Source organism: Caloenas nicobarica, chromosome 8, assembly GCF_036013445.1.
Source record: "Caloenas nicobarica isolate bCalNic1 chromosome 8, bCalNic1.hap1, whole genome shotgun sequence".
In the NCBI taxonomy this organism is placed as follows: Eukaryota; Metazoa; Chordata; class Aves; order Columbiformes; family Columbidae; genus Caloenas; species Caloenas nicobarica.
In genome coordinates, this window is record NC_088252.1 from 26,366,051 (window position 1) to 26,510,229 (window position 144,179).

Below are 144,179 nucleotides of genomic sequence, written 5' to 3' on the forward strand. Positions count from 1 at the left end.
GTTCCTCTGAACTGAAGATAGTTTTTGAATGGCCTTTAAGAGACCAGGCCATGAGATATTCTAGAAGACACTGGAAGATGCTGGAAGACACAGCTCTATAACCAGCTGTGAAATAAACAGCCTAGTTTACGTCATAGACATAAAAGGAGTGGAAAAGTTTATAAGAAAAGCATGAAGATTAGTGCAAATAGAAAAGCAAGTACGAAAGGGTCAGACAGCAGAACGGGATTTAAGAAACAGCATCACTTAATTGCTACAGAGCAACGCATCTGTGGTTTTGTTCAAATGAGAATGAGAAAAATATGAAGAACTGTCTTCCTTGGGTAAGAGGACACAAAGCAAAACCTACCCCACAGATTATAAAATCTCAAAGCTACGTGATGCTGTAGCTCTGCTTGGTGACCTGCCAATCGTTAAATGCCTCTTTGCTGACACCAGCCCTTCACCACAATGAAAACGGTAAAAGTTTTAAGTGAGCAGGCTGTGTCTATGTTTCCCTGGTCCTTTTCCATCCTAAAATAACTTCTATACATAAAGATGAAAAGTCTATGAAGTCTAGCTGCAGGTTTCTCAGTTGGGTTTTGGAGGAATGTGAGTCTGTAAAATTGTGGCTTCACAGAATCACAGAATCACAGAATCACAGAATGTTAGGGATTGGAAGGGACCTCAAAAGATCATCTAGTCCAATCCCCCTGCCAGAGCAGGAAAACTTAGGTGAGGTTACACAGGAAGGCGTCCAGGCGGGTTTTGAATGTCTCCAGAGAAGGAGAATCCACAACCCCCCTGGGCAGCCTGTTCCAGTGTTCTGTCACCCTCACTGAGAAGAAGTTTCTTCTCACATTTAAGTGGAACCTCTTGTGTTCCAGCTTGAACCCATTACCCCTTGTCTTACTGTTGGTTGTCACCGAGAAGAGCCTAGCTCCATCCTCGTGACACCCACCCTTTATATATTTATAAACATTAATGAGGTCACCCCTCAGTCTCCTCTTCTCCAAGCTAAAGAGACCCAGCTCCCTCAGCCTTTCCTCATAAGGGAGATGCTCCACTCCCTTAATCATCTTTGTGGCCCTGCGCTGGACTCTCTCCAGAAGTTCCCTGTCCTTCTTGAACTGAGGGGCCCAGAACTGGACACAATATTCCAGATGAGGTCTCACCAGGGCAGAGTAGAGGGGAAGGAGAACCTCCCTGGACCTACTAACCACCCCCCTTCTAATACACCCCAGGATGCCATTGGCCTTCTTGGCCACAAGGGCACAGTGCTGGCTCATGGTCATCCTGCTGTCCACCAGGACCCCCAGGTCTCTTTCCCCTACACTGCTCTCTAATAGGTCATTCCCCAACCTGTACTGGAACCTGGGGTTGTTCCTGCCCAGATGCAAGACTCTACATTTCCCCTTGTTATATTTCATTAAATTTTTCCCCGCCCAACTCTCTAGCCTGTCCAGATCTCGCTGGATGGCAGCACAGCCTTCTGGCGTGTCAGCCACTCCTCCCAGCTTGGTGTCATCAGCAAACTTGCTGATGGTACACTCAATTCCCTCATCCAAGTCATTGATGAATATATTGAACAGTATTGGTCCCAGAACTGACCCTTGAGGCACTCCACTAGATACAGGCCTCCAACCAGACTCCGCCCCATTGATCACAACTCTCTGGCTTCTCTCCTTCAGCCAGTTTGCAGTCCACCTCACTACCCGATCATCCAGTCCACACTTCCTCAGTTTTGCCGTGAGGATGCTGTGGGAGACGGTGTCAAATGCTTTGCTGAAGTCAAGGTAGACCACATCCACTGCTCTGCCATCGTCAATCCACCTTGTTACGTCTTCATAAAAGGCTATGAGGTTGGTCAAACACGACTTCCCCTTGGTGAAGCCATGCTGACTGTCCCTGATGACCCTCTTATCCTTGATATGTCTTAAGATGGCACCAAGGATAAGGTGTTCCATCACTTTCCCAGGGATGGAGGTGAGGCTGACCGGTCTATAGTTGCCTGGGTCCTCCTTCTTGCCCTTTTTGAAGACCGGAGTGACATTTGCTTTCCTCCAGTCCTCAGGCACCTCTCCCGTTTCCCAAGACTTGGCAAAGATGATGGAGAGCGGTCCAGCAATGACTTCAGCCAGCTCCCTCAGCACCCGCGGGTGCATCCCATCTGGACCCATGGATTTATGGATGTCCAGATTGCTTAATTGCTCCCTAACCCAGTCCTCATCAACTGAGGCAGACTCCTCCATTGCCCTGCCTTCCTCTGGGGCCTCAGGGGTACGGGGCTCCTCAGGACAGCCTCCGGCAGAGTAGACAGAGACAAAGAAGGCATTCAGTAATTCTGCCTTCTCTGTATCTTCTGTCACCAGGGCACCCACCCCGTTCATCAGTGGGCCTACATTGCCTCTGGTGTTAGTTTTATCTGCCATGTATTTGAAGAACCTCTTCCTGTTGTCCTTGACCCCTCTCGCCAGGTTTAACTCTAAGGAGGCCTTAGCTTTCCTAGTTGCCTCCCTACATCCTCTGACAACAGCCTTATATTCTTCCCAAGTGGCCAGCCCCTCCTTCCATGATTTGTAAACCCTCCTCTTCCACTTGAGTTTGCCCAGCAGTTCCCTGTTTAACCACGCAGGTCTCCTGGCTCCCTTCCTTGACTTCCTGCGCGTCGGGATGCACTGATCTTGAGCTTGGTAGAAGCAGTCCCTGAATGTTAACCAACTATCTTGGGCCCCTTTACCTTCAAGCAGCCTTGCCCACGGGATTCCCTCCAGCAACTGTTTGAAAAGGCCAAAGTCGGCCCTGCTGAAGTCCAGGGTTGCAATTCTGCTCGGTATTCTGCTCCCACCACAGGAGATTCTGAACTCCACCATCTCATGGTCACTGCAACCAAGGCAGCCCCCCACCTTTACTGCTTCGACCAGACCCTCCTTGTTAGCAAGGACGAGATCCAGCAGCGCACCTCTTCTAGTCGGCTCTTCCACCATTTGGACATTTTCCACTTCGGACAGTTTCAATATGGTCAAGCAGAATGAACTTGATTTAAAGAGCTCGAATCAGAAGGACAAGCAGCTGACTCTGAGCACTCATGTCCTCGTTCACCTGAAACCTACAGTAAGACATGAAGAAAACAAAAAAACCAAAACACAAAACCCACAACACACACACACCTAGATTGAGGTGTAATTCAGGGGCAGGAGTTTAAATACTCTGGTGATTTAAGTACTTATCCCCAAGCACCTTTGTTCTGAACTGCAAGATCTCGAGTCAAGGTCCTGACAGTGACCCCATCGCTGCCAAACTTACATTTCTGAGAAAACAGAGAATTCAACCATGGTTTCAGTGTTCAGGGTATGACTTCTTCATCCCGCTTGAATAATTCAAATTGTGTCTGAAATAGCAGCTGAAAAAGTTGCATGTAAAAGTCTGAGTAAATGGGATTTATCTATTCAGCAGGAAAAAATGCTTTTCCAGCTATACAAATGTAGCAGAAAACATGAAGTTAGTTTGGCTAAAATGACCGCAAAAGAAAGTGATATCAAAAGGGAGACATTGCTTTGGTTTGGACAGGAATTTCAGGTATCGAGGAGTTTGGAATATTAAGGTCACCCTAAAACCAGGCAACGGCTCTTCGTAACACAACCTTTACCAAAGTCAATAGGAAACCTGGGTGAGGGGGTGACCTACCTAAAATGCTACAGAAAGGAGAATTCTCTCCCTTCCATCCTTTCCCCCCTGCTTTTTTAAACTTGTCTTAGCTCTATTCAATTATACTAAATAAAAATACAGATCGAAGGATTACATAAACCAGACACATCATAAAACAACATACAGTTGAGCAGGCAAAGGCACATATTTGGAGCTTATTGGAACTCAAATAGAAAAGGTCTAAACCGAATAACCAATAAAATGCTCTAGGTTTATTTAACTCGCAAGATAAGGTCGTTAACGCCAGACCACTGCGCAATTTATTTTGTGCTCATGACATCAGCTTTGGAAAGATGAGCCGAGGTCAAAAACCAAGACACTTTCTGGATGATATTTAAAACACAATTTGGTATTGACTGAAGTACATTATACACCAAGAAACACGGAAAAAGAAATGTAGCTTAATATATCTCCTCTCTAATACTCACCCAGACAATTTGTTCTACATGCTCAAAATTTTCCATCCCATGGATTTTTTTTGCAATATAAAGTAAACGGTAAGAGAATCTGGATGGTTTACTAAGTTATTGAATCAGAAATACAAATCTGCTCTGTACTTGCTTACTAATCTGTACAGCAAAACCGAAGGGCAGAACATCAGCTGGCTGTTAATCACTATGTTAACATCAAACTCACAGTGTAAATAATAATTTACAGCGTCTCAGTGCTTTCCAGGATGCATAGCTGCTCTTGTCTTGATGAAGCGGACAGAAGTAGGAAGAGAGATGTTGGTTCCTCCCCAGATCCTGATTGAAAAGTGAGAACTGAAGTTAAACAAAAACCTTTAGTGCTTGTAATCAAGCTCGACACTTGCACCTGAAAACTGTTCCTACCAGATTTGGGTAAGAAAGTACGTAAATAAGAGATGAGGGACCGACAAAAGTCCTTGTCTGTGCTACATTGCTTTTCCTAAGCAAGTTGCAAATGCACAGCCAGCAAACAGCAAGGGCAAAGCGTGCACAGGTGAGATGAAGGATCGTGAATAAATCACGCATCTTTAAAGCTATGTATTGTAGCAATTACAACAAAATTCTGTCCCCTAAGGAAAAATCAAAGCGTATTAGAAATCAAGAAATTCTTATCAGTTTTTGTTTTCTTATTGGTAGCCACGTAAGTCACTGTCAAAGTAACAGTCAATGGTGTCACATGCCATGAATCACGATTACTGCAGCAAAAGGATCATTAAACGTTTTCCGTGTTTTTGTCACCAGGATGACACAGATGGAGGCAGAAGGAGACACTGGCGGACAAATGATGCGCTTTGAACTTTCAGAAATACTTCCGTTTTCTTCCTGTAAATTATGATTTCCTACTTGCATTGTCACAATAGCTTCAAGTCTCTGTCTATTATCCTGCACCTGTACAAAACCGTGATACCGCTGTACTAAGTTTTTGTCAACAAAAAGAATGTGCACTGAGTTCTTTCAAGTGCATACAGTTGTTAACAACAATAGTCACCTTGACGGAATCAAGACTAAACCAAATCATCAGACTTAATTATTCCTACCACAGACTATTAAGTTGTTATGAGCCTGGAAAAGCAAAGAAATGAGAGACAACATACAGATATTCAGAATATCTTAGAATATTTACAAATTAAATAAAGAGATTTGGAATCTTTCATACACAATCAGGTCTCCCGTGAAAGTCAATGGAACTTCTTCAAAGGTGACCCGGCGCTGTGCTTTACGAAGCTATTTGCATGAGAATGATAGTAAAAATCCATCATAGTAATGGTACTTTCGTCTTACAATATTTTAAGCTCGCCCTTGCTACTGGACAGACTTGCCCTGTTGGCTGCTTTGTGTATTTCAAGTATGTGGACTTTAACAACCCACTAAGGTCAATTTTGATAAGTCATTATAACGTTAAAATGATATCCAAAAATCCCTTATAAAGGCTGTTAGAAACATACAAGAAAAAAAATAACCACCACCACAAAACAGTTTTAAATGCAAAACTCTTGCAATTCTATATCAGAAGTTATGTAAATATTTACATTGTAAATGGCCACACTTAGAGCTCTTCCCAATCTACCTGACAAATTTCATTCTACTTTTAGACTGGCCAACTTAATTAAACTGTGCCAATAAAGGGACGCATTCTTATTTGGGCTCCAGTTCGAGATTTTTCCCTCATGCATGTAAAAATCTTTGTGCATGCTTGACTGGTTTCCATCTAAACATCCTTCTGTTCACACATATTTTGGGTCTGTTCTAAGTGGATCGTGCAGGGAAGGTTCAGATTGGATATCAGGAAACATTTCTTCAGGGAAAGTTATGAAGCATTGAACAGGCTGCCCAGGGCAGTGGTGGAGTCACCATCCTGGGAAGGGCTTAAAAAACATATAAATGAGGGTCTTAAGGACATGGTTTAGTGCTAGAGTGAGGTTTATGATTGGACTTGATGACCTTAAGGGTCTCTTCCAACCAAAACGGTTCTGTGATTGTATGATTTCTGTACCTAGAGACACAAATCATGTAAGACAGACCATTAGCAAAATACAGTAGCCCAAACACGGCCAATACAGGTGTGTGCAGGCCCATGAGGTCTCCTACAGGCTTCAGGCTCCTTCCGTCCACACCAAATTGTCGCACCGTTTGGCACTGTCACCTCTCATCAGCTCTGAGCAGTCGACATCAGAATATCGATAAGATCAAGGCACACAGGACACTCATGTTGCTTTGACTCAACAAATAAGGTCCTCCCTCCAACCATCCCCAAGACAACAAGGCAGACCTGAGCTCCTGGGCATCCTCTCATGCAGCAAAATCTTGTTCTGTTGTGAGAAGAAACCTGAACTGGCCAGATCCTCTATCCTCCACAAACTAGAGCAAGGTTTGCAAATTGTCGATGAAGATCCAGTTAATCCCACCACATTTTTTCCGGTTTCCATTCCCTGTGAGAATGCCCTTCTGCAGGGACAAGGAAAGAAAACTGTCTTACAGCACCACTACTTTGAAGAAAAATTAACAGCCTCGCATCATTGAGGGACCATGCTGAGCCCCCTCCAGAACATCCACTAAGAAGTAATTTTTACGGTAAACAGGTTAAATTTAAGTGTATAGCACAAATCCTGGAGGCTTTACAGGTCCATACAATGATGCCAACACATCTTGGCAGTCACCCTTACCAAGGAAATGCATCAAAAATACCTCAAACCAGGACAGTTTCACCTCTCTGGAATAAAATATGCCTCTTGCCTTTCTGAAGTCATTTAACAACATTGCCAGATCCCACAAGTTTGATCTAAACAGGAAGATACACTATCTTCCAGTCCGATACGTCTTGTTTACACTTTAAGGGAGTGAAAACTAACACATGTATAGTACATTTTTCCTCCTTGAACATAATTAATGTTATTTTTGCTGTAGAAACAGAAAAACATTCAAGCATCGCTTGATCAACAATGTGAAGTGAGAGTATCAACACCCACCTGAAGTATTTTTTCTGGGCTGAAGAGGTCCCCCACCCTGTCATAATAATCCATTTATTTAGATTTCTTTAATTCAGTGCTTTGACAAACACTGTGAAATCCAGGTTTTCTATTAACCACGGAAATCTGCCTAGAGCCGTGGTTGACACATCTTGTTTTCTACATTTTAGCAGCTAACAAATGCAAGAAAGTCAACTCAAATTCCATATCTCCTACAGAGTAACATCCTCAGTGGCCGTTCAGTGCAGGTTTCAGAGGCTCAGTGATGAAACAGTCTCTGTTGTAAAGTACAAACACCTTTATTGCACTAAGGAGCAGCATGTAACTCCAAGTCCTTCCCTACACAGCCTGCACGGATAAGACGCAAATGTTCACACGTGAGGTTCTACTCACCGCAGTAAAAAAGCAAATGCTAGTGAAGCAAAGCGAGTGTCCAAGACAGGAGAGATGATATTCTCTTCTCATCCTCTTAATGCATTTATTTGTCATGTCAGAGGAGGAAAACTCTCAAAACTTTTCAACAATAAGGCACTTGGGAAAGTTTGACAAATTGCTGATTGTCACCATGACATTGACTTTTAAATCAATAAGTACATCCAATTAATTTGTTATCTTAGGGCTCGAAAACAAAACTTGAAAAAAGAGCAAATGGAAAGAGAATGATTCGCAGTTTAGTTATTATTTTCTGTAAACATACAAATAGTCAGAGAGTCTAACAAAGTCAGGGAGTTCCACTGCAGGAACTTCAAAGGAGAGTAAATCCCCATACACAGAGATTACAACAGCTTTGATGTTCCTGAAATAATCTATATTTTTCCTATGAGTTTAAAAGAATATGCTTTAGAGAGTAGGCATCCTTTGACAAACAAAAATATTCAAAAATGTTGATTGTATATGTATTTGTTATGTAAATTATATGTTAATAATTTAATGGTTAAAACATTATTATTATTGTCAGTGCCAGATAAGTGAAAACAGTATTTATAATAGAAATTCACATAGAGACTGAACTTATAAATATTCCACTTAATTGGTACAAGTCATTTTTGTGACCATTAACCTCTGATTTTCAAATTAGTTCCAGATGGGTACAGCCTGACAACTATGTGCAGGAAATGCTAATGGAAACATCCAAATATAAAGCAGAGATTTACAAACCTGCTAATGTGTGGCCTTGCATCATTTACTGATATTTTCCACCCATCTGTCATTCGATATATTTTACTTCTCAGTGAGAAAAATACGTAGAAATAAAATGTCTCTACCTGCCTGTTTTGATGCATTCTTTTCATCTATCACGTCAGAATATGCTGTAAGCTTTCACAACCACATTAAGGATGACAAGGTGTTAAACAGACACTAAAGTCAATGTTCCCAAGAATCATCACACACAACAGTATTAAATACACCCCTTGGAGACTCTTCTGAAGAGAAAAGCAGGTTGTGCTGTGCCTGAATTAAGCACTAGAAGCCTCCACTGTTTCATTATGAGAATTGAAACATATTTTTCATATGGCAAAGTCACCTCCCTACATGTTACAAGAAGCACAGCATTTTACAGTGACTGTTAAGACTGTTGAACTGGAGAGAGTAAAACCAGATACGTACATCAGAAATTAAAAGAAAGTTTGAAAACACAGAAATACCTATATGCTATATCATATTAAGTTATTTAAAATAAATGTTATGAAAATATTCATAGCAGACATTAAAATATGAAAGTGTGAGGGGGAGGACAAAGTGACAATATTAGTACATTTTTTTCCAAGCTGCTTTAAGGCAGAAGTATTAATCTTTTTTTTTCTCTTTTTTTCTTTTTTTTTTCTTTTTTTTTTCTTTTTTAATAGAGGCAAACTTCACTGTATGTTCAACAAATGAATTTCTCATAATGTGTCGCTAGCAAAGCATTAGTCTAACAAACCAGGATCCAACCTGGGGATTTTTCTTTTTACTCTACTTCTAGAACTGCATTTGGTTATCTACCTATTTTCTTCCCTCATGACCTGCTTTCACTTGAAAAATCTGTGTCTTTCAACCCCAAACTAATACTTTATCTAACCAAGAAGTTCAACTCCTTCCCGTAATTATTAACCATGCGGCTATTATGCAATCCTGTGACAATTTTGCAACATGCAGGTAAACTACGTAAAGGACATACCATCTGGCTCTTTTCTGGTGTTTATTTTAAAAAGGTTTGGCTCAACTGGAGAAGCCCAGTCCTGAATACATTACCGGGTGCTTAGGTAATCGCAACTTTGAAAATAATCCTCTTCCTAAGTCTCTTAATGCTGGAACCTTCATAACTCAGATATCAAGATAGAAAAAAATTAGTCTTCCTTGAAACATTCTTAACAGACTCGTCTCATACACTGAATATAGACCCATCATCTTTAGACCCACCTCCTGCTCCAAAATATCATAAAATTTGGTCAGATGGAGATATTCCAGCAGTTTTGGGTCATTTTTATTTTTAGATCCCCTTTCTTATCATTATTTCATTTCTGTTTCAAACAGCATTATTCACCTTTGGAAATTCAGATTTAGTGATGCTTTTTGATGCTTGTCTTTAAAAAGGGGTTTTTTTAAGCAATGTCTACCTTCTCTGAAGAAATGTCTCTATTTTTAAAGGTCTGTTTCCTTTGCCAATTCATTTCTAGCCTTAAAACATAATCTCTTTTAAACTCCCTCTTTGCTTGTATAATGTAGCTTTATGTTTCCTACCATCTGGCCTTCTAGTTATTCTCCACCCGTGCCAGATTTCTCCTCCTCTTCTGTACCTGGATGATGGCTTTGGATTAAAACTGCCATAAAAACTGTCAGTTGCATAAAAACAAATAGAATCAAGGAGGGAGGGGGAAAAAAAAAAAAAAAAAAACAGAAGGTTGTGGGTTTTTTTAGTTAGTTTTTTTGTTTCTTTGCTTGTTTAATATTTGCTTTTTTTAACTTATCGAAATTGCCATGTGCGTTACCTTACCAATTGACCGTCATCCCTTTCTTAAGTGGAAGATGAGCATTAGATTTTCAATCACCCACCTCTGACAAAACCCTTTGTTTTGTGTGTGTGTGTTTTTTGTTGGTGTTTTAATTATTATATGTTTCTTGCGGTTTGGTTTTGTTTAAGTTTATAACAGAAGCACTGTTTTTTCCTTTTGTCATGAGTTTTCCTCAAAAGGTTACAGGCTGATTGAAATTTTGTGGCTCAAACCTCAAATTGAAGTTTCCTGATTATTTCTTAACGTTTATCTGCCCAACATGTGAATGACAGTAAGAGGGATTTACTAACAAATACCTACCTACAGGTCTTCTTGGAAACCCACCGCAGAATTGCTATTCAGAGTGGGAGGGGGATTGCACTTCAGATCTGTATTTTTACATTACTTCTCTTTTTCAAACAAGAAATTGCTTCTCTTCCTCGAACGGTCTTTGCTTACTTATGTCGAATGGTCTTTGCTTACTTATGTCCTCAAACAAACAACAACAACGGGAAAAAAAAAAAAAAGGGAAAGAAAAATACAGCAACCAGCTTGCAGCTGAGAAATAACACTGACCCATTTCACCAGCTCTGACTGTCATAGATTTATTACAATTTTTTCTGCTATCCTTTTTGTGTTTCGATATTCTTGTTCACCTCTCGACACTCTCTCTCCCTTGTGAGATGCTGGCTGACGTGCAGACCCCACAGACAGAAAACACTGTAACCCATGGTCATCCACAACTCCCTGCAAATTCCCTCTCTCATGAAGTTTTTCTCCAACTCAGAGCCACTGAGCAACATCCTCCTCTCAACCTTCTCCACTCCTACCCCAAGATAATGAAATTCTCTCATCACAAGACTGAAATTCCCTACCTGCCAGGCAGTATCGGGAGCTGAGGGGTATGTTTTTATGTATAAGGTTTGGCTGGAGCAATCAGAACACCCTAATGAGTACCCTCTCTGTGTTCCTCCAGCAATTTCTGCAGAATAACTGTTTTCCAAAGGTTTCCACCCGCAGCATCCTATTCAAACTCTTCAGAATATTTTTCACAGAAATTTCTCACATTATTTCCATGTATTAATCTGAACAACCATTAATATTCTTCTTTGGAATGTTCCTTCTATAAACATGATTTCAAAAATACATAACACCTAATTACAGGCATCACAATTTAAAAGACTGATATTTTTGCTCTTTATATGCTATCTTATATTATGAATGCTTTCTCTCCAGGCATAAGTTGTCAAGTCCTGGATGCTTTCAGCTATCTATAGCAGATGAGAGACTTGTGAAAGCTTTTTCTGTGCATTTTTGGAAGGATGGAAAATTGTGCCCTGCTCCGGTCATTTGCTGGGCAAACAAGTACCTTGCGAGATGATTAAAACTGCTTTTTCTGCCTCGGTTAACTTCCCAACTCTGCCATACAACGTCAAAAGAACTAGTTTGATCTTTTGCCAGTTTTCCAACTCTAACAGAAAATAATTATTGTCAGAGAAAACCAAACCTTCCATGTTGAAACCCTGAAAAGCTGCAAAGCTGAGTAATCGTGAACTGCAACTTCTGCACGTGAGGTGACTCGTCCTGAGATGGAAGAAGTCGGCAATGTGACATCTAACAACATTAACATCGCTGGAAAGGACACTCAGATGTATTAAGGCTAATTAAACAAAAGAATGTTTGGCAATGTGGAAATAACATCTCTATGACTTCCAATGATACTGGTTTTTAAAATGTAAATAAGTCTTGAGCATATTCACTGAAATGATGCAAGAGGAACTTTCCAAAAAGTCTTTTTGGTAACACACAATCTTTGCTTCTTTAACATGAATCTCCAGATACTTCTGATCTCTTTTGCTGCAGCACACCTCTTCTTCGTGCTTTTAATTGCTACCTTCCCTTTCCAAATGCAAGGTCCCTTCTACATTTCTTAAGGATTTGCTTGTCCTTTGGAAAAAGGTGGAGAAATCTTTACGATATGAAGACAGTTTGGCAACTAAATAACTCCCCCCTCTGCACAAGCTCCACTCTGCCCCTCCTCCTTACTCAGCCACATTGTACTTAGCTGCAAATTTATTCCCCAGCAAAATTTAAAGCAAGAAATGAATTATCGTTGAAAATAGGCAGGAGGATTTTTAGTATCCAGATTGTAGGAACAGATGATTTTTCCACAATATGAACAATGAAGTCGTGGAACTTCTTCAGATAAATCAGCATTTGAGCGACGTTCATTTTGCAGAGGTCTAAAACACGCCAGAGTCACTTTTCAATAACATTTTCGCAAACCTTTGAACACATAATCACTTGTACTGCTCAAATAGAAGCAAACTCTAATTTTCAAGGTGGGATTTGATTACTGCCTATTGATTATACAGGGGAAAAAACCACAGCATCGGTCAGGCCATAAGTGTGAAGCATCAGACCTGTCTTGGCAGCTTTTTTTGGTTTTTTTTGTTTAGTTTGGGGGTTTTGGTTGGTTGGTTGGGCTTTTTGTTTTGTTTGGCTTTGCTTGCTTGTTTTGTTTTTGTTCTCTGTGTGTGTGTATGAGGTTTTGTTTGCTTTTTAAAACCTACATTATGCCAGTGAAAAGACCTGTTGCATACGCACATTATCTCCTAAATCTGATGCTTTTCAATCATGGATATTAGAAATACAGTCCCCCCACTGATGTGTTGGCTTCTAAAGGCAAAAGAATTGTGTCCTGCAATGAGCTGTTGAACACCACATCTTGCACATCGCATGTCCTCTGTTAAGAGTCGATGCCACTGTAGCTTTAAAAACCTTCTGCGAAGACCTGAATTGCTTTACTTGCCTCCTGTTGCTGAGGAAGGGACTAATCCAATAATAGAGGATAAGTGACTCTGTATCCAGGATTCGGGAAGGCTGGGCAGAGCTGTAGAAGGTATCTCCTTCCCTTAACCAGCATAGATTTGTGCCATTATAATACCGAAGCATTTTTGTGCATGGTGGTTTTAAATCTATATTCCACGAGGGCTACAAATAGGGGAAAAAAATGTTTTGGCATATACCGCTCAAGTGTGAAAGTAACCTTTAGCTTTAATGGTTTATTCAGGAGCTATCCTGGTGGTTTTAATTAGCTAATGCTTCACTAAGATCTGCAGTCCCCAAAAGAACATAACAGTTCCATAAAATGGCTCTGTTTTAATTTCTCTGGTTTTAATGTAGCACACAATCTCCCATCCTACGTCCCAACTGTAATTAGCGTGGCTAATTACTGAAACTGTATGAATCGTGGTTGCAGTTGCTATAATAAGTACATTTAGTGTATTTCTAAGTACATTACTGGTATTACAGAATTTATTATGAAGACGCAATAAGGAAAACAGGGTGTCGATGCCATTGAATACTCATGGGACTGGCAGAGGGAAAAAGTTATTCTTGAGGAAAAAGGAGATCTCTCCCAAGTGCTTATGAAATTGCGGTTACAGAAAAATCTGTTCACTGAAAGAAAGGGGAAAAAAAAAGAAAGAAAAAAAAAAAAAAGACAAGAAGCCTCCTCAAACAACCTGTAGAACACTAATTCGAAACTATTGTCATGTAAGTGAAGAAAAGTTTATTTCACAGCCTTTAAACAACATCAACAATATTATTCCCTGACAGAGAGACTAAGTCTTGGAAGTCCAAAACCTATTAAAAAGGGGTTTCACATCTTTGAGAGTTGATAATAAATTCCAAAGATGTGAAATCCCTTTTTAATAGGCTTTGGATATTAACAGTAATATTTCCCCATAGTAAGATTATAGGCTGAATCTACAGATCTCAAACAATTTTAGAATGAGTCAACCTGGCAAAACTCTCCTCACCCAGATCTGCGCAAGGGACGAAGACAGTGAACTCCCTGAATTTATCTTTCATTGCTAAAAATTAACTCCTGTCAAAGATCACTCACATGAATTATGGAACATTAACTCCACTTCTCTGCAACTGTATCATAAAAATGATCCCAGAGAGCAATGTATCCATCCGGCTATACTTTGTTAATTGAAGAAGGAAGCAAAATTGAAAGTTTAGCAGGTGGTGCTACAGTATCTTAGACATCCTGCCATGATATTCATGAACAACAGATACTCCGTTGCCTTCCTCTGAACTTGTTTTTTCTTCAAATATTAAGAAATATAAAAATATGACCTTGGGAAGGAACATGAGTTCAAATATCAAACAGTGAACACAAGAAACTGCATCACACCAACACAGATTCAGCTTCCAGTCATAATGCTCAGACCACACCAGTCTTGAAAGAGAATTTGTCTTGAAGGAGAACCTCCAGAATATTTTTTTTTTTTTTTTAAAGAAAAGGCAAAACAAGCAAAAAGCCCCAAAAACTAAACAGACAGGCAAACAAAAACCCATGACCCTGCTGTGGAAATCTCTCCTCTGGTCCCAGCGCCTCGTTTAGGAGCAAACTGGAGATGGTAGGAGCTGCACTTGAGGTCATGAGCAAGGGAATGTCTTCCCAAGGATACTTTTTAAATCTTACTTGCATGGCCAGTTGGATCTATTCAAAAGCACCTGCTCCATTCACACCGCCGCCCGCACTACCTGCTTCAGTCACCGAGACGCGGGTGACAACATACACCCACAAATTAGCATTTTAATGTATTAAGTTATTTTAAATTAAGCGTGGCAAAGCAAGAGAGACAAGCAAAGTCAAGAAACTATTAATGAGCTCGGCCAATTTTTGAGTACCTCATGGCCCAAAGCAAGATTTTGAAGGAAAAAAGCCTTTTTCTGTAGGGAAAAGTTCCTGAATATTAATCATCTCTTTTTCCCCCCTGCCTCTCTCCCTTTGCTTTTCAAAACAAGAAGCTTCACTTTTACTAACCAATAATAATTCAGCTGCAAGGAACTCTTCAGGAAAGGAAACTGGTGGTGGGTGTCAGACAATCCAAGACAATAATAGACATGTTCTTTGGAAACTTCAGTGTGCAAAGCAATGCTGTCCTTTAAATCTACACTGCATGTGCATATGCTGGAAATAATTACTTTCTACTCCACGATGCAACGCTGTCTTGTTTTCTAACTTGTAGGTAACAAATAAAACAACTTAATGTCCACAGAAGATGCTCACACCAAGCCTCTAATATTGTCATTCAGTGAGAAGAACAAAATTTTTTAGTTCATCATGCTGAGATATAATACCTGGGGGTTTTTTTCCTCAATAAGTCATACAGAAATATTCTAGCCCAGTAGCCATTACATGCCCAGTTACTTAAACATTGTTTTCATCTCGCCAAGAGTAAATCCATTTATCAGTCCCATGGGTACCTGTATCAGAAATTGTTGGCCAAGCTCAGCTCTTTTTTTTCCTGCACTCCAGGACAGCAAAGCCCTAAAAGCAAATGGCCCCTCATGTCTTACAAGAGAGTAAATCTCGCCCTTCTATCTAGATTGCAGGAGTAAATCTGGTTCAGCATCTGCGCTACATTCTATATAGTCCCTTTCTGTTTATTTTTTTAAGATGTCTGTGGTTACAACTATATGAAGTGAGCCTGCAAATCACGACATTAGGGGATAAGAAGCTAAGCTTGTTAAACTCTAATTTTCTCAAGGTGTAAAGCGTGCAAGATTTACTAATTTTCTCCTCTAATATGCCAAGTTGTAACTGACGAGCCATTATCAAGCTCATTATCAAACTTGAGATGCAAGTTGTTGTGAAGCATTAAAGACTATATAGAATTTTGGAAATCATTAGGGAAAAAAAATCCCACCAAATGCAAATACATAAATTTTAGTGTAAAAAAACCAGAACACAGCTGAAGAACTGAAGTATATAAAACTTGAGACATCAAAGGCATACGTTCTGAGAAATAATATCTTAAAACTATTGGAAATATCTAATATATCCCAAAAAATCTGTTAACACCCACATTTGCTCCAGAGAGCTCCTAATACAAGTATACAATTTTGCCATTGACTTTTAATGAGAAGGTCCATCCCTCCACTCCATCCAGTTGGAGGATTCCCATTGATTCACAGGCATCTAAATCAGTGACAATTACAGTTCTGGGGGCACGTAACTTTCATAGTTAAATGCAACTTAACGACACTGTAAAGTCTGAGTTGTCCCTGACATCTGGCTTGTACCGGCACAGCTACTGAACCTGAAAATTGGGCTGATATCTGAGATACTACAACGTTATCTTGAGCCTTCGCTGGAAAAATATCAGATCTCCTTCTTGGCAAGCGAGTGTATTAACTCTTACAGTAACTCAGCTCCAGGATGGAATAATAGATAAGCTAACGGATAAACTGCTATAATCTACCCCCCAAAACAGCAAAATGCAGTATTGGGGAGAGCGGAAATCAAAGATCTCTCTTTTGTCATGAATATGTGGTCTTTAAGACTATATATTTCTGTGTATGGCAGACTAAACTGCCCTGCACTCTGCTGCTTTTAGCTGTGGTGTGTTGACAGCTTGTAAAGACTCCCACCACGTCACGATCTCCTGCAAGACCACTTGCTATTTTAGCAGAATGTCCCTATCCAGGAGAATCAAACATCACCTTTTATTATGGTCCAGATTATGAAAGCAGGAGCTCCACAGCAAAGATTTAGAAAAAAAAAATAATAAAAAAAAAAAAAAAGAAAGAAAAGAAAACCAGTCCATAGCTACAGTTCCTCTTCATGTCCTCTTATTCTACTTCTGCCAAGAAAATGCTTCATGGAGTATTTTATCAATTTCTACGAAAACAGCAAAATGCCCTATACTAAATACTGAGTAGAACTTCTCATGCTCTCCAGCCCAAAGCATGTACTAAATTTTTATTACATACAGCAATTGAATAGTCTAAAGCAATTTTTCCCGAGCTGGATACACAACTAGTTTCTCAGCTCTCATCGCATTAAAGGGTCACGGAATCATTGATCCTCCACCGCTCAGGTGTCCGTCGGCTGGCAGGGATGCAGCGCAGGGATGCTGTGATCCACGACGAAGATTTACACAAACCCTGCTGGGCTGCCTGCAGGGACCCGTGCGCTCCAAACTGCTCTTTCTACAGGTGTTGGTCCTTTCTCTTCCTTTTGCATCCAACTGGTAAACCGTTTTCCCAGAATCACAGACTGGTTGGGACGGGAAGGGACCTCTGGAGATCATCCAGTCCAACCCATCTGCTAACACAGGGTCACCAGAGCAGACCACACACCAATGTGTCCAGGGGGGTTTGAATGTCTCCAGAGGAGGAGACTCCACAGCCTCTCTGGGCAGCCTGGTCCAGGGCTCTGGCACCTCAAAGGAAAGAAGTTTCTCCTCATATTCAGAAGGAACCTCCTGTGCTTCAGGCTGTGCCCATTGCCCCTCATCCTGTCATTGCGCACCACTAAAAAGCCTGGTCCATCCTCTTGATACCCACCTCTGAGATATTTATCAGCATTGACAAGATCTCCTCTCAGCTTCTCTTCTCCAGGCTGAACAGCCCCATCCCTCTCAACCTTTCCCTTGAGATTTCTTGTTTGCAGATGCCTTCATTACTAATTTTGCCTTTGAGGACTATATTTTAGGAGTCCAATAATTCTTATAGTGTCTGAAATTCAGATTTTTTTTTTGGCCCCATCAGTCTGGAGGGAGAAGGTTCTCACCGCTACAAACCTTTGCTTGTCACACATTTCCCTGATGCTGGAGCCTGGACGGCATCTGTCATGCTGTCTGTCGCGCCATGCTGTCCGTCATGACAGCTGCAGCACCTTTACATCCTGATTGTGTTCACTTCTGGGCTAAAGGTGGGAGTTTCTGACAAGGGCAATCTCTTAACCAAAGCTCCAAATACCAGCTCTGACTTCCTTCCTCAGTGTCTCAGATGGTGGATGGAGACAAACTGAATAAAACCTGCTTTTCTGAAGTCACAGACTTCATGCTTTTGGCATCTGCATGAAAACTCTATGAAAGCTATTTCTGCAGGAACTTAGTAATACACCATTTTTTTTTCCTCTTAAAAACTTCTTCTGAAATAGCATTCTATAGTGGTAGGGCAGCTAAATCAAGATTTTCCTAAATTGTCCACGCATTGCACGATTTTATAATATAGAATCATGAAACTTGGTATTGAATCACGTTTTCACCAAAATACTTTTCCTACCAAGCCTCAAAGAAGATACAAACCCCAAAATGATATTGCAGAAGCACACTGGAGTACATGGAATACACCTGTTTTCACAAACATTTTCTGTAATAACAAAGTATCTCTTGCTAAATTACCCCCACTGAAAAAGTGGTTTGTGGGTTTTTGTTGTTTTTCATTTAAATAGTCAAAGGGTCAAGCTAACCGTAAGTACAGAGTTTGGTGCTTAATTTAAAATTATCTTCCTGGTTAATTATTGAGTATGAAAAGAACCAGAGCTTCACAGCTCTCACAATTGTACAGACCAACCAAACTACTGACCTAACAATAAAGGCATAGACATATTTGTGTATTTCTTATCGGAACAGAAAAAAATGGGAATCTTAAATGAGAGACAGTCTTGCCATAGGGAACAGTGTGGGACATAATTATTCCTCAAACGGGAATGTGGAAAAATTCGAGTTCGAAGAGGTTGATACAGCACATACAGCCATATAGCCCAAAAAGTGGATTTTCTCAGTCACTGCTCATCCACCTGACTGCACAGGGTCTTGAATGAGTAATGAGAAAAAAAAAAAAAAAAATTACTAAAGCAGCTTGTTTTAGTGAGTATTTGTTGTCAGGCCTCTCTACACTATTGCAGCTGAGAAGCTTCTCTGATGAGCTCATCACTTAAATGCCACATTAAAGGAGGGAGGGTGACATTTTAGGAGACAGGACCAGTTTGCAGAGATAAACTACGGGTTCAAAATGCGCTTCACACGGATATTTGCTGACACTAACTCCCTACTATATTTATCCGGTAGTACTGAAAGCCGGTATGACGTGTTGGGCATTTCTCAGTATTTTCTTCTGTTTCAAAGCTTTGTGTAATAGACCAGCAACAACCTGTAGGAATAGCAACATTTTCTGGAGTGCGACATTTTTATAGATGGTTATGATTACTTATAACTTCTTAATATATCACGGGCCAGGCTTCTTGTGGGGGGGGGTTGTGGGTTTTTTTGGTTTTTGTTGGGGTTGGGGGCGGGATTTTGCGGGTTTTTTTGTGGTTTGTTGTTGTGGTTTGGGGGGTTGATTTGTTTGGGGTTTTGTGTGTTTGTGTTTTGTTTTGCCCGTCTCCCTTTTTTTTTTTTAAATTATGGTTTTAACAGTTTATCTTAGTACCACACGCTATGTGAAATCTGCAGAGTACAAGTTAACATTTTCTTCCGGCGTTTCTTTCCAACGATCTCTGGATCCAGCCTGGCTCAGCAGGGTGGGCTTTGATTTCTGCAGGGAACTGCGGTAGCCCAGCCGCTGAGCATCCTGTGGTCAGGACATTTCCACCCATGCACAACATCGCCAGCCCACAGGTGCCTTCCCACCCCCTCACCTGCCTCCAAACACAAAGCTCACAATAGTATGAATGAGTAAAAAGGCATTAAAAAAAAAAAAATCCCCAGCCTTATGCTTATTCCTTTCATTTTTCCAATGTCATTTTTTCCTGATCAGAAGAGTTATATTCCTGTTGGCATAAGAAAGCCTCACCTTTTTACGATTTTATTTTTTTAAAAATAAAACACACTCTAACCAGCTGACAGTGTAGATTTCAAAGTGACAGCAAACACTGCCAGCATTTAAAACCCACTATTCTTGAAAATTATCCATTTGTTTCGTGGAAGCAAATGCAAGCAGATTTGCCAGCTGCGTAATTCCACATGGTTTTCACATCTACCATTGATTTTGGAAATTACTTCAGTTATGAAACCCAGACTTGAGTTTTTACAGAGCCTGCCTGGGTCAAAGCGAATTTTTCTAAAGGACTTCAATAGGCAGTGGATTAGGCTCCATGCAAGACACAAATTAACTGACCCTGATTAACAGCAGCGCTGCACTTGAACCTGATCTTGCGCTGGTCTTTGCACTTCACAGGCAACAGTTCTTCAGTGAGGAGAGCAGCTGGTAAAGAGGGCAAAAAAATCAGAGAGCAATTTCCTCCACAATACAACCTGTCAGAGAAAAAAAATCCTGGCAGCAAGCAGCTTTCCATGAACTCGTTCAGCTCCACCGCAACACGCAGAGGAAAGACTGATTGAGAGGATAAGCTCTGTATCAACGCACCTTTGAGCATCTGTTGCCTTAAAATAGACTGTTTCATGAGAAATTCAAATATATCAGTGTCTGATTGGAAAAACGACGCATTAAAAAGGCTATTTAATGAATTTACTGCTATAAAAGATCTTTTTACTTTAGGAATGTAAGTGACTTAGATTTGGAAAATAATTTAAGATGTCACCGCCTTTTTTCTCAATATACGCTATAGCCCGTATCTGAGAAGCTGCTCATCCCACCCCACTGTCAGAGGTCTATAAATGTTCCGGTGCGCACTGAGAGTAATGTCACTGACTCACAGGGGTGGCTCAGAGGATATTGCTAAGTAGACGCACACGTTTTGCAGATTCGAGGCCTCAAAATGCACGTGTCCCCCTGATAGCTCCGAGACAGTCTGAGCCTGTTCATATTTCAAAGTTGGGTTGCTCCTAGCTGGACTTCAAAAACTGCAGGGGCAATTTTGTTAACATCAGTGAAATGCGTGAGGAAAACATGAACCTGAGCCCGGGCTGGGCAAGGGTTGGGAGAGCACAGACCTGGAGTGAAAACACGACCTGAAAAGTCAGCCCAGGGGGACCATCGTGCCCCTTTCTGCTGCAAGAAGCGCTCTATCACAGTCCTCCCCTGGCTAAAATCACCAGGACTTGGAAAAAAATCACCCAGGGTAAACTGTTGTCCCTCCTCACAAGGTTTGTTACGCCGAAGAGATGGATTTCATGCTCCTTGCAGCGCTGGGCTTCCCCAGCTGCAGCGGTTTGCTTCAAGCACAGGGTCTCCATCGGGTCCTCCCTGGTCTCCCAAATTCCTCCTTGGGTCAGAGCCCCAAAATCCTTTCACTGAAGCCAGGACAATTACTTAGAGGCCGCCAACATGTTTGCAACATGAACATTTCTGTGGAGAGGAATACAAGGGGAAGCCGTTTGTTTTCCACAGACCGTCACTGCCTGACACGCGTGACGGATGATGATATTTGACTAAACAACTATTTCCACGACACTGGGGTTTCACCACTTCTCCTGCACAGCTCCCCAGATGGGGACCCATCAACGCTGGGGCTCAGGGACTGGGGTTGTGCTGGGGAAAAGCACAATTGTGCCTGGGTACTGCCATGATTTCCTACCCTTGGCAATGACCCACCAGCCGACTGACTCCAGGGCTGCCTCTTATTTCCACAGACCTATTTTCTCCCCTGTGCAATTGATGCTCAGCCTCTCCTGTTCATTTACACTTGATTCTTCCCTTACAATAAACATTTCCAAGTTATTCCATCATCACTGTTCAGTCCTAAGTGTGCCCTGGACACCTGCTAATTATCGTCCATGCTATATAGCATAAAACTATAAACTTAGTTAACATTATTTTGGGAGGTGGTGGGTTTTTTTTCCTTTTCACTGAATCTGTTAAAACATATTTCTTCACAGTGAGCTGATACAACAAATCTGTTCTGTAAAAAAAATAACCCAGGATTTTTTTATATCATCACACACTTAAAACATATGCATATTTAGTTAAATCCACTCAGTGATAATAACTGCTTTTAAAGAAACAACTTTCTGTATTATTTTGCACAGTGCACCATTTGTAGTCATGAGGGAGATCATCATTCTGAAGTTGTTAAATTATTCAAATTTATTGCTGAAAGATTTAAGGTGCAAGTTATTTGCAACAGGAACCAAATAGAAATAGTGACTGATTAACATAAGTGTGTGAGGGTAAGTAAACAGCATAAGGCACATATCTCCGCATGCCTGTGGATTCATATTTTTCCTTCATTTGCTTCACAAAGAGTTTTTCCCATAATAAACAGCAAACAGCCAAGTTCGCTTAGGAGAATTTCAATATATGTGTTTGCTGAAGAGTATAATCACATCAGAGCCTGAACTACATGAAAGAGAATATTTCTATGGGTCACAGACCATTCTGCAGCTGTGTTACTCCACATCAATTCTGCTTATGAAATACCTCCCATGGGGCTAAAACAGCAAGACTTGGACAGGGACTGCAAATACACAGAGAGTCCATAACCCAGAGGGTATTATACACAAAACCTGCAGAGATACATGAAGTTCTGATAAGCAGAGGAATTCCTTCATGACCAGCAGAACCCTTATCTTTCTCTTTTTTTGACTGTGTATGGTTACAGTAACCATGAAATCTGTGCTGGACTTCTTAAAAAATATTAGGAAAAAACTCGAAGTGATCATCTTGATTTTTGTATTAGACATTCAAGTAATCAGTTACTTTCTACAGCTCACAAAAAAGCTCGCAATGAAATAGAACCGAGGGCTAAATAAAATGCCATCAACCTACATGGTTTACTAAAACGAACCCTCAGATTATACAGTTCAAATTTCAAAGTATCGTGCTTCTTTTTAATTTAACAGGCTTGGACATTTAAATTTCAATTTTCACCTCCTCATTAACGGTGACATTCCTTTACTTCGGAAGTGAAGGGTTAAACCTGGAGCGCGAGCGCCGCAGATTTGGAAGGGAGCATCTTGCGTTCTGCAGGGAGGCGACAGAATGCACATAGTTCATTAAATAATGTGAGTAGTAACGAGGGGTTACACAAATCAAACAGTGTGTTAGGTAATTGTGATGTTGCTTTGTGGAAAACCACCTGTCAGGAAGCACTTCCAGCCGAAGACTCAATCTGCTCCGGTGCCTCCAGATGATTTCTAATTAGTGTAAACTTCATCTGTGGCATGGAACCAACATATTAAAAAGGTATCTGGGTGGGTTTCTTTGTAGTTTCTTTCACTCTTCTCCTCCTAGCACTGTGAAAATGGCTTTTTCATACCATCCTTTGAAGAAAGCTCTTCTACCGCGAGTACTAAGAGAAGCTACCACGCTCATCTGAGGTGAATGACAAACCTTTCATACAAACGGGGGAAGAAAAGCCGGGCTCTGGAAAAAGAAGAGTCCTAAAAAGACTCCAGTTTCTCACCAAACGGAATCCTTAACTTCAGAAGGTTAAAATAGCGCACACTGCTGACGCCGATAGGAAAGGACTGCGTGCCAATAAACATCACTGAAGATTTTGGGGTTTTGCTTTTTAATATCAAACGCATTTTTAACAGTTACCAAAGGTAGCGATGGATGCTGTAACAAAAGAACAGCATAAAATCAAAACCTTCACCCCCCAAAAAATACGAGATATTGTAAAACGTAAAGATGAGTAACTCAGGGTGGTTCTGCCTGCTGCATCCACAGAAGGAAAATCTACACAAACCTGGAGAAGACAAAAGCCAAATGCTGCACAAACCACTCCCTTTCAAGCAAAAATGAACCGGCAGGAAGAGGCACACGTACATTTAAAACATGCAAGTGTATCTATTGACATCCAATTTTATCACCTTTGTTTTATGTCATTTTTCTTCCTTTATTCTACACCTGACTAAAAAAAGGGGGGAAAAAAGAAAAATACAAAGTTACCCTTTCCATGTCCAATATCACTTACTGCTGAGCCACAGCCTTTTCCCCCGGGAACTGCCAGCACTATCAGCAACTAATTTTATAGCAGTGGGATCTTCACAGCTCTTCATTAGCCACCCGATCAAAGAAACCTGGATTACATCCTCCCTATTTTGTACTACTTGTTGTCTGAAGTAATTAGAGTTACCTAGAACACCCTGGTATTTTGAAAAATCTTTCTCCCAAAATCTGTTCAACAACAATAAAAATAAAAATAATAATTAAAAAAACTAAACACCACACACACACAAAAACCTGAACACTAAGGCAAAGAGAGTTGAGTAGACAGCGTAACAAGGTCTGATATTTTAAGCCAAAGAAAAAGGTTTTTGTCTATGACTCTAAAGGCCATGGAAGGCACAAACGAGTGCTCTTCAACTAGGAATCCTCAGATCTGATGGAGACTAACTAAAAAAAAAATTAATAATAATAATAATAAAAAAGATCTATAGATGCAATATTCCCTGCCTTGGAGCTCAGAGGAGAGATTTAAAACACTGGATAGAGTTTAATTTGGTTTAGTAACTGAAAACACCCCTAGAAATACAAATGAAGCCGTTCAGATAAAATAGAATCCTACCTGACCATTCATCCACGCTTGAAGCCAACTCGGCCCGTTTGCTGCTTTGTTGAAACATACCTAACACTCTGTTACACTCTTTAGTATTTCCTTATTAAAAATAAAATCATAATAAAAAAAGGATTCACAACCAGAGTCTAAGAGAACGGCTGTTCTAATGAAACTTTCAGGCACAAAAATTGGAGAGCAGAATCTTTCAAGAAACTTGAATATGTCAAACTATATTTCCTTTTCGTTATTAAAGGAGAAGGTTAGTGTGAATTTTAGTTTTTATTGAGTTTAATCTGCGAAGTAAAAAAAAAAAAAAAGTCATTTTACTCACAAACTTACCCATTTCATCTAGAAATCACTTGACAGAATACCAGATGCCATCAGACTGATTACTGGGTTATTCAAGTAATATTTTTCTTTATTGAAAAAACCCTAAATTTCTTAAGTCTGTGTAACCTACCTGGCCTCCGAGCACACAGACAACTAGTATGCGGTAGGTAACCGAGGTACAGCAAAACCTGCCTGAGATTTTCTTCATCCCTGGAAAGCAATCAAGATATGCGTGTGCGTGTGTGTTATGAGTTCTCCCAAAATGATTGGTTATATTCATTAACTCGGGCTGCACAGAGAGCATCTTTCGCTCAATTAATCTCCAAGCACGGGGATAGTACCTGTGAATCATCTCTGCCATTTCTCATTGCTCAGTTAGCGATAACTTTTTGCTCTGCTCCTCTTCGCTGCTCAGAGAAGTTAGAACAGTGATGAATGGCAGCAACTCTCATTACAGTTACTTTGGCATTCTCGTGACAACCTACAAGAGAGTATTTCTAATTAACACTGAGGAGAGTGAAGCCTCACTGGTAATAATAGATGTTGCGCGCTCTGGCAAATAGGTAAGTTTGTTCTAAGTTAAGTTTGAGCCTGCATTTCTCAGAAAACAGACTATGAAATTATTTTAATACGTCAGTGTCTAAGTTCCCACGTCCCCAGACACCTTACTTAGAGAATTTGACTGGATTTTGAATTGGGACCTTGCCCCACCCCCCCTCCCCCCAGGAAATAAAAAGTGAGCACCTCTGCTCTACATCAAACGCAACATCAATGACAGCAGACCCCTGGTTCTTTAAGAATGAGAGATGTAATCATGAGCCAGCTGAAAAACAGAGTCACTGTTTCTAATTCTTTAATTCTGGTTAATGCTGCCACAGAGATCAGCTGAACTGCGATATGGGAATTGTGTCAGTGACCTCCCCCCGTTCCAGCATCCTCCTTCAGTCGGGACGCTGATTTATTCCAAGGGTGCAGGTGACAAGGTGGCAAGGGAAAGCACTGCTTGGTACAGCCCCTAAAGATAACACGGCAAGAAGTACAAAGCAACCATTTGAACTGACCTACTTATATTTCAATAAATGAAATATAATAATACAAGTTCCTCGCAGGTCCCACTCCAACTCTCCTTTTGGGGTTTTTTTTGTGTTTTGGAGTTCAAGACAGACGAAGTGGAAAGTGGAGGAGATTTTCCTTTTCTCAAGCTAGGTGCTGACCTCTAGTCAAGATTTTGACTTCAAAAAAAACCAAGAACTGCCAGAAAAACGTCAGTCCACAGGTTCACGTGCAGGGCCACTACATTGTCCAACAACAAGTAGCTTCACAAATTAGATCGATTTGTAATAAGCATAGTCCTTTTTATTTATTCTCAGGCTGCTGACTGATAACATGGCTATCATTCCTGGTTTGTGACAGAACGATTCTTAATTTGGAGTAGCTCTTTCTTTACAACACCCAGGATTAGAGCCTTGCCCACACAAAGCTATTTACAGTACGCCTGAATTTCAGGTGTAATAACGAGGTCCAGCTATTTAATTTACTTCTCCAGGGGTTTACGTTTGCACAACACATCAAATTCCCAGGCAGCTCCGCTCAGCAGACTTAGCACAACGCAACTTTTATATCCCATTTCACTCCCTACAAAGTATCACTCTCCAAATATGTGGAAGTAGAAATACATATATCAGAAAAGTAGAAAATAAAGACAGCAGTCACTAATCTCGTCAAGAAAGCTTTTAAAATAAATTATTCCTCCTACCATATAAACCAGCACAGGTTTGACTGTGAGAAGCAGCTGATGATGAATTTTAATCACTTTCAGCCTGTGTAATTATTACAGAAAACTATTTACCAGCTCCACAAATTAATCCAAATAGCAGCTTTCAAGTTCTACCTGTTCATAGGAATTTTTTTAATTTATTATTATCTAGAAAGACCAGAACATGTATGTCCACATAAACTGCTGCCACCCAGTGCAGAACTGAGATGTTCTTAACCTACACACAGAAATCAGTACAAAATAAAACGTTTGCCATATACACTGCGCTTACGAAAACGAGATCGAGAAACGACACAAACCTTTAGAACTCCAAGAGTTACAAACCGATGCCAATATCAGAAGTTACCGCAGTTTTTCTTTGAGAGGACGTTTTGAGCAGATGTAATAGACGGAAGCGAGGGGATGTACCTCGTTCTTTACCCAACATCTGAAATTCTCCGCAATGACACAATGGAAATAAAACACTCCGAACCCCCTACCTCAGCAATCCAGCTCGCTAAGTTTGGAAACACAAAGAGCAGCACAACGATAGGATAATTTGCAGACAAAAAGTGATAAAAACGACTAAAAGCAGAAAAATACCCATGACCTTTTGCCACAGAGCTGTCAACTTTGTGCAGAATAAGAGAGAAAATGCGCGATATCCACTGCCTGGCAGGGGAGAGGAGGTCAGGGAAGGTCGTGGATAAAACAGGGGATTTGGTATCAGGCGAAGAATCCTTATGAAAAAGCACTTAGGAAGTTCAAATACAAAACTTCAGCAGAAAAACAAACTAGTTGCTCCAGTTAAAAACATAAACAAAGAAAACAAAACAAATAAAAAACCCCCAAACAAACAAAACCCCCTTTCCTGTAACAGACCAGCCTCCTGTTTTCTCCACGTGAATGGAACGAACTGGAAACCCGAGAGTCCCCTCACAACTCGATACACAGGGGGTAGGAATGTACATTTTTTTTAAAGCTCAGTCTCAAATAAAGGTGCGTTTTGTTCCTGAAAACGAAGTTACTCATCAAGCTTTCTTTTTTTAATTACAAATCTGCATGCATTAACCAACAACATATTCTATTTCACGGCAGCCACCAACCAGCTATTTAGCGTCCACTCAAGCTAAACCCCCCAGTCTTTAAAGCAGAATTGGCACGCGTGCATTCGTCGCGGAGACACCTCGAAGTAAATAATACGCTCAAAACAACTTGAATTCGGAACTGAAACGAAACGACAGAAATAATCACTCACCGAGGGCCAGGGTGGGGTCAGCCCCGGGAAGTCCCCTCAGTCGGTCCCTGGTCTCCGGGGGTCCCGCTCACACCCGCTGCTCCCACAGCTCCCTCCATGGGGGCTCCGGAGGGGACCCCGTTTGTAGCCCGGTTGGGTCTGGCTCTGGCCATGACGAGCTGGGCCAGGAGCTTCTTCTGTGGGTCTGAGCACCTCCTTGGCTGAGGAACCATCTGGTGACTTGGGGGTCCCGACCCTCCTGCCGGGGCTGTGAGGAGTCACTGTGCCCCGGGCGGGTCGCGGCTGTTGGCGCCGACCGAGGTGCGTTCGTGAGGACGAGGACAATGGGGCACAAAAGGTGCTAAAGAGCCATCAACGCCCCCTTGAAAGCTTCAGACCTCCTGGGGGTGGGTGCAACTGCCACCGTGTGTTTTATACGACAGACCCGGAGGCCTTAAAGAGAAGGTGGTTGTTTCCAAAGCGACCATAAAATCCGACTTTAGCTCAGAACTGGTAGAAAACCAACATCGGATTTGAGGAGGAACCATGAGCAATACCAAATAACTCGCAGCAGCTGAGCAAATTCTTGTACCTGTAGCCATAAAGACCTTCCCCACAGCCAGCGAGTCACATTTTAATCAGTCGCATCTGTTTTAGTTCAAGTAAAAGGATCCTAAATGTTTGGGTGAGGAAAGCAAACACTGAAGCCATGTTACCAATGCAGCATAAACATCAGGCTGCACGTAAACAACCCCTCATTCATAACTGAAGTGTCCATAGTTTGTCTCCCCAGCAATTTAAGAAAAGTCCAGTGACAAGCTCCAGGATTTTTTTTTTCCTCTTCTCACTTTTTAAATCTAAATTCTTGCCCTGCTGGCGATTATCAGGAGAAATAAAAATATATTGGAATACATATATTAAAATGTCACTTAAAAAATGCATTCATGTACTGAAAACATGAAGAATTACCAATAATGATGCAGCGATTTACTTATTTGCTAGTACCTAATGCCCCCCGTGCTCTCTTTCCCAATAAACATCATTTGTCCATGACCTAATTCTCGATTTCTCTGTGGTTGGTACAATTTTTTTGGCTGTGATGTCATTTTACAAAATAACTGCAAAGTCCAGTCACTCTGTTTTGAGTTCACATTTAATGTGCTCAGAATTAAGCCCTTTCATTACGAGCAACGGATTTTCACACTTGATTTTAAACCATTATTTCCTCCACAAAGATTTTCTAGCACAACATTTGTTAATAAAACATTTCTGCAAAAGAAACGATCCAACAACAAAATATGAATATGGTCATTATCCCTGGCTTATAAGATTTTTTTCTGTAACACAGTTCATCATACACGACTGGGAATGAGAGGGGCTTTTTTAAGTTGTCAGTGATTAGATCATTTGCAGAGCCCTGTGCACTACAGGGTCACTTCAAGTGTTTAGTTCAGTTTTTACCTGCCTCCGCCACAATATCCCTTTGAAACCTTCCCTTTCATGCAAACAGCCTACATAGACCTTCCTAGACTTTTTTCAAGCTCAAATTCAATTTAGGCTTCAGATTTCAGTCTGCCTTACTCCTACCTACCCAGGTTCAGGATTTAATTCTATAGCACCTTGGCAAAATATTCTATATTCAGTGGCTATTTAATTACAGCCAACAGACCCCCTGCTAAAATCAATAAAACAGTTTGCACCTCTGTAAACTGCCCGAGATGGCCCAGCATCTCTTTTCCCATTGCTCATGTTTACAAGCCTGTCTTCAGATTTACATTTATTTTCCTGCTTCTGAAGAATACGGGTTAGACTTAAACACATTTAGCAAGACATTCCAGTGCTCAAAGAACATTGTCCCTGCCTGTACAGCTCTGGGGTCCTTCAGCTGCTGTTCTCACTGCCCAGTTCATGCAAATATCTGCAGTTTTTGGCAGCAGCCAGTGGCACCGGTGCCCGGGCTGCTGGTATTCAGGTGTATTTTCCCAAAATTAAAGCCCAAAACTTGTAGAGAAATAAGATATAGCCAACCTGAACTGCAAATCTGTGGGCTTTGATGCCAGCTGTGGACACTAAAAATAAAATATTATATACTATGGTAACCTGTAGTGAATTAAGGAAGTTGACATTTAAATGTCAAGTTGCTTAAGAAGAGACACAAAGAGGCTTTAGAAACAATTCAAGAGGAAAGGGAAATTATAGAATTCTGTGCTGCTTGTTGAGCTGGGTCACTTCTACACACACACAGTTTCTCTGGCCCAAAAACCAATAAAATATATTCTATGATCCTATGATTCTGTGTTGTGATATTTTCATTTTGTGGCAGATCTATTTCTCATCCATCACACAACTTCTGAGAAGATACAAAACCAACAGTCTGTAGTTTGAACCATCTCATAGCACACAACTTTTTTTCCCGACTTCTGCAACTATATGATTTATATAGGATACTCATTCATATCTATAGAGATTACCTTATAAATTATACACATTTCCTAACCCACTTTGTCTTTATTCCGCGAGGGGAAGGTCATCTCATTCATTTACATCAGAGCACACAAAGTCACAGCGGGAAAAAGACAAACCTGTGTGTACACACAGTCTTAATCTCATTCATAACCGTATATCCACGTAAACCACTTTTTATTCATTTACATTTTTATGCTCTTTAGGGAATAACAGGGGACATACTGAATAACATATATAATTCCACATGCTCTGTAATGCCGAAAAAATACGTTATTTCAAGATACGTTAAGGAGCTTGCAACTGAGGCATACTGACACATTAGCGAAACCATTACACCGAAATTACACTGAACAACACTGGAAAAATCACTGCTTCAACACTGAAATTGAGAAGAACTGGATCTGGAGAAGTCTTCCACAAAGGGACTGTTTAGGCCATTTAAAACTAACTTGCAACTCTCACAGCCCTGGAATGTAATGTTATGTTTTCGGTGTGCAACGTACAGCTGAGCTGGTCAGAAGTGGCAGCTAATCCACAGGTCGATCACGGAAAACCACCTTAGACATGATCCGAAGCAGCTTGGAAAACTTCCCAATTGACTTATGTGGGAAGGAATGAGCTCTACAGGGCTTGGGCTTAAACAGGAGCTTAAAAGAAACAAAAGCAGCAGATACTTTCTCCTGGGACCTTGCTGACCTTTCCTCTTCAGTGCTCACACCCGACATACTGACCATTCCCAAACTGCCACCAAAGCCATTGAGCCTCTTCAAAACTCAATATTCCTACCCCAATAGTTAAAAGCACAGATTGTTTCTTACTATTGCTTACTAATCTTCTCCAACAGCGCTGCTATATATCACAAAATGAAATTTAAAGAAGCTTATTACCTCCCACACTGAGTTTAATTGATTGTAGATCAGATACAGTAGAACTGCTTCATCAGTGTATTTACCAACATAGTACAAACTGAAACATCAGAAAGAGAAGTTTGAAACTTATTTGAAAGACAAAGGTGAACACAAATCCCAGTTTTAAACTCAAAATTTTGCTTTCAATCCAAGATTTGGCAAAAATGGCTAAAAAAAAGTGTTTTGAAAAGTGCTCTTTCCCTCTAGCTTGCTCCAACCTGGATATCTCACTTAAAAAGAGATTACCCAAACCTTAACCATCTGATGCACAGTATCAGAAGGTATCATTATTTTCAAAAGTATCAAAAGGAGGGGCTGCACCATGGGTTTAATGGGCATCACAACAAGAACAACTGCGGCATTACCCTGTGGATGAATCACCTAATTAAATGCAGTAAGATGCACCAGGAATTGAAGATCAAGGGACAGAGTTTCTTACACCAGCCACATATTTAGGAAGAATTTCACTGAAATAAAATGCAGTCAGAAAGTTATAATTCAAGCAATGTTGTTTGTAAATATTTGTGCACAATTGAATCAGAATACCTATTTCTCATCCAAATGAAGTTTACACTCATTGTGCAGTGGGTTGTTTACTCTTTCACTTTGGCTTTGTATGATAAATCTTAGATAAAAGCATATGGTGAATTCCTGCAATTAAAACACAGTTTCATGACATTACTCAGTATTGGACTTCCCACCACCCCACCAACAAACACTGAATTTTCCTACCAGCTGCAAATCATCTTGCAATAAAAACATCCATTTTCACTGATCAAGATACAAACACCCATCACCCAAAACCTATTTTGTAGCTTTGCTCGATACCAAACTAACCCATTGCAATGCAAGTTTCCTCACAAACTTCCTTGGCCTTTGGAACAAACTTTTACTTCTTCCTCACAAAAGGTAAAATCCTCTTTCTGTATCCTTGAGGTACATTTGAATTTCCTCTTAAGATTCATGAGGTGGTTATTTCTGAAGGGCTACTTTGTTAAGATTGTATTACCCAGCCACCTGTTGCGATTAAAAAAAAAAAAAAAAATCCCACTAGTCTCTTATTAACAGGTTTCATTGTATTATATTCAAATTATGAACTGAGATGTCTTATGCATATTTCCTTTTGAATTCAAATACCAGTTTCTCAGGTGAAATGGAGTTTATGATAATTCAGAGCTTATCTTCACAGTTTGATGTCTTTGTCCTTCCTTAGATAAATAGTCTGCATATTAACACTTCGGTGACAACTGTCCTTTGACTCATTCAGGAACTTAACTAAGTTTCTGGTTTATTTATTTATTATTATTATTTTTTTAATAATAATCACCTCCATCCAGGGTTTTATTGTTGGCCTCCCCTCAAATTTTCATACCATATGGAACAGAAATTTTAGAGGCATTTAACCAGAAAAAAAAAATCCCTTATTTCAAATAAAGTGAAATATTTTTTTTAAAAAAATCAATAGAAGCAAACAATCCTTGCCATAACTCCTGTACACTTTAAGTCACAGTTTTACCTGCTGCCCGTTTTGAAGTTCCATGCACCGAGCAAGTGGGGTTTCCTCTGGCAACCTGTCCGCTGGCACTGGGGACACGCCACATGTGCCCTCCCACATTGCACGTTTTCACCAAAATTGGACCCAGCCTCATATTTTAAAGTGAGTGTGAGAGCTCCGCCTCTTTCTGAGGCAGCCTCTTGCTTTATGCACATCGTTACAATATTTTCATTACAAGTTTTCTAAGAATGACTCAACAAGAAACCACATTAAGAACTTTAATTTCCCCTCGTTCTTGCATTTTTCCTGGATCAAAAAAGGAGTCTCTGCTGACCGAAATGAAAGTACCAGGCGCACCCTTTGTGCAAGAACAAAACTGCTTTTCTCTTCACGCAAATTTCGTGTATCTGCCTCTTAATCTCCAGTAGCTCGGTGACCATAACTCCTTTTTTAATCTCCATAGGGATCATGCTGCTGCTTTGATAAATCAATTCCTTGTGTTTGACTGTTTTCTGTTGCATTCATGTCACATCTCCTTTCCACAAAACACTATCAGTCTACACAATTCCCAAACCATCTTTTTCTCCACTTTATGAAGGGTAGCCCTGGTAGAAAACTTGATGCCCTCCTTATCGGTCACCTTTTTCTTTCCAGCTAAACTCTTTCTCAGTAGCCAAACGACATTTCTTTTCCAATGGTTTTGACCCTGCTACTCCCCATATATTAAGCCCTCACATTAACCTGATGTATCCGAATTATCCTCCCAAGATGCTCTTAGTTACCTACTTAACAGTATTCAAAGCCTTATCAGTACCATGTGGTCTCCTGGTCGCACAACAAAAGGCCGAAGATAATTGAAGAAAAATGATAGGACTGTTATTTCTTTTGATTTATCACTCAACTCACATACATGGGTGCTACCTTAGATTTGCCCATATGAAGTAGAACAAAAATAGAAAGGGACACATTTTTTTTTCTCTCCTCTCCTGTGCAACATTTGAAATTGTACCTGCTCCTCTAGGTTCTTTCAGGCAGCTGACAAGCATTTAAATAATGTCTTGCAAGCAAATTGGAAAGCTGGGAGGAGCAACACGTGTAGAGATTTGAGTAACTGAAACAATGAGCAGCTCTGCAGGAAAATGAATTTAATTAAAGTTACTCATGCAGACTCTTAGCTTCAGAAATCTATACATCTGAAAAATCATTTCCCTTTCAATTAAGTTTGCATTTGTCATTTCAGAGAGATAAAAACAAGTCCCCACTGAGCAGGTTTTCCAATACTGAGCAATTAGGAGAAATACATAACACAGGCTCGCAAAACATTTCACATCAGAAAAATTCAGAAAAGCCAGGGAGGATCTGCCATCCTCACAAGTCCCACCACAGCCAAACGATTCCTTTTTAAAGTTAAAAGTACAGATGTATCAACTGGAGACGTTTCAAGACAGTGTCTGTGTTATGACTAATACCCCGAGGAAGACTCACGTCACCTAAATCGCACTTCTTATATAATCACTGGGGAAAAAAAAAAAAAAAAAAAGAAAAAAAAAGAAAAATAAAAGAAGTTTCTTGCAGAGGATTTTTCAGAACATCCGAATTAGCTGCCTGGTCAGAACTGCTCCCTCATCCCCCTTTCTCCATTGCTGTGTGCAGCCTGCGGAGACTCCGCTCCAGCCTGGTCGCCTCATTTCTGCTGCAGGAGACGCAGGCCAATATATCAAAGAACCAGAATGAGCAAAAATGCCGCTGCTGACTGCAGACTCATTTGTTTCTATGAACAAGTTTTGAACAGTCACATTCGGCAACTTTCTGGGTATCCACACAAGCCAGGAGATCGCGATTCTGCAGCACTGAGATCTCTTCCCTGCTGCACAGAAAAGGTTGTTCTACAGGACGTGTCCAAGTTAATTTTGCTCTGCCCAAACTGAGCTTCTGCTGGTCAAATATGCAACCACCGATTTTCCTAGAAGTCATTTATTGCTTCCTCTCACCCCACTGACACAGCAGCTTGTCAGGAGTTAGGCTGAGCATCAGATTTCCAAATCCAAATATTCCCTTTGACATCATGTCAGTGACCAGAGGGTGCTCAGGATACCAGGAGTAGCTGCAATTAATGGTTTATTTTCTGTGCGTGCGCATAAAAAACTGCACTAATTCCAGTGAGAGGAATCAAAGGCTCATACTCTCTACTGTTAAGATTTTTTCAAAGCTGTTTTGTGATAATCACTTACAGTAGAAACAGCCGTTAGCGTTCACAGATGTGGTATTCACAGTGTTCTGGTGGATCAGCTGTTTTTTCCAAAAATGAGCTTGAATGAAATCAAAGTTAATGTGAAGATTCTCGGTTTTTCCCCTAGGCAGAACTCCCACTGAGCTTAGCAAGAACTGAATCAGCCTCATGACGGGTTTAACATCACGGGGCTTATTTGGAAGCGGGGATCCAATCCTACGATTGATCTGTGCGCACACACAAAAAGATCTACGCTCCACTTGACCTGGAAGTAAGTTATTCATTCAGAAGGAATACAACGTTGTCTCTAAAAAAACCTTCACAGAGCAGAGAGAAATAGATATTTCACCTCATTCACCTCTCTTGCAGCAGTGAGAGTAAATGGGAGTGATGCATGCAAAAGTTTCTGTAAACCACAGAGAAAACCATCCTTCTCTGCAGGAAAATTTAAACCCCACAGCCTTTCAGAAATCTCACTTTACCATAAGTGAGAACCATTTGTTAAACAAACACAATAGCGCAGCAGGTGGAATATTTGGGATTTCCTTCCCTCCCCCAGATTTTCGGGTAAGAAAAGTGACTCCAGGAGTTTATGAGGTGATGGCTCTTGCAGGGAACCTCATCAGACCTGCACACCTGTGGCACCCCCGCCGTGTGTGGAAATTCATGTTCAGTTACAGCTTTTAAGAGCAGACTGGATCTATAATGAAGCTGGGAGCAGTGTGCTAGCCCTTGGCTACAAGAGGCATGGGGACACATGGAAGGGAGCAGGGGGGGATATTTTTCCCAAGTAATTACCTCTAAGGAAAAAAAAGCAGCAACATTTCCCACCCACACCCACCCCAACTTTATTGCAAATAAAACCAGACTGTGAAAATAAATGTAGGTACACAAACTTTTCTTTAAACTTATTCCTCTTGTAGCATCATGTATGTTTATCCTGCACTACTCTAAAAATTTAGTTTCCATGTGATTTTCAGCTATCATAACTAAAATTCTTTGTATTATCTCATCAGAATGGTGTTAACACTTTGCACTTCAACAATTATATAAATTAGAGAAGACATCATTTGCTTATTTGGATCACTGCATGTTGCTGTAGGATGCAAAGCTCTCGTACAACTGCTGTCAGCTCTGCAGAAAGATTCCTGAGAAGAGCAGAGGAGCTGGAACGCTGGGCAGTATTTACTGCCATAGGACCCATAGGCACAAAATGGTCTCACCTTTTATTTGCAACAGAAATGATCAAACGAGATGAAATAGAAGAGGCAACTGCTATAGACAGAGGAATTACATACATGTTACATCCAGAATAAGCACATTAAGCAGAGTGAGTTGCTGGTCCAAACACAGGACTGCCTGAGCAAGTGATTCATTGTACTCTATTAGTGATCTGACATACAGCCTCGAGTCATTATATATGCTTCAAGTTATCTACCTGAGGAGTTATTTGTTTGCCTCAGAAGGCTGCAGCGATGTTGTTACAATAAAATTCATTCATTCTCATTTTCTAGGACCTGCTTCAGGCAGAAGCAGCACAATAACCCCACTCTCCTTGCTTAACCTTTGACAACCTAGCTTAAAATAAATACTCAAACAATTTAATACCTCTACGTGCTTCTATAAAATGCTTGACCTGACATCCCTGTGATGTTCACATTGCCAATTATAAGAGAATACAGTTTAGCAAAGGGTGTGCTCTTCCTGAGAATTTGTTTGTACACGCACAGACTTTGTGTAGACTGTTGGGTACAGTTCATTACCAACTCAAGATGCCCACGATCCGTCCATGCTCAGTGTGCTACACATATTCTGACAAACAATTAATCAACACTCAGTACTGCATCTGGCTTGTATTTACAGCCAAAGAATGAATTGGGTTGAAAAAGCATCTGAAAGGATAATACTTCAACCTGATGACTTTGTAGTTGGGTTTTGTTTTCCTGGAAGGAATCTGCTAACATATCATGTTTGAGAGACCCAACTGACATGGAATTTATGAGCCTCTAGGTAAACAAAACATATGGTGCTTGCTATGTTCCATCTATCTTGTAATCAGTCATTTAGCAATAAATGCACAATAAAATTTGGCCAGCTTCTCAAGACACATCATCTCAGGAGATCAATTACAGACTTAATTTAGACAAATTTTTCATAGCTATTTTTTTCTTCATATTACGTTATCTTTCTTGTTCCATGAAGTTTTCATTAACTCCTGTAGAAAATGAGACTGGGATTCTTCAAATCATAATTCGAATGTAAAATATGGGTGAGTTTAGGATATAAAATGGATTAATCTGAGACATTGACCGATAATAACTCTAAGTTGTTCTGTCTGTAATTATATTACCAGCACTGTCTAAAAAACTATAGACTGAAGATTGTTATTTTACTTTTCTTTTAACTAAAGCTTCTCAGAAGAGTTCCCTCTTCCCAGGTCTCTAACCTAGAGCAGCACCTGCAAGCCCCAGGTGGGAAACAAGTCCAGCCTGGACTCTCAATTACAGAAGGGTGGTCAGTATCATAAAATCACAGAACAGTTTGGGTTGAAGGAACCTTCAAAGCTCGTCCAGTCCAACTCCTGCCATGAGCAGGGACATCTGCACCAGCTCAGGTTGCTCAGAGCCCCGTCCAGCCTGGCCTGGGATGTCTCCAGGGATGGTTCAGCCACCACCTCTCTGGCCAACCTGGGCCAGGCTCTCACCGCCCTCATTGTACCAAATTCCTTCCTCATGTCCAGCCTGAATCTCCCCTCCTTTAGTCTAAAACCATCACCCCTTGTCCTATCGCAACAGGCCCTTCTAAAAAGTCTGTCCCCATCTTTCTTATCAGCCCCTTTTAAGTATGAAAGGCCACAATAAGCTTCAGACACCTCCCTGCCCAGAGGGTGTCATGGGCCAGATATTAGTTGGTAACGTACACGGTGAGGCACAGCCACAAAGGCATTTCTCGCAAAAACGTAGATAAAATTCTCAACCTAGTCAGATACATTCCACCCATTCTTAATCGCATCACAAATCTTAAGGAGGAAAGGGAGTGAAAAATAGGAGAACAAACCAGGTAAAAGATCATTGCATTTTGCATTTGGAGCAAATGAGCATCATTTGCTCCAGGGGATGCCAAGTATTGAAACACCACTTGCAGTAAGCACCTAAATCCTTCCTATTTTTAGGCAAGACTGCCAGGCTACAAGGTCATTTGTCTTGCTGTGCTGAGACAAGGAATATTCAGGTTTTTTGTACTGAGAGTAAAAATCTTCAGATGGCAAAACTCAGAAAAATTCTCCATGTATTTTCTGATCAGATTATTCACTTGGAGGACACTGAGGACTATAGATGAGTGCAGGTGAATGCTCTGAGCACTGAGATTTGGAAAAGCAGAGGGACTTGGTGAAGGCAGAGACATCGTCTCTGCCCAGGGACTCTCAGACATGCCCTGGACCGACCCAGCGAGCAGAGATTGAGCAGGAGTGAAGCATCTTGACTTCCAGAGGCCACATGCGATAGGAACCTCTCCAAATGCCAAGAGGCAGGGTCTTAAAAACACAAGAATTTTACCAGCGTGTTTAATTCATGTGTCCGTTTTAGACTTTTGTGGGTCTGTCCTTAAAGCTCCAAGGATTTATACGCCAAACTCTGGACAAAATTGTTGAATGAGCTTCTTCCACTCACATTTCCTGCATGATTAAGTGCCTTACTGAATCAGGATAGCTCAATTTATTCCTGAGATACATTAAATAAGGTTGATGACTTGGCAGCCATGTCAAGTTGAGTATGTATTAATAGGTCCAGAAAATATTCAGTCCTCATATTAAGTAGCTCGTCGCTATTCCACAATCTGTGTTCCTCAGACCTTCTCTCCAAACCCCACAGGGCTGAAGCCAGTTTCCAGCTGTAACATTCTCCAAGAGTTTATATAAGGTCCAGGCAGCATTTCCCCACTCAGTTTGTGTTAGAAGCACAACTATAATACAACAGTTTACCTGTATTGTGCCAAAAAAGACCAATGTTCTTCTGCAAGAAGTAGCAACAAGTCATTGCTTTGTGTATACATTTCTGTTTCCATTCCCAACACAAAACCAGATTTCTTAATGTACAACAGTGAGAAAAGACCTGAAAAATCGATTTAAGCATCTTAGCTTTGAGAGCAGACTCTTCAGCTACTGCAATTTGTGTAACACGAGATGCTGCTAAGATGTCTCCATAAAGTGAATTAGAGCAAAACCTTTCTTTGTTCAGCTCAAATATGCTTAGAAAATGGTTTCTATATTATATTACATCAAGGGAATTTAGCATTAATGCTGCAGTGACGGAAATTGGGAACACAGGAAAAACTGTGGTAAACTACACAAATCAAGAGTTGATCCTGGTTTTATTGTAATAAACTTTCCTTAGGATAGTGTTACACTGAAGGATATTTTTTATACAAATAAAGTATTTAATTTAATTTATTATACGGTGTTTAGGAGTTTGGGGGTATGAGATTACTATTCAATATTGCATTTTATATACAATTTGATGCAGACAGGAGAAATGGTTTTATATATTGATTGGGGGGGGGGGTTGTTTGTTTTGTTGGTGGTGGTTCTATTTTTTTCTTCAAACATTCAATGGTTCATTTACGGTGCCTTCCAGTCTGTAGAGATTCAGACACTCACTTATATTTTAAAAGCATGTTCAATGCCGTAATACAGAAAACAATCTATATTTCAATATATGCAGTCTGTGAGCTTGACATAAAAGATAAGAAACAGATGTAGGTCCAGATGAAGAAATGTGTCTACTTGGAAGTTTAAGAGGTGATTTGGCACAAAAATAATTGAAGTCAATATGCAGAAAGAAAAACTGTCAGCAAATTGCAACGCTTGACTGAAACGCAGCTATATCTTAAAAAAAAAAATTATGTAGGCTATGTGTGGTCTATCGGTTTAAATGGATTAATACTATATTAGAATTCTACTTCAACCAAAGTATTCACTCTGAATACAGAAAAAGAAAAAGCTCATTGAATTTGAAGCATAGATCTCTTAATAAAACTTTCACTGATGGAGCTGCTGGGCCAGGACGGTGTTGCAGGTTCACCAGCAAGAGGATTGCACTAGAACCAGTCCCGGCAAAAACCCCTTCCATGGAATTTAACAGACACACAAGAAAAATGTCCTCAAAACTGTGCCCAGAAATGGGGGTTCAAACAATTTTCAACAGAAAAAGCTTTGCAATGTCCATAATATTGCCTAGCAATTTACTGAAGATTCTAATACGAGAAGTCATGTTTAAGTTTAATCAATAACATCTTTCTACAAATCTTTGATTAAAAGCCTCCTGCCTCCCCCATTCCAGCTGGTATTACCTCAAATTCTAAAAAGCTGAAACCTTAAGTTAATAGCAACCAGAAGGCAAATTTGGAAAGTCCAATACTGGTTTGAATATTTCCTCATCCAAACCAGGTTTTTTTAATCTTATTTTTTTACAGTATCATCTCATCCTCTTATTGTGTTTACACTATTGCCTGAACTCCCAGAATTTTCAAAGATGCCAAAATCCAAGAGACCAATCCTTTACCACATTACCAGAATTCATCAGAAAACTTCCTCACGAACAGCCCTTATTCACGGTTTGTCATGGCACCATCTTACCACTTTGTAGTAAGTGTTGATGCTTTATTTAAATATTTCAAACATTTTTTATTATTTGAATTTTGGCATACTTCCGTCCCAGGTCTGTTCCAACAATCCCGTATGCTTCTCTAAAATACGTCTAATATAATTTCTTATAACATTCTGACGGCAGAAGTGCTGGGTTTGCAATGTGTGACACCGTAGACAGAAAACACTAATTTTGATTACTTTGTTTCTTTAGGTTTAATTCTATTTACATATGGCTCAGAAAGGATCAACAACTCATCCTCCAAGTATAATTCTATCCATTCACTGCTTCTGTAACAAATGAAGCACTCCAGAGGAAAACTGATTTTTCTGAGCTCACAGGTGCTGTAACTGAAGTTTTTAGTACAGACCAAATTTTAATCACAGATTTGAGGAAGGATCCTGTTTCCTTTCCTATGGAAAGAAGTTAAGCCAGGCCTGACGGATGCTCAGCATCTGAGCGCAGTGCACAAGCGTGAGAGATACAGGCTGCAATTTCAATTTGAACTTATTGTTATGACAAGGGCAGGGAAAAAAGAATAAATAGCAGAGAAGCAGGTCCAAGAATGACCACCCGCATAATTAGCGGATAAACAACATTTGGAAAGCAGCCACAAATATCCAAGAGAGTGGGGTATTTCTGTTCAGCGCCAATTCTGCAGAAATTAAAAGCGAGCCAAGAAAAGCTGACCATAACATGACAAAAACTCGTGTTTTTTTGAAGGATATATGCCTTACTCCACTAATACAAGTTGAACTGCATATTATTCAGTTTACCTTACAACATCATGTTTGGAGAAAGAAAAAAACCAAAACACACAACACACAAAAAAACCCCACAAAACACATCTTTCCAGTGAAATGCGAGTTTTCTTAGACACCCTATTTTTTTAACTATAGATTTTTGACTACAGATTTAGATAACCCTTTTAAAGACCTCTTGTTTAATAAACAAATGAGACTGAATATTGTAAACTGAATTTGCTTCTTTCAAATCAATTTTTTTTTCTTGCATTTTCCTTGGAAACAGGAGGTAGCCTTGGCTGCACAGATGACTTGCTTAATATCAGTTCAATGGGAATCCTCAATCATTCCCTGCTGCTTGAGGCAATTTCAAACAAGCGCACACACTTTTAGCACAATTCTAATTATCTTTGTTCTTATGAGTGGTGAACTTGTTTCAGTCCCATTATGCACATGTTAATTGTTATCTTAAAGAATAATGAATTTGCAAAAGCAGTGGTAGTTTGACATCTATTTAAAACAACCTCTAATCCTCACTCTGGATGTATATTATTAAGATGGGGTTGGTTTTGGAATGACTTTTAATTATCATTCCTATGCTACATTTATATTTAGATATTGTTACTTATATTATCTGTACAACTTTTTTTTTCTACGTAATCACCCCCATAACAAACTGCCTGGAGTTCTAGGGGAAGGCAAGGAAGAGATTTTAATTTTCTTTCTGCAATGTTACATTTCACTTCTTTATAATCTAGATATTACATCTGTGTGTGTGTGCATATATATATACATATATAAAACTCAGAAGCCAATATCATGAAGAATTATATTTCACATTTTTCAGTCACTGGGCCACCTTTAGTCCCAGTAGCTGAAGTGTCTTCATTTACAGCAGTAGCACAGAGAGTGCATTTCCAGATCACCAAAACCCAGTTCTAGCTCTTTAGGAGCTCGACTAACTCCTGCACAGCAATACACAGAGTAAAGCCAAGTCTACAGCCAGCCAGGCTAGAAAAAAATTCAGAAATCCGCTAACATCGGAATTCTTCATACCGTATTCACATGATACCAAAATACTGTACCCAACTGCAAAATGGTGACAGCTGGCATAAAATGTAGAGAAGTAATTTTTCCTCTTAGAGAAGTGAAACATGGTAGTTTAGTGGCCTCAAAGTTAATTTTCTAATTCTTGGTTAAGGGGGAAAAAAAAGCCTAAAGATGTTGAAAACTTCAGAAGTTTGGGAATGGCCTTCACATAACCAGAGCCCCTTCAGCCCCACACATCCATAAGGGTCATTCCGTAGGCACCACTGCAGAAAAATGCCACTTAGTGAGCTGTACCTTCAAATGCCATAACTACTCCCTTCTGTCACAAGTCAACTGCTGCTCTACACATTTATTTCCTGAAAAATATCAATACATGACTGTGACAGCTATTTGAGAAACGATTGTTCGACGGCAATTTTTGCTCACCCCCAAGTAGTCACGGTTTAATCTACTGTTAGAAAACTAACACAAGATTGCGGTATTCAGAAAAACACAGCACCTGGAAGCGAATTGTTCTAAGTTCTTCGGGATTTTATTGTACCCTAGCAGAAAATATGAAAGGCAGTAATCCCAAAGTCTCAATATTTGACACTCCTTTCAACAGCTGTGGTGACAGCAGGGTAGAAGTGGGTATTTTAAGCGAAAAAAAAGATAATTAAATTTGAAACAATAGCTGAAGAATTCAGAGCCAGCCCTGACTTACTATTATCTCCTTTTTCTACGATTAGGCAAGCCCTGGAAGCCCAGAAAGATCAATTACATTTGCCTGAACCAATTTGGGTGAACCTGACCTGATTTAAGCACAAAACCCCCCATCTGTATTTATGATGCTCACGTTCTTCTTGGAAGGAATTCTTCTTTCCACTTTAATTCACTGCAAAGCATTTGGTCTCAATACATGCAATAAACAATGTTTTTCACATTCAATATTCATGAAAGTACCATAATACAAAAACTAATATTGTGTTCATTTATCTTTAAAAGGCTGGAAATTGTCACTCACCTGTTGATTGTGTACAAGCAAAACCACTTGGTTACATGACTGAATCAGCCTAACAAGTGCAAAGGCAAATGTTGCCACTCCTGAGTCACTCACCACTAAATAAGGTGGGTTTGTCGGCTGAAGTCACTCTGAATTTCTGAGTTAACAAAGTTACACAACAGCTAACGCATCACATCTTCCCAGCTGCAAATAAAGATCTAGAATTTTCTATTAGTGACCACGTTAGTAAAGCTCCTTTGGTATTACTAATCCTGCAACAGAAGTTAAACTTCCATAATCCACAGAACTGCTGTCCTTCAGGAACTTCTAACAAAGTGAAGTTCATCCTCTTCGTCCTCCAGCTCTCAATCACAAAAGCTAAGGAGAAACTCTAAAACATGCTCCAAAAATGTTACATGGGTGTATATTAAAAATAATTTATATTTCAAAAGACCTGAAAAGTAACAACCAACTTTACCCCAGTTCAACATGTAAGAGCAAAGAAAAAGAGAGAGGAGTTAATTTTGACTAAGTTGATTAGAAGCTCCGCCAAATTCACTCCAATGCTTCTGACGTGAAAATTGGGGGGTGGGAGGGGTGGGGTGGGGTGTGGAAACAGTTTCTATAAGCATCCAGTTGTTCTCTGCTTTATCTCAACTGATAAAACAAAACCAGGAGGCTTCTTCATGTTCAGATGCTGCAAATCCTTGGAGAATAAAAATCTCAGAGAAAATTTTCCTCTGACTTCTCAAAAGGTTTGGGGGCTGGGATGGAGAGGGGAAGAGGAGAAAGAAAGTGATGTGTTTTTCTCCGATAAAATGTAGGTGTCAGGTAACATAAAACAGAAATTGTCTTGTTGTCTATAAAGCCAATTTCATAGTTTGGGTTCTCTTCCCAGCTAGTTAACATTGGCTACAAGCGGCCAAGAAAAGCCCTGCACATGGCACGGAGCCTCCAGCATGTCCTGCTCCCATAACACGGACAAGAATAAAAGCTCAATTAATGTTTGTGTGTCATGTTTGTGTCAGACTCAAAACTCTCCCGAAGGCAGACACAAAAATCATTCTAAGTTCATATTTGTGTACAAGAACCTCTTCCGCAGAGTGAAAGAGGGCAAGTCAGCGTAAATCACCCCCTACTAACAGCTCTAGAGTTTCAGAGCGCTGTCAATAGATTTTTAGCATGTTTGACATAACCTGTCTACAGCACAAGTAGATAGGCTGAGATCATACAAAAAAAATATACTTTCCATAACCTGCTACTCCTAAAGAAATATTGCAAGAAAGACGATTGTATAAAGTCATTCCTGTTAGCTCCTAGATGGAGAAACCACAACTCCAAAATAATACCCCATTGGAGGGCCTGAGAAGTGAAGAAACGAATAATTGGCCTGACTCTCAATAGGAAGAAAATATTGAAAGCAAAACAAAAAAGTAATTGAGCTTTTCAAAATTAAGGCAAGATCAAAAACAAGAAATGAAGTGCTATGCTTTTGATTTTTTTTAAAACTGTTTCCCCCACTGAGCCACCTTTGGAGGAAAACATCTTCTGCATTTTCTATTCCAATTAGGGCATTAATATTTTCTTGATTATTTATATTTAGAAGAGTTTGCTTGTTCCATTTTGTAATTGCACACGACTGGGAGAGAACAGAACTGTATATTCATAGGTACTGCAAAGGAAGATGCAGGCACCTTTATTTCTCTTCAGACAGGATCGACCACCTTTTGAAGTTGATTGTTTAATAGTCATACACATAGTGAGAAAAATAATTGTTTTAACCTTCGTTATTAATAGAAATAGGGAAAGCCCCACTTTTATTGTTTTGCCTTAATGCTACTTTCTCCCTTGAAAGTGATTCTTCCAAAATACAGATTCTCAATTCAAAATTCATAGACTGCTAAGAACCAATGGACAACCAAGAGGTGCTAAAAGCAGCATCAACTTACAGACTTGAGGACAGGAATAAATTCAAGTAACTCTGTAACACAAGCAGACACTCTTGGCATTTGACATAATAAGTTCTCTCAGTAGCCAGCTGCATTTTTAAGATGAGACCACAGTAATTTTAAGGATGACTTCCTTGTCTCCCTGCATAGTTACCGTACATTCCTAGCACCGAAAATATCCTTTCCACCTCATATTTAGTATAAATAGACACAGTCTTGATGTGTACAGGCAACATGGATCTTAGGTTCCTATTTCTATAATTACTAAAAAAGTACTAGTATTTTTTTTTTTTTAATTCTTGTCTGAAATAATCAAAAGTAAATAACTTCCTCCAAGGTTTTCAGCATTTTAAGTATCTTAACCAAACAAGCAGGAGGAAATCCACGATTTCAACGCCTGGAAACAGGCAATCCTCGTGACTGCAGCTGAGCAAACTGATCATAATTTACAATAAATCCCTCTTCCTCCTGTCTGCGTATTATCTGAAAACAGATGGAAAAGTCAGCCAAACACACATTAACTCAATAATTTTTGCCGCGTCCTTACAACACCAACAGATGTCAGGTGAGCAACCACAAGGTGAAGTTTGAGGCTGCTTGGAATGTGTTTCTTGCTAAAAGAGCCCAGGTCAGTTCTGACCAGACAAAAGCGTGGACTGAGGTCCCCCCACTGGGAACTTTTGCACTCTCTTTATAAAGATTTTTGTGAATGCACGTTTATTATATTAGCAGAAAGCGTTTGTGCATGGCTTCAAATCAACATTAGAGATTGTTTGCACCATTTCGCCACATGGATGATTAAAAGGAAACCTCTAGTGTTTAGCAATCTCTCCACAACAGGCAACTTTTCTGTAAAAAAAAATGGTATCTGGGTTCTTTGGGTACTTAGCAGCTGAGGTGATCTGTCATCTGTGAAGCATAATGATAAAATGCCACGATCACACAGGTCTTGGTAACGCAACTTTCAAAGCTCTCCTCAGAGCGCGCTTTGATCCAAATGTTTACAAGGCAGGAGCTTTGCAAGACGTTCGTGAACATCAATCTTTATTAGGGTTACGTACCAACACTGAGGTGTTAGGATATATACCTGTGGACTTGCACTTCTAACCGGGATATTAAATACCTAAGTTTTTGATGTTGTTCTCAAAAAAGAAAGTTTTCATTAAGCCTAGAAGACAAAAGACTATGTAGGGCTTCTAAACCTATTTATAAGGAAAGTCTGAAATTATGAATAGGCACAGAAAAAAAAAAGCTGCTGAAAAAGCATGCATAACTCTCATGTACTTTTAGCGAAAAAAAACCAAGGAAGAGAACAATACTTAAGGCTTGGGAAACTAAGAACATACAAGAAAAGATTTAACATAACTATAGCAAATTGCTGCAGCAAATATTGATTAGACTCCTGCTTCTCAGTCTTCACAGCTTTGCTTTTGCATCCTGCAGAAGAACTAAGATTTCAAGACCAAAAAATAAAAAGCCACAGTCGTTTTAATTTAACTGTGAGTCAGGTAGAAGACATGAAAATATGCCCAGCAGAGCACATCAACAAGCTGAAAGAAAACAACCAGGAATACAAACAATGAGTCAGAATGAGCGACTTGATTACAAAACCCTTGCTGTTCTTCAGAGGGTGCACCAGTGAGGACCGATATAAAATGTGACCACAGAGAAAGCTTTACAAGGTGATTGCACTGAAGATGATTATTTTTGGACTCTAGTGGCCATTACAGAGCCAATTCATGTCAAACATCAATATTCTGCAATTCATCTTATGAAGTGCCAAGGAAATAAGGCAAGTAAAAGTTTGTTTCTACACTGGAACATTTTATACAGAAAACATAAAACAAAAAAGCATGCACTCATGCATCATTGCTCCCAATTCAGAAGACATTTCTGACTCCATTTTCCTTTCTTCCTGACTAGATTTGATTTAGCAAAGTCGCATACATGTAAAATGAGAGCAGAAAGGTTTTATATTTAAAAAGTTGCACACCTGCTCCATACTTCAGGTTGGTTTTTAGGTACACCTACGAACTTCAGTAGCAGAACAGCAAGATAAATCCCCAAAATTCAGTTCTCTCCTTACTCTTTCTACTCACCTACTACAAATCTCTCTCTATTCCTTTATACCCCCATTTCAGGCTCAGGTTGACAGCAAATGCTGATTTAATGCAGCTGCAGCATCTCTCCCCCCATCTCTCCTGAAATCTTTTCTTGCTTCTTAACAACATGCCCAACTTCCTTATCTACTTCTACTTATTTAATTCTAATTACATCACCTTTAGAATGCATTTGAGGTGCACATTGTAGTGAAGACTATGCAAAGAAAATTGCGCATAACAAGAGGAAAAGAACATAATAGCTTTGTGTGCTACTGAGATGAATCCATTAAAGGAGGAGTATTTTTATCTACAAGTATTATGCGTTAACAAAAGGAAATATTTTTTGTGTTTGTATTCCCCAAGCCTGTACCGAGAGGATCTGTCCTCTGATAAAGAAATAAAAAAATACTCCTCTCAGTTCAAATTTAGAGTAAGTCATACCATAACAGAATACAGATTTCCCATATCCTGCCTTGCTTTCATTCCAGATCTCAGTACATACATAATACACTACCAAGAGAAATTATTAGGGTGTGGAAAAAACCTCATGGACTCCACATAAGTGCCCCCCAAAACTGCCTCATTGCCAAGGTCACCAGCGACTGGCACATGTGCCACATTTCTCTAGGCTGTGAAATACATTTCAGAGATGGAAAAAATGCCATATTATTCAAGTAAGAGACAGAAGCAATTTCACAGCAACAATAAAGTCTTTTCGTGATTTTTACCTGAGCAGTAGAATAATGCGGAAGGCAGCGGGAGGAAAAAAGGGAAAAGAGCACAAGAGATGTTGAAAACTGGGGAAAATATACATGGGAACATTTCAAGCTATCTGGTAACTAAGTTGTACCATCCAGCTTCAGTGTCAGCCTCAGCAGATCTCCTGATGAGAGATTAAGAGGCATTCTCGGCACATGTAGGAAAGGAATTAAAATTCTATACTGGTTGACAGAAACAGCTACAGTGGTAAGTATGTGCATTTTATTAGATGTTACTATTTGAGTCCAAACACAATTCACTTATGTCTGACAAGGCAAATACACACTGACCATTTCAGATGTTCTGATTTTTCGAATGATTCAAAGCTGAAAACTTTTAACGTTTATCCCAAGCTTCTTTTAACCTACAAAAGTTCAACGTAGCTAACTAAAAATTCAATGTAGCAACTACAACCTAAGGCTATTTTTTTCAGTAATACTAAGCAACTTAACTTTTTTTTTTTTCTCTGTGATTTTAGGCCTTTTAGAATCCAGTTGTGACTCAGTTTCTTGTCATCAGTGTTTTTAATACTGCATCCTGATTTATGTAACCAGACTTTTTGTGCTTCTCTGCATGCACAGATGCCTATTTGGCCATAAAGGTGCCAAAGACAAGAAGAAAAATTATGTACGACTGTCCAGTCATATTTTAAGAAAAAAAAAATCATAGAAAAAAGAAATGCTTACGAACTCCTGCAGACATAAAAAGATGCAGTTCTGCTGTGAATAAAGTATGATAGAACAAAGTGAACTGCAGAGGTTTAGTTACAATTTCTCTCCAAAGTTTGAGTTCCTGCTGGATGTAGATCTGACCTACACTTAAACTAAGTTGACAAAAATTAGGCATTGTGATGTGCTGTTGTCTACCGGGTATTTTCCCAGAAAGCAAAGAACTCTTTTACTAAGTTCACAAGGGCAAGACTGGATTTTGATTAATCTACTCATGGCTTCCCACCAATAATATGCCATTTTCCCCATGACGTCGTTTTAACTTCATGACCTTTTTCTCCCAAGACAGTCTAAGTTGCCTTAAAGAAGCTTGCCCTTTTAATAAAGACATTATGAAGGAGTAGAAAGCAGATACTAAATGCAGAAAGTGGGGGAAAATAAAAAAAGAACTGAAGATTCAGAGGTTAATAGGACTATTTTTTTTCCAACTTAAACTGATTCAAAACCTGTTAAACTAATTGCCATTATACCACTTAAAAAACAGTCCTTCAACACTTGGAAAACAGCGTTCCTTGTTACACTTCTCAAACATTGCACATTTTATCCATGAAATAAAGAAAAAAAAACAAAAAAAACCCAGTTTATGTGGAAAAAACATAAAAATATATTCCTCTCTTCACTATTTGGGATGCTAAACTCCTTGGAAGAACTTTTGAAAGCTATATTATGCTTCCAACGATTTAAACTTTTATATTGAACTATTTTCATGGGAAACAGAAAGGAATTTTAAATGCAGTGCTCAAGATCTTATTTCGGCAGCTGTAAGATTCAGCTGCGTCTTGTGGTTTCTTGTTCACCCATCAGAACTCATGGTGGGAGCTTCCTGGGCTGCTGGAGTAACTCGAGGTTGTTGACGCTGAAATGCAGCTACAGAGATGAAACTTCTGTGCAGAGTTTGATAAAACATATACAGACTCTAGAGGGAGTTCTAACTTTGCAATATTTTTCCCCTTACGAAATTGTTATCAGCAGTTCAGAACAAAATAAACAACAACAAAGGCAAACCCATGCATGAGATTTCTTCTGGATGTCTTGTTCTTTCTCTTCCCCTCTGTTATTGGGCAGAGTGAGAACTGCCTGGCATAGTCAAAGATTTGCTTTTTGCTGATGCCGGCATGTATTTCAGGGTTTTTTTTTCCTCACCTGATAGTGATGTATAGAAACTCTTTTAATTTAGCTGTTCTTAGTTGACTTGGTGCACCTCCAATCTGAATGCCTCACCAGTTCATGCAGCATCTAAAAGACTTGCAATATTTAAAGTGGACTAACTACACTCAGACAGCCAGTCTTCAAATATTTAGCGCAACAAAGCATTTGTAAAGATATTTTCACCAACATAAATTAGCTCTTTGCTGCTGCCTGTGTATTCCTGTTGCCAATTCAGAGGATGTGCATTTATATATGTTACACTGGGACACACGTATCCAGCACAAGAACGGTGCATCACACAGATAGCCGGCACATCTACCGCCCTCTCACCAACCCCTGAATTAACTTTTAGCTTTTCCAGGCCTCTTGAATCGAGGGGATTTCCTTGACATTCTGCACTTGCCAAAATTCCCCCCAGTTGTAGGAGAAACTACTCTAAAGCAGCTCAGGATGCAGCTGTGGTACCCGCATCATCTGGCTTCATACAGCATGTTACTCTGGCTGCCTTGAAACAAATATACTTTCTTTACAGCTCTGATTGAACTTTAATAGCTCACACTAGATATCAAGAAGCCAAAAAACTAGAAAAGGACAATATACGTTTCCAATATTTCTTCATACTGAAGGTAAAGTCTAAGCAATCTAATATTGCAGTATTTTTCTGCTTTGAGGCATAGTATCGTGTCGGCTCGTCCTAGCTGAAGAAAGTCATAACAACTGGAATAAAGGCTGGTAATCCTTTATTACCGTGTCTTCCTCTTAATCTAACGTTTACTCTCACTTTTGTTTTTAGTGTTTCAACAACTGGTTAAAACTTTCCCCATACTTTTTTTGGTAAAGATGAAAATTAACAGTCAGGGGAAACAACAAAACTCACAAACACGCACATTCCTTGGGAAAGTCTTCTACCTGTCCAAACATTAATTAACACATAAAAAGATATTTGCATTTCAACTTTTTCTCATAAGATGAACATAGCACATTGCATGGACATAACAACCAACTATCTGTAGAAAAACTGAGATGATTTCTAACAAACTTCCCTATGTTACCAGGGAAAAAAAAAGAGGTAAACTTAAGATACCTGTCTACCTCTCAGCCTCCATCTCTTACTTCTACAGTGTTTTATGTTGCTACGATGGAACCAGAATCTACAAAAACATAGCTTTTATATATATATATATATAAAAGCTATGAACTGCAGTTTCCCCCTGACCACTCAGTGGTTTCTTTTTAATTCAAGGAGTAAAACCAGTCAAAACTTAGACATTGAGGGGGAAGGAAGAAAGAAAAAAAAAAAAGAAAAAAAAAAAAGAAGAAAAAAGTTAACTGCATTTAAAGAGATTTTTGAAGGAGCAAAAAAAAGTGTGCTAAGCCAGATACTCTTCATTTTTAAAGTTCTCTTTCATCCTGTTTCCCAACCTTGGTTCTATTTCAAGTCAGTATTGCAGGATGCAACTGTGCTGAACTTGGGAGATCTTTTCAGGCCCCAGAAATTTATAGCTGGCCTGTCAACCTTCGCCCGCGGAATCCACTGCAAGTGCAGCAGCTGCCTTCTCTATTTTTCTGCCTTGCTTTGTGGAGCAGCAGATAATCAGAGAAAGACATGAAATACAAGTTTCAGAAGCATTTCTGGGGTGGTTTTCCCCTGAAGTAATAATAGGACAGGCAGCACAGAAGTCTGGAGGAGGAACTCCAGCAGCCCCGTCTTTATGCTCTTTCCATGTTTTCAAACAACCTCCTCAGCATCCTGAAGTTAAGCGTTTACACAAAGTACATTTCTTTCTCCTCAATATTGATTTAAAACCATTTAATAAGCTCTGAATAGCAGAAGGGGGAAAAAAATGCATTTTGCTTCTGTCAAAAAGCAGCAATGGAATAATGGACTGGCTGAAAATGCGTATTCTCTAAATGTTGCTGCTCTTGGACAAAGATGCTCGCACTTAAGCGAGCTGCATGAAGTAAATTGCCTATTTGTGTAAATATGCCAAATGACTACTTATAGACTGGATGGCTGGACACAAGCTGAAACATTCCTTCCTAACTCTAAATCACAAGCTTTTTATTGGTGCTGGCACAGCTTGTGACAGTAGGCAAGAGTTTTCAGAGTACTGCAGTGCTGAGAATCAGTGTTCTACAGAGGGGAATGGGGAATTGTTTGGACAGAGGGTTATTTGCCTGAGCAAAGCACCACAGGGCTGTCGGGGACAGTGAGAACAGCCATAGTCAACAGGCCTTTGCTATCAGTAATTCAAATCGGTCATCAATCAGTTAAATGAATCCATAGAATTTACTAGGACTTAGGTTTTTTGGAGAGAAAGGTGGTTTTCCTGCTAAGAGTTATGTCTGATCTAGTAGTACATAAGCACATGCTCTGTTCAATACATGAGCAATTCTGCCAAACGGCGCATAACAGAATCCAAAGGTTTTAAGCCAAGATCAGATTAATGGTTGGATTTTTGGGGTACAGCAGGTCACCTGTTCTCCCTCTGAAGAGGACAATAAACCACATTCAAGCTCAAACCTCCACCCAGCTCTCCAACTGTCCACAACTGCACCGTAACATTGTGAACTCCCCCAGCACTGAGGAAAAGGTGAGTTTTAATTTCCAGTTGATTTTTACAATCATTTGGAAGTAAATTATACTTGCACTTGAATTATTTTACAGTTATAAGCCAGTGCATTTCAGTGTCTGCTGATCAATTTGTGTAGTTTATCATTTGTTACAAGACACTGACGGCTGTTTAATGTGTCCTAAACATAACCTTGAGATGACAGGAGCTCCAAGGATTTCATAATTGTATTCCTCAGCAGGAAGCAAGTTCCACAGTTGATATATGGAAAGACCAAACAGTTATTCCATTCAAAATAAATACAAATATTTCCTGCTCTTTCAACTGTTAACTACTAAACATTTCAACTGTATTTCACTGTAAAGTACTCCGTGACTTTCTGAAGAGCACTTCATAATTTCCTCCCTTCTTTTAAAAGGATACAGAAGAGGTAGAGAAGTACAGAACTACAGCTGAAGTAGCAACACAGAGAGAAAAAAATCTCAGCATCCTAAAGACACCAATGACTTATAATCACATTGCGATTACTGGCCAGCATCGTTAAAATGGGGTAAATAATTCATCCTGTCAGTAGATCAGACCAGAGGATATGCTTTATCATCACCTGCCAGCAACAGCCTTCCTGCAAACCCCTGTCAGTGAAATAGCTCCAAGTGATTTCAGGAGGCAGCGACCCTTCAAGATGTGCTAAACCTTTACTATAAAAACCAACCAGCTGCTCATCATGCAGATCTGCTGAGGTGCTTACAAAGGTTTCATGAATAAATGGATAGTTGTGGCTCAGGCACCATAAAGGACAAAGCTCAGCAGCTCCCTTCAGCTGGGAAACGATAGAGAGAAACACTTTGACTTGCATATGCATGGACAGCAATAAATCAGTAAGATTGCCCCGAGCTTCTATTCCAAGCCTGCACTCAAGCAGTAGTTCATAGGCTGTCTCTTGCAGAAGAGCACGCAAGAATATCTAAGCCCAAGAAAGGACTCGTAGAAGCCAAGCAGATTTATAGACCGAGCAGCCAGTTGTCAGTGGAAAAGTCAGCTTACTCATTAGTTTGCCTCCATACAGGAGAAGAAAAAAAAAGGAAAGGAAAAAACCCAACTGCGACAAAGTCCTTTAATAAAACCAGAGCAGTGGTCAAGGTTAAAGTTAACCCAAACTCTCTTAGCCCCTAAAATACGTAATTTTATTTTTAAGCTGTCCTTTCATTCTGTTTCCCAAACTTTACCTATTTTTCAAATCATCGTGCAAAAGCCACCTATGTGGAACTTAGGAGGATTTTGAGGACGTCGGAAATATTCTGCATGTCTGGATTAGGCTGCTAAACCCACTTCAAGTGCAGAGGACTTCTTCCTTGTTTTCTGCTCCATACCTGGTAAAGCTGAGGTAATGGGTCAGGTGCATTTAGCACATAACTACCAGTCAACAGGCTGTTCAGCTTGGGTTCATCTGTTTTTAACAGTTGAGATCCCAATGTCTTGGTACAGATGGAAATCCCCAGGTAGTTTCTAAAAAAACAAAGCCGAAGCAAGTAGCTTTTGGAGAAAGGAAGGAAAAAAAAAAAGGAAAATAAAAGCTTGAGGGCCCTAGAAACTTGTTTAAGTGATTCCAATAAAAGAGTCAAATAAGAAAGAAATGAGGAGCTGAAATGGTTGTTCAAAGAAGGACAGGAGCAACTCTGAAGGAGTAACGGGGAGAAAGGAGCCATTTCCATATATTTCATAAGACTACAGGAAACGTTCAGAAGCAGAGAAGAAGGTGACAAAAGCAAAACACCCCAGGCAAAAGCTGTCAGTTCCTTCACCAGATGGATGGAGCTCCCAGTTGGACAGATTTCTCCAGAAACCCAGGAGAAGGAAAGGAAATCCAGACCTCCATCCTGAGAAAGCCACTGTCCCAGCACACCAACAAGGCTACACAAAGCCTTACTTTCGTGCAAATGCACAAACTGGACATCTGAAAAGAAACAAACACTACCAAGAAGGTGGTCAAGTATCAGTTCTGGTGAGAGGAACGATCAGGCCTAAGCCCAGACCAGACTGAGTCCAGCAAGAGCTGCGACGTGGTGAGAAGTATCTACGTCTCCATATAGTCGTGCATTATGTAGCTTAAAATATTTATTAAGCAGAATGCTAATGATAACTTTATCCTCCCGTTGATTACCTCTCTTGGGCAGCTAAATATTAACATGAGGTTGTTCTTCCTAGCTAATTTAGTAAGCAAGAGCTAATTTAAATGAGCATATCCTTTAGGAGTAATCCATGTGAATAATGATCCTAACTTGTTTTCATACAGTAGTTGTGACTTATTTAGGCTTTTGCGGTACTTTAGGGCTTCTAAAAGAGGCACTATGCAAATTACCCTGCTTAGTAACAGCATGCTGGAGCAAGTACCTCCTGTTCGTGTGGTTTTTATTGACTTGTTTTGCACCACTTCAGCAACACGCACTCCTACGCGTAGGAGGGAGTTCAGACACACCAGATAATGCCTTGTAACATCTTCCTACTCAAGCATCCTAGGAGATGTTTTCCCTTCATTTGTCCTTTTCACATAAGCGTGCTGTTCTTTTTATTTCCCAATATTAAGATGAGACACTTGGTGACGCAGGAGCTGGGGTGGAAACAGCGCCGAGCCCATGGAGCAGACTCGCGCTTCTCTCATCTGCAGGATTTATTTACTTTTTTCATCTGGTTGCACTAATCCTATTGGGGTTCAAAACATCACCTGAGTTCTCAGCAAACCCCAAAACATGGGGTAGCTGACCCACTGTGGACATTTTGCAAAGATAAAGACAACAAAAATTTAATATTCTCCCAGATACCTCCAACATTTTTTTTTTTTATATCAGACAAAACTTCAACATTGAAGAGGGAGGGAAAAAAAAAGTAAACTGTGTTTAAAGTGATTTTTGAAGGAGCAAAAAAAAGTGTTCCAGCAGAGGATTTTCTGTGGGTAGTAACAGTTGTCGCACTGAAAGATGCCATAAAGCCAAAAACACTTGGGATGTGCGATCTGCCCAGAGCACATCGCATTAACACCGTGACCTTTTCAAAATGTAATGACCTTGGTCATTATTTAAATGATCGCTGTTCAGATTTTCATCTTCGCTATTACATAAGAATTTATGAGGTGGTATCTCATGTCTTTTCAGACTCCTGCTGGGTTTCTGAACTCTGTAAGCAGCCACCATTAATGATGGTGGATCTCATGGACAAGCGAAGTGACACAAATCCTGTGTACACACCACAGGCACCCCAAGAAAGAAACTCTGGAGCAACACGGGCCTTCGTATGAAACACACTTTAAAAGGGAAGGAGGAGTGATCTGGCCTGACATTTTGTGCTTGCTTAGACCTTCTTCTAACTTCTTTGTCCCATGGCTGCTGCGGCTGCTCTGAGCTGCCTTCAGGACCTCCCTCCCCAGCTGAACAGCCCAACTTCTTCTGTCAGGGCTCTCCAGCATGTTTTACTCTATCCTAGCCAGGTTAACTGTGTGAGGTTTTTTTTTTTTAAGCACTTTCTGCTAATTTGACTGATTTTGACCCAACCCTTCACACGGGGAAGGATCCTAGATGGCAGAGCAATGCCATAATAGCTGGTGACCGAGAACAGAGAAGAGGGGGCACCACAAGGGCCAGGACACAGCAGAAGCACTCAGAGCACTTGGTGTCAGCACAGCTGTAGCTGGTTAACTGGCATCATAGCCACTCCAGTTTTTCCTATAGCACATTACTCAAATTGGCTTGGTGGGAGCTCATGAACTGGCTCCTTGTCTGCTGAAAGTATCAGGTGTAGAATTTATGGCTGAGATCTGCTGCGCTGCTCCCAAATCAGTCAGGACAGGGACAAGAGAAATGGCTCTCCCAACGGAAGGCAGGAGATATCACAGGTATAGTTAAAATTCCCTTGATGCCAAACCCAGGACTACAGCCTGCTAAAGTAGCCTTGATTTCCAGCTCAATATATAATACAGATGGTCTTCAAGGACTGATGTTCACTGCATGGTGCAGCACAGCACACTATAAAACCCACTTGAAAGAGAAAGGCTTCAGTTCACTTTGCCTGACATTTTTTTCACTTGCATGAGGCTTGTTCAAAGCCTTCCCCAACTACAGCTGTGCCAGCTGCAGACACCACGACTCACACTGGGATGTGACTTTCTTCTTCCAGTACCAAGGTCAGGATGAGGGGTTGCTAAGGCAGACTCTTTTTCACACCACGGTGCATAAATTCTACATTACATGGAGCTGCTTTACCTCTAGGCTGCCCTGGGAGGCTGCAAAACCGGTTTTGAGATACCTTCCTCTGCCTTGTTCTTTTGGGCAGCTTCAAATGAAGAAGTACAAGAGAAGACTGAATTTTGCTCATGTAACATTCCAGCCAGTCAGGAATAGTCTGCAAAAAACAGGGCTGGGAGGAGGGGAAGAAATATAGAATATTAGGGTTTTTTTTTTTCTGCAAACTATCTGTAATATTGTGACCGAATGTTTTCTGCTTCTCGTTAAATCTCAAGTAATATGGAAAAGGGTCAGTACCTGGCATTTGCAAAGCACACCAGCGCTGACCACTTTAACTTCATAGGGACTTCAGGCAGATTGCTGTGCAATTTAGTTACCTTAGTAACATCAGACAGCATGTAGTCTTGCAAATAGTTGTTATGTCACCTTGCCAATCTGCTGCTACACCTACCAGGAATGCAGAACAAGCAGTCAATTACAGGGATATCACTCCAATTCATTATCCTTGCATGTAGGAAAACCATGACTTCTTTGCTTATGAAATTAGCTTAGTTCCAGTGGGAAATCGCACATCTTTTACTATGATTTCTTTTTTTTTCCAGCGAAAAAAGTATCTTAGAAGAACTGGCTGTTTATCACTTCTGTTTCTCCTGAAACCACTTTGCGTAAATGATGTAACGCAGCCTCAAGACAATATCATCCTGATTTTCCTAATATTACATACACTTAATTTTGAGTTAGGAATTATATACCGAGGCAGCAGTTTTTGAAATACTGGAAACTAGTGAACATTGCATATACAAAGAATTGAAACGCTCTTTTCATAGGTATTATGAACTATGGATGGCAATGAATAACAAACCTAATATTCATTGTTCTGCAACCAAAAGGAAGTTTGAATGAAGCCTTTTAAAATATTTTCTAAAAACCAGATACCACTCCATTATAAATGTAGCAAGAAACCAACTAAAGGGAAACTTGACCTGATGTAAAGACATATACAAGTTTTCTTTATTACTTTCAACATAACACAAAGAGAAAAAAATTCCTAAAATTGTCAGCTGGTACCTTAAATCACATGTGTGAAGCTGGTACTGGAGAACTGAGGAGGATTTTGCTGTGATTAACAATACTTTTTTTTTTTTTTTTTTAAACCAGCAGTCCTCCTACAACCTTTTTCACATCTACCTCCTCTATAGCAAATAACAGAAAACTGGACACACATGTGTACCTATTTATCCAGTTGACCATCGAGAGTATTGATAGAGCTGATTCCTTGTTAAAAAGCCGTGTTTGGGGAGGAAGGTGATTTATGTTGGTCAGTGTGTAATTCGGATGATTTGTGCCATCTCTCCGGCAGACAAGCACACAGATGGGATGAGGCACATTTGTTATAGTCCTGCTTCCTGGGGTCATCTCTTTTTAGAAGAAAAGTCTATCTTGAAGTGACTGGATTCTCTCCCACGCGATAGATCTCCTGTCTTGAAAGTAGAGTTGGGGGGGGGACAAAAAAAAAAAGGAAACTTCTGTGAAAATACTTTCTTTAATTAACAGTAAACAATAACAATAACTAAACAAGGCTCTTGACTTATATGTAACTTAGCAGGAAGCAGAATCTCTCTCATGACACTATTTTACATAAGAATGTCAGCAAGGTATAAACATACTGTCCTCATAACTCAAATTTCACCTTCCTTCACTTTAACACCTTCACTTTTATTGTAAGTTATTTTGAGAATTATATTAGCTTAGCACCAGAGCCATCATGCTCACTATTTTGGACAAGAATGAGGGAAGGAGAGACAGAGCTCTTGACCCTTTGGCTCTCTGGGAGAGAAGACGACACAATCACCTCCTTTCTCCATCGCATCTCCACTGCCATTTGAGCATTCGCACATGACACAGCCCTGTCACAGATGCAGGTATGAAACTCAAACGATGACCAATTTTTCCACAAGTTTGCAGCACCCATATTTAAGCTAGAACGTAGTTCAGCTGCTGAGTACAAAAGCCAGATTTCTCAGACAGCATCTCAGGAGGCTTACAAGGGTTTTCCAGGAACTGTAGATTAGGGTCCACACTCAGAAAAAGGGTTTCGTATCCCTTGGTGCGCCAGGTTAAATGGGTAGATAAATAGTATTTAGGACACTGGATGCTGAACCTCTTCTGGAAACGTGGCCACAAAAGCACAGAAGTGGGAGCAAAGGCTGAATGTTTGCGTTTCTTTCTTTAAAAGCAATGGAAGCAGCTGGATATTCATCTCGTAGCCCCATCACAATCCCAATGAGGACAATACGATTATCCACCTGAGTGGCTAATTGCAAGAATCACACTGCTGTGCACAAATGTATATATCTATTATACATAAAATATGGATATGTATACTAAATTTCTGCCAAACAGCTGTTTATTTTAGAGGCGACAGCTGTTATTGAGATTCAATTTCTGATTTTTTTCAAATGTCACAGGAAGAAACATTACACGTTAGCTTACAGTTGCATAAGCTGCTCACTGGAATTAATAAGCTTTCTGAAAACCACATCTAGAATTGCATTAATAATGAACCATTTGTGTTTTATGCCATGACCTGGTAAGCAGTGCGTTAAAAAACCTATGTTGACTGAGCGCATAGCTGTTTTTCATAATATTAATTTTTACCTATTATTAGAAGCCTTATAGTAAAAATTCCAGTTAACATTTATAATTTTTTAATGTCATTCAAAATTATTTTAAATTCCAAACAGGTACTAATTGTACAGTATTTTAGTGATAAAAGTTTACCTGGGGTAAGAGTCCCATATTACAAGGTCCTGCACAAATACATAGAAATCACATTTTAAAATAGCAGTCTAGAGAGAGGGCAATTAACACTCGTTCCTGCATTGATAATGTATATTTCTTTCCATTTACAAACTTTTAGAAATGCAAGTCTTTTCCTGTTCTCATTAAAATAAGTGATTAGTGCCTTTGAAAACACCGTAGCACAACTTTGCCAAACCAGAGTCTGAGCATTTTTAGAAAAGATGTTACAATGTGGGCTCTAGATCTTTTTAGCTTTGCCCAGGTCAGAAGAGATCATTGGAAGATCAAGTAGTGAAATACTTAGTCCTTTGTTTAGCATGCCAAGAACAAGCTTTTCTTCTCTGCCTAGTCTTCATTTTGTCTGGACAAGAAAGGCTGAGTTTTGAAATTTTACATATTAACCACATGATATATTGGATCAGTAATTTTTAACCTGATATGGCTTAAAAATACTTAAATCAAACTCCAAGAGAATATATTATTTTCTCGCCATGGTGCTAACCCTACCTTAATAAAAATATTTGTTTTAATACAAAAATAATGGCATGAGACTACATAAATAACAGAGCAGTATTTTCACAGTTTGTCAAAATTAGAGGGAAAAGGTCTCATTATGAAGATTGAGTAAAATAAAAAGGTATTTAACTTTTCATCATAAATAGTAAATTGGTTTGAAAGTAATAGTACTATGACCTCTCTGATAGCGCTCTGTTCAGTGGCTCAGCCCTTCCCCGATGGTGCGCACAATGAGTTGGGCTGCTCCATGCGATGACACCTGCCCAGCACATGGCAGAGATACCCAAGGCAGCCCCAAGGAAGCAACCCGGCCACTGCAGGTCCTGCAGCAAAGCCCACGTTAGCGCTCGTTGGGCGAATTGACCCTCCAGAAGAGGACTAAGATCGATTGGCTTCCTCCAGGGTGGTTATGACTCTTCCTACAACTCTTGGGTATCTACCTCTGCTTTGCCACATAGGCATATTGAAGTTCAATTAGAAGCTAAAAAGCCAGGATCATAACTTACTTAAAACTGTCTGTCTCGCCCTCCTGCTCTGTGTTTGCCAAAAGGATGTGGTTTCCCCCCAGACATGACTATGTGGTCAGGCTGGTCATACCACAGCAGCTCCTCCAGCTCCTCGCAGATGCCCACCTTCTGCTCATCGAGCACCAAGGAAGAGCCGGCAGCACCTACAGAAAACAGAGTGGGGACTATTAAAAGTGATAACTACTGTAGAGTTCAGTTTGTGCAGCACAGAGCCCAGGCTGTGACAGTCATTGATTTTTCAGTTAGCGATGTACTTTATAGGCATTGCGTCTATTTCTCCTGCATCCCACCCTTCTTCCTCAACTGCGCATGTTAGTGCTGCAAGAATGATGCCCCAGCTCCACACTTCTTTCTTTCCCCGCTTTTTGTCCATCTGTCCCCATCTCCATCAGGTTTGTTGCTCATCCCTGTGCCTGCCCTGGGCCAGGTCCTGCCCCACATGGGCACAGCTCCTCTTCAAGCTCCGCTGCTGGCCAGGCATCACCGCCTGGACCCGCACTGTCAAAGCTGGGAGATTTGGGGAGGAATCTGCCCTTTGTGTGAATGGGAGGCTGAAAATAGCCATGAGAGGAAAGACAGACTCCCTGATTTAGGCTGAACTGCATTTAATGAAAGATGGAGCAAGTAGAAAGAATTGCTTGAAAATAAATCACTGATGTAACCGTTACAATGGCAGTTTGTGCATTTAATGCGTGCTGTAGCTGAAGCCCCAGCACTCTAAATTGTCATCTAAAGGTCAAACTCGTTCCCCATGGGTCAGGCTGGAGAAGAAGGATTTTTATTTATTTATTTATTTTTAAACACAAGAACTGAGAAGGAACAGACAAAGCAGAGCCCAGATCTCTGAAACACAGACAGGTCAAAGGCTTCATTGCAGTTCTTGCAGCAGTAAAATCTGTGCTAGTTTGACATACGCATGGATCTCATGGATCTTTCCTCACTGCTTTCCAGTGCCAACCGTGCCCAGTTCTGGGTTCCAGAATTGCTGTTGACTGTACCCCACTTACAAGCTGCTCCAGTCATCTCCATCCTGTGGCTGAACCAGCCTGATTTAAATAAATATTCACACTGGAGCAATGGAACATCCTAATTACCAAATTAGTTTAAATATGTGGATAGACTCTTGTTTTGTACATCTGACACATCTTATGGGAGTGAATCCTACACTTCCTGTAGTTGTGGTTACGCTTTAGAAATCAAAAACTTTGAAGTGTTATGTTCCCTTTTCTCTAAATGGATGCATCAAGTTATGCAAAATACATAGTAATGGTTCTTAAAATGGCTTTAAGACACTTTAAATGTCCTGTTACCTCATACATTAAAATAAGATAATTGATTGAACCTGTTCCAACAAACTGTGAGCTTACAGCATTTTGACTTTTGGCTACAGCTCCTTCCTTCAACATAAAAAAAGACATTTGTGATTTCTATTTTTAATCACAATTTTAACTTGGAAATAGCAAAAATACAAGCTGTGTAAATACCAACAGCAAAAACAGGCTTCCTACTTCCATCCTACTCACACTTCATGGGTTAATACCTCATTAACATGAGCACCAAGGAGTAAATCATAGCAGCACAAGGAGGACAGAAACATTTAATCTCCATTTGGGAGCATTTGAAATATGCTTTCCTTAAAGTGATATTGTTCTAAAGGGTCACTTAAATGCAAATATTTACATAGATTAAATAGATATGGTATTTTAGCTCAGATTCCCATGTCAGATTTTAACGTACAACATTTTTGCTTCCCTAACGAAGTTACAGTTCAAATATAGACTGTGAAGTCAAAATGTTGGCAAAAGCTGTGGCAGCAGCTTTAGTTATGAGATACAGGTAGATATTCCTACAGGCCAACTTTTCAGCCATGGGCGTGCAGGAATGAAGACCTGATCCTGGATATGAGTATTAATCCCTTTTGCTTTGTTTTTCGTGGCTCCCAGGCAAAGTTATTTTACAGGATCATTTTGTGATTGAGGTGCTGAACAGCAAACGAGTTCAGTTCAGCTCTCAGTTTTGCCCCAGACTGTGTCACGTCTGGTAAGTCATTTAACCTCCTTGTATCTCAGGTCCCATCTCTATCATGGGAAAAACACAAGCTGCCTAAGAGGGACTATGGGGACACAACCACATCTCGGGAGATCTTCAGACACAACAGTGACATGGCCTGAATAAATGCACACAGGAAAAACAGGTTTGCATTCTCCTCTTGTTTATAATTCACGGGTTGCTACTTCATTACCCTTGGCACTGAAGGATAATTTATAGCAGGATTAAAAGGAAATAAACATTAGTAACTTTATTCAGTAGCATTTTATATGTGGTTTGCTTTAAGACAGTATATGGTCTAAAGAGCCACACAAATGCAAAGCAACAGGAAAGCAGATCCTTTGCTTTTAACTAATTCAACAAAAGCACTTAATTCCTAGCACTCCAGAAGCCATTTTCCTCTAATTCTCTGCATATAGCTTTAAAATCTGGTAAAACATGAAAAGTAAATACCTAATAGCATGTCAGTGCCGAATTCACTGCTGATATTGTTAAGCAGCACAGGCTTTTCTGAAGTAGCTTTTAACTTCCAAACTATACCGCACACTGGAAAATCCCCCCACACCTGACTTTTTGAGTGGTTAATCTTCTCTGAGAACCCAGTATTGCCTTGTTCATCAACTGGTTCAACTCAATAAACCAGAGGCAAGAGTTAATTAGAGGCAAAGGTGGCTTAGGTGAATCTGCAATAAATGAAATTGGAAAAAAATAAGAGGCACATACAGACCCGGTTGCTGCTGGCAACACTGGCTGCCTCCAACCCACATGGCAGCTGCTGTCCATGGCCAGCCCCGTGTCCCCAGTCCCCAGGTCAGAGATGGGTAAATCCAAAGACCAGCACCCATTCCCAGTCCCCAGATCAGAAATGGGTAAATCCAAAGACCAGCACCTGTCTCTCACCAACTGACTGACGAAATTAAGCTGGCCAGCGCCCAGAACAAGTAAAAAGACACAGACGTTTACAAATCTTGCAAGGAAATTTGAATTCCAAGCATCAGCTGGGCCACGATACAAAAATGGACAAACTTCTCTGGATGTGATGAAGCAGATTTATCCAAGGGTCTCATCTTTGTGGTGGGAGCTTCAGACTGAACCTCGTTAAATGAGAATAGGGGAAGGATGTGTAGGACATGAAGTTACAGGTTGTCACTTCAGTCTGCCTCTTGTATTCATCGCCAGCTCACAAATGCTGATCAGAGGGAAGGGCTGTGCCCATACATGAAAGAGTCAGAGAAAGAACTGGCTTTTGTTAGTCTGGGTTTTTTTTTTTTAAATCGAGGAGCTAATGTAAAAATAAGACTGGTAAAAGTAGTAAAAATTTTCTCAGATTTTCTCAGTCAGACTCAAGCAGATATCAACTGGTGCTGGAGTCTCAGTTCCTTTTGAAGGCACCACCGAGAAATTCGGAGTCGTGTTTCCAGAACAGTCTGAACTGAAATTAAAGCCTAAGTATCAGCAACCAAAATCAGTCTACTGAATACCTGAGTCAAACTGGGAGACATAATGAGCGGCCCTTCGTAACACACAGAGCACACTGCAGGAAGGTGGTTTTATGCAGTTTCATAAGAATGTTATGATTTCAGTCTATACACTAGTTTTTCTTTTCATCTGTTGCATTTCAGAATGAGAATAGCATTGGTTTCATCTTTGTTTCCTTTTTCATACAAAACGTGCATTGGATTTCTTATTCTAATGAATTATTCTAATTAATGCTATTGTTCTTATTTGTTAGCCTGGGTTGCTGTCTTTAAGTTTTTGCTTGTTGAGATAAAAAAAATTGGTATATCTGATCCGGATTTATCTTTCCCAAAACTGAATTGGGGTTGTTCAGTAGAACAACTACTAACAAGAGACAGCAAGTCTTCCGTATTTCAGATGGCAACCACATATGTACAAACATCACTAAAGTCACCAGATTTTTAAGAGGAGAACAACTTTAAGCCACAGGAGAAGAGCTGAATTTTAATAGAAGTTTTACTGTAGAAGACATGGAGCCTGAAATACTAGGAGTTAAATCATAAGAGGTTGAATATAAAGAATCAAAACAAGAAGTAGGAGGAGGAGACTGAAGCAGGGATGTCAAGTAGGTGTAAGGTTTGGTGGAAGGGAGATAAGGAAGGTGACAGCAGCAGTGCCATTTTGGAGAGAAGAACAGAAGAGGCTGCAGCGCTTGCTGGCAAAACCTGGCCCAAACAAGTATTTCTGCTTTAAACAGAAACGGAGATAATTTGCTGTTATTATTATTATTATTATAACAGTTAATAATTAAAGCATATTATAGACAAAGCCAGAGGAAAAAGGAACGGAGACAGCTGGAGGGCTGATTTACAATGACATTTGAGGAGAATGCTAATAAAACAACAGTTTTGTTGGGAGCAGAAAAATGAAAGGGAAAAGGAGAAAGAGGGGGAAAAAAAAAAAAAAAAATTTGAAGCTAACCAGCAAAACTAAAACACAGCTACCTTATAACTAAACCAGACAAGAATTGTAACCTGAAGTGCCTGCTGGTCAGAGCTGTCCACGAGTTCCTCACGTCAGAGAAACGCTGCAGACTCAGTACTGAAATATATGGTTCCCACCACACATTATAAGACCAAGAGAAAACTGATTCAAATAGAGAATAAGTGTATCTGGCACAGAGACACCACGTGCACCAGAGCCCGCGAGCACACGGCGATGGGGAGATCAGAGCTCCACCGCATCCCTCCTGAGCAACAGGCTTACGGCAGCAGGGACTTTCCAGAAATAACTGATAAATAGACAAAATTCTTCCAACACATCCCATCAGGAAAAGCTGTAGACACAGTAAAGTATTTTTAAAGCCAAATATGGGTATCCACTCTTTAGTATTTTTTTTCCCCTAAGGACTCACACCCATTTTGTAGTAAATTGAAGAGAAACATCTTAATTCATGAGTTTTAAAAGCTAACATGGAGTAAGTTAGCAACATCAGTCTGGATTTAGCAACTATCTTAAGGATATTGTGTGAACACTCGTAATCTCCAAGACAGCACCCTTTTGCTCTTTTTTATCCCTTCTAAACAAAACAGTTATAAATCAGTAATTCGGATTTAACACTACTATTACAAATTTCTGTGCAAAAGATTAAACTGCTAGTTTAGTGCTTTCCAAAGTTGCAGATTCCTCCCATGCATCAAGGCAGTTCAGGGGACTGCTCATTATAGACAAACTTTTCTCTTGTGACCCATTTCCTGTTCTCATTCTCAAGACCCAAATCCTGTCATGTTGACCAGTTACATAAAAATGAAACATATCGTGTCCACCCTTTGAATAACACATTTATATTTTTTGTCTTCCAGGAGGCATCACACCGGATTGCCATCCAGATGCTCAGCAGATGTTTTCTGGCTCTGTAGGACCTGTGGGATACACATAGTTCTGTACACTAATGACATTAAGCAATCTGTAGCTAAAATAATGTTCACCCAGGTTCATCATTAGCACTGACAACATGACAGTGGCTCTGCTCAATAAACCTTAACAGGAGTTGCCTCCCAAAGCTGAGAATTGGCAAGTGGGGTGTCACTTTTACAGGGCAATGGACTTTCTTCACGAGCATGTCTTAAATATTAATCGGGAACTTTTTCAATTAAATATTTGTGGTCTATTGGTGAAAATACTCTGTTATGATATCAGCCCATAATTAAGTCTCCTTCTACTAAGGATCGGGATATGAAGCTTTCACATCCCATTTTGCTGCTGGTGTTTCTCTGTACTGGTAATAAAGATATCTTACAACAATGGGATGTACCCAAAAGAATTATCTACACTAAAGGAGAAATGTGATTACATGTAACAATGACAAGGAATGCATTTTTTCAATGGATCAGTAACACCTCTCATATTTTAGACAGTATTCACTTTGTTAACTACAAATACGCGTGTTCAGCTGCAACTAAAATCCTCATCCCTCAGCCCCAAAAATCAGCCCACAAATGACAAATTATTCTCCAGGCTTTTTGTTGAGTGCCTTGCCTTCCTGGGCCCCAAAAGGGAGAAGAAAATAACACACAAGTACTTACAACATAACTACTGCAATATAGTACTTGTGAGAAATTGTTTCTAGTTCTAGTATCTTCACTAATGATGTGGGGGGAAAAAAAGAATAAATGGCAAATGTCATCCAGATGAAAACAGGAAATCAAATACAGCAAGGAACAAACTAGAGATGTTAGAAATGTGAATGAGATTGAACTTCAAATGCTTCAAAATAACATATCTTTGGAAAAAAAAAATTGAAAATCTTTAATGGGAAGGATGAATGCGTAAATGCAGATGTGCTGGAACGGTGAGCGATGACTGATGGAGCATTCCTTAGTTACAATAACGAGCATAAGAACACTATGACAGCAAAAGGAGGCCAGAACTCAGCTAAATGAGCTAAAGACTAAAATTTTGGGCCACAGAAATAAAGTTTCCACAGCTACAAAAATCTTCAGAACTTTGTTATCTGACCTGTTCTACACACACAGTTTATAACAGTTATCGGTAAAAATTGAGAATAAACATAATTTTACATTAAAACTTCTATAGCAACACTACGGATTCAAGATTTCCTTTTATAAATACAGAATAATAAAAGATGTAATCTAACGTATTTTTATACATCGCATTTTTTAAGATAAGCACCGCTCATAGTACAAAATATTCTTTGCACAGTGATAAAAATCAGACGACCACAGGGCATCCAGTGACTCAAACTTTTTCCCAGGATGCAGTAAGGAATAATTACAGAAAATACTTTTTGAGCCTACACATGGTTAGTCAGTTCCTGAAGAAGGAGAAATATTATTATTACAAGCACTATAACCCATAGATGAAGATGTTCAGAGCACAATGTATCCAGCTGCTTCCCCCTCAGTGCTTGGTTCCTTCAGCCTCCTTTGAACAATCTCAGCCACATTATTTGTTCCCTGTGTTTTGAAGGTTTTACAAATAACTGTGATTTTTATTTCATCTTAGGCGGTTGCTGGGGCTGGCATAACTTGGTGTCGTGCTAATGTTTGATTTAAGGAATGGGAAGTATTTCAAAAGACACATGAAGCAACTTGTTGGTAGAAATTCAACACATTCTGGTTTTGAAGCACTGCTGATTTATGTTATTTGGAGGAACATCATCTTGATTCTTCTCCAAACAAGCTGGCATTAGTGGTTATCCAGCATAGCTGTGAAAATATATGTTTACTGAGACAGGACTAGACATACTTATGAGAAAAGTAATCCAGCAGACTTTTTTTTCCAGTTTGAGGGTTAGAGATTGAAAAATGGTAATTAAAGACCACATCATATTCATTGCTTCACTAGTAGTAAGATCAAGATCAGGGTAAAGTTCAAAAGAAACATAAAAGAGTTTGATAACTGAGTGGAATTCAAAGATAAATCTCATGGACAAGTAGCAAGATCTGCCAGGCTTGACAGAAGGGCCATATAATTACTATGGAGCATTTAAATAGGAATAGTATTAGACCTCTAAGGCACCAAAAGGTGACTTAAAATCGTTCCCCGGTGTGCATTCACTCCAAGTCTAGACAAACATTTCTGCCATAATATCAGAAGCTGTTTGCTTTCTGCTTTGCTAGTATTTCACCAGCCTGCTTGAAATTACCTATTAGAAACATTTTATCACCATTTGCTTTTATTAAAACATTTTAGATGGAAACATCCGTGTATTTAGCTCTGTGCACAGTTCAGAAATAAGCAAAATAAAACACAGTCTGATCATGGTTGAATCAGTTTGGGGACATAAAAGCCATTTTGTGGCAAGAAAGAAAAAACTGAATCCGCAAATTCCTAATTTCCTTTCTGTCCATTAGGTCTGCAGCAGAATTGACCTGTGTGTGCTGCCCACCTTGCTAAAATTGCCCCGTCAAAGGACGTCCACAGAGGTCCCTTGTGCTGCTACTGCGAGCTGGACTACACCACGTGCATTTCTAAACCTGGAGTCATAAACTTAATGGATCTGTAGGAACAGACTTTTGTGGAAGCATCTGCAGGATTTGCACAGAAATGATGCGATTCCATTTGCTTTGCCTATTATAGGATTGGGATATATGTAGTCTGGATGCACAGAGATACTTTTGGGGCTAAAGAAACAAGAAAAGCCTGATGGCTTTTCCTGAATGAGATATTCATGCAAATAAGTTGGTACTGAACTAAGAGGAAAAATATCTCTGCTGTGAGGGACGCGTAACCAGTCCCACAGTGTCTTGGTTGTATTAGAGACAAAGTGTGAAAAAAGCCAAAAACAGAGGAACAGAAGTGAGCTGTCACATTGCTTTAAAACAAACAAACAAAAAAATCCAACATGTTCAGGAAGAACATCTGGCTGACATCCACATGGGTCAGGGCTAGAAAATCTGGCTCTGGAGTCTCAGAAAATGGGAAAGGAGAAAAACCTTGATGAGGAAAATTCCCCCAGAAAAGGGCAGGACGGGATGATGAAGAACTGGAAAATATCAACCCAGTTCCCCAGAGCCGCCTGGCAGGTGAAACAGAGGACAAGGAGCTGAGCTAGGCCTACATTTTTATTGGAAAAAAAAAAGTTTGGGACAGAAGCTTTCATCGTGTTCTAATTCAAACTCTGTGCATCACAAAGTTCTCAGATTTTGTTAGGGGTGTACCACTGCTTTTTCATTACCCTTTAAAAAGAACCATTAATGGCAATCATATTCTTCAGATAACCTTTTAATCCTGTCGGAATTTTTTTTTCCTCTCTGTACAAAGCAGTTGCACATTTAGTCTTTGATGGAAGGATGCTCTGTGCCCTTTGAGATGGGATGTTTGGGGACCTCATTCCTGTCCTGATTAATTATGACCTGCTTCAGTATCTATTAGAGTTGTTCTTTCCTACAGAATGCTATTCAGGAGCTGTTCTATTACTCAGTGTATTGAATATACGCACTTCACAGAAAACAATAACTCCTCTACACAGTTAGCTGAAAACAAGTTTCAACATCTAAAATATATTAGTATCGTGCATTAGCTGGAGTTGGTTTCTCTTCAGTGAAAAATACAGAGCTCAGTTTCAGTATGCATTAACCAAATAATCAAGCCCAGATTGTCCCACTAGGAACATTATTAAGTAAATTATAGAAGACACAGTAAAAATTAATCATTTTTACTTCCATCAGAATGCTAGATAATATATGATAGATAGCTCCCCACAGCATATGGCTAAAAATGACATTATTTAATGACCTTTGCATCTGTACAGTTAAGACCATGTGAGATAATTTAAATTCATAATATGTTACTGCTTCTTTCATTGTTCTGGGTTATAAGAATTGATCTGCTGGGGGAGATACAGCTCATTCCTATGACTTTCATTCCTTAAGGCGTTAGAATGTTTCACAGGTAGCCCCACCATGAGAAGGAAAATCCACAGCTCAGTTTGCACACAAAGCCATGAGCCTGTGCTGCTCTTAGGATACCCAGGTCACCTGCAACTTGGACCTTTCCAGCCTTTAGTAACATCCAGTGTAAACCCAAATTTATTTAATATGTTACTGGTCCTGATACGTTGTCTCCCTATTATAGCCTTTTAGGAATTTTTTTTCCAAATAAATTAGACCATAGTCTAAATATTTTATCAATTCCACATTTTTTTTACAATAACCCTGTTTATTATTTTTGACCCCATGTATCTCACTGATGAGCTCTATGCTGTTCCCAGCTGAAGGTAGCTCGATTACGTGGGTCTGGAAGAGTGTGACTGAGTTGGAATAAAAAATACGGAGTTTCTTAGAGAATTTTACAAAATACACATAAGGAAATAACACAGAAGCATGATGGCTTGACCAGCTCGAACTTAACGTGCATGTTGAGTCCAGCATTGCCCAAAGCCAGTGTTCAGAGAAGAACATGAGCAAAAGGCAAAAACATAAAGACATTTCCCACAATACCTTCCCAGTCTGTAGCTGTTTGTGGTTCAAGGATTTCCTGAAACTGTGGTGGAATCTTTGTATCTGACAGATTTTTTTCCTCCAAGGATTTTCTTCAATGGTTGTTTGGTTTTTTGTTTTTTGGTTTTTTTATTTTTTTCTTCTTCCAGTCACTTCTTGAACCCAGGCAGATTTTTGGCATATCCTGCATCCTGCAAGACAGAAAAAACCACACCTCGCATTAATAAACCAGCAAATACACATCATTAAAATTTGATTTTGTACCTTAGGTACGTTGAGGGAGTTATGCAATAAAAATAGACAGGAGATTGTTTGCCTGTTATTTATGCCCTATATTCTTTATACATACACACATACTACTGACATATTAAATCTATTATAAAACAAATAGGCATATCTTTAAAGCTATATTATATATTAAGTTGGAAAAACTGTCACCTTCATTATCTCAAGAAACAGATTACTTTAAAATACATTTTAGCATTTATTTGGTCAGGTGGAACAACAAAAATCTAAAGATTCTGCTTCAGTAAACTTTCTGAGTGAATGCTGAACAACCTAAATAGAGACCTGGCAAATGCAGAACAAGTATTTAAAAGTTTGCATCTCAGAAATGTTTGGGAGAAAAAAAAGAAGAAAACAGGTCAAGGAAAGTGACCACTAAAAGGGATTGGGAAAGTGACAGGAGAAAGCAGCATCTCCAAAGAGTTTTGCAAAGGCAAATATAGGTTGACCAATCACCATTAGACATCAAGGAATAAACAACATAGAAGTTTTGTCCAGACTCTGGAGGACTAAAATTTGCATCTTTAAAACCAGTTGATTCTATGTCCTCATCTGATAATTAAAATGATCCATTAAAAATTGACAGCGGTAACCTTTTAATATACTACTATAAGGATTTAACCATTAATTTCAGAGTATTTCCAGTCAGTGGTTGGATTAATTTTTTATTGTAGTTTAATGCCATTTCGTATTACAAAACCATTTCTTTCCTTTTATGGTCTGAGCCGTTTCGTGGTGAAATCTGTGTAAACCATCACAACTGCAAACCAGAGATGTGCTGTGGCTGTTTCTCTTCCCATTACTGTTAATGGCAGTATTTTCTTAGTACTCTCAATATGACTAAGTGAATCAAATCGCTTATATGGCCTTCATGGAGCGAAATATGGTTAATTAGTTATTTGTGCTCTCTACATAAACGATCTTGAGGAGGCAATAATTGCACTGAATAGGCATTAACTTCAAGAAAGCCCCTGAAAATTGACCAGAGAAGCAATGGAGTACGCAGCAAATATTTCATCTGAAAACTTCCTCTGAGTGAATACCAGCAGTAGTCATTGCTCTGATCACATCGCACCGGTGTGGTGAGCTGCTGTCACTGTAGCCCGGTCAGACATCGGATTCGATTAACAAAGTTCCTCAATGATTTGATTTCTTTCTTTCCTCAGTCGAATACTAGCATTTTTTTTTTCCCCTTACAGAAGTTAATTGTATTTTTGTATCTTGAAACGGTTTCATGTAACTGAATCCTGATCTGATTGGATATTAGCAAAATATGTTCACGGGAAGGGCTGTCGGGCATTGGAACAGGCTGCCCAGGGCTGTGGTGGAGTCGCCATCCCTGGAGGGGTTTAAAAGGCATTTAGACCAGGTTCTTAGGGACATGGTTTAGTGCTAGAGTGAGGTTAGGTTATGGTTGGACTCGATGATTCTGAGGGTCTCTTCCAACTGAAATGATTCTATGAATAGAAATATTTTGGAATCATTATTTTCTCCTCAATATAAAACAAGATCCAGATCAGCCTTTTATCAAAATAGCCATTAAGTTGGATCATCCTTGTTCTTAATAGGAAGATTCAAAGAAAAAAGGAAGGATGGAGAATCCTCCCTCCAACTTTCCTGTCCCTGGCTAATTAAGTCTCATCTCCAGCTAATTAAATCCCAGCTCTGGCAGCCAGAAGCATGTGCAGAGAGGACAGGGGATCCCCAAGGGCAGCCTGAACCCCCTTGTCAGGGCACAGACCGACAGACCACACTCCAAGGATGCTTCACCCCTGCCCTGGCATCAGCCAAGACCACACTGGGAGCCCCGACAGAGATTTCTCCTCCCAATTTAGCCATCAACTCCACTTCTCTATTTTCACCTATGCACTGTTTTCAAGTAAGCATCACATTTGACTTTTGTGATTAATCCAGCGTTAATTGTCCCAGCCACACCTGGCCAGGAAAGGCAGATCCTCAGGTGCTCTCCAGCTTACGCAGACAGACACATTTTGCAGCCTGTGCCGGGGCACAGCAGGGCAAGAACACCCCTCAGCATTTTCAAACGTAAAATGGCTGGGAAAGGCTTATGAAAACAATTAAAAGAAACACGTGTTTTCATAAAAATGGGAAATTATATAATCAAACATCTGCAGAAGCATCCTCTAGCAATAAATGTAACGCTCTCTAATGCAAGGTGTAGGACGTTACATATGCACAGTTTCATACACATCCCACAGCAATCTGTGTCTGGTAGCTAGAATACATATTTAGCTCTTATCTTGTGGAGTGACTTTTAATGACATTTAGAAGTGCTAAGGCACTTGGAGGATTAGACTCTTTATTAGTCCTGGTGTTTCCCCGTAAGCGGTTGCTCAGACATTAAACGCTCCCTCTGTCAGGGCACATAAAACAAACATTGAGCCCATTTGATATGATGCAAATGTTTCATGTAATTTTGTTTTGATGACTTTATTCTCGTCACCTTTACACATTTATCTGCATACAAACCTTCATAGTGTAGTAATTACTTCATCTCCTAATTAAGAAGTGCCAAGTCTTGAGAAACTGCCCCAATTTTTATTCAGCCTATTTTTGTTTCTCAGCCAGGCTAAACTTTCTCTGGAAGTACACACTTCTGATTTTTCTCATCAGAAAGAGCACAGGTTAGCACTTCAACTATAAAACCCTCCTTCCAAAGCAAATAAAACAGCAGTTAGATTAAAAGCCCTGTGTGCAGTATCTGCTGTCCCTTCACGGAGAATAACTTACAGCAGTGTTAACCCAGCTCCTTCCCCAGTAACATGTCACCTCAGGCCAGCAAAGGTGACAGAATGAGTCCCTACATCAGTGACAGACGTTACTGTTGCGATGCAGAGATGGTTTTGCAGAGGGACACGTTGGCATCCACATCAGCAGCAGCTGTGGGCACAGACAGTCCCTCTTGCCAAATTCTGCCCATCACCAGAGCTCACCATGAGCTGGTACAGCACGATGTGCTTTCAGCTTCCCCAGCAAGACCACAGCTTAAGGAGATTGGTCCTAAAAATCTTTCATGCCTTCAGGTTCAATAATAAAGAGAAGAGAGTTGGAGCTACACCGGGGCCTTTCAAGAATCTCCCCAATAAGTTCTCTTTCTAAAATAGAACCTTAAATGACTTCCCAGAACATTTTCCTAAAAAACAAAAAAATCCTGCTCTTGTTTATCTTAGTCCACCTCCCTGAAAAGCCAATAAAACCATCCAAATACACATACTGCCTACCACCAAGTATGGTCAAGCCTCCAGATATCAGCTTTGTATTAATATTTTTTCTTTACGCTCTCAACAAGGAGCACAGACACAAACCAGAGACGGGATGATTGTAATATTTCCCCACTCTTCTACAAAGAGTTTCAAGGTTGAGGAAATTGAGGCATTTCTAAAAGCACAAAGGATTCACTCTGCTGTAATGTGGAGATTTGTAATACACCAATCCTACCCCTCATGATAGCCCATGAGTGTTCTCATACTGAGAAGAACTTCTGTGTCATGATCAGGAATGAGCCATCTAAAAAAAAAAATAATGTCTTACTCCAGCAGGGGAAATATCACATGAACATTTTTACTACTCTGTTCTTTGGGATCTGATTTTTTTGTTGACAGAGCTGATAACTTCTCCACTATCTGAAAGATATCACTCATCACGTCTGGCCATAAAGTCGGCTTTTAACATTCTGTACAAGGAAATTCAATAGTTGTACCGAATACTGCAGTCTAAATACAGAACATGGAAATGGGGGATTTTGGTGCTGGTAAGGCCAATTATTTTCCTCTTGTGAGCTGATTTATGTTATAATTCAGGATATAAACACGATAATTCCAGCACTTTCTTCCAGAGGAAATGCACACAGCTTCAGATAACAAGATAATGCAGAAAGGATTCATTTCCTACAAGCTGTCTCTGTATTGTTTATTGAGCTAAATAAATGTGAGGGATGTGCAATACATAATCACAAAGCATCTTTCTGTCGCAAGAGCAGCTCTTTTCTACATAACTGATTTTGTTGTTGTTGTTGTTGTTCTGGTTTTAAAACAAGAATTAGAGCAATCAGTGATATGAGAAACAGGACAAAAAACAACTTGGAGCTGTTTCTGCATTCAATTGAGTATAAGTTTCCCCACAAGTTTTTCAAGGTAGGCTGTGTCAGGGTGTACAGGTATATCTTAGCAGAGGTTTTAATTCAATTAAATCAATATTTCTTGAATTGGGTACGTTTACAGCCTGATAATTTACCTTTAATTGTCACTCACGCAAGTCAGCCTTCCCCTCTCCCTGTCAACAGTTTAAGTGTTTGTACAATTAATCGTCCATTATTAAAACCTCTGCTGTAACCATACTGTGTCACAAGTAATTTATAATTGGAAATTCATGCCTAAAGGTGGGATTTGCACAGCAGTGAGGTTTTACCTTGTAGCTATCTTATTAGCCACATACGTACAAACAAATGTGGGCGAAGGAAGGGCATATCTGAAGAAAATCCTCTAATATTCCTGCTGGAAAATCCTAATTTAAACTAGTGCTGCTGGGTCCCACAAGATCCCTCACTATCCAGGCTGGTAGAGCAAGACTTTCTGTTCTTTCTTCCACCTCCTGTTCTGCTGCCTACATGACACTTCTGCTGGGGCAGAGATAGGGGATAAAGGAGGATTTGATGCTGGATTATGATTTCTCATCCTTCTGAATGCACCAAGATGCAATTCCAAACTCAACTCGTAAATAAAGCAGGAATTTTACAGCTTGTCTGTGGAGCTGTCATCCTTCTCACGTTGGGCCATATCAGCACAGGTCTGCTAATACACGAGCAGACTATGTCCTTGTTTTCAGTGGGAACAAGTAATAATTTGCAACAAAAATAACACTCAGTTTGATAAAACATTTCAGATTTTCCTTGAAGTGCACAGAGTCCTCTAATTCAAAAAGGCTCTGTAAAAAAAAGACATTTTCATGTGTCATTGTACAGACCCAGCAAGGAAACACTTCTCTTAAAAAAAAAAAATCTCTGCAGAGTCAAATAATCCAAGTATTCATGCAATTCCTAAAAAACCCCAATGTTTTCAAACGCTGCAGTGCTGTAGATCTCCAGTCTTTCGCAGTAAAAGTAGCAAAAATTTGCAGGTCAACAATCTTACTGCAAACCTGTAATGACTAAATTGTGATTGATAATATCAATTTGTGAGCAGAACTGTCACCACAACATCCCATAGCAACAAGAGGCGTGCTGCACAGGATTTCCCACTTGTGCGGTGATTACAGTAGTAATGATGAAATAGTTTTGAAAGGATTTCTAAGAGTCTGGTATTCCAGCAGAGTCTAGCATCTGAAGGAAACAAAAGCTTCTTTCAGACTTCTAGTTTTGTGTGTAAATTGGGACAATCTCAAAAATTACAACACACTTAACATGTGCAAAACCTGGCTGGGAAACTTTCACCTTTCATAGGTGGCTCATCACCACTTCAGTGAATTAGTGGCAAATTCCAGAGGTCAACAGTATGATTCAATGCCCATTAAATGGAAAAACCCTACTCAGTGGACACAGCACAAATGTGAAATCAACACTTTTTCTGGTCTTAAGCATATCTGTAGAACACGTCTAGCCAAAACCACAATTTCATCTACAAATGTGTTACAACATTAAGAGATTTTCCCGAACATGGGTGATGAAAGGTCGTTTTTGAGAACAGGGGATAAAATAGGAACATCCTAGGAATTTACAAGACAGACTCATGGGGTTTTTTTATATCTATTGCCTTATTAGCTTGCCAAGAAAACGAGCATACTGTAAAGTTCATGTTGAAGAGAAAGGTCAGGCTTCACTGCACAGAAAAGGCTACTCTTGAAACAATCATCAAGGAAAAATTCAGAAAAAGTAGAACTGACAACAAGATTTCACAGTTGGTTTATGACAACATTTTTCTACCTTTTTGCTACATTTCCTGGAGAAGGTGTTACAAATACTACAGTATACCTGTGCCATAATTACCCATACTTTCCAGGGGTGTCCATAATTATTCTGGTTGTATATTCTGGACTGCAGTATGGCTTGCCCTATATCAGGACACAAGAGAGAATACGGGATGAGATGTTTCTTACTTTCTGCTGACTACCAGCTGTGGAAACAATTGCAAGGAAAAAATCCTCCTTGAATGACCCCAGGCTCCTCTCCATGCAGGGATAAGTGGGCATTTGCTTACGTTTCTGCGTCTATCAGCACTCTCAGAGAGGTCAAACATCAATCCATAAAAACAATTTTCTTCCTCCTGGTCTGTTCTTTGGACCATGCAATACTATATTTGTATTGCACTGTGACAAAGAGGAAGGGACAAGGCAGAGAAACAATAACAACCTGATTGAGATCCCATTAGGGACATGAATTGCTAGTAATTTTAGTGTCTTGTCTATTTCCTGAAATTTACCTTCCCTTTAATCTTTAATTATTTACAATAGCTTTGAATTGCGAACCAAGGAAAAACAGAACCGAGGAAGTCGCTGTGCTACCTGCAAAGCTAAACCACTCCAGCAAACCAATCGATGTGATGCAACTCGAGCCAAATCAAGCTGCAGGGAGCAACTCGTCCCTCAGGAGAGGTCTTCTCCTCCATATGGGGCCAACCTGCCAGCTACAGCCTTTGCAAGGAGCTGCAGCACATGGTGGGCTCATACTCTCCAAGATGGAGCTAAAAGGCCTTATTGTGGCCTGCAGACCCTATCACAGCCTTTCTGCACTTAAAAGAGGCCTATAAAAAAAGATAGGGACAGACTTTTTAGCAGGGCCTGTTGCAATAGGACGAGAAGTGATGGTTTTAAACTAAAAGAGGGGAGATACAGGCCAAACGGGAGGAAGAAGTTTTTGCCTCAGGGTGGTGAGAGCCCAGCCCAGGTCGGCCAGAGAGGTGGTGGCTGAACCATCCCTGGAGACATCCCCGGCCAGGCTGGACGGGGCTCTGAGCAACCTGAGCTGGTGCAGATGTCCCTGCCCATGGCAGGGGTTGGACAGGATGGGCTTATTTGATCACTATTCCTGTTTTGTTGGGTTTTTTGTTTGGTGGTGTTTTTTTTTGACATGGCACATGTGTCATAACAGCTTAAATACAGTAATCTTTCAGAAGGTACTGTACTAAACCTGTAAAATGACTTATCACCCAGTCTGGTCTCTGATAATCCACAATAAACACTAGTTTAAGTTGCACACTTTTGAGGCAGAACAAGAAGGTGGTATTTTCCTTCCAGCGATCACTCTGTATGAGGAATACAGAATCATAAAACCATTTTTGTTGGAAGAGACCCTCAAGATCATCAGCTCCATATATCGATATGGATATACCAATATCATCGAGACTGCTTTACACAGCCTACCAACACCTCCAGCAAGCCCTCTGCCTTCAAATATTCCCACAACCTCACCATCGCCCTGCAAAAAACAGCTCAGCATCTTCATTTTTGCAGGCACTCTGAAGTGAAAAGACACAGACAATAATTAACAATAATTATGAAGAGCCCAAGGAGGGCCATGGCCAAACTCTCCTCAGGCCAAGGAAGGGGAGCATGGGTTGTCCTGCACCTTTTACTCCCTCCGTATCCCATCCTGGATTTGCAGACACAGCCTGGGCAGGTTGTTAGCAACAAACACTACAAACGGTAATTACTGTGAGGAGAGTTCATTGATATGATTGTTAACAGTGGTTTAGAAATAGGCAAATGCCGTGGAGTACAGTCAGAATATGAATGAAAGCTCCATCTGCAAATAAAGAGTCCGACTCCTTGCAACAGGTATTCCATACACATAGATAAACCTGACTATCTTGATGTTTACACAGAACTTAGATATCAAGAAAAAAAAGCAATAATCACAGACAAAGAAAATCCCCAACAAGAATAAAGTATTGTTGCCTGGCACTAGACCACTACCAGATCAGTTAAGCGGGTTTTGATCCTGAAATTTGTTTATTTTCATACTGTTTCTGTAGAGGTTGTGATAATATGATTTCCTGTATATTTTGTTACAGAAGATATTTGTATATAAACTAATAGCACTTAGTGGAAGGTTTGGGACTGATCAAAGTGACAAAATGGATTTGAAATTAATTTGGTGTAAAGATGGATCTTTAATAATAGCAAGGAATAAAAGGAAAAAACCCCTGAGTCAGTAGGTTAATCCATTTTGAATGTTTGTTCTGCTCTGCCCTTGCAGAAGGACCCCTTGGAAAGAAGTAATCAGAAAATTTTTACTATATTGAATGTTATTGAAGACGACCATATTTGCATATGCGGATTGAACTCCTGAATCACTTTTAGTGATATGGGGGTCTTGTGATATGAAAGCAAACAGAATTTAACACTACCTTGTGTAAGACCATTTCGTTCTTACTCTTCAGTCCTTTAAAATAATACATAAATGCACTTTTTATATAGCTACACGCACGCAGTCTTTGCACTAAAAACTCCTTTTTAATATTTTTGGATGACTTGAAATTGCTGAGAATCACAGGAAAATGCCAACAAATTCAAAAAGCCATTTCTAATATCTTTTATAAAAGGTAGTAACTGCCCTGCCCCTCTGGAAGCAGTTGGATTTTGTTATTCTTCTGGAACAGGATCTCATTCACTAGACTGGTTTACTGTGTATGCTATTAAATAGGAATGCTTTTAAGTTGACATTTCTAATTATTTTAGCTCTGTTTTTATTCAAAGGTGCTGAACATCAAGAGTATTTTCTGAACAGTTCCTTTAGAGCCCTCTTACAGATGAGAGTTCGCTCTCCTAAAGTAAAAATAAACAGAGATCAGAACTTCTCTTTGAAGCTTCAGTGTTCAGAATTAACCTTTTGTTCTAGAAGAAACAGGTCATAGAAATGACTAGATTGTAGCCAGGTTCTTGCTAATAAAAGGGAAAAAGAAAGTGTCAAAGGAGCACAAAGTCAACCTTGGCAGAGCTTTGTCTGTCCCCCTCTTGGAGTCAGAGGCATAAAATCAGTCCCCGGTGAGATTTAGTCCATCTCACTTCGGTAGCTTTTTTATAAATATATAATTAGCATTCAAAGTGCACCAGAAGAGTTAAAGAAAAAAGATGTGGGGATTGTTATATGGGTATTCAGGAAATATCAGCATCTCCAGCAAGGCCAAATACTCTGGTGTAAAATATGACCATGTTTATGCCCTGTAAAGGGAACAAATACATAAGTCCTTAATCAAGGCTCTTATATCACCCAGCATTTCTTCTGCTTCCCGTTCCTTCTCTGTGTTAACCTGTGTTTTACCTGCTTTAAGTCCAGGCAATTCCATTCTCATCCAATTGCTTGGGTTAAAACTTTTTGGCCAAACATGTTTCAGTATAGATGACATCTCTATTAATCTGGTCCACACAGCCCAGGAGCAGCAGCAGCACCACAATTGACATTGCTTAGCTGCAGTATCAGGTAATACAAATATATTCTTTTTAATTTTTGTACCACTAAGTATTTGCAATTTCAAGAAAACCTTTATTTTTATTGCAACTCCACTTTCTCATTGAAACACTTTTGTGAAACCTGTTAAGACAGTTAACTTCAGGTCATATTTTCAGTTCATTCCACTTAGTAGTATAAAGCTACCTGTTGATTGAGTTTTCTCTTTAAGTCAATAATAGCCCTTAGCAAGAATCAGTAGCCCTTTGTTATTTATACATAGTTTTATTGAACTAAACTGTTGTTCACAGTTTAACCTTTCAGAATTTATCATTTAATTTTTTTTAAGGATTGTCCTTCCTAACTCTGTTGCAATCTACTGCAAACTACATCAGACTAGAAAAGCTTACAAGTGAATGATAATCATAGTTCAGTGTTTACTGCTTCATACATTGACCTTGCCATTCTAGCAGTAACATTTCTTATATACTCCTAATTTAGTTTTCAGTGGCATGGAAACAACCAATATGCAAGTAATAATAAAAGGACTGCATTAAAGGGAGCACTGAATTTATTATCTACCCAGCAGAAATCTATCAATTTTGATCAGGTCCTAGGCACAGTTACTAATATCATTTCACACTATGTTGCACAGTTTCTTACCAAGATTATTAATTGCCTCATAAGACAATACAATATTGGAGGAAATAAAGAGCTAAATCATTAAATAGATTATTTATTCATTGCTTAAGAATATGCATTTTGATTGGCAAAAAAATATGACTAAAAGCACATATTGCCTATTTTGTCTCACTGATTAATTCTGCATCTTTTTTGTTCTATTGTTATTACTCCATCTCAAAATCTTAGCATTAGAACTTGAAAAGAATAACTGGACATGGAAGGTCATGCCTGTATGTTACAGTTTCCTATAAATCCTTTTTTTCAGGGATATTCCTCCCCTTTGCCCAGTCTAGATGATAGTGGTCAACAGGATAGAGTTTCCATTTTTTAAGATTACAGTCTGATTTCACTTATTCCCAATTAAAAAAAAATAACCATGCATTATGATGAATAACCATGATCTACGATTAAAAGACTCCAAAAGAGTCTTTTCTATGACAAACAGAATGACATAAGAGCTCTGAGATCATCTTGACTTCTACCTTAAATCTTCTGCAGATCGCAAGCATAGTCCTGCAAATCTCATTTTGCAAAATACTTAAGGAAGGGTTTATCCTTCGTGAATGCTCAAAGAGACAAAGGAGACTGCAAAGGAGAAGACAGGACAAGCGGTGATGGTTTTAAACCAAAGGAGGGGAGATTCAGGTTAGACATGAGGAAGAAATTGTTGCCCCCGAGGGTGGTGAGAGCCTGGCCCAGGTTGCCCAGAGAGGTGGTGGCTGAACCATCCCTGGAGACATCCCAGGCCAGGCTGGACGGGGCTCTGAGCAACCTGAGCTGGTGCAGATGTCCCTGCTCATGGCAGGGGTTGGACAGGATGAGCTGGGAGCGTTCCTTCAACCCAAACTATTCTGTGATTCTGTGACCTCGGACATTGAAGGCTCCACCACTGATGGCGCCAGCCTGGACCCCAGCTCTGCTCTGGCCAAGCGTCCTTTCAGAGCTTCACCTTTACCTGCTGGTGGACTGAACTCCTGAAATTGAGAGATATTTGCTGAACTCCCAAAGCCTGTCAGGACTAAGCAGATGTAAGAACACACAAAAAACAAGTGTAGAAATGTCTGGAGGAAGCTTTAAAGACAAGACCTGGAGCACTTCTGAGCTGCAGGCATCTCTCACATTGCTGTAACCTCAGGTGAAAAGCAGGACCCTGAAGATGACATGGCAGTTACTGATGGTGTTTAGGAGCCAAAAAACTCAGACGCATGCCCACATCTCTGTGCTCAGAGCAAGGGCAACAAGTTTTGTAGAAAAAAAAATATCCCCCTCCCAAAGTGTGTATTTTCCATCTTAAAGTTTGAACCTAAATTTTACTACACATTTAAAATACTTCGAAGAAACCTTCACAGTGCTGTAAATACTTCCAAATCTGTGCCCAGAACAACTCTTTGCTCTTAAAAGCTACTAGGGATTTGAAAATTCCGGTGTATATCTTAGTCTCACAGACTACTCAATCTTAAATCGTATCTGGGCTAGTAGTAGCAAGTGTAATAATAAAAATTTTTTAAAAGAGTGTAAAAAAACCCTTATGGTGAAAAGTCTGCCCTCAGGGACATCTCTTACCTACTCCTGTCTGTTAATGTTTAGCGATCCTGTCAGTTTAAATTCTAAAAACATGAGGATTTCTCTTACGCGTTGATTTTCTGTAATAAATCTTGATCTTCTCATTATCAACATGAATACCATATAATCCCTGTTTATCCTTCTAAGCTCTTGGTCTTAAAGTTATCTAGTGATAAAAAGCTCCAAAGGTTAATTGCGCATTGTGTGCAGTTACTATTTCAGCATATTCAGAGTGTGTTACTTTTCCATAAAACCACATGTTCCCACCTGAAAGCACAAGTAGGAGCATTTGATAACCCTTCCTTGCACTATTAATTGTTTTGTAGGACTCTGCTATTTATTTTTCTATTTTTTTTTAAGTCATCTAAACCATACTCCTTCTCCCCCTCAGACATTTCCTCTACTGGTATTCTTTAAATGCCATTTTTGCTATGAGATCTTCCTGGAGCAGAGTGCCAAGAACTAAGTAAATCAAGGCACTGTATACAAAGAATGCAAGATGCAATAACTTCTGCAATATCTTCAACAACTTTAAAGTTAGTATCATATTTTGGAAGGCAGCCACAGGCAAAATAATATTCACCAGGCCACAATCTTGCTCCAAACCCCAGAGCAACTATCATTTTCTTTTTTCTTCTAGATGTTGCAAATGGCATTTGGTACCTGTTCAACCATCCTACTAGAGAGGGGCTCAAATGAGTGGCTGTGGACATGCTGGGCTTGTTTAAATATTAAAAAAAAAAAATCAGCATGCTTAAAATAACCAGTCTTTAAATAGCATAAAGCAATTGAACTGCAGAAGATGTAAGCACTGCATTAATTTACCACAGCAGAAGAAAAGCTTGATAATTTATACAATTTTAAAATTGTATTTTGTATAATCAAAACGCAAAGCAGTTGACTCCTAATATGTATGAAATGTATCACATGGCATAACTATTCAATAAAATAAGTAATCTCCGTATTTGCTTTTTAGTAATAGAATAAGCAAGGTGATTCTACCATGCTACGTTAATTGTTTAATAAAACTATTTGACATTATTATTCATAAAGGGTTGAAAGCCTTGATCCTTCCGTTTTACTTTGGGACAAGAGCAGCCTTGTAGTGATATATCCTTTGGTATTGTTGTTCTAATAATGTACTAATGCAAAAAGAAACACCCTGAAAACTATGTGTCTCAGAGCGCATGACAAAATATGTCCAGGAACACACAGCAGCAGAACCAGCACACCAAGTACCTCCTCAAGGGAACCATGGGCCACTATGAACCCCTCAGCTCTGCACTTTATGGTCTGGCTGCTTTTAAGGAAAAGCCACTGCAGGCAGAGAATGAACCTGCAGCATTTCAGAAAAAAAAAAAAACAACTCATATTGCAGGATTTAACAGCCAATATCTGAGTCATGGAAACCTGGCAAGGCACAAATCAGACAAAGGAACTATTTTATAATACCCGAGTTTATTTTATGGCCTGGCTTAGTGTAGGTTCTGCTGTTGCTATTCCTTCTAAGTGAATTTTCACCCTTTAAGGGAAGGCATTCTTCGTTCTCATTAATGGGGAAGCAAGTAATTAATCTGGAAATCAGATTAATCAGTTCAGGTATGTTAGTAGATACACAGACTATAATTTCAAGCTTTGGTAGCACTGTACACACATTTTCAGTATAATTTTGCTTGCTGAGAGAACACATACAGGAGGTTGTGCAGCTAGCCGGTAAATAGCGACATTGGCAGAAAAATGATTGCAAACTGTTCAAATGCTTAAACTGTTTAAGAGCCAACACAAAGGAGGTTAAAAAGAAAAAAAAAAGCTATTTACGCCTGGTGTGTGAAACTGCCAGAATCTGATAGTCAACGTGGAGGTCCTGCTCATCCTGTCCCCGGATGGTCACGACCAGCTCTGTTGTACAGAAGTAACATTATTTTTTTTTTTTTAAATCTTAAGATTAATTCCTTGTTTGAAATGAACAACCAGACATATTTAAGTGTGATCAGGCACATATATTCTCAATGAATGTATGTCAGAGACACAACAGACAAGCTATTCCCTGGCTAGAAACATTTTGTTTCACTTTCTGTTCTAAGGAAAGTCCCAGCAGCTCATGATTGGATACACCTTGTAAAATACATAGTGAAGCCCATACAGATGGTCTGTTTTGTCTACCAATATGTGTCTATGGAATAATAAAGGCCTAAAGCTGGTGTTGTCAGACTCAAAATCCAAACCTTTGAAGAAACCAGAATAATTTCTTTTTTAATTCGTCTAGAGTAAGCAAATATAACTCAAGGATGAAAATATCCAAGACCTATCTGTGCCAACTCAGACTTGAGATCCATCCTCAATTTAACAAGCCAATTAAGGAAAATTATCAAAGTTATACCATGCTTCAGTGTCTAGAAGGTATAAACCCACAGGGATAAACAGCAGTACAAGTGGTTTTGTACTGTCTAAGATTATTTAGGCATTAGTAATTCATGGCCTGAAAGAAAAGAGACTACACCTCCTGATTTCACACAACAGTATTTTCTTTCCAAGGTAGAAGAGTCAGAAATTACATTCAAAACCCCCAGGGAAGGGGGTACGTTTTTACCCCCCCAGGTCTTTCACTGCAGCTACTTGCGTTGTGTATCATTTCAGCTCCACTGACCCCTAGTCCTACAGCACATATTCCTCCTTGCGAAAGACACTTTTAAAATGCAAAACAAAGAAGCCTGTTACGTGCCAAGAACATCCTCAGCCTCTGATGTTGCAGTCAGCATCGTGCAGTTACATATCAGAACTTTAGTGGAGGTCTTGGACTCACTGACACAACCTCTCACTAAATTAGGATTGGTGTATTAATTTATTTAATACTTGTACAGGTTTCTAAATGCTCTGACTTTCAGTACTTGTCCAACCTTATTCTTACTCTCTAGTGGTTAGATACATTCACCTTGTATCCAGTTTTTATGCTTTTTGACTTGTCAGTGCTCTAATATCTGCGTAATCAATATTTACAACTAAGTGAAATGCTGTAATACACCACTAATACTCAAGAAACTGATACATTTGATATGTTTGTATAAATTGATACATTAGTGGGAAGTTAAACAGATAATATCCTCACTTTTCTAGATTATAACTTTCCTGAATATTAATATATTACTTCCAGATAACCTGGAAAAATGTGCTCATCTCTTCCTCCTCCTTCCCCCAGCTGTATATGCTGAGCATGATGTCGTATGGTATGGAATGTCCCAGCTCTGTCCCCTCCCAGCCTTCCATACACTCCCCACCTTCTCCTTGGCAGGCCACTAAGAGAAGCTGAAAAGTCCTTGACCACTCAGCAACAACTAAAACATCAGCACATTATCAAAATTATTCCCCTACTAAATCCAAAACACAGCACTAGACCAGCTACTGGGAAGAAAATTAACATTCTCCCAGCTGAAATCAGGACAATGTGGAAGTTCTGTAAATGTGGCTAACAGACCAGAAGGATTATCTAGTAGTTCTGTAAAGAACAAAAATGTCTCTAAAATATTATGAAATGGGCCTAGAAAAGGAAAATAATGCAATTTTTCCCCATTCTTTTGTTCACATTACTTTTAAATTATGTCTAAAGGCCTTTTTCCCATTGCCCCCTTGAAGACATGAGTATACAGAATAACCAGCCTGTCTCTTTGGAGGGATTTGCAGGTATCAAACCCCTAGGTTTTCCCATATTCACCTCTTACTCTTGTGGATCACCTTGGAACACAGGCTAAATGGCTTTTCTCCCGAGGTACACGCTTAAAGCTTTCTGCACTATTTTCACCTGCTCAGGAAAAGATGTGTTCATTCATTCATTCTTCAGGAAGTCACAACCATTTTTATGTCTTGAAGGTGGTCACATGGGACAAAATTAATTTATATTTCAATTATTTAGTTCACCCACTCAGCTTCCTTGGATGATACATTCAAGACGGAACAGAGAAGGAGAACATAAAGTTCTGTGCCTTTCCTTTCCCCAAGTTTGAGAAAAAAAAATAATAGAAATTTGGAGCCCGAGGAATTGAGAATGTGAATAAATTTCTATAACATAAGTAAGGAAAAGAATCCCAAAACCACCTAAGTCAAAATTCATAGCAAGAAATCCACAAGGAGTCCACGCAGTTTCCTATGACAGATAAGAAGTAGAGGAAGGGAGCCATGTGGATGAACCTCTACAGGGAAGGACAGGTGATGAAGTATAATGTGTCAGTATTATTGATCAATACCTTTGGTAATCATCTCAATTTTTCAAGATAAATGTAACTGTGATGGGTTTGTGGTGGTGGTCGGTGGGTTCTCCTTGTTTTTAAACAAGCTCCCACACTGTGATTGTAAAGCAAACATTTGATAATTGAGAGTCAACATTTCCGTGTATAAAAACCAGACAATTTATAGATCAACGCATATTTTAGACTAAATGGTGCTTGCTACAGAAATGAAGTAGAATAGGAAGCAACAAAGCCCTTTACAAATCTGCTTATGTCTCATTGGGTAAGATCATGTAGTCCAAGGACCACATCACTGAAGTTACCAGTTCCTCCACGAATTCAAACAAATTGTATATTCTCTTTGAAGCCCAGTCAATATTTTTAATATTTTGTGGCTGGGGAAAGAAAAGAAAGCAAAAAATGTATCAGGATTTAGTATGCAAATAGTTAAATCTCCAGAGATTTCAGTTTAGCTCTTTTAAGTTGTCACCTCTGGTCACTTTAGAGATAAGATTAGTGATGTCTTGGAAAAGGTAGCACCTAACAAAGTCTGAATTAAGCAGCACTGTATTTCTACTTCTCGTTAAGATTACAGCTCAGGCAGCTTTCACTGCGCATTCACTGTGCTCACAGTAAATCTTGTGGAATAGCCCATCTATTGCACAACATAGATTGTACCAGAGCTGGTAATTACCCCTTCACATGTGGCAGCTCAAAGTTTTGAGAAGTATTAATTTAATATAACAATGTTCTACTGAAGGCCGTATGTTCTTAGTAAACAGCATGGTAAAAGAGACAGAATGTTGTTTAGCCAATATTTTCTTTTAACAGATCAAAACAAAAAACACACTGTTGATTAGTTGGAAAGACTGGTTTTTCTTTAACATTCTCTTTCACTGAGCACAGAAGTATAAAGAAATCTACATTAACTCCTCCTGAAGAAAGAAATAAAGCTTTTGGTATGCTTAAGCATTGCTGCAAAATTATATCTATTCCTTTTGTATGTTTGCTTTGCTACTCCATAACAGTCAAGACATCTGGTCCTCAGCCAGCATAAACAGGTCTCACCAATTTAAGTAAACACCTGGTAGCCTGGATGTTAATAATACAAGCCAGCCAGACATTATAAACACAAGTTTATCTTCAGATTGAGGTGTCTTCCGAACAAGCGCTGCCCAGGACAAACGCAAGACCCCCAGGATTGCTCATGGTACCCGGCTGCGACACGTCATGATGCTCCAGCCAACGCAGCATCTTGATCAGCCCTGACGAGCTACAAACAGAATGTGCCAGCTCCCTGTTATAAGGGATTTTTTCTGCATAGTTCACCCTGTCATCTTTGTAAAGTAGGCACACAAGGAGCAGCCATGCCTGCAGCGCACTTTTCCCTTGCCACTTTTCTTTGTCCTTTCCTAAGGAGGCGAGGTTTGAATGAGACAATTAGAATATCTTTGTGCTGCTGCTGCAGCCTGAGTCAGAAGGAAAAAGGAATAAATTTGTTCCCTTTCTAGCTATGCAATCTTGAAGCAGCAGAGTAGTGGGGCCTTACACCTCAACAAGGAAGAAATATACATTTTATTGCTAATGAAAATTCTCCAGGAATCAAACAGCATCTGCCTTGTCTAGTAATTACTCGTCACCTGTGCCTGCTTCATTCAATGCTCTTGTTATGCTCTTGTTTACTTAGAGGCAAAAGTTTCACCATGAAACCAGTTAAGTCTCTTTATAAGAAGTACGTATTGGTGGGTCTACAAGGAAGCAGGACAAATTAAATTACAAAAAAAAAGCAGGGAGCACAGGGATTAGGTTTTTCAAAGCCTACATTGAAAAAGCACTCGGAATGCAATTTATATGTTAAAACAGATTTCTAACATCAGTACTCCAATGTACATACATTATAAATGCAACAGTTTTAAAATGCCAAAGCTCTGCAGCAGCTGCAAAGCCAACCAATACAGAAAGCAGTGTTGGTCTTTAAAAACACCCCAACTGTCTTAGCAATTTGTTTACACTCCCTTTAGCAGAAGTAGAAAGGAATAAGTTACAGACTTGAAATTTTCTTTTAGTTGCCATAAGCCATATTGAGCCATATAGTGCCCTTATAGCAACACTTACCTGTTGTACAATGGGAGAATAGCGAGAAGCAAGATTTTGCCTCCTGGTTCCAGCAGTTGAACACATCGGAGAGGGGAAACAGACACAATCCCACAAGTATTTGGGTTCCACATGCAGAAGAAAGAACCCAAACTCCAAATCTGTGGTCTGACCAGAAGACAAAAGACTGAACCTATTGTTCTTCCTGCTTTTATAAAACCCAGCAATTGCTTCCACCTGAGTGCTTTCCCTCTTCTAAACGTCTTCAGCTGCCCTGCATTTGCTTTGTTAAGGCACTAATTGCAAACCCTTGGGTGAAACCCAGCAAGGCTCTGCTGCCTGCATGGTGCAGGTCACCTGCTTTTCCACAGGTTCTGGGGTAAATCAGGACACATAGCAAACTAAATCCGTGCAACTAGACTCTGGAAGGCTTCTAGATATCCAGAACATCAAAACATAACTGGCTTGGAGTCTCACATCCTTGGCAAAGTGCCGCTTTCACCAGTGCCGGTAACCCCAATTCTCCATCCATTATGTCAAATGTCCCAGGTAGGAAAAGCAGCGACTCCCAGACAGATCTGCCTTTTCTGTAGGTTTTGACGTGAGAGGCAACCAATGGCTAGCACTCGCAGCCCAAAATCTGTAAAAGCCAATTGTTTTCTTTGTCACAGCCAGCACAACATATTTCCCCCTTAATTAAGTTCTCGGCCCCAGCCTGATTTCGCATCGGAAAAGGGATGTTTGCAAACGGAGCAAATGGCTCAGCTGGCACTTGGGGTCACAGCACACCGGGGGCTCAGTGCCAGCTTGGCAACACGCCCCAGGATTTCTACATCCTCCAGTCACACGTTGAGCCACAGAAATGCTGATTTAAGCAAGCGGAAAAGTAAAGGGTACCGTTTTCTTCCCAAATGTACTATTTCAGCAGGTTCAGTGAAGGTTTGTTGATGTTAGGGGTGGCCAGAGAGTACCTGTCAAGAGAACACAGGCACACACAGGTCTGGTCCTTCCAAGATAAATTACAATAAAGAAAGTATAAACCTCAGTTTTGTTTTATTTGGTTTGCTTTATTCAAATTCCAAAGTTTTCAGAGTTTTCTACGTAACATTTAAAACTCCACACGTCACGTAGCGCACAAGATTTTCAGTATCTGGAAATACCAAAGACATACAGGAAGGATCTCATTCAAATCAAATGGATTGGCATTTCCTAGTTTCTCGTGCTTTCATTTTCAGCACTTCTCTAAGCTCTTCAGCCGGCCGTAGCGAGTATGCAGGTTTTGAAAACTGGTTTGCTTTGAGACGCTTCAACCTGGACATATGGAAAAGGGAGCTACTCAAAATCAACAGGTGCTTTAGACAACAGAGGGAAAAGGCGGTTATGGTATAAGTTGCTTTTGCTGGTGTTTTTAATGTTTTTGTCTTTTCGTGATTCCAAGCCTTTGCAAGAAGTTTGGGCAGGGTCATAGGAGCTAAACTCAGGAATAAAACACATCGCTCCAAAATAGACACATTTGTGGATGTGTACTGGGTGCTGTTTGTATTTACTCTGGAATCTTTGTTTCAGGATCTAGATATATTCTAGGTGCCACGACCATTTTCTGAAGTCATTTAACTTAAAATGCTGGAATACTGAGTTTTTTGTCACTACTGCACAAATCATGACCTTCAGCTTAATTAATCTTCATGAAGCTATCAAGAACCAGTTGTATGATACATTTGAACACTTTTTGTCATACATCCTTTTTTTATAAAGAATTAACTGACCTCTAAGTTCTTGTTTGCTGAAATCTCTACGTTCACGATGTCTAGTGAGGTTATCCACATTCCCTTAGCAACTGTGCTATTGGTGAGGCTTTTTGGAGTTTCGGTAAATGAGAGTATGGGGATTTTGATGCCTACACAGCCATTCTACTGAAACGGGATACCACCTTCTTGTACTGGAAACACTACCTTTACTGTACCAAACAATATAGCTTAGGTACTGCATTGTATTTTTAAACACAGTAGATGATAGTATAAATGTAAAAGTAGCCACAGCCACCTGCTGTTTTGCTTTGAAAAGTGATTTTTTTTTTGTTTGTTTTGACAGGTGAAATATAGAGTTAGACAAAAAGGATCACAGAATAATCCTCCCATACTACAAATGTCACTGGAAGATAGAAATTAATGGAAATGACAGTAATTATTTTTAACAAAATAGAATACTTTAATTCAACGATATTCAGACCTCTCTCCTTTGAAAAACTGCAGAGTGGCCTCTGCTCTTCCACTTGCATTACTGCTTTTGTTGGCATTAATATATCAGTGGATGCAAAAGTGAGCAGATGCACACACGAACATGGTGGCCATGGGACGGAGGTGGACGGAGATCAGAGCGCTCCAGCAAGGCCAGAGGCTGCCTGAGGTTTTGTTAGGCTAAACAAATTGGATCAGCGACATCTTGACATCTCCAGCTGCCTGGTACACACCGTGTTCTACAACGTGTTCCCAGGAGCCGATCGCAGCAGCAGGGTTTACGGTTCTTACAAACCAAACAATAAAACATTCCCTATTACTTTTCACATCCCATCGTATCACTTTTGCCTTTCTTCCATCCCCTGGCATCATTTCTTATCCCTGTCCTTTTCAGAAATCAAATGGTACTTTCTGAACATCGCTGTTTCCTCTAGTAACAATACTTGTGATGTAGCACATGCAAAGACATTTCTTTACTGGGGTTAAAAAAGAGCAACAGTGATTGACCCTGATTCTGCACTAAGTTGCACCATTTCTTTAAAGCTGAAATTGTATGTGGCAAATTGTTTCTCTTTCTTTTGGGAAGCAAAGTGGGTAATAGAAATAGCTCTGTACAAAACTAAGATGTATATATTTGCTAAGCTATGTACCCAAGCTGAACATATTTTATGTGCTGCTGCTCTACAATTAGTAATTAACGTTCATTCATTCCCTGCATTTTTATTTTCCCACTGTATTCTCATTTTGTTGTGTTATGCTGTCTACACTCTTCCTAGAATATCATTTCTGTTTACCTAAAACTTAAAATCTATTGCACTAATAGAATCATCTCTGTGTTATATCTCTGTTATCAATTCTTAATTGCTGCTGCCTTTGTCATTCTTTTTTTTTTCCTGTGCTACTATTTTCCATGTAATTACCTCCACATTTGTACATAACTCTTCCACTTCTCATCACTTATTATGAGCATATAAACAGCAGAAATGTTCTTTTTCCACAGCTGTGTCAACCTGGCACCTTCAGGGAGATTTGGGGCCATGAAAAAAACCCCTCAAGTTTAAAAGAATATAAGGACATGTGTTTTTAATTTTTGTCAGCTGTTGTAGGTAAACAGCAATTTTTGCAAAGGATTATTTCGGAGAGTAGTAAAATCTTGGCTCTAGGTTTTTTCAAATGTGAAAAAAGGAAGATTTTGGTCTCATTCTTCACGTTATGTTGCAGCAGCCTCAGCCTGCAGAGACAGATCGTGCCGGGAGCCCCGTGTGTGCCAGGCAGTCGGGGACGAAGGGCAGGGACCCGGGGAAGCCGACCTCCTCTTTTGGGCATCATTCCCTCTACCAAAGCTCTCCAGGTCTCTGCTTGTTGATGTTTTTCTGCAGAGCCAAAAAAAAAAAAAAAAAAAATTGAGTTGCCACCACGCTTCGTTTGTCAAAGCAGCGCAGTGTTATGTGTATTTTGTTGAAGATAGGGAGAGTGACAGGATCCAACCAGGATCTGGAAAAGCTGGGATGGAGATGGAGATGGGATGGAGATGACCTGGCCTGGCCTGGAGCTTCTGCCCGCTCCTGGACAACCAAGGAGCAGCCCAGACTTCCAAACACTGCTTCTTCAAGAGGGAAGGAGAACAAGTAATGAGAAACAAAAACAATCTCTAAGTCATAGTTTGCACTGGTAACTCTAAAATGAAGCAAAATATTAGTTCCCAGGATGTTCGGACTACGTGTGCTTTTAAAAATATTATTTTTAGCCCTAAAGTTTGAAACGGATTTAGGCAGAATTTACACACCTAAATCTGAAAGTCAAATCCTGAAAATCTCTTCTTAGCTGCTTTACTATGGAAACAACGAAATTCTTCCAGATTCCATAAAATTTGTAAGGAAGGGGCTATTTGCCACTCTAGGGTGGGATTTATGTGTTGGAGGAGTGGGAAGGCAGCGGGGTCAACTCCTTTCTTTGTCTCCCACCTTGTGGAAACCAAGAAGTCATCTATTCCTTTGGATCCAGGCCTAAATATCCAGCCTTATCCCCCTCATGTGGAAACGAGCCATCACAAACCAAAGCATTACTCTAAGATCCCCACAGTGCAATTAGATTTATTGCCCCAAGTTGCCAATATCGTTATCCGCATGTAACCTTCCCTTCTCTCGTAACCGTAACTCTCCAGGCAGGACATTTCTAGCAGGAGCTTCCTTGTCATTCTCCATTGGAATTCCAACAAACAGGCCTCCCTAATCAGCATTCTCTCAGCGCCAAGCTCAAAAGCAATCTGCTCCGTAAGATGTGATGAAACCAGAAGAGATCAATACCAAAAAGTTTTCACAAACTGGCAAGGTTACCGTGGCTAATACTGATAGAGAATGGTTTAATTCTATTGCACATGACAACGGGCTGAAAATAAGAGAGCGTAGTGATATGGTTTTTTAAGTTTCATAATTGTAGACTTAAAAAATTTACAGGAATCTGTTACATTTTTCCTAATAAAAATATAATCAATGGGGTTAAAAATGTACTACAGCTATTACAGATTTTAAGGATAAATTATAAAAATTGTGAAATATCTACTGCACTTCTTTATGCGTAACCACTGCCCAATGAAATAAATCTATGCACCTTTGGAAATACAGCTCTTTGAAAGTAATTTCAGCTTTTGGACTGTCAGTTAGAGGCAGGAAGGGAAGAGAGGCTGGGTTATTACACATTATAAAAACAAGCAGGTTTTTCTTTACATATATATATATAGGAAATAAAATTTGTCAGATACCATTAGAAGTCTTAAAAATTTCTATTACATCCTTACATCTTCCCTTACTTGGGGGATTTTTTAATAAAAGACGTAATTCCTAGTACGGAAAGACTCGAGACTGTCACTGTGTTGCCCTGCCATGTTCATATCAGCAATATAAGAATTAAATCATCATGAACAGGAAAGAGCAAAGAGAAACAGCCCTGAGGAATCTATTTTCTTAATATTTCTTCCTTTACAAGTTGAGTTAAGATACTAATTCTGGTTAATTTCTATCAATACTAGCAAGCTGTGATTTTTTTTTTTTTAATTCTATATATCAATGATAAAAGAGAGCAAAGGGTAAAATAAATATAATGATCATCAGTTCCTTTTCTTCATGGCACTGAGACATTGCTCATGTGTCACAAACCTGTGTCTACATTTTGTGCTTCCAAAGAGCCCATGCTAAGCCTCTCAAAAACAGTTACAGTTCGCAGAATTAAGATGGGGTTTTCATCTTCAAGGCAAAAGTCGGGTGCAAACTGACTTGGTTCATTTATTTCTAGAAAGAGGTATGATTCAACTGATGATGTCAGCTATGGGACAAAAGAAATCACTATGAGGATACTCTGGGATAACTTCATCTTGTGTATATATATATATGTGTGTGTGTATATATATATATATTTTCATATGCAGTTTGGGCAAGATCCTGATTTCTCATATCGGAAGGATTTCAGGAAAATATTAGTGAATGTTTTGTGTCAACTTCAGAAACCGCGCCTTTGGGACTAAGATCTGGACGTAACCTCAAAACGCTAGAATCTCTAAAATCCGGCAAAGAGCAAGTGTTTCATGAGTAACCACTAATATTGGACTTCCATGGCTGTCAAGCTGAAGCAGAACAAAACTGTTGTGAAAAGAGTGTTCTCATCTTTTAAGAGATTAAAAAAAAAACATACTGAAGGTGCCAATTAACTACTGTAAAGAGCTCTTGGCAGTGTCCATCCTGTTTCATTTTTATATTTAATGTTTTACAGACTCAATGGTATTTTGTGTATGTGTTTAAATAGATTCAGCAAATGTTCACCAGTAAGTACCTAAACAACAGCAACATGGACCTGGGTCTTTAAATTGTATTTTTTTTGTGTGTATCTGACCAGTATATAAATTTTATTCCATGCAAATATTTTGGAGCAGATTAGTTGATAGCAAAACAGAACTGGAATGTTAATGATTTTTGGCTGCATATACAGAAGATGAGAACTCATTCGATCCAAGGCAAAGTGTCAGCTTTAATAAAGTAATGTCATGCTATACCTCCCCCATAGCTGGCCTATACTGACATGAAAAATTATAATAGTGGAAATGCAGAACTTTGTGGATATAAATAACTTGGGACTATGTTATAAAATTTCCAACCGGGGTGGAGGGAAACTGTAAACATATATAAAGTAGCTGCAGTGAAGGATATTATTGCCACCTATTGACAACAGAAGCGCCTGGAATAATACAGCCCGTTGGCTTCTGTTGAATTGAAATTCCTCCCTGGTAGCTTTACAACAGACTGTTCCTATTGGATTTGTACAGCAGGGGATACAGGCATTGTGAATAGCATAAATGCTTAGATTTAATGAATATGACCCTATCTGAGGAAATGTAAAGAGAAAAAATAAACCCTTAGAGAGGTGGTCTAACGGTAATTCAATACTGTCAAAGCAGGGCTGGCATTGATGGGCCAGAACACGGAGTGCCACTGACACACAGGGGGAGGGAGCAGAGGCAAAAAAGGAGTGGGATGGATGTAAATCCATGTAGTGGTGGAGCGAACGTTGTCATCTACTCGGAGGAGCAAGAGCATTTTTCCGCCGGGACCCGTCGGCGGTGCTCCAGGGGGCATCCGCCCCCCACCGCCGCCCTCAGCTCCTTCCCATGTGCTCAGCTGGAGACAGCGGCAGCACCTCCTGAAATTTCCTTAAAACATTGATTAGAAAGTGAACACAAATGCAAATCAAATAAAGAAATAAGCAGCATTCAACCATACAAGTTCTAAAATCTAGGTAATTACTTAGCCAGAAATTCTGGTCTTGTAATGAGGTTGATTTCAGCCAAATAGCCACAGGATTTGTCTCAGTGTGACAATTTCCCCTTTCTTTTTTGTGCCCTTTTAGCATTTCAAATATGAAATCCCCTCCTACCTCTTCTTGTCAGGGACTCAGTTATATTATTAGGTACTTCAGTGTGATTCATTCTTGACAGCCCACTGATTTCCGATCTAATTTGGGTCGGACAGGGCAGATGGAGACCAGTATCCCACTTCATCTAACCGAGTCCCCAAATTCATTCGTTATTCAGTGGAAATCCAAGCCCAGAAACATCTCTCTCTCACTTGCCTCTTGAGAATACAGTCTTTGAACCATATACATTTGATATGCAACTTGGTGAAAACAAAAATCTAGAGAGGCTGGAACAGTTTTGTGCCAAGGAATAATTTTTAGGCTGCCTTCACTTTAGGTACTTAAAGGTATTCATTATTATTTGGGTGTTATTCATGTCTTCCTATTTTAGAGCAGGTTGAAATGACTGAGTAATTTGTGTCATGGGAATGAATTTGAATTGATGTGAATCACATTCTGCTTCCTGGGGAAAGGTTGGATTCTTGTGCAGTTGAACTACATTTTATTTTCTTCTTCCTTTTTTTAAAGAATATAAACAAGATTTGGATGACACTATCTAACCAAAAGAGGAACCACAGTTTTGAAGAATGAATAGTTCTTCTGGGTAGTTCACAAGAAATACATGTTCTCAAAATATTATTTAGGCCACAATAAAAAGAACCAAAGGTCCCAGCCAAATTTCAGAAAGATATTAACTATCTTAAGAAAAACAAGCCCATTCAGAAATGTTAAGATTTTTTTTTCCTTGAAATCGGTACCAATGAATGATCAGCTTTGACATCATACACAACACAGGACATAACCCTCATGGAGCGAGAATATTTTTTCTTAGAGAATGTGTTGTACAAAACATTAACAGTGGGAAGAAATTCAAAATGATCCCCACAAAATTACTCCACGGGTTAACTTTCCTTGTTGTTAAAAAGTTGCATCAACTGAGTATGATGGTGGTTGGATCAATTGCTCACTGATCAATCACATGATATTTTTCTCCTTAGTCAAATTCTGCACTCTGTGCGATATGTCTAACACCAGGTTACTCTCATTTTATTTTATTAAGCTCATTTTCAGCTTCTGAGCTTCTTACTCCCAGGACAGATCTCCCCAGCAGGTGGGACCAGGCACCTTCCTCTCTTCAGCTGTAGGACCACATTCAGCAATACTGAAATCGCTGTTGTTTGAGCCCGGTTTACCAGCCAAGCCAGTGAAGTCCTCTCTTTTGTTTATGACCCCAAAGAGCATTCACAGCTGTCTCAGCAAAAATTCTCTCTTACAGTTTTTTTGGCTTGCATTTTTTTCCAGCTTTGTGAAATTTTTGAAGTATCAAGCCCTTAAACATCCTTTTGGTTTTGCATAATAAACATAATCAGCTTAAGATAACTTGTAAATTTAAAGAGAGAACTTTTCACTCCCTTGATATACTTCATCCTATATGCCAAGAAACACTCTGCTATTCAACTTGAAGGCGCAACATGTTTTGAGTTTGGGCTTTTCCTCATCAGCTGTCTGAATTCCGTGGAATATGGGCAGAGTGATGTTCCCACCCTGTGCCACTCACTCTGAAGCCTCATGTAATGATGGAAGATGCATTGGCTGTCTTTTTTTTTTTTTTTTTTAATAATTCCATCTTTCCGGCATGACTGCCTCCAGTTTAAGGAGAATATTCCGGCCATGCAGGTGTGATCTGGGGACCTGCTGCACACAGCGATTTTGGATTTCTCTTTGAGGTCACTGCTCCATAAGCGTTGAAGATCATTTACTCCTGAGACAGGAAAGAAAAAAAAATATCAATTTTATTATAAAATGTCACTCTCTGTACTTTTCCCCCCTCTAACTGATTCATCTTAAATAGGTTCTCACTATTGATTTTATCATTTCAACCATACCAGCCTTCCTGTTAGGTCTCAGTAACATAAAGTGGGTCTAATTTAGGCTAAGTGAGTCATTCCAGTTACCCTTCCTCATTACCCCTTAACATAAGCTGTTTTTTTTTTTTTTAACCTTTTCTGATTGTTGATTTTGCTTTCCACTTTCTTGATTTTCTGCAGAAATGGGTGCTCATTTATCCCTCCTTTCCTTTTATTCTTCCTTTCCATTTATTCCCTTCTCTTATCATCACTTTAATGCCTCTCTGGCTGGTCGCTGGAGAACCCCCCCAGCTTCTGTCTCAGCAAGTTCCCCACCAAAGGTGTTGCAACGCTTTCCAGACCAGGGAGGGATCACGCAGATTTCCAAGTGTTTTCACGATGCTGAGGTACCAGCTCAAACATACAGGTGGCCAAATCTCCCGCAAAGAAAATCCATGTTTCACTGATCTTAAGCATATGGGAAATACAAATGAAAAAGCATCCCCGACCACTGCGAGGAGGCGAGTTGGTGCAGCTGTTCCAGCAAATCAATGTGCACATGGATTTTTTAAAATTTTACTTTGCTATGAACATAATTTAGCTCAAGTTTTCTATTATGCACACACTTTCTGCACTGTTTTGATTGTTCAAACTTTAAAATTTTAAGGCTTGCACAACTTTATTGCTCATTTCCAGAATGTAACTCTTCTGTCTGCAGAAATAAACAACTCCACTGTCATTCTCAGGCTTCGAGGCCACAAAATAAAATAACAGCATTGATTTCATCCAGCTATAAGATTTCCAAACAGAAACAAAACCCGACCCAAAACCTACACAATTAAGTGTATTATCCTTATTTGAATGCAGGATAACTGTTCCCAAGAACATCCACACTAAATACAATTGCTGCGCCTCCCGCCTCTCTGCAGCTCAATACCTCAATTACAGATTTCGCAGAGGACGGATGTCTCGAACATCCTCCGATGGATGCTATTGTGCTCGGAAGGTGCCACTATTGTTAGTTTGTGCAGAGGGATGAGTAATCACAGAAACAAATGAGCATCCTTAGAACATGCTGAATGTCTTACAACAAAGTAATTGTTGCTGCAGTCTTGTGATGGGGATGAATTAATTCTTTTAAGCTTCGCATTTTTCCTGACCGGGGTTCAGACCAAGGGCAGAGCGAGACAGTTGAAGCAGTATTGTTTTTGTAACTAGGTTTTTATCATCTTCAAATGTTTGGTGACAGCCTTTCCATCTACGGAGGAAAGCGTTTCTGTTGTTTTCCAAAAAACCATGTAAAGCGCTCAGCTAGTTATTTTTCTGTTTAAAAGAGCAGGGAAGTGTGGCATACTACTCATCAGCAGAGACAAACCAGCTTTTAAAGACACTTTTTCAGGAAGGTGCCCTTAGACAAGGCTCACACGCTCCGAGTCCGACTGCAAAGCAAATTCAGCCTCTTCCAAAGCATCTCAGCACGGAAAAGCGTTTCAATATTCACTTAAGTGCTTGCTGGGCTGTCAGCTCAGTTGTTTCAAATGATGTATCTACTAGTGGACTGCTGTAACCAGGAGAGAAGAGAAGCTATAGGATAGTATTAAAGACAAAATTATCTGAGATAAAGCTTGGTTGCTGTTACAGGAGGGTAAAACACCTTCGTTAATCAAGAAGAAATGGGTGGTTTTGAGTGCAGATCCAATCTGAGTTGACAGAATGGGGTTTGCACAAGCCAGTTCCAATGTTGTCTGAGAAGGGTCTGCACAAGGTCTGGATCCTGCACCACAACAAGTCAAGGTGCGAATGGAGCAAACTGGTTATGCTAGTTTACAGAAGATGGGAGAAAATAGTTTATTTCGTGCAAAAGTTTGCTTTTGCCTAAACTCCTCAGTGGTGACTCTGCATTTTGCCCTGCATAGCCCAGCTCTCCTGCTGGTTAATCCTCCCCTATACCAGAAATATTCTCCCAGAAACAGTCTTAGACTCTAAATCTGGAAAGCAGTAAAGCTGAACTCATGTCTGCAAGTAGAAGTGTCCTGGTATAGTTTACAGGGAATTTTATTTTTATTTATATATATATAGATACATATAAATATCTCATATTGGTCATAAATGCTTAAAAAATAACTACACGATTTTGTAGTCAGAGAGGCAGCTGCACCCCAAGGCCACACACAGGCATGTGCCTGCAAAGCTCAGGTCTCAGTATTCCACTATACATAATTTTACATTTTTCTGCAGCAACTTCCCATGACCACAGAAGATCTGCCAGCAGTTCACATCTGCTTTCCCATTTACTGTAGTATAGAGTTTGGTCCTTGAAGTCTCCCAGGGTAAAAAAAAAAAAAAAAAAAAAAAAGAAATAGAAAGAATTAAATGGGTATACGTGTACGTATACATATCGTATATAAAATTTACAATTAATTTGCTCATTGCACACTCAGGGTGTCTGAATTTCAGAGGGAGGCCCAAGTGCCTTCCAGATTTGGCATCCGTGGTCTTAAATAGAAGTAGGGCTCTCTGCAAAAGAGCTGAGCACAAAGCAGTACTTTAACTGGAAAATGTTTATGTGTGATTACTTTAGAAAAATCACCCTGCTTATTTAGAAGCCCTGAAAAATCAGCATTTACCAACAGAACTTTACTTTTGAAAATGCTGCCTTCTCACTTGCAATAACATTTCTCTAAATATCTCTGTGATTTCCTCTTAGTTGTTTCAAGCACATTTTCATGGCTATTCCAAACTTGTTTTACTCTTCTGTTTTACAAAATTCTGCAATACAGAGTTGGGTTTTTGGTCTGTCTTTTTTTTAAATTTTGCAATTGAATTTTGAGAACATATCACATGTGACTTTCTATTTGTCTGTGTTAAATAATTCCACATGTGTCTCCAAGACACCAGGTTTCAGATGGAAAACAAGTGTTTGAAAACAAGGAAGGATAGTGTCTCAGTGAGTTAATTGGAAAGAAGTTAATTTGCTTTCCTCTGCCATATTTCACTTTCAAACTAACTCAAATCTGCAGAAATCTAGAAACAATTGAAAACACAAAGATGGAAATGAAAGTTGACCCAATGTCTGTACATGCACAGGCTATTCATACCTAATGGGTATGGGATAATCATACATATAGCATGGGATAATCATACATATAAAATTAAGAAGGAAGCAAGACTAATAAAATGTTCCAAGTCTTCTTTGGGACTCCAGCCCTGTATGTTGTTTTTCAAAAGCCAAGTCATATTTCTTTTATTAACAAGCCCAGTTGCTACCTCCCAAATTTTGGGCCTGCCCAACTTCAAAGATTACGTGTAAGACGACCATATCTCCCAAGACACCTTGACATGGTTCCTCTTTTTTTACTTTATACTTCTAGAGTGCAGCCCATCTTAAAATAAACCGGTTTCCCTTTCCTCTGTCTATGCCTGTTAATGCTTTAAAGCTAAAGTCATTGAAGGTTTTGCTGTTTTCATAACTATGCTTTTAACTAATGCTGCATCCATTGACCTTCCCTAGGGAGCCACTGTTGAGGATCTGCCCCCCTCCTCGTTTGAGTTCCTCATCGGGAATAAAACTCAAATGCACATAAAGAAAAACTAACAAAATCCCACCCAAACTCAAGAAAATGAAAGAGGAGCCACTTTCACAATGTTTTGTTAAAAATTCTGCCACTGTCATAACTGCGGCAAAAAGCATCTGATTTTCTGCAGCTGGTATAAATACTAATTCTACTTTCCAATGCATAATTTCTGAGGCATTAGAATCCACATTTCCTACACAAATCCCACTGAAGTGTATTCCCTTGAGAGTATGTTTCAACAGTCACCTTAGTATTGGAAACAGCAGAATATTTATAATCAACAACAAAACAAGTTGATTTTTTTTTTGAAGTTCACCCCTCTGAACCAGATTTGAATGAAGAACACCCAAAAGGAGGAATTTTGTTAAAGAGAAACGCGGATGGTAGTCCATGGGGACAAAAATAAAGTAGATGAAAAAAATGAAAATTGCACAGGGGAGATACACAGCCTAAACCACACAGGAACGGGACCTGCAGCTTCTGCGCAGTCTTACAATGTGTTAATTGGACTCCGAGTATCTGCCTGAAAACTCTGCTGGTCAACAAAATCAAAGCAAGTGGTGAAGTAATTGCACTGTTCATGTAGCAGTGGAAACTGTAATTAATTGACTTTGCTGATGGCTATAAAATGCTGCCGAACTTTTACAAATAGAATTTCAGAACTGATAATAAGCAAAGGCAGGTGCTGAAGGTGACATTGACAGCTATTTGTCTGTAGTCAGGGAAGAAATATTGTCACACGCACTGACATTATTTGATATTAGAGGTTGTAGCTTCTAAATGTCATATTTTAAATGTCATTATATTTGTAGAATGTAAAAAAATAAAATTTTAATGCTTTTTTAGTCATACACCTCTCATTGAACCTTAAAATAATGTCATGTTTTTATGAACACTTCTAATAGTATGCAAAAGTAATTATCTCTAGTCTCTCAGGCTCAGTATCCTTTAATAATGAACTGAGTCATTCTGGTTGTACCATATCCCAATTTTATAAATGGCTATTTGCAGAGCGAAGGAGAACATGGAGATCAGATTATGTGGAAATATTCAAGCAGTGCAATATTCTGTGTCAAACAGTAGATCCAAACTAACTTTATCCATGAATTATTTGGGTTTCATACACTCTTTGTGAAGCCTAATTTGACCAAAACATCCATTTAGGGTCCAGAATGGAGAGTAACATTTAATAGTGTGTTAGGCTGAGGCAGTTAGTCTAAGGCTTACTCTTCACCTAACTTAAAATATTTAAGCTAACCAGCTAACCCAGTGGCCTAGTTCACCCCTGTAATCCAGTGGGTGATTTCAGCCATTCTGAACTGGCTATCCAGAAGTCATCGATGATCATTTCATACATCTACTGATTTTAAGCAACATCTAGACAATTAATCCATACTAAATATCTAAAGGCTAGATGCCTGGTCCTACAAAGCAAAAGATGTGGAATAAAATCTCAGGTCAGAAAGACTGTCAGAATGAATATTTGGTCTTCAAAAGACGAGAGTGGACTAGTCAAAACCCCTTTTCCACTCGTTTAACTGTTCTTATTAGCTTAGAGATGCAATTGGCTGCTCCATATGGCCATTCCCGTTCCATTGCCAGCACTCCATGGTCCGTCCTGGGACAACACTGTAGTGTCGTCATGACACTTCAACTACCAACGTACTCCTGGGCATCACTCTTAATTTTCTGAACATTATAGCTAAACTAAAACCTACCGTCCCTCAATTTCCTTCACTTTTGGTGATTAGCTGCCTTGAGGGCCATGCTCTGCGTAATACCCTATGGAAAGACCAGAAGTTGCAGGACTGTATTTATACAAGGTTAATGCAAGAGACACCAACGTGAGGGTTTTAGCATCATCTGAAACAGCAGGAGCAGCTGCAAGGCAACTCTTCAGAGCCTGGAGAGGAAACAAGAGTCTTCCACTGAGATGTCTACATCATCACTCCACGCAGTGTCCACCAGGATGCTTGCTGGATCATTTTTATACGAAGACCACTTCCAACCATTAGTTTACATTCTCCCGTTTATAATTCCCTGCAAGTTTTCTCATAGCAAAACACTACTTACAAAACCATCTTTCTACTGTGTTTGCTTGTTTGTGTTTTTTATTATTGTTGTTGTTTGGAGTTTTTTTGTGTACATGTTGGTGTTCAAACCAGCAGTTGAAACAGCAATGTAGAATTCAGATATGCAGCCCAAACACAGTAACATGGAGATGAACAGCTAGCTTGGGTAGCAATTAGAGAAAAGGATGAATGGAAATAGCTTTTTAAAAGACTGAGCTAATTGGTGTTATTATCCTGCTCTGTTAGTACTGCAGGAAAAGTCCTTATCGCACTTTGGGCTCCCTGCTCCTTTCCAATGGAAGTGAACCCCCTCTGCCCTTGGAGTTCACCCTTGAACAGTGCTTTCCGATGCCACATGCATTAGTGTCTGAAAGGCGCTCTTGTGCCAAAGTAAATATTTCACACTAAAATTAAGTATGTCGCCAACAATATTCTCTTTAGCATAAAAAGAAGGAGCATCTTGATATCTTTTAAGATATTTACTGTGCCTTCAAACCAGCTGGGCAATAGACCCTGCTCTAAGGCAGTAAGTCCAGGTAAGTGATTATCACAGCTAAATTAAGAGTAGGACACAGCTTAAAGAATGGCCTGATCTTTCTTTGCTCTTGTTTCCCTGGCTTTGCAGAACCATACTCACAACACAAATCGATTCCCATCTTCTGAGACTATATAATGGTTTTGTAAAACAAAACTGTGCCAATTATTTATTCATCATAATTGAAGGCCCTAGAACTAAAGGAAACATTTTGTAGATTCTTCCTATAGAATGGTAATTTACTTTCCTGAAGCCACTACAAAGACCTGAATTAATTACCACTGAGATGCACATTAGTGGATTAGTATGAACTTTCATTCCACTCCCTGAGTTAATTGACTTTCAAACTAAGACTATGACCTTATTTCAGTCTGCATCTTAGAAAAATAGACATTGTTAAAATGCAAACCAGTACTAGTCCATCTCCTACTCTTGTGATACACTAAACTCAATGACAACAAACCAAATTAACGTACAAAGTTTTGAAAACTTGGTTATTTAAATATACAGTTATTTACACTTTATGTATAGTTTTATTTGTGATAGATTCCTTAGCATCAATCAGATTTTCTTTAAAGTACCCAAATCTGTATCATGGTACATGGTGATGATATGAATGATTATGCGATGAACTACAGTGAAGAAAGGTTAATTATTATGATTATCCAAGAATACATTGCACGGACACCAAAATGCACTGATTTACTCAATTATGCGCCATTTACCAACTGTTTTGAGTTCGATATACAAAGAGGAACACAGAAAATGCCAAATTGCAGGAATGGGTGAATCTCGTTACCTACATGCCACCGGACACAAGACTTGAAGCTAAAGGCGTTGCAGTGTTAAAACTGCTCCGTGAATCCTGCCTCCTGTTCTCCGAGGGCAAGGCTCAGCTTACGAAAGTCCAGATTTATAAAATCCAAGCCCTTTCCCCATACGAGCTTCAGAAAAAACCAAACCCAACAACAACAAAAACCCAACCTTAATAATCTCTGCTATATTTCTGATTGTGAAAGGACATTTCCTGCTGTGCATTTTCCTAGGATTTTACTCAGTATACTTTTTAGCTTCCCAAACCAGAAGCTCAATCTTGCTTCCTTGAGAGAACTGTTCCACAGTCTAATAAATTTCGTTGTCAAGGTTTGTTCCCCTCTACTATAAAGCTTCCATTTTTCTTCCTTTTTTTTTTTTTTTTCCAGCCTATTACTTCTCATAATGCCCCAAGTATCACAATAAGTAATCTTTTGTTCTCCTTTACAATCTTTACATTTATTTATTTATCAGGAGACTGCTATTCCGTTCGAGCCTGTGTGATCACCACCCAGTCATCCCTGTTTTATGATCCCTCTTTATCATTCAGCTTCCTGATGCTGTTTTGAAAAGCTGATCTTAGAAACATAAGCCAACAGCAGGTTTTAGACCTCAATTTGCTTTTACCACGCACAAAGGGAAGGCTTTTAGTTAGTTCCACCCCACTGATATGTCACAGTTTATTCTGAATGAGCAGAACATACCTATAAAATAATGACTATCAATGATTACACATTTCTAAGCATCATATTTGTCAACAGAAAAGCAGAAGTACTCACGTAAGTTTTGATATTCAGATTTCTGCTCAGAAGCATCCATAATTTCCCATTATAATTCACTTTTTTTCTCAAGGCCTTGGCTCTGCAGACCCCGGGGAAGGCTGGAGACCAACACCTCCTTGGAGTTGTCTGCTCGCTTCCTCTGGAATGCCTCAGGTAGAGGCTTTTTAAAAGAACTCACCAAGGCTCCTGAGCATTGCACTCTCTCCCCCACCCAACCCTGCAGTATTCGCAGACATGCACTTAAAATGAAATTAAAAAAGCCGTTCATGTGAGATATACCTACGTAGGTTCTTATGGCCTCGGGATTTCACTGTGCTCAGTTTGTCATTTTTTGTGATTAAGTTACTTGATGTCACCCACTAAGATATTACTAGAGTTTCTTTCTTTTAAATGGACTATAACTTAACAGATGTGCACGTTCCGCTTCCTTCTACTCTCTGCAGTCCTACCCCGCATGGTTTCTACCAAGCATATGCTCCTCAATTCCCCACATGGAGCAGCAATCCTCTCAGCAGAAACTCAAGCAAATGCAACTTGATTTAAACATATTTTCCCCACCTGTGGCTCAGCATTCCTCATCTTTCTTGTGCAACACTCCTGAATGACTCCCTCCAGGCAAGGATGGTTTATGCTGTCACCACCCTCACTATTTTAGCTTCACAACCCTTCAGCCCAGGCTTTGCAGCATCTTTTCAGGGTTATTCTGCAGGCGTGGCCAATAACTCACCCTCATACCCACCTGGGACTGCAGGTTGGGCTAATGCCCAATCTGAGCTTCTAGGGCCCAGCCTTTCCTTCTTAAGTAAGCACATGTGTATATTAACTGCACTATTAGATGCACTAGGCAGAAAATTAAGTGAGTTGCTCTGCAGCCTTAAATATTTAACTGAATTGTTTTAATATTGCATTAGGTTACTATTTTTATGATGAGTCAGAGGTTGTGGGTTTTTTTGCCTCGCACACACTCTTCTTGGATTATCCCAGCTGTGGAAATTATTCTGAGCCTTCAGACTTCATGAATACACAGAAATTTTGTGGATTGCTCGGTTAGGTCTCTTCCAAAAGGAAATGCAGGAAAGATGTCCCAGGCTGCAAGAGCCTGTCTGAGTTTAGACTCAGCCTTAAGCAAAACTCCTGACAAATTCAGGGTGTACTGCTCAAGACAGAGAGCGAGCATTCAGATGTTATAAACTACCCGCCCCTGGAAATTCAAATGAATTTAAACATTTTAACAGTATTTCAATGATATATCTTCCTACGCAATTCCAGTTAGAGGCATGGCATCTTTTTTAAAATGCAAGGAATATTTGAAAACATAGAGGTCTTTCATTCCCTCCTCTCAAAAACCCGTAGCTCAAATAATTTCTCATATGATTCCTTTTCTTGTCTCCACCATCTTTTATTGCATTCCCTTTCCAACCTCCATTATTGAAGTGCATTTAGTGAGAAATGCTGCGAGTGTGGTTCTGCTGTGGGACAGGGACTGGGATGGACAACTTGACCTTCTCGAGGCCTTTCTGGCCATGTTACTGACGACTCTGTGCTCTCCAGTCTGGTTTCTGACCCAAAGCAACAATTCCATCAATTTCCATCAAAACACCAGCTGTGCCCCGAGGACAGGCTTACTGCGAACAGTAATTTCTACTTTCTCCCATTGCACACTGGAGGTCTCGTAGGCTTTTTCTCCATCACTTACATGTGACAGGAGGGCCCATCTACCTTCACTGTTTAATTCTGTATACTAATGCTGCGCATCACTATAAAAAGCAACTTCTCCCTCCCCTCTTTCTTTGGAGAATGCACAAAACAGTTGTCTTTAAAAATTCCTTGAAGTATTGTGTAATCTTAGCAATAGCAGAGAGCACTTGGGAGTTCAATGTATTACAAAGTCTAATAACAGTAACGATAACAACAATAATAACGGTAAGGCAATGAAAGCTCAAGGATGCTGTGACTTTGAGTATGCTGCAGTATTATTTTGAAAATATCTATGGCAACTCCAGGAAACCTCCCTCACCAGACAGCTACAGATTAAAATATGTCTTAGGGGGCAGATAACACAAATTAGGCCCTTTCATTTCCAGAATGTGGGCTTGAAGCTGGCTTGCATTGAATGCAATAAAGGTGCTTACAAACTGAAGACTCTTCAATAAACTAAATCAGGATTTGCACCTTTTCACACACCCAGGTTCAGTTCATTAGATTTTATAGGCATTTGCTATGATCACACCTTGAAAGGAGTAAGCCGGTCAACTAAATAGAAAGCCAAGGGAAACTCTCCTTCAGTTCAAGTGCTGTCATTGACACGTAGTACAATGAATTCCAGTGACTCGATATTTGATCATTGTGCACGAAGTCATTTTTGGATCTGTGTACAACCCTCTTAGATAGCAAGAAATCACGGGGTGCAACAGGAGGACATCTTAAAGCTAATTCAGGGCAAGGTGGGGTACGGTGGCCCATGGCACATTCCTGTAAGAGAGGTGGGTCCAGGTCAGCATGGAGGTGGAAGATGAAGGGCTCTAACATGGACTGTCTCCTCTTTCCTCCCAGACCCCAGCTCAGCCTGACCTCAGAGGGAATCAGGCACTTGAAAGCTCCTGGGGTATGTTCTGCACATGGCAGTGTGAGTGCAGATGGAACGTGAAGTCAAAGGACTAGTCACTAAACCTGGACCAAAAAAAAAAAAAATCACAGATGATGAATGACAGAAGTTGAGACCCGATATGTTATTTACCTCAGATTTTAAGCCTCTGAAATTAATATGATTTTAACGGGAAGCTAACCCTGAAATGCTATGTACAGCTCCAGGAATCTCTCTCTGCGCAGTGAAGATTCACTACAGCAAGATCTCGTGGGACAAATAGAAGCTGACAATTTAATACATGAAGACGGAAGGAGAATAAGCTGATGTCTTAATCAGCTCTTCCTTTGGAAACAAAGGGACTGCACAAGTTCCGTCCTTACCCGATGTTTTCACAACCCTAGCTGATCATAACTGGTCATAGAAATAATTCTGTGACCTTTCTGGCAGCCTCTTCTGCTTGTGGGGTTTTGTTTTTGCTACAGACCACATTTCCAGGCAGAGAGGGAAAAAAAAAAAATAAAAGAGCAGTGTTTCACAGCTCTTCATAAAATTGTCATCAAACCAAATGTATGAATATCATTCCCTTTAGTAAGCCTCTTCACAAATAAACAGTCCTCAGCATGCCTGCAACCGCCAGCTACCAGGTTCGGCTACGGCAAGAGCTCTTAGCAGCAGCCGCTTCTTTAATTGCTTTTTATTTCACCAGCGACCAGCGTGTCTGCTGCGGACTGGTGGGCCCAGAACAATGTACAGGCAGGAATTTGAAATGTTTCCCTCCAAATCACACTCCGTTGCAAGCTGGCCCTTGAATTCCTGACTTTCTGTCATTGTGAATTCATAAAGCTTTGAGGGTTCGCGAATGCGTGTGCCAGCCTGGGAGGCGGCACAAAGCCTTGCTGGAAGGATGAATGATTCGCTTGAAAGAGGATCCTGAAGCACGCATCAAATTTTAATAAGTCTTTGACTCCTTTTTCTAAATGTCATCTCCTAATGACACTGTGGAATGATGCTGTTTCTGCTATTAGATTCTCTCTTAAAAATGCTCAGGTACTAAACTCATGGTGTCTGATGAGCCATCAAAGAAGTTTGCTCGCTAGACTTTAAAATGTAAGCAAAGAGCATCTTGCTGTTTGTCTTTATGTTGTGATGTTGTCTGGATGTGCGGCACCTGTTTCTGTTTTCAACTGCCACGTGAAACATTTCCCCGAGTTTAGAGTCTTGTCAAAAACTGAAAGTTATTGATCTGAATTATTCTTTTAAAAGCCGGGAAACTCAGAAATTCATCTAAAAATACGGCCATTTGTTCAACAAAGTCCTCCTGCACCCTTCAAGCCCAAAACCTCACCTGAATCACCACTTTTGCACACAACAGGCCAGTGTTCAAGAAGAGGCAGGGGAGCAGAGCCGGTGGTTGATGGATATACGAGGCTATATACCACACCAAGGGCCTTTGCATATGGAACAGCCCCCGTAGGATGTGATTTAACGTGCATTTGGTGTTCTGACCACTCCCACCAGGTGTCGCATAATTTAATTTAGACAAATACGTGTGCATCCACATGAAAGCCATGATAAATTATGAACTGAAAATAGTGAAGTTTGTTTTTAACAGGAAGGAAGAACCAACCACTTGATGGAAGGTGACTTTGGAGATCCATCCGATTTAATAAAGGAATGGCTGCATGAAGATGTTTTTATTTACAGAGGGTAACAGAAAAAAAAAAAAAATCCTCTGACAATCTAAATCACGTCTCAGCCTGAAGCAACTCTGAGCTGGAGGGTTTTTTCATGGCTGTTGCTGTGAGGCAAGGATATATAATGCAGTGAGTATGTACACTTGGCTGGGAATCACAGGACTCTTGTGACAAGAAAACAAGGCTCTTGCCAGCTGATTGCCCAGGGGTGCCCCTGATGTGCGATATAGCGTCGCTGGCGCAGGCAAATGTAAATAGGAAACGATACTACATCAAGCTCTGTTTGCAGATGCAGACCGCCAAACATAATATAACTTTGCAAGGTGCATGAATGCCCCATCTTATCGAGTGACAAGACCTTATTTTTCCCTTTTCAGCCTCAGAATTTAGAGGGCTTCGCATAGAGCAGCACCTACTCCTGACATGCTACACTCTCTGGAAAGCCTTCGTACAGCCCCATAGTACGTCAAGAGAAGACAAACCCTCATCCCTTTATTCACTACAATCTCTTTTTGCTCTCCCCTAAATCTTATACACAAGTGGTATGTTTTCATTCTGTAACTCGTTGATGGAAAAGACCAGCCTTAGTTAAAGACTGATCTTTCCTGTAGCAAATGGGAAAATAAACTTACCTACTTCTGCTCTGCCAATCCCCTTTTTTAATCTTACTGATAGCATGGGCATTTTTATTTTTAGATTGATGCACAACACAGATGAACTAATAATATTTTGCCCTGCGGACCCAGTTCACTCAAGATTAGCTTTGCTGCAGGAGGAGTTTATAGCTATCGTAAGAAGTACGGGCAATGCCATGGAAACAGGAATCCCTAGCAAAGGATAACTAGGGATGCTGATAGTCATCACTGAACACAATTTACTTTGAAGACTATTTCATCTATAGTTTCATACCCATTATATTTTCAGACCCACTTTGTAAAGAAATATAATTTCGTAATTTTAGTTTTTAAGAGATTGTTGGATATTTGTTCCCTCAGGAGTCACACTAAGTAGTAGTTGCATTGCGAACGGTCCTGGCCAGATTAAGAAACGTTTACATGTAAAATTAGTATTCAGTAGCAAGAAGGGCAACACAATCTGTGCTGCATATTTTAAGCCAAGAAGTTTCATATAAACATCGAATGTATTATTTTCAGTTGTAGCGCTGTGCTTGAAAAATTGAGAGCTGTGTTCTCCTTTGGGGATTCAGCCTTTCAGTTTTGTATACCAATTTAGTAATCAAATTAACTTACACAGCACATTTCATGTGCAAACACTTTCTAACAAAATATCGGTATCATTTTCACGCTGTATTACTAAAGCATATTTTCTCATACCATATGAACCCTTCCTGAATGGTCTGGTTTTTTCTTTTCAGTTTAGAGGTCAAACATTACATCTAAGAGAGCATGTATCCATTAAAAGCAGCAGTTATTATAGAGGTAACGTTTACAAAACTCTGGGCATAATTTTTACCACTTTATTCACAGTATGTTGGTAAGAATTAATTCAGTTCAATTAAAATCCAAAACTGAAATAGCTAATAAAACACTGAGAGGGAAAATATGAAAAATTATCCCCAGCTGCAGTGAGTTGTACTTGCTATACAGAAAAAAGCTGAATGAGGAACTGTCTAAAAATAGGTTTAAGGGGTTTTTTTTGAATGGTATTGAAATATTGAATTGTATCCTAGTAGTGGAGACTAGATAATGGATTCACTAGTTTTAGCCCTAAAGGATTTACTAGAAGATCAGATAAATATAGTTAGAGACGTGGGTAAAAATATAAAATATCATCAAGAGCTTTCAAAGAAAATCTTGGTTTTAAAACCAGATTAACAGGAGACAAACTGAAAGAAAGAGATGGATATTGGTTGCTTAATTAGATAAAGCCAGTACCTCAATTTTAATGAACTTTCCGGAACTACAAGTAGCATTAAAGACCACAGCAATTTACATCAACAAGTACCTAATAGGCCTCTCAGATAATATTGCCTTTAGCTATAAAGCATCCACCATAAGAGCTACTTAGCATTCCCTGTTTGTATAAAAACACTCCAGACCTTTCTGGACAGTTTATTTTAAATACTTTGCCTTTGTTTTCAAAATCTACACACGCTGCAGAACGGGCCGGTGGATTAGTCATTGCTGATATGCCTAATTGAGGGCAGTTAGAGACTTGAACATGAATATATACAAGACTACCTTTTAATGACCAGTTTGTAATTATCGATGGATAGTTTCCATTATTTCTTGGCAAATTGAAACAAATGAAAGGCTTCCCGCTTACCAACGAGTTGTGTATAAACTAAAGGTATAAGCTACCGGCATAGCTCATGGAGCAAAGGCTGAGCAACAAGAGGAAAAAGCACAACTTTGGCGATTTTAAAGCAATAAAATTGTATTTCAAAGCTGTTAAAATTTTTCAAGCAAGATCAGGAAAGATTTATGAGCACGTGGATTTATTGCGAAGACACACCTTCCCTGGACTTCAGCTCTATTTCAGCTGTAGAGAAAGAAAAATATGTTTTGCTTCTTCAGGTTAAAACAAATAGAACCACTTATTCTCCTTCTGAACCCGCAAACACTTACTGCAAAATTCCTCAACTCATAACACGGCTAAATATCTATAAGCAACCATATGGTAGACCGCAATGTGTGAGGGTGACAGTGATTTGCTAGGAACTGGAGAGGATATTCTAGGAACATCATATATTGCCCTGTATTTGGTGGTGGGCATTTGTTGTCTCCCACCATCCCCTTGCATACAAATAAGGTGGGAAAAGTTGTGTTCCTGTCCTTCCCGACAAAGGGCTCGGTGCCATTTCTCTCTAAAAATATACTAATTTTGGCCTTTTAATGGATTTCGTACATTGCTGTCTCCATGCAAATTCCTTGACATGTTGAGCTGCAGTAGATCCCAAAGGACTTATATTAGAATCTATTAAATAAATGTGTATCTTAAGGAAAATACCATAGGTATAGTGTGCCATTACATAGTGATGCTTTATTAATTGCCTGATTTGGGTTATTTACTTTTAAGAAGCTGCTCAGGTGTTATCCCTTGGTCTCTATGGGAGGCGACAATTATAAAAGTTAACTTGAAAAAGTGACAGCTTGTCCTTTTCACCCTCAGTCTGGACCTCCTACCAATGATCTCGCTAAATTTTTATTATTATTATTTTTTAAACAGGTACATTTAGAAATACCTGCCAGCTCGACTTTATTCTTCCGAATTGAATTTGTTGCAAAGTCTATAAATGGGTATTGCAGAGAGCTATGCACCATTTCAGCAATTAATTGCTTATTAAACTCTTGGTTTGGTGTGGAAATATGAGGAAGATGTCTGCAAAGGCTGATGTTTGTGATATTAGCCGGCTGCTGACTGTTAGAAAATGGACAGTAATGACTTCAAATTAGGATCCACTGCACCAATCCTTGCGTATCCAGAAATGCAGAAAGTAACAGGTCTTAAAGCTCCAGGAAGTGAATTTTACCATCACCCTGTGGTGTTGCGCTTGTCCAAGGGTCTGCACACACAAGTTTCTACCTGCTCAAAGACACTGAAAATTAGACTTTCTCGGGAAGAAATGTAGCATCATTAGACTCTATGGTTCACCACAGTGCGTGAAGCAGGAGAAAAAAAACGTGCATTTATTGATAACAAAGAGGTTTATTATGTCATTAGGTACCAAAACTTTGATTAACAAGTACAGATTTAATTTAGTCAAAAGTGGTTAACTTATGAGAATTAATAATATAAATCTTGAGTCTCAGGTAACCAATAAGATCCTGAAGTGAAGGAACAGGTCTGTACATAGGATATAAATCTGCAAAAACCTTACCAAATAAGTATTTATAACAGAATTTGTCATCGTGCCCACCAATACTCGGGCATGATTTTCCAACTGTTACACCTGTATATAAACCCTGGTGACTAACAGACACGCAGGGGTCACACATCAGACACCACATCATCACCTTAGCAATGGCTCAGGATGTCTTTATGGCTTTTACAATGAAAAAAGAAAAATAATTTCTTTTTAAAAAAGGCTTTGCATGTCAGTTAATTATGGCAATCTATTTCAATGCCTACATCAATTCTTATTAGACCTACTCATTGTAAAAACTTGTTTATCCTGGTGGAAATGTAATAAAAAACTTTCTCATGCTTTTTACTATCATCTGTAACAATTACTGTCTATCCAGCCTCGGTGATTATTTCGTATATTCTCATATATGATCCAAATATTACCTTGCAGAACTAGATATCTATAGGCAGCTCAGGATTTAAATTTTATAGGTAACATAACGCTTTTAATTGCATATTCTTCTGAATTTAGATTAAGCTGAATAATGGGATGTCATCCGTTTCAAATTCAAATTAGACTAACTTATTCCACCACCGAGTGAACTTTGTCTTCATAATCTATCTCAGCATGCAAGAGTGATATAACATAGAAAGCAGTAACTGAGGGTGCTTTAACTAATGAATATGCTGTCAGAAATGCAGCTCCATGTGTGACAGCTGAACCACTGAATTTTGATTTTGATTTTTATTAATTGGGAGACCCTTACAGTAACCTCTGTTAACCAGTGCCCGAGCAGCTCAGGGCACACTGGCAAGAAGACGCATACAAATGAGGACTTTGCAATCATTTAAAGACATGTATATGTAAAAGTATGTTGTTGACCAATATTTGTTGAGTTTTACAGAATTAAAACCAAGCCAGAAGGTTTTCATACACCGCACGATGTGATTTTACAGCATTTCACGACACATTTGTGTTCCACACATAGTGGTGCTTCCTCCTTCCATATAGCACCATTAATAAATGAATAATTTGGATTATGTGGAAAACAGAGGCCACAGTTTAAGTTGAGAAATAAATACAGTTTTTGTATCTCTGATAATGAATTTTTCAATTAAATGTTCCATTACAGTTGTTAGTTTTGATTAATTAGATTCAGACATAGTGGTCCAGATTTTTATGCCATATAATTTACATAGCTTCATTTCAGTTAGATGGCAATTTTGCTACCAAATAGGCCTGTATATTTTCCTTTTCTTAAATTGTGCTGAAGATTAAAAACTCAAAAAACTCCGAAGTCAGCAACATTTCAACTTATGCACTTTTTGTTATGCATGAACCAAGACTAAACCCCAGCAGCTGTTTCAAGAGGCACAAGAATATAAGAAAACACGTACACGTATATTTTGCAAACATTTGCAAAACAAGATGTGTTCCCTCCAATCCAATATTTGTTTTGCACACGTGTGGTCCACTTTTTCCATAATAAACTGGCAGGAATGAAAATCCCGGAGTTGGTATGCTTGACCAATTTTAATTGAATATATTTTGAAGGGGCAAACTCTGCTGACACAGACTCTGCGTTGGGGTCCTGTGTGGTCACTGGTAATTAAAATTCCATCTGAAATGTTCTGTAGCGCTTCCCATCCAAGCGTGTTAAATCACCTTACACATATCACATACTAATTATTAATAGTCAGAATATCTTCTGTGATTTGTAGATATGATCTTCAGGTGATCGTGTAGGAAACTGAGGCAGAAAGAGCGGAAAGCCCCTTCGAGAGGTCCCAGCTTGCCCTCATTCAATGACTGGGAAGAAATTTGGATGTCAGACTCTCACTACAGCCATACAACCACAAGATAATTGCCTATTCCTTACCACAGCCACATCAAAGTTAACAAATTTGCTTGTTCTTCCTTGGTTTTGCTGTTGTTTTGTTTGGTTTGTGTTTTTTGTGTGTGCGTGTGGCTTTTATTTTCCTTTTTTCCTTCTGTAAAAGGCTATATTATGGAGGTTTGAATATCATCCAGAAGAAAGCTCCCATTTAAGCACTCTTAAATGTTCGACAAATCCACCAAACGAAGGAAATTCAGATTTAGGGTTGAAAATCCAGACTGACACTCCAGCCTTACTGATACCGCCACAAAACTCCTTGCTTTTGTGCGTTAAAGTCAGACCTCTTACTTTATTAAATGCTGGGGTTTTTTGTAGTTAAATTATAGTAACAAGTGCTCCACTTTCACTAAAACCCACTACCTACAAGATTTGGATTACTAAAATGTAACCTAAATCCTTTCTGCTGATGGTGTGTGCATTTGAAGATAAGTAGCAGGGTGAGTAGGCTAATAATGGATTGGAATCTCCTATGGATAGTTCAGCGCATCTCTAATTTCACTGCAACTCTTTTTCTAGTTAAATTTAGATGAGAGAGGAAGACGCATCTATTTCTTGCCTGCCTTTTTCTTTTCTTTAAGGTATTATGAGAATTGTTGTATAAACTCATACATACAGACAAGTGGAAAGTGTCAGCCACAGTAGCATATTTATTCGTGTCATATTTCCAATGATTGTGATTGATTAGAGTGTGGATGACGCCGGCCCATAATAATCAAAGACATAATATTGTATGAATTAACATAAAATTGTTCCTCTAACTCACCTTGCTCCAGATGTGGGATTAAAATGGGCACCTATTATTTGTTTAGTATAATTTTAATGGCATTTTCTGCTGCTCAAGTCCTACATACATCAATCTTTAAAGAAAGTTCAACCCCAGCCTTTTCTGGCAGTGGAAAAAACATCCATTTTCTCTTTCCCAAATATTCATACCCAGCCAATCCTACCAGAGAGCAGCCACCCAAACTAGTCACAAAAGTTTATCATGTTTGTAGATTTTCAGACATTCAGAGTTTTTCCGTGAGACAGTGGCTTTTATCTCTTCTTATGGGGCGATGCACAACTGTATCCTGGTTTGCACCTTCTGGGTGGCTTAAAACACTCCTTTTTTCCCTCCTTTAACTCCTCTATGTTCAATTTCCAGAAAAAATCGAGAGATTGTTTGTTCCTTCTTGCTGAGAGTGAGCATAGAAGGTGCTGTCCCTACTCTCTCCCTTTTGGTTTTATTCAGCAAAATGAACAGAATCTGGAAAAGAAAAATAAAAGGCAATTAAAGAGAAAGGTTTGAGTAGGTCTGAGATGGAGGAAAAGTATATAAATGGTGAACAAGCAGTTCACACTCTATATGGTTTTCTGGCTAAGGCTTTATTGTTTTGAACCACATCTTTGGCACAGCTCTTACCAGGGTTTGTGAATATTCATTGCTCACGTTCGCCAGGAAAAAAAAAAGAGGGGAAAAAGATTAATAATACAGATGAAAACACGGAAATATTTTTTCAAGCATAATAAAAGCTTTAAATGAGCAGATGAATTAGAAAGAAATGATTTTTGTGGGTCCTAGCCTGCCTTGCCAAAACATGAATGAGAAAGAACTCCTAGCGAGGATTTGTTTATGTGAACATGGAACTTGAGGAAAATTAAATCTTACTTTATGTAATGCTGGCAACCAAATCCCCAGCTTGGTTACAGGGGCGTAAAGACAAACTAACTCCACTTTGCTTGATGGTCCTACTGTGGGTTCCCATCTTGATCTCATCTGTGTCCCACCAGTTCAGAGCAGAGGCGGATCCAGCCCTCAGCAAGAAATTGGCCTAAAACGAGAGTAATAGAACCCAGGTGTCCGCACCTAAAGAACTCCTGAGCTTACGGATTGCCTCTCGTCAGCTGTTACTCATTAGTGCTTTCCTCAGTGCTATTAATTTTAAAGTCTAGCACCTTTCTTTCTATGTTTGAGGCATTTGTCTTCAAAGTAATTTTAATATTCCAGCCACAAAGGTGTCTGCTGTCTTTGACTCAGGTGACATTTACTTGCGAGAAACTGAAGCGACTGGTAATTTCTATAAGAGGCGTTGGCATTAATTTTCTTGCTGTTGTGCCTTGTTGCTCTAGTAGATGTTTGTAGATGCCAATATTGCCTATTTTTTTCCCGCTTTTACTTATGTTTGACAGGTTACTTATTGTTTATTGACTGCGGGAAGTTTATTGTGTGATTTCGCTTCCTCAGCCCTGGTATTTATCTCATGGTAGGGTGTTTATCTAACACTAAGTTCTTTTTTTACAAGTCAAACTTTTAAAGAAATTATTATAACCTTCGCTACTCAGCTCTTAGCAAACTGTGTACACTTTCATTTCTGATTCTATGCAATACAGAAAATGTGATAATTTGCTGAGTGCCACAGAAGTTTTTAAGTAAAGTTCAGTCTCCTCGTCTCTTCTTCCTGTACTATCAGATGAGGGAAATTATCTTTCATAGAAAAATCTATACTGATGAACGATAGGAACTAATAAAATATGTTTTAAAGGTGTATTACATATTCAAAAAGCAACATGATGAGTATATTATGACAAGTACCTTTTCTAAAGTTACAGTCCATAAGATGAATAAGGAACAAAACTATAATAATTGGAGGCCGACAGTGACTGTAAAAAGAAATTTTAATAAATACGTTAAGATCAGCCTAAAGGTTTGTGTCAATAATGACCTTTGCATAATAACATGCAGTGTTGATACCCTGTTGCACTACTCATATAGACACATTAACACATAATTTTGTTCAAATTTATGGGGTTCTTAAGTAATTGCTGGCTATAAACAGAGCTGCCTGATTTGACTTTTAATAAACTTACCTTTTAGAGGAGTAACCTTGGTCTCTCTGAGTAAGTATGACAGCATCACGTGGAAAAGGCCTCCTGTCTTACTGACATATTTTTCCTTTAAGTTTCCCACTTTACATTTTTTGTTTCTTGCCAATAAGTAGCACAGAATATATTACAGAGAACACATCTACAGTGGGAGAAAATTACGAAAAGCAATTTCAGCAAAAACACTACCACATTCTTGCCAATAATATGGAGGTTTATACCCACAATCATGGTAATCTCGGTAGCTCAGTGACCATGCTGGTCTCAAACATTTCTGTATAGAAGTTATACTATAATTTGGAAATTATCCCTTCTGCCAAGCCACCTTTGCAAGCACACTCTTGGTGCTTTGCTGCAAGAAGCAACTCAATAATCTCCAGCCTGGCCAAGGTCGTTCTTCACCTCGGTTTGAGAAGAGTGGAGCTTTCCCAGCTGTGGAAATGCCAAAGGAATTTACACAGAGATTGTAAAAGACAAGTGAAACTGGGATGTGATAATACTTATCACTTCCTTCATGATCTTAAAATCAGGGCTGAGCGCATCTGGATAGGGAATACAGGCACTGCTTCTGGAAAAGAGCCAGCTTTGTTTTTAATGCCTGGCATTAGCAGACAAAAATAGAATGGAGGCAACATTGGATCACCTGAGAACATTCCCAGACACATGCTTTTGGCAGGCAATTGCATCTCCTTGCACCATAATAAAGCAAATCAATGAAATGAATGCAGAAAATGTGAAACTGAAGTCTATATCGTAGTATGCACAAGAAATCCATAAAAATCTTGTTCAGAACCACCTGTCCAGGTTGTGTCAGCATATAGGCTGCATGGTTTTCTGGAAATAAAAGAAAAATTAGAATTATGAGAGCTCAAATCTGTTCATCTCCTTTCCAAGCCCAAGTGACATTACTTGCATGCTACACTTTGAGAAACAAGAACACACAACAGTAGGTTGCTGATTTAGAAGGCTTTGAATAGGCAGTGAAAACAGTTCTGCAGCTGCAGAAAATGAGCTTGATGTGAATATAGATTTGTCTTTCCCCTTCATGAACTAATTAGATGGGATTTTAATCAATCGATTTTAATCAATCATCCTCATCCAAGCCACAAGGGAGCGAGCACCCCTGTTTCAGCAGGGCCGCTGCAAAGTCCTCCCTTTGCTCAGTCACAGTCCTCCCCAAGGAGATGTCTTGGTGACAACACGTCCATGCGTGTCAACTGCTTCTATACAGGCTTCCCAGCACCAAACTGGCTGCTCATCAGCTTTTCATTTGTAATTCTTGTCCTTGTCTTCTGCCAGGATGACGTCTTGGTTTGCACTCAAGAGAAAGGCTTTGCAGGTCACGACATGTGTGTGGCTTTCGTTGGTATTTTGAGTTTTTACAATCATTCTAAATCAAAGATTTCCATCATCCTCTGGCCTCAATTTTCAGAATTTATTTCAGAGCTTTGGAAGCTTTCTTTGGCTGAGTGCAGCTGGGTGGCGAGCATCTGAAACCCTTCGTGACTGTCATACAGTTTTCCTATTTCTTTTTAATATCCATCAAGCTCGAAGTTTTACACAACCAGTTTTAAAAGTGTCCTAAGAGAATTTATTTGGCTACAGGCAGCGTTTTTGTGATTTTTTTAAATTTTATTTTTCTGGGCTGATAAAAATGGAATTAGAAGGTATTAGCAACTAAATTAGTTAGTAGGCATTAATAACAAAAGTACCTGTTCAGGTTCACTGAAGCAGATATAATTCTAGTTCCAGGTAAAATATTTTTCGAGAAGTTGTTTATTTGCATTGCTTTTTTAGCTATTGTTTCTTAAGAAATTAATTCTTCTTAACCACAGTCCAGTGAACTCAAGAGCGTGTGACACTGCCTTAGACTATTGTTCTTGGAGGAGAAAACATTCGCCATCCTCTCTTTTACTCTCAGACAGTGTGTCTGTTCCCTGGAGCTCTTCTAATTCAACCTCAAGAACAGCATAATTTCAAACGTCTCTAGAGAAAACTGAGTTACAGAACATCAGCCATGGAAAAGTATATGTTCAGGCTCATCACACGTCTGTAATTAGTGGTCTACTGAATTTCTTACAAATTATGAGCAAACAATGACCTTAGAGATCACAATACACTGCAGAAGTAGTTTCTTACACAGGCATGTAAAGCGTTTTTCCCAAAAGCTGTATTTTGATCTCATGTTTACTTGCTCAAATGTTCTCACCAGATAAAACAGTGTTGAAATAGTCCTTACTTAGATCGCAAAAATGTACGGAGTCCTTCTCAAATTTAAGGTTCTAGATCATTAACTTCTTTGGCTGCAACATTTCTAACTTCAAGTGTTCTTCTGTAGAATATAACATTAATGAAAGTAAGGCCATCTTAAAATCAAATGAACTGTAGGACGACTATAAACTGGGAATGACAGGTTCGGATTTTTCCTTCAAGCTTTTAAGCATCTCTACTAACAGCCAAGATATTTCTGAAATGGTCTGACCTTTAGATTCTATTTGAAAAGAAAAAGGCTTCTTTTCTTTTGGGAAACTTCCTTCACTGAATCATTTCCGAGCCTCCAGGTAACTTTCAGTATCAAATACGCTGTTGTTACAACTGTTTCTAAGATAATTTTATAAGTGAGCAATGGGAGGAAATTAGCCCTAATGTCTAAAAAGAGTGGTAAAAATATACGTTGCAAGAGACTTTCTGTGTATCGTATAATACAAGTTCAACTCATATGACAGAGACCTTCAGCTTTGCATGATTTCTGTTATGGAAACTAAAGAGCTCAATGGGAAGGTCTTGGGAGTTGCAAGCCCTAAGTAATTGGGTTATGAAGAGAGATTATTTTTCTTATTATTATGCAGAAAGATTATTTTTTTTCTGGTACCTGCATTTCAGCTATGGTAGTCACAGGGAAATGTTTGTCCAAGCTAGCTAAATGTTATTAAAATAGACAGAATGTTCATCAGTGTTTACCTTCTATGTATGTCTCATAATATCAACAAAACTTAAAAGTTAAATTTTAATACCTATGCGTTCTTTTCGGTACAGTATCTTTGATTTGACCTAATAAAATTTATGGCAATTCAGTGTATTACTATGATAGCAAATTAATACATTTATTATCATTACTACTTAAACATGCAGGAACGAAAACTGGAACTGCCTTCAGAATTAATGAGATTTCTATAACTGGACACTCCATTAACTTGAGAAATAATCAGCCTAAAAATTCTCTGTGCAAAATAGATCTTATTTCACTTGAGCTTGGACAAGTTTTGGAGATAAAACATACTATTTTGCAGTTTTTGTCTTTCAACTCTATAGATTGGAACATTACACTTAGTGGATGTTGATAACCTTGGTTACCTGGTTGTGGTCTGAAACACTGGTCAGGGCGATCACCTGAACCTGGAAGACAAGGAGAATAATGCCTGACTTAGAGCCATAAAAAAGTTTGCCTCTACAAAAGAAAAGAGGACAAAAGTAGAATACTGAATACCTGAATAAATAGAAGCATTATGAAGCACTGTGCCAGAAAGTTTATTAAAAAAAAAAAATAGCCAACAGCATGGTATGGCCAGAGATCTGAAGCCATTTTGAGGAGCATCAGCTGATGGGTCACGGCACGGGTGTCCTGTTCACCTAACAAGGCTGCTCGGATCTTGAACAATGGATCAACATTGGAAATTTGCCTGTAGAATTTGTTGAAGTGTTCATGTACGCAGGACTATTAGAACTTGCCTGAATAAATCATTTCAGTATTCTAATGACTATATTGGATTCTGTCATGTAACATGATAAACACCCACACTTGAACAGAGATGAGCTTCCATTCATTTTAGACCAATATGAATATTCATGCTTATTCGTATTTATTTATTTTTATATACTTGATTTGCTTCTGCTCCTGCTTCCATAGATGAAATGATGAATAAACTATTAAAAATACGATCAGAAACTCTGTTTTCATGACGCAGTCTTTCAGTACAGTTTCTCCTCTGTGGCAATTTCCAGACATTTTTTGAAGGAGATATTTTGTTCCAGGTATTTATCTCCTAATTTTTAATAAATACAGTATGTGTTTAATGAAGCGAACCCAGCAATACCCAATGACAGCCTCGGTTGATCTAAAGGACAGACCTCCTAAAACCTTGTTAGCTTCTCTCCCAGGAAATCTAGGAGCTGGCACCCGCTGGCGGAGCAGCTGTTCTCACACGTCTTACAGATGGCTGCAGAAAAGGAAATCAAATTCCCCACTGCACTCAGACCTTTAACAATAACTGTATAAAATCCTCAACCGCTTGAAATAATCTCCAGGACCAGACTTGCCTTTTGTATGGACACGAAGATGCGAAGACTGGCAGGATCCTGCGTGTGTCAGGTGAATGTGTCACCAGCCGTGGGTCACCGGTGGCTTCCGAGCATCCCGGCCGGGATCTGAGAGCATCCTTCCCAAGAGCCCTAGCATTGATCTTACCCTCCTACCTTTATATAAAAAGAACATCTATACAAATGTTACGTGGTTCTACCTTCAACATATAAACAGGTAATTATAACATTTATAGTTTATAGAGAGAATATAAGAAAAAAAAAATATAGAATAAACTATATAAAGAGAGCGTTATTTCTGACTACCAAATACACACCAAACTTAGACGTCTAAAAATAGGAGACCTAACTAGGAATGCTGGCTTAGAAAAAGAATTCAACAGTAAAACGCTTTAGTGCCAGAGTAGCAGGTCAGGTAGATAGGTGCATGTCCAAAAGTTAAATGGGGTTAGGGACAGCGTGGCGGGTTGAAGCTTTTCAGTGGTGTCATGTCAGACATGTTGGTTAAATAATACCAGCAAGGTCTGAAAGTGTTTTGCGTGTACTACGACTTCAAAGACAGGCTGATCTATAGGGTCCCTGCGATGTATCTTAATGTCAAAAATACATAATTTATGAATTCATCTGTTTAGAGGGGTATTCTTTTTCAGATTATGTATACTAAAATGACTATATTCCATGTAATTCTGCTCTATTTCTAGCAGATTACTCACTTGAAAAGAGCTGAGAAAATAAGTGTTTGCTATTCACTTTGCACGCAGAACAGAAGTCTACAATGTGCTTCTGCACATCCTACCTTTGTCATCAATGACTGATCATCTTGGTGATGCTCTCCAAATATGCCTTCGTTACTTACGCTTCTGTTTTCTTTAATACTGGCCTTGAAACTTTTAAACCTTTAGCAGGTGAGATAATTCACTTCATGATGAAGTGACCTTCTTCTCCAACCAGGTAAGGAATAGGAGCTGCCTTTCCTTGTTCCTCCCAGATATCTGATGCCATCTGTAACAATGCAGACTCTGGTACCATCCCAAAAGGAGCAGTTCCTCTGGCAAAAGCTCAGATGCAACAGGGCAAACTAAACCTCAGACATCTTTCACCCCTTGTCCATCTCCTTGTTACTCAGAATTTTAAATCCTAAAAAAATTATACAATGAGCTGGGAAGTTTAGTAGATATGAAGTGTAGAAACATTAATAAAATATGAATGCAAAATAGACACAATGGTTATACCATAATATAATAACAGTACGTAGGAAAGGGTTCATCTTCACATTAATATTTGGGAATTAATTAGGAAAGAAATACAGGGCATCCATCCCTCTCTGTCTGTAATGCTCTGGACATCTTCAATGCTCAAAGTCATGCATTGCTTGCATGCAAAGCTCAAGCAGAGTTGTGTTGTCGCGTCCACTGCAAAAGCATCTCACTGCCTCATTGCAGAGGGTCTCCTCATGTCCTGAACAGCCCTTGTCATCCAGAGAGGAAAAAAAGCCATTACTGCCCTAGTCCATAATACTTAGCACTGAGCAGACCTGCCATAAATCTCAGCCTGGTAGCAGGAGGTGACATTTCTGATGTAGTTTCTCAGCCCACGCACCTAATGCACATGTTGTATTACTTCTTCCTAGGAAGACTGTGCTGTGTTTTTATTACAGACTCTGATAGTTAAGAAAAAAAGTCTGCTTTGATAATTTTTTCCCATCTTGCATGCCCTTTTTAAGCTTCTTACTACCTTGTACAAATTCTTCCTGAATCTTCATTATGTTCCTGTTGAGAAAGTGCATATTCAAGCAGTAATATTCAGCTTTTTTAAAAAGTGATTTTGGTGTTGAACACATGAAAGAGAAGACCCTAGATTTCAATTTTAGAAGTGTTTAACTGAACTGGCACAATATATGTGTTGTTTTTTTTTTTCTTTTTAAGACATTTTAGCATACATTTATGGTTACCTAAAATGTCCATTGTAAATCACAGTCCCCAGCAGGAAAAAACAATTTCTTTATGCTCTGAAAATGTATTAAAATATACGAACAGCTGAATTTTAAAGGGTTGGTCAACATGATGTTGGGCTCAAAGTCAAATTTGCCCCTGAAGGAGACAAATGAATATCTTTCTACCTTCAGAGAATTTATGTGCACTTAATATGAACAGTTGATCCTATAGCCGACATCTAGCCCCCTGCAAATGGTTTTATAAACTAAAAAATGTGTTTCCTAGTTTCATGTTACAAAAGAGCCAACAGGAAGGAATTTTTCCTATCGTTTATACTATATAGTTAACACAGAACTTCAGATTTCCGTTAGAAGCTATATAAATGCCTCTCAAATGCCAGGATCCTACTGACACGACAAGTATTTGGATGATACTCAGCACCTTTAAGGCTCAACAATCCCTGCGTCCTTGCCTGGGCAAGTACACCGCCCATTAAGATCAAGGTCTCCATAACTAAATAGACATGAGCTAAATGTGGATATGAGCTAAATGACTTGAGAAGATAGAAGAAATCCTCCTGGAAAGCAAATAATTGAACCTAAATCCCACAAGGATACATTGATACATTAAGATACTTCCTCCTCTTTAAAAAAATAAATGGGTTTTACAAAACTATTCCGCTTCAGTATAGATTTTTGCGGAAGAAGAATATACAGCTGTATTTAACCGAGCCTTTACAAGATGATTAAGCTGCCTCACAATTATTAGTGTGTGTGGCGTTTATTTTTTTGTTGTTGTTTGCTTTATTTTTTAAAGCAATTTGCATAATCATAATAAAGATAACGTGGCAGCATTGAACCTGGTAGACAAAGCACTTTCCTTTGTTATAGAGAGCATGTTACTGCCATCTGGTGCAAGAGATACACTGCAAGGTACACTAGTACATTTTCGTTGAAAACCTCGCATATGAGGGAATTTTGATTCCTGTTTGTCCACATTTCAGGTATTTCATCCAGTTGTTCCTTACAGGGTTAAATCAGGGCCATTTCAAACTAAACAATAAACCGGGCATCTCTAACCTTCAGGAATTAAAAGTGTAAGAGCTACATCAAGCAATGTCCAGTGTTTCTATCAATTTTTGCATTATTCAATCAATCTGGCAATTGGAGAGGTGCACTGCAGGTTTTAACGCTAACAAGGCTGAGTGGAAGAGGAAAATAATCTCATCACTGGAAGGTCTCATATTTTGCCCACTTACCTTATTCTTCTCTTGGAAACATGAGGAGAATTCATAAAAGTTGCCAAACAAATGGTCTTCACAGGGTGAAGCAATACTTTCCCTACGCAACATGGGCCATTTTGTCTGTAAAGTGCAATTTCATATTTTACTTGCAGTAAAATTTCATATACCTATGTATCTATTTCATACATACGTGTACTAAAATTATCCAGAATCAAACACAAGGTTTGGACATTAAGAAAAACAGATCATAAAAAGAGATACTGCTACAAGAAAAAGGTTACTTTGGTTCAGACTGAATGAGCCATTTAACCATGTGGCTAATAGCAGGTGCTAATGAAAAAATGTAAATAACCTTGTTATTAAACTTGTGTAGAATAAACTCCCAGCCTCCAGCAATTTCTGGGTCAGAGAATTCCTGAACAAGAAGCTGTACCTAATATTACCAGGCAGGTGGTATTGACTATAAGAAAAAAAAAAAAGCCTTTTGATTTTTGTTTATGAAGTTTTTAATCCATGGGTTATTTACGTCTATTCAAAATACATAATTTTTAAATGTGTGCACAGAAAAACCAACAAAACACAAACCAAACCAGGGTACAGTTTAGGCTAAACAGCTCCTCAGAGTTTGAAGCAATAACTCAGGGGAAAAAGAAAAGTTTTCAGTTGGGCCACACACTAAAACAATCTGAAATATTTTCACAGTCTCCCCGAATTCTGCACTAAAAGCTGCTGTTGGTTGGAGTCATGGGGGCACATATAATAGCAGAGTTCACTTGCACACAATTTACTGCCCTTTTACTACAGCGAGGACTTTCTATGTCCATAGAGTTTAAAGTCACTGGGACACAGCCTCAGGCCTTCGAAACATCTTCCTCCACAATTATATATATAGGTACTGTCAATGGCCAGAAAAATCCCTGTCAGGGTCCCGTTATAATTTTTACATTATTATAGTTATTGTGCAACTATTTTTAGTTTTGAATCTGTCATAGTCATTCACCTGCAAGAAGAAAATGGTCTTAATATAGTACAACCTAGATAGTTTTAAAACTGCCCATTTTTTGAGTTTTGGAGTCCCTAAAATAACCTCTTTCAGATATAAAGCAGAATGTATTTTCCATATTCTGAAGATAATAAAAAAGGTGGCTGAACCAAATTTTTAGACCTTTCCCAAAAGTTCATTTTTGTCCTAAAATTAGATATGAGATGCCACATAATACAAGGAATTTTTTTTTTTTTTTTTACATTTACTGAGAGGTGTAAAAGGAGATTTTAGAACATCAGGACTTCTGTTGACTTTTTAAAAAGCTATAACAATATTTTCTCTGACAGAAGAGGTTTAAAGTTCCCAGTTTTAACTATTTAGAACACCAATTTGTATCCCAAATTATTCTACAGCATAACAATATTCAGGAATTACAATATAGTGCCCCCTTCGCACCCCATTTTATTCGTGATAGTAAAAGGAATGTTTCCATGTGAGCAGAACCATTGCAGTTCATTTTTAGTAATGAATGCATTGCACTTGAGGGTAAAAACTCTTTTCACACAAATTTGGAAACTATAAATTGTCTCCATGGTTTCCCCAGGAAACCACTCGAAGCCTGATCTCTCTGGGCAAATGCAGCAGAGGAACATGTGGTGCCAACACTTTATTACTGGCACCGATAAAGAACTTCTCACATAAATTAGCACTGAGAAAAAGATTACCATAAAATCAAATTGGGAGACTTGTGAGGACCTCCTGGGTCTCTGATAACACCCGTAACAATAGCATAAATACAAAAATAGCATTTTTGATCTTCTGCAGCTCATAGATCCCGGTGTTCCCTGGTGAAATTGGAGCAGAAGGATCCAGCCAAGGGGGCTGGGGCTCACCAGGGCTGTGCATCGATTGCCCGGGGAAGAGCGCGGGTGAGAAAACTGCCAAGGAAATCGTCTCTGATATGAATAGGAACATTTTGTGCAGATCAAGGGATAATGAACACCATGAGGCAATCTTTGCTCTTCCCAAAACGTCCCTTAGATCATTCAAACTCATAAAGAGCAGAATGGCTTCATCCGACCTCATAAAAGCAAAGTCTTTTCTTTCAAGGTTGTCAGCACATTCCTGTCCTGCTGTTTATGCCTGCCAGGGCTCTATCATCGTGGTTTGAACTCCACGGTCCAGCTCTCTGCTTTGCATAGCTACGAATTTCTCTTTACCATTAAATATTTGGGACAGCAGCATCTCCTCTGTCTTTGAAAGAGATTCATTCAAGAGTGGGGATGGTACACAGGAGATTCACAGGAAGAGATTTCCACATGACGTCTCCCCCAAATGCCAAAACCTGCTCTGTGTCGGAACATAACATTTTAATAAATCCTATAACATCCCCCTGACATTCTGATCAGCGTTACGGTGACATGGAAGACACATTCAACATCTGGAGAAGAATGTTAGATATCAGCCTTAATTTTGCGGTAATAGAAATTATGTTTTCCTAATTATTATAGCTTTTCCAGCCTTATAGATCCATTTAAGAATATATAAAGATTTCAAAGTGTTTAAATTGATTTTTTAAAAAAATACTGCTTACAGAAATTTTTCTTCTGTTCCTTTTGACGTTTTGTGTACATATGGTACATAAAAAGGGATGAGTCTGCTGGCCAGTTTCATCCATCCGTTGGTGAGGTCTTGCTCTTGTTCCCTGTTCAGGAGGTGGCTTAACCCTGGGGCATCTCACTGACACGACTGCAGGGCTGGCTGGGAACAGGGCTGGAAATCGCTTAAAAAACCCCTCACTTTTTGGTTCTTTGCTTGTCTCCATTTGTCCAACACAGCAGAAATGGTCATTCCTCCCCAGCAACACCGACCGCACCACAGACCTCCTGGGTGACTTCGGCTTGGGACCTGCAAGCTCTGCTCTACTTTGACCTCCGTTCTAGCCACGTGTAATGGAGACCCGTAATGTGACAGGTCTAGACACAGCTCTATAACGAAGATTTCATAAGTAACCTTTTTTTTCAGAGGACCTATTTCATCTCATACTCTAGCTAATACTGCCATGATTGCATGGCAAGGGCCACGCTTGGTTATTGCTGCCAGAGCGATAGAGACTGTTCCCTTTCCTAGCTCATATTGCCTTGTCAGACAGAATTTATCAGACTTTGTCTTGCAGGTGCTTCTCTTCTGCAGGTATCACCACATTTCCAGCATTAGATTGACCATCAGATTGCTATTAGCAATACGACAACAAATTGTTGAAACTGAGAATACGGTTGCACTGCTCCTCATTTGCCAGTCAGCACTCTGCAAAGCCCATTATTGTTAACACGAAATAATTTTGTTCCAAATCAAATATCATGTGACAGCATGAGTTTTCTGTTACACAGTGTTGCAATTCATACACCAAATTAATAATAATTCCAACTAAGTGGCAGTGTTTTTTACCTTATGCTTTCCGGTTGACACTTGTATTTCAACGTCTTTTCTATATATGTGTGCACATGTACATATATGAACGTGTACAGTAGCATTACAGAACAGTAGTCTAGACAAATCTATCAGAAGGTTGGCAGAATTAATACATTTTTGTGTTAAGTATTGTACCTAAACAAGATTCTGCATATTACTCTGAGTGAGAAGCTTTCTGTGGCATTAAAATCTGAATAGATTCCTGACTTATTCAGGATAACAAAATATTACATGGCATCTAGTTCCTTTAGATGTTTTTTGGGATGTGTACTGACTGAATATTTTGACATGGTTAAATGGCATTTCAGAAGGTTGTAAACAGGTCTTAACTCACTGCATCTGTCCACAGTATTTTTCCCTTTACAATGCCATGTCCTTCCGTGAGCAGCTCCTGCCCGGAGTTATTTTAAGGATAATTGGGTAGTTGTTTTTTTCCTTATTTAATCTCACAGACAAATCATGTATCTAACAAATACAGCAGCTACCTTGGGAGTGATGCACAGGAATGTATAGGTAACAAATTTGTATTCATATTTACTTTAATATGTAACAGTCTTAGTTACTTCAAATATTTTACTCGTGAGGTAGTCGGAACAAACAAATCCCGTATCATTTAATTCCAATTAATCGTGAGACAGAATTTGCTTTTATTTATTATTTGGCTAGTTGGACGGCAGGTTGAATACTGCCAAAAAGTTATTTGCTAGTTTAAATTATGCACCGACTAGCTTGTAATCAATTTGTAAATCTATGTTGAATGAAGAAAACAAAAATATAAGGATTACAAAGAGAGCTTGAGAAGTAGATTTCATTTCATATTTTTGTGGCAAATTTACTAATGATTAAATATCACCTCTAATTTACTGTAAGCTCATAGTTTTTCCACGACAGTGCCAATATAAATTCAGAAAGATATCCAGCAGAACCATGGTTAAGAGGAACAGGACAAGGCCAGGACATTTTCTCTCCTAATCTTGTTTTGTTGTTGTTGGTTTTGGGGGGGGGTTAGTTTGTTTGTTTGTTTTTTACTGTTATGACAGTCACTACATCTCCCCTTTTGACCAATAAAGGCACTGGTTTGTTCTCTCTCCTCCTCACCTGGCCCAGTTCTTTCATCTAAAGGAACAGCTTTCCATCCCTGTTGACTTTTTTCATCGTTCATGTATGTATTTTTTATTTTGTGATTCGCTACTAACACAAATTATCTTTTCTGTTGAATTCAGTGCTTGAGCAAGACTTCAACAGTTCACTGAGCCCCACCAGCTACACTCAAACACGCAGACATGGCAAACATTAATAAAAATCAGGGAAAACAAGCTAGTTGTTCCTCTTGACATCTTGTACCTGTCCTGTCTCCAAAAGCAAACAATTCATGTTTCAATACTTCGGCTGTAATTCCTAATGGAGGGTGGAGGCTCGAGTTTATTCCCTTGTCTATCAATCATGATTTCCACAGACAAGCTTGGACCTTGCAATTTGTCTTCTTTGGAGTCAAGGGCTTGTAGTAATCACTGAACAGAAACCTTCCTTAAAAAAAGACTGTTTCTGTAGAACACAAGAAAGTTGGAGCAAAGGTATCATAAGAACCATTCTGCAAATTATTTACATACCCAGTTTAGAAGATATTTATTCATGGAAACCATTTAACTTTAATTTCTTGTAGACTCTTCATGTAACAGCTTCTAAATTTGGTTCATTTTTGAAGTTGGCAGCTCTGACATGGACTGTAAACTCACTTGGTTACTTTACCTTCTATAAAATAAGAGTAATTATTTTAACCTCTTAGCCTTGCATCTCCCAGATCTGGCTAAATTGAATATCAAAAGTGAGAGACAAAAGTCTTTGACCTTGTCATATGTCAACAAGTTTTGCCATGACATGCAATGCTTTTCAGGGTCATCATTTCTTGTCAATATTCTTACTTCATATTCTTTTTATTATTACATTATTAATTGCAATCACCGTGGAGAGTAAACTACACCAGTATCATCCTAAAGAAATCCTTTGAACTAGGCTTAAAATAAATTTCCTTTTTTTAATTATGATGGGATTTACCAGAAGCTCAGAAACTCTTTACCTATTTTATCTCAAACATGTCTGGAATAAGACTTAATCCTTCAAAACTAATGCCAAAAGCTGGTATCTGTTATCGTTTTGGATACGTTTTAGAAAGGAACAAAATCAGAATTATAATGAAATTTCAAATGTAACAACTATGGAATTATTCCTAATGCTTCATGGTACTTACCAAGCTTGAGCAAAGGCAAATGTATGCATCCCCACAACTGCCGTCTACTGCCTTAGAATCAACAGCCTTACAATAAGCATTTTGTAGCATTTCCCTGTGCATATTAATCATTTGTACAAAAATCACTCTTCTTCATTATGCTGGTTCATTTTTTGCTGCTTTGGCAGTTGTCTCTAGAGACGCTTCAAGGAAGAGCCTGTCCCTTTCATTAGCAGTCTACATTTAACTTAATTCCCTTGACTCATCCGCTTGCTTCTCTTTGAGGCAATCAGTCCTTTGCTGTCAATGCCAACCCACTGCTGGTCAATGGCAAATGCTCCAAGATTCATCAGAGGGATCCAGCTGATTAACTTGGGAGACTACAAGGAAGAAAAATGGCCTTTTTTACCTTTTAAGATTCATCGCCTTAAACAGATATACTTTATTTCAGAGTCTGAAATCTATATTTATACAAAATTCAAAGTATGCGGCTTTCCATGTGATTTCCTAAAAGGATAAAAATACACATGAACATTTCTCTGTCCGTAGCACCGTAATCATTTCAATCTTCTCTCTCCCATCCCAGTATGAAAGGACTTCACAAATGAATGATGAGCAGATGGCATATCATTTTCTCGACTGGAGATTCTTGGATTCGATTTGTCACTCATTCAGTTCTGGCAAACAGAGCACTTTTGTGCCCCAGTGAATAGCCTGCATAGTTTGCATATTCTCTGATGGCATTTGTTTAACAGCTACTGGTAAACATAATAAAGGCTTATATCAAGTAGATTTTTATATATGTGTGTATATATATATATATATATTTAGTTATAAATATCACTGCAGTTATCAATTACTTCACTTCTTTGATTTTGCTGTCTCTGAGCTGTATTTTGATGCATAGCTCCGGCCCACCTGCGGTATCACTCTTGGCCACATCCAGGTACCTCCCTCTCCCAGCTGCCCATATCCACACAGTCCCATTACACACACCTATGGCTCATGTCTGTTGAGCCCAATAACCCCACTTTTCTCACTGTTTTCACCATTTAGTGAAAGTTTGGCACTTTCGCTGTTTTTGTGGTAGGTGCTGTACTCATGGCACCCATGTGTGATGCACAGTGGACATTAGTGGGGCGGTTTGGAGACAAACCCGTGGAGAAGATGCTCCAACAGATGCTCTGCGTAAGTTCTCCGATACTACCTAAGAGAGTGATACAAATATCTCCAGTTTGATACCATCATTTTATATTTCAAACACCTTCTTAATTCCATTCTTCCTTTTTATTATGATATTATGCACAACCCGTTGCAATGTTATCAACAGACTGTAGCGCGACAATCTCATTTTCCTGAGTTATGTGAGTAACAACCAGAGATGCTACTGTGATCCCATGTGATATATGGGTCAGTGCCTCCCATTTGCAATGCGGAACTGCCCATCCATCAACAGCTTAAATGATCTGTTAGTAATATAACTAATGCACGGTGAGATTTATCTGAAACATTTTGTGTATCATAAGATATCTAGAAACCGTTATTCCTACTTGAGACACCAGAATCTCCAACTTACAGCCTACTCATGACAGAACTATTGTCCATCAACATTACATATTTTATGCCATTCCAAGCCTCCTAGGACATAAAAACTAACAAGTCTTTGTAAGTAACTTCTCAAGTAGCCCAGTTTTGGGCTTTGAGGTTGAGGGTCATGAGAATTATCCTTTTCCAGATTGCTCTGCTATTTCTGACAGAGCAAACGGATTAGTGGGTTCATTGTCAGAAGTGCTCTAATTTAAGCAATAAGTTTCAAAATCCTCACCACAGTATTAATCACTTATCCAGGCTTTTCTGCTATTGGAACAGATGTCTAAAGCACAAAATCCATATAGAGAGCCCATAGAAATTTGTATTGTTTTACTGCCTAAGGGGTAGATAGTTAAATATTCTTAATATGGAGCCAACTCAGTTCTTATCACAGTTACACAAAGCTGCCACGTAATTCAACAAACAAACTGTCTGAATCTAATTAATCGCATAAAATGACAAATTATATATATATTTTTTTTAAATCTATAAATAAATAAATAGCCAAATGGCTACAAACCACATTAGGCTGAATGAATCCAATACCATCTGTGATAGAAGGCGTGTTGAATAGTACCGTCTAGATGCAAAGCATATTGAACAGAACAAAACAGACCACATAACAGATTTATAGACTATAATCCACACAGAAAGTCTGCTAAAATAAATCAGCTCTGTCACATAATGCTGCTTTCATCCAGTGTCCAGGAGCACTGCACCACTTTGACTCATTTAGCAGATCAGTTACATTCTATTCCTGATTTCATGCAGTGATGATTAAGGATGAAAAATATCAGACAGTTGGCTACTGCAATAAATCAAAAAGCTTTGCTCAATTTTGCTTTACGTATCTGTACCAGAATTGAAAACAAAAACAAACCCAATATGACTGAATTAGTTATGTCCAATAATTGTTTTCTGGGAAAAAAAAAGTTCGCTGTCCTAACTTTGGGTCTTCAGATTCCGTAAGTGTTCTAAGACAGGAGTGTAAATTGAGTTTTAATAAAGCTGTTATGAACACGTTGTTAGGAGATGTTGCATATAAACTAAAATTAGTTTCTATTGAGACTGTTTTTGTTGAGAATTGCCCAAAGCTGTAAGAAAAGTAATGGTGAGATGAACTACATTCATCAAACAAGATTTGGCACAATTACCTAAGCCACTTAAGATATTTTTTTATATATGCTTCTCCAGCCTGTGCTCCATAGACTTTCATCAGTTACATGAATAGTAAACATCTGCTGGTCTGAGGATTGTGGACTATATTTTCTAAATATCAATTTTAGTCAACAAAACCTGACTTGAAGCTTAAATCAAAGCTTCGGCTGCCCCCCGAAATGAATACATAAAGCCACCCCAATGAATGCCACCAATATTATTTTATGTTTGATCACGACAAATAGCTCCTGCTAAACCACATAACAGCGAGATATTGAACAGTGAGGGAATATTAGCCACAGTTTCATGCTTTCTTTTCTTTGCCATGTGTCATAAAGCAGCAGGGAAAAAAAAAATAGGTTATTCTGCAGATGTGGAGCTGAATCTGTTGATTGTCTGTCCCCATTATATAAGGAGTGTCTAATGGATAACAAAGTACAATATTTACTATTGTTTTCAAGTTTGCATCTTTGGAAACTTTCTGTCTCACTGTTTAATCGGAACATTTCAGAGAGTCTAAAATCAGAAGCCTCTAAGACCTCATGCCTGTGTAGTTTCATTTTGTTTAAAAATTAGTTACAGACTGAAGGTAAGAACAGCAGCTCATCCCCACACGAATGGACTTAAATTCTGCTGCCTTAAATTGACTTTGTTACAGTCTTTCATTTTAATAAAGTAATCACAGAGACTTAAGTGTGACTGATGGTATGAGGAGAGATGTATTGTTATTCTTATTGTATTGTTATCAAATTAAAGGGCATTTTGGGACAAAAAAGGTCTTTCTTGTATGGCTGTCATACTGCAGTTCTCATTTTTATGTATGTTTATTTAGAACACAAACACACTCAAAGGAAACATAATAGTATAACCTCTGTAACCAAAGTATTTTAATTTAATAAATATTCTCCCAAAACCATTAATAACAAACCCTGTAAACAATAAAGCCGTGTTAGCGTAACATGAGATTTGCTCGCCTACACGGTTCCTTCTTTTTCCATCTCTGGACTGTGCTGGGGAATTCTCGGAATGAAAAATCACCTTTCAGCTGCTTTGATGCACAGAGACACCAGTTCTGATGGAAATATTTCAGAGTTCTCGTCCATCAAAGTGAAAAAAAGTGTTACACGTAAAGATGTTTTTCCTGTGTTTGGGAGAGAATTCTCAGAGGAGCATCGATGTGTAAACCTTCCTAAAGATATGCCATGAAAATCACATTGCACAAAAATATTTAAGCAGATCTCACATGTTTTGCAGAATATACACTTTAGAAAAATATATATTATTTTTTAAAACATCCCATCCTAGGGAATATGAGCAACAAGCAATCCTGATGTAACATCAGCTTCACGAAGGAGAAATAAAACATAAGGCTTTCAAATGTATGTGTCCTCTCCCAGTTCCTGTAGTTACAGAAACTTGGTGAAATGTTTGCTTCTTCAAAAAACTTTCTCCTTTTCATGGCTGTGAGGAAAACCTGGGAAGCATGTACTGAGAACAATAGCTGCAGAGCCACCTTCTCAAGTCTTAAAAAACATGAAAGGACTCAGAAAAATAGAAACATCAGTCGAGTTAGTACAGCTGACCTATCCATAGTTTCGGCTTAAAGAATATCGGTATACAAGTGTAAGCAAAATTAAGGCTTCTTCAGCTTTTCTGAGAGATTCGGGAACAACAGATGAACGAGACTGTTATGCCAAGGAAGAATAAGAGAGAAGGTCGTGACAAACCCTGGGTTTTGATGTAGCTACAGAAGTGATTTACCCAGGTCCAGGCAGCAAAGAATCTGCCTCGATATTGGAAAATACTTGTGGTTCTAACAAGCAACATTTCATTTCATAATATCACGTATTTTTTTAAATACAAGACATCTTTCTTTTTTTCAATGGAACACATTCAAAATATTGATGTTTTCAGAAACATATATAGTTCAGCAGCAACACTTGGGAACCAGAAAAGTGCTCCTTTTCACACCCGTACTGTCCATGCTGAGGTTGGTTTTTTGCACTGCTGTCAGTCCTTGTTGAGCACTTGTTATCGCTTCACACACAACCCCCAAAATCCAGCCATTTTTGACACACCAGACCAAAAATGCCCCTAAATGGAACCTGGTGATGCTTTCACAGCACTTTCCTGTGTTAATTTCCAACGTAACTTCATGCATAAAATAGGAAATAATAACAAAAGTGTTTGCTGTAAGAAAATGCAACTGTAGTGACATCAGGGCAGTTCCTACCTGTGCCAAGTCGATGGTGGCCCAGCACCCGGGGACCGCCGGTGACATTGGGGCTGGCAGGTGGGTACACGCTGCCAGTCTCTCACTCGCCCATCAGCAACTACACCACGGTTCATCACATGGATAGGAATTCACACACACTTTCTTCTTCTTCACTTTCTTCTGTACGCACCAGAATATAAGACTGACATTATTATTAAGCAAAAAGTTGCCTTCAAAATACAGGTACTGCATTCTCTTGAAATGTAAGAACAGTATGTACGTATCAGATGTGCTATGTAACCTATTTATAAATCAGAAGCAAGGAATGCTTGGGGAATTATATCTTGTTCTGACAAATTGTGATCAATCCCTGAATGTGCAAACGTAACGTGTTTCAAGTCAGAAACCTGGAACGAATGAGGATAGTGGTAACCTTGAGAACAGAATGCTTCTCTTTCTCTTTCTGCATTGTGAAGAAATTAATTAGGCATTGTTAAGAGCAGTCTCGAGAACTAAATAAATTCACGTTGCATCTGCTTTAACAGCAAAACGAGTGTTGCTACCTTTTCAAATGCTGATTTTTAAAAATGTTCAATTATATTCTAGAAAAAGTTCTAAGAGTTTAAGGTGACCTTAACCTTCCTGATCTATTGAACTGGATAAGAATGAAGAGGTGGGGGCGGGGGGGGAAGTAATGCACAACTATATCAGAAGAAGGGGTGAATAACTAAATCCACAAGAGGCAAGTGGCACATATACACCACTGCAAAATATTTCCAAACAGACACTTCAATGCCTATAATAAATAGAAATGCACAACTTTTGCTGATGTATACGTTTCCAAGACATTACTCACCATGACCGATGAGTGACTCTTGGATTAGGTTATTTGTAGCTGCTGAATCCAGAGTGCAATTAGCTTACACTGGACTTAGTGATCCATTATTTTACCTTCATTTCACTTCATCAAAAAGGATGGAACATAATTTTAAGCAGCATTACTTATTCTCCTATATGAAATGTCTTCCACTTGTCTCGACTTTCGTTTTCTTGCTGACACACCAAAGGTCACTTGATTTCACCGTCATTATGGATTGTGGTTATATGCAAGATCCAGTGAACTTTGAATCCTGATACAATCTTACACTTCTAAGCTGAAATACTACTATGGATATTGATTAGCTCTGCTAAAGATAAGCCGAATTCATGTCTGAAATGAGGAAAATTCTGCCTTCACTACAATCCTTTGTTTAATTTCAGATTATATTTGGTGTATTTCCTAGTTGTTTCTCCTTAACAAGACTGAGCTTCTAAACAGAATCACAGTCAAAATAAAATAACTAGTGCGAATGATGCTTCAGATACTTCCATCTCCAGCGAAAAATACTAAGAGAGGAGGAGGAAACTGCTGGCATTTTGAATTTCAGTCATATCTACAATACCCTCTTTTATTTGCTTGTTGAGCAAGACCATCTCTTTTTTTTCCACCGTTCAGAGAGTGCCCTGCCCAGCAGGATACATATCCATGGTTAAGGTTTCCAGGCAGTGATACAGCAAAAGCAAACACATGAGACTAGAGATTTCATCTCTGTAGCAACACAGAAAAGAGCAGGACGCCTGCATTTATTTTTTTTCAACCCACCATCTTCTTATTCTACACTTGTCAAAACACATCGTCACTTCATTCCCTTCAGTTTCTTGGGACACAACTGACACGTGGTAAATGATAAAAAACATCAATAGAAATGTTAATTCATAGCATCAGAACATTAAAATTTCTTGAGCTCTCAGCACGTGATTTTTTTTTTTTTTTTTGAGAAAAAGGTTCTTTCTGAACTTCAAAATACATCCCATATCTACAGATGTGATTTTCTACAACAAAAACCTTTTCATGTGCATGAATCTATATGCAAGAATGCCTAAAACTGCCTAATGTTAATCTGGTCTTATTTATGTAATACCACCTTTGTTTGAACTTCTAACATATACACAAAACATCGTTGAAGAACTCCTCAATAGTAAATTACTCACAAAAACTTTAGCTGGTAGTTGCTTTTGATGACATGATTGTTAATTGTAGGTTTTTATATATCACAAAAATGTTTTCTGAGTGGTGTAAGGAATAAGCAGGGCTGTAGTCCCCGTGGTCATGGACACAGGCACAAATATATTACAAAAATAACACCTTGAGTAGTGGAGAAGTTCTCGCCCTTTGATTTCTCCAGGAAATCTACTTTCCAACTAAACATCTCCAGAACATAATGTCTGCCAAGAAAACATCTCCATTTTGCTATTATTCTGTGTATGCAAAGTCAGTGCATTTAATACAAAATAGTGAGGCGAACAGACTCTTGTTCACTTAATATTTGAAGCTGAATTTGTCGTCTTAGTCCCTTCAAGCTTAATGTGGCCCACTGCATGATAAAATCTATTTTATAATTACAGATTGCTGTACACTATGACTATTATTTTCCTGTGCTTTTCCAGAACTAAGGACATCGTTATGAGTTTATCCATGCGTATGACACAAGCATTATTCTGTCAGAACAAAATATCAAACTCTATCACGCATTTTCATAGGAAAAAAGGGGATTCATTCAGAGGAGCAGTAAAAAGAAAACAAATCAGAAATACTTTTTAAAGCTGCCTTTTTTTTTTAAGCTACCTTTTTTTTTTTTTTTAAGTTATACACCTTACAGGCCTTTCTTTCTATCTTCAAACTTAACGGTGAGCCTGTGCACAAAGGACACAGCAAACAGCACAACCACGTTCACCTTACTGCAGTATCTGGTTTTTTGTGCTATGAGCAGGGATTTTTCCCTTTCATACATCATTCACTATCAGCCAGACTGATTTCACAATGTCAACAGCCTTAGCATGAAGCAACATAGAAAGGAAAAAAAAAAAAAAGGTTCTATCTTTTGTTGTTATTTTGAATATTAGCCACACTAGGCCCCAGGTTTCATTTTGTCTGCCCTGCTTCAGAGGTTCCATTGATAACAAAGGTCACATGAACAGGACGGAAAAATAATTAACATTTTCTGCCATTTTCTTGGTTTTGAAAGTTCTTCTATTGTCTGTGAACACAAAGGACGTATCATCACTCTGATGCACTGAGAAAGGCACGGATTATAACGTTTCATGGCCTGAATTGCTGCTTCAATTAAGCAGCTGTTTGGGTGATACTTTCAAAGGCACAAAAGCAGTTAAAGTACCCAAGACTTCCTCAAAATTAGTGGGAAGAAGGAGCTTCACATACATTTGTAGCTTTGTTACATCTTTCCCCATCAGACTTCTCTTTCTATAGTGAAGCAGGAAAAATAAGCCAGATCGTAGGGCTGGATAACAGCTTTACTTACTGAGAAGAACAAGCACCTTTTAAGTAATAAGGAATGGTCACCATCTTTCTCATGATTTTGGACTATGTTGCAACTTGGTATTTTGCTATTGCATTTACTATCCAGATTCAGTTTAAATGAATACATAATTGGAGGTAAACACAACTTAAAGGGAAATTAAAATACGCATGCAAATCACAGCTGAGACTCAATTAACAAATTAAGAAAATAGCCAACTATGATTGCTTTGACCATCCATATAGCTTATCATCGTATAAATAGAGCAAGTAATCAGACCATGAAGTTGAACAAGTGGCTGTGAGTAGTCCTGGATTAGACAACTGGAGAAAGCACATATGTTGTTCTAATCTGAAGCATCCCAAATAAAATCTCCATTCTTGACAGTGATTTTTTTATTTAACAGTTTGATTAAAAGAGCTTGCCCTTTGGATAGAATGATAAATACTTGTTTTAGGATAATATAGAGACTAACCTGATTTCTATAACCATAACGACTTCATAATTAGCAACACTCTTAATTCTGCCTTATCAAATGTAGCACGTGATCATTGCAATGAGAGGTGAAAAATGCTGGAAGGCCACAATGGGAGCCTTAGTTACAAGTAAGATTTAATTTAATATTAAAAAATAAAATATTTTAATATGATGCTTTTCTCCAAAACAACAGAAACGCACAAATCCATCCATCTTGATGGGAATGAAGGAGAAAATAAAGTGAAAATTCCTCACATACCTGCTGGTGATTTTTGCTTCATTTATCTGAAGTCGCTGCAATCGTGTGGCTCAGTCTGCTGGGCAAAGTGTTTCTTTCTATGAAGAATATTGCAGATAACAGCAGGCCAAGCATCACGACTGCGGTTTTAACCACTGGCTGCGGATATTGCGCTGAAGGGAACCATCACAGGTGTTTCCATAGATACTGTTGGTGAACCCAGGTAGGAAAGAGGTCATACCTCTTCTACCCTTACCTGACGCTTTTTTTAAAAAGAGTGACTTTCGCCATTTCAGCCTCAGACACTTATCTTCATAACTTCAGGTCTGTCGAGGTGGTCCCTACATGCTGAAAGCAAGTTGGAGTCTTTCAATTTTGCTGCAGCCGGCAGATGTCAGGCCCCAGGTCACCCCGCTCTGGGTAAATCTGCCGAGGCGTACGCTTGACATCTGTTCTCTAATAGGTACAGAAATAGGATTTGTGTGTGCCCATGCTGAAGAAGCTGCTACCAGCTTACGATCTGGGGTAACAGCTCTGGGGCCACCTTCATGAGCAACGTTTGGTGTAGGACTGTGCCTTTTCTTTAAAAAAAAAAAAAAAAAAAAGCTCTTGACTTAGTCAGCAACATACATCCACTCCTACGGATTTGAAACAGCCTTGAAATAAGTCTGGGCGGCTCATGAGAGCTGACGTCCTTACACCAAGCAAAACAACCACGCAGATAGCCACGGTGCCTTAATTTCGTAACGCATTCCGTTGCTTTCGCCCTAGAAAGCAGGAGATGCTTTTACTTTGTATCAGTTCAGACTCCATCTAACATGAGGCAATTCCCGCTTATCTAGCTCTGCTTTAGCAAAAACTAGTCAGCCAACGTATTTTCATAGGTAAAACTATTTCTGATGAGTCTCCAGGAATACCTAGATATTAATTAATAACTGGATCTATGACTCAGGCAAAGAGCTGCAGATTATTTGCTTGGTTGAGCACCTAGTCTATGAATAAAAGTGGTGACGCTGGTCTAGCTCAATGAGTTACTCGTTTTGATCCACAAGGATAGCAGGTTGATTTAGATATATCAGTCCTTCCATATCCCCTTGGTGGATTTACACCATGTGTGGGCAGATAGAGAAAAAAAAATAGCTTAAAGATAACATTGTGGATTTTTTGGGAGCCTGTTTGAAGGTGCTGAATGACTCTAACGATTGAAAGCAAGATATTTTTGCAACATCAATTGTTCTGCATAAAGTTTCAACAGCAAAAAGCTATGGTTTTGGTGCGTTGCTCATGCCATGCGTTATTGTAATTATAAAACGCACTTGTTCATGACGGTATCAGGAACGTTGGCCAGCAATGCTGCAAGGTCTCAAAGAGGGAGAAACTCAGAGGGAAGACAATGAGTTGGAAGGGTTGTTGGCTTAGTTCCCAATTAACTGATCTTTTGGAAGAAAACAGCTCTCGGCGAGGGACGACATTTTACATGAGGCTAAGCCGGGGAAGAGCATTGCAGAAGCTGAGATTATTTTCTTGGTCATATTGAAGAAGTGCTTAAAAATGAACTCATTAGAGGCCTCCACATTGTACATAAACTGATCAAAGTTCTTTTGTATATTGAGCTAATCTGTCAAGCAAAGGTCCAGAGTTAATCTGCCTTGCAAAGGGCCAGATTTCCAATGCACTAAGACAACCATTACAGGGTAAAGCTCTGCAGAGACGTCAAACATCAAATCCCTTTGAAAACAGTTAAAAAGCAAAATCTCTTTACCTTGCTGAGCGCTACACATCAGCTTTGCTAATCCCTTACAAAAGTTAAATCTTTAGAAGCCAAATTATAAATTAGGATAACACAGTAATTCATTGTCTTATTATCAAAAAGTAATAGAAAAAAAAAATCAATTTTGAAAGGGCTCTATTCTGTGTCTAAAGTTGCCAATTTTGCAAAACTGTAATTTCCCTTGTGGGAAATCCATTATATTGTGAAAATACTACTGTACATATTTTTTCCATGAATTATATCCAGACTTTTACATAATGCACTGTCACTTTGCAGAAGCAATAATCTCTAGTGGTGGATCAAATGTTTGATATAACCTCTTCCTCCCCAGTCCTTTACTCATCTCAGTGCATTACTAAGTCTAGTGAAGGTTAATTTTTAAAAGAATGCATGTATTACAATACAGTTACTCCTTTAGAGAAATGTGGGCTTTTTTCCTAAAATAAACGATTTTAAATATTCTTAATATGTAAATTAATAAGCTGAACTGACACACAAAAGTCACTACATTGACTATCAATATTACGTTCCATATAAACTTTTAAGGCTGCCGTACTTTTCTTGCTAAACATTTCTCTTTATTTCAGATTTACTTTCCTCTGCAAAAGAGGAATGTGAACCTCACTTGGAGAAAATACATGTCCTGGGGCATTTTATAACAAATGACTTGGCTTTCTCTCTGGAAGTACTTGTACTATTTTGAGAAATGGATATATAGTGGGGTGCTTACCAGCAGTTCCTTTTGTTGTAATTTCTGAAATGGAGCTTCTCATGTTTCAGAGAATAATTGATTTTTTAAAATAGCTTTCCTGTAGCTATACAACTCATTTTATTCTGGCACTTTTTTTTTTTACTCCTTTGTTTCCTCTTCTCAGATGCTTAAATACCTTTTGCAATAGTATACACAATCAAATTACACAGCTGCTAGATAGGTTGTTCCCTGGTATCCATTAGCATTCACAAAAGAAAAGAATGCTTTTAGAATTGTTTCACAGACACCCCAGTTATCTTTGCTTTCTCTATTATCATATTATTAAAATTGTGCTTTCAATAAAAGCACTAAGACAATGTGAAATCTTAGTTTTATCATAACAGGAAAAAAATTAGGCTCAGGATTTAAACTTTGTCTGCATTAGCATCCCTTTGTGGTTAGGTATTTCAGACGACTCAGTGCTACAATATAAATAACACCGCTCTGAAGCCCCTTGAAACACAGGAGGCTTCAGAGCGACTAGATTTAACCTCCAGAGCTCAAAACCACAATTTAACATCTTTACTTCAAATCTTCAAACCGATGTTGATGTGTGTCATTGGCGACACTTACCAGCGCAATGGGCTACATCCTCCAGCCTTTAGATCTCATATACACATATCTATACACACGCGTAAATCAATGCAAGTCATGCGTTCATAACACACAGCACATCCCAGACTTCTTCCCTTTAAGTAGGCAGATGCAAAAGGAGCAACAACTTTAAAGAAATACAGTCCGTGGTTTTTCAAATGCTTTGAGAAGGGTACAAACACGGTTGTATAAACCCACCCAGGTCTACCTCATCTCTCCTCATTCTTCTCCATTTCCATCAACGCACTTCATAGCGGGTTTTTATCAGCATCTCCTGCTGGGAAATTGCCACTTATTTTTGGCAAAAGTAAGCAGCTGTAACCTTAAAGTGGATAGTCTACATATGGCTGCTGCCTCATCTTCCTCTCTTTCAGCTTGTTGGGCTTTGAAACTTCCAGACAGGGGAATTAGGATACAGAGACCATTAGAGAGGTATTAAAACGGTGCCTTGCACTTGCTTGACTCTTTGCCAAGAGAAGTTTTGAGGAACGAGGAGATCAATTTAGTTTGGAACCCGTCTATGGACAACCT